Source organism: Poecile atricapillus, chromosome 15 (genome assembly GCF_030490865.1).
Source record: "Poecile atricapillus isolate bPoeAtr1 chromosome 15, bPoeAtr1.hap1, whole genome shotgun sequence".
NCBI classification, from domain to species: domain Eukaryota; kingdom Metazoa; phylum Chordata; class Aves; order Passeriformes; family Paridae; genus Poecile; species Poecile atricapillus.
Window position 1 is genome coordinate 6,124,314 of NC_081263.1, and position 130,651 is coordinate 6,254,964.

Sequence of the window (130,651 nt, forward strand, 5' to 3'; positions counted from 1 at the left end):
AGACTCTGCTCCCCTGCACAGGAGATTTCTCCAGCTCTCTGCTTGAAATGCAGAGCCTGAATTGCTGGAGAGAGGACAAAATTTAGGCAAAGGACTAAGGCAAACTCTGCAACCAGCGACAAGGACAGCTGTACAGCTCCCAGTGTCCTCTGTGCTCACTCCTGGCAAGATTTACAAACATTTTTTTTATCTTTTTACAACCTTCCGAAACAAACTCATCTGATTTCTTCCTGTCTTTTCCTCAGCCCTGCTAGGGAAAAAAGAAGGAAGCAAAAAAAAAAAAAAAAAAATCAAAGGGTGCTGAACCTTCTATTTGATGTAATAAAGTTGGGTGGTGAAAACAAAGCTATTTGCCTGTACCCAGAGGTGCCTCAATCTTTTCTGAACACTTAATGAGTCAAACTACTTCCTAATCTATTGAAACAGAAAATTCAGACACTGCAGTTCCTCTGGAGGGGAGAAGGTGAAGGGACTCTGCACATTCATTGTAGATTGGACTCTTGAAGCCATGCTGTGGAAAGCATCTTTCATCTGTAGATCGAGCTGATAACTAATTCAATCTAATTAATCCCTGCAAGGATGGGGAGTGAAGGAGACATTTAGGGATTGTTTTTCCCAGCCCTGAAATTCTGTCACCTCCAGGATGGAGTTAACAGAGCTTGCTGGGTATATTCCCTATATTCCCTTCAAAAAAGGGAACAGGATGCTTTGGGGGAAAGCTGTCAGATCTGCAAAGGCCACTGCTGAGGTTAAATAAGAGCTCGGTGCTGTGAGCACGGGCTTTGGTTTAACATCCTGAATTGGTGAGATGCTCTTCCCACTAAATGTCAGTGTAAAAAGCCCTGGGGGTTGTGACATTCAGAGTGTTGAGCTGATGGAGAGCAGAAGTTCTTCCAGGTTAGGATTCTTTCTCTGGTGTGGACCAATAGCAGAAATCAGGGAAAGAGGAGAAGAAATTGTGAGTGAACTCTCCACTAATGTATTCTTGCAGCTTCCATCACTGAAAACAGAAGTAATCATCTGGTTTTCCATGTTCAATGCCAAGACCTGTCCTGCATGAATTTACTTAATTCCTTTTTTTTAATTAATTTAGGTTTGGAGGCTTCTCATCCAGTTTATGCAGCTGAATGGGGGAAACCCTCCTCTCAAGGAGTTTGTCTGAAGGCTGCTGATTTATTTTATGGGCTTGGCCCTGGCCCTTGTTGTGAAAACAGCCACTCCAGTCACCTCCTCTATGACAGCTGTGGGTTTACAGGGGTGCTCTGTCCTCAGGAGAAGTTGTAGTCCATCTCCCTGCCTGTCATCCTCACAGGCAGCTTTCCAAGCACAGCTCCATCCTCAGCAGCCCTGGACATCCCTGCCTGCTGTGCCCTCACTCTGCTCCCTTGATTGTTTCCCAGGCTTGAGCTGGGGAGATAATATATTTTTAGTAGCTTCTCTTCCTTTTTTGTGTGTCTTAAGTAGAAACATTAGTGTCTAATTTAAAGGGCATATTTTAAAATGTTATTTATGGGAGAAATAAGGTTTTTTTCCTCCTGTGTTTTTCACGGAAGACGCTGGCAAGAGCTAAAATCCTTCACCTTGTTACTGTAAAACACTCTCAGGATTGGAGCTGAGTATTTTTATTTTTTTAAGGAAGATAGTTATTATCCAGTGATTGAAGATAGTCATTATCCAGTGATTGAAGATAGTTATTATCCAATGATTAAAAGAGCAGCAGTTTCTCCATAGCTGAAGCAGCACGGTGAGCAGTGGGATGGGCAGATTTGGAGGGCTCATGTCGGGAATGAAGGATGCTGGAGCAGGGCAGGGACAAGCCCAGCCTGCCCTGGGAGCTCCTCAAAGGCTCTTTAGCTGATGGTGGCACGGACAGCCCGGATGGGAGCGGGGCTCCAGGAGCCGTCCCCAGCGTGGCCCGGGGCTGAGCACGGCTGGGGCACAAGGGGAGCCTGTTCTGCCTTCCTGGCCCGGCTCAAACAGAGGACACGGGACAGAGCAGCTCCAGGAGAGCCTGGACAGAGCCAGCCTTGTTGGCACAGCCCATCCTGCTGCTCCCCAGCTGTTTGCCTTGGATGGGAGCACTGGCAGCGAGGTTTGTCCAGCCCCAAGTTTGTTGCCTCTGCTGCTCCTCCACCAGCAGAGAGCCAGAAGAAAACCAGCGTGCCTCCAGCTCCAGTGGTGCCTTTAGCCTGTGTCTCCTGTTCCCTCTGGCCCTGGCCCCTCCATGCTGTGTACCCTGAATCCCCAACCCAGGCTGCATTTAGCAGCATTTATGGGATGGGGGAAATGTCAGCCTGGAAGTCTGTGCTGAGACGACGGCAAATTCACTGCCTGCTGATGAATTACTGCTATACAGGAGCTAATTAAAGAGAGTATTTAGTTTATTAGACTTTAAATTGAAGGAGAACCTTCTTAGCTGATAGAATTTCCTTCCCTGCCCTCACACCTGAAGATTCTCCACTCTCTTTTGGTAAGATTTGTGTTTCTGAGGTTTGGTCCTCTGTGCCAGGCAATATTTTTCACTCCTGACTTCACTGATGGAAGTATGATTGCACAGGAATCTGGCACTAGTGATGGATGTAATTAGCCCCCTCCACATCCCAGTTCCTCTGCCATTTTCTTTGCTGGTCACCATCACTTTCAGGTCAGCTCTGGCCTTGCAGCAAGTTCCTCAAATAACGGGAATGATGAGTGGTAGCTGAGGCAGGTGCCAGTGCCTGGAGGCAGATTTTAGAGGTGGTATCAGTGTCAGCTTGGCACCAGCAGAGCTCCAGACTCACCAGTGCCAGATCCTGCTTTTCACAGCCTGTGCTTCTCCACCCGACCTCTGCGGTGGCTGCTGCACAGAGGGAGGGCTCAAGCTGCTCTGATCCCCTTTTTAGCAAGTGCTGGCCACGGTGTTGGATGCATCCCAACCTGTGGAAAGGCAGAGGGAGAAAGACGGGAACAAGGCACGCGGCTTGCGTTTGGGAATGGCACATCTTGAACCCCTGAGGAAAGTTACAGCGTGAGGAAGGAACTGCTTTGTCCATCCTGCGGCTCATCCTCCGGCCTGCCAGAGCCATCCCCCGGCAGAGGGGACAGTGTCCCCAGCCTGCTGGGAGCATCCCGGCGCTGTCCCGGCTCCCAGCCGCGGGCAGAGGGTGAGCTGCAGGCTCGGATTGCAGCAGGCTCCTCCTCCGGAGCCTGCGGGAGGGCAGGAGAGGCGTGGAGCTGGAGTCAGCAGCTCCGGGCTGCCTCACCTGGCCCGGGCCAGCGGCGGGAGCAGCATCTTCCCGAGCCGCATCCCATGGCAGCATCGCCAGCCCGGCATGGACAGCCTGAGCAGCAGCCTGAAGAAGAAAGCCACGGAGCACCACTACAGGGCTGAGGTGATGATTGCTGGAGAGCAGCTGAGGTAGGAGGTCCCGGGCCCTCCTGCAGCCCGGGGCTGGGCTGTTCCCGGGGCTCTGGGCTGTATCCCGTTAGCGGCAGGCTCAGAGCTTTATCCTTGAGCAAGCTCTTCCCCCGGGTGCTCTCCAGTACCTGCTGATCCTTCCTTCACCCACCAAACAGTGCTGAACCAGGTCCCTTTCTGTCATACCTTGTCCTGCTGCTCCTCTCTGGAGTTCCCACCTTTCACCCCCAGGTACCAGGGGACTGCTGGGTGACTGTAGGTGGCAACAGATTTTTTTTTCCCCTTTCCACCTTCCCCGAAGCACCGAGAGTGATGTGGTGGCACTGAGCAGCCCCCACAAGGTCCCTGATCCCCTGCTGGATGAGGGCTGCAGCATTTCTGGGGATGCTCAGATTTTTGGGATGACTTGGAAGGGCATTCCATGGGTGCTGTGTGCCTGAACTGGAGCTTCCCTTTCCTGAAAGTCTCACTTGGGAACTTCTGCTGGTTTGTAGTCCCAGTTCTTCAGCAGCTTCTGAGGGTTTTCTTCCTCTGAAGACAAAAATCCATTCTCCTATGCAATATATGGCTGAGAAATGTGTTCCTTGAGTATCTGGGGTCAGAACCCCCTCCTTGCTTCCACGCATCTGACTGTGGGGGTTTTTTATCTCTTGAGCAGTTTGACTGTTTGTATCTGCAGCCATTCTGGTTTGTTTTGAAATGTGGGTGGAAAATAGGAAATATATCCTCGATAATGTGGGGGGTGATGTGACTTCCCTGTACCTGTTGCAGGACAGGAGCAGGTCAGACCCTGGACCATTTGGGGACTGCAAGCACGAGAAGGGGATTCAGTAAATTTGTTAGTGAACAGAACTCCTCCAGTTCACTGCACACTGGGATAAAATTAATAAAAACTCCAAAGTTTATGTAGTTTTGGGAACATACATATTTTTTTTTTCTTTTTTTCTTTTTTTTTTTTTCTTTTTTCCCCCATAACTGCAGTGCCTTGAAATTTCCTGGTTTAGGGAGCTCCCAAAATCTGAGAGTTCACAGTGAGGGAGAGGAGGGTCCTTCTGCTGGGGCTGGGCACACAGCAGTTGGATCCTTCTGCTTTGGTCTGGGCAGGAGGCTGTTCCCAGTGTTCCCAGTGCAGAAGGATGGGAAGGAGCTGCTGGTGTAAAACCTGGGGAGGAGGATGAGGGGAAGGACACCAGCCTGGCTGCTCTTTCCACTGAACCTCTGGCTGGAAGGAGAATGCAGTGAGGCAGAACACAGAGAGTTTGAATTTCTCTTGTGTGTTTTGGGATCTCACAGCCTGCCAGGTAAGGAGTTAGTGGTGTGGATCTTCCTGGCACCTGGATAGCTGGTGGAGAGCAATGGGGAAACTGAGGCAGAGAGGCTGGGTGATGTGTCAGACAGCAGCAAATGGACAGGGCTAAACGTCCAGCCCTGCTTTTCCCCAGATGTGGAGTACAGAGGCATGGAAAGGAGCCTTGCAGCTGCCCTGACTCAGTAAACCTCCATCAGCAAATAACACTGCTGTATCCACATGAAACATCAAACATTTGTTTTTCCCTGCTCCCCGCTTCCTGCCCTGCCTCCCCACTATTACATTAAATCAAACAAACCTTTGCTCCATCTTTACAGTTCTTTGGCTTCCCAGCAAGTTTGCAAATGCCTCAGAGTTTGGTTTGGCCAGAGGGGTGAGTCTGTTCAGTGTCAGGATGTGTTTCCCAGCCAGGAATAGCTGCACAAGTGAGGGCTGGTGGAATGCTCCGTGTGGATGGCTGGGAATGAAGTGGAGCTGAAGGAATCAGAGGGAGATTGGCCAGTGTGGTTTGGGTTTGCCTGTCTGCCAGGGTCCCTCTGCTTCAACAGCTGCCTGGTCCAGGGAGGAGGAAAAAGAATTTTATATTTTGAGTCTCCCCTAGAATGACAAAAATAAAATTTTCACTGATGGTTTGGCCTTGAGTCTGACAGAGCTGCTGGCTCAGGCTCCTTCCTCATATCTGCTGTCATTCCTCTTGTGTCAGGCATATGAACTTGCATGAAAATCGTATCGGTTTTACTAGGCGTCGTGTATTCCTGGGTGGCATTCTGTATGAGAGGCCAAATTAGTCACTTCTAATTGCAACAAATGGCTTATCTACACAGAGAGGCTCTGGAACAGCTTCCTCGCTTTGCATTCACACCCTGCTGTAATCGGAGTTCCTCAAGTATGGACAAGCCCTGGTGCACTCTCATCTGGGTATTCCCATGGTCAGGAGAAGCAGCTGTGCTCTAATAGCTCTGTTAAGCTGCATTAATCACTCCTAAACATAAAATATACTCAGTAAATTTATGTCTTGCACAGAAAAAGTGAGAGGAGAAGGAAGCTTTTTTCCTACAAAGAATAAAATTGCAATTTCTGCCGCTGTACAAAGCTTGCAGAGCTGAGGAGTGTTTTATTTGGAGACTCAAACTGCAATGCTGTTAAATAAAGCATTCGTATCTTGCTGCTCTGGAAACTGAGCTCACTAAAGGTGTGTGGCTGAATGTGCCAACATTTTCATTCCTGCCCAAAAGTCATTTGTCTGCAGGAGGTTTGGTGGTTCTCTGTTGGACTTGGGTCTCTTGTGGTGAGCATGACTTCCTTGAGGAATCATGGGGCACTGCTTGATCTAGCAGGGAACATTATTCAAAGATGAAACTTCATGGTCAGAATGACCTTAAAAAGCTAATTATTAAATTTCTAGCGCTGGTGAAAGGGAGGACTGGGAAGTGGACTTGTGCTTACTGTGATTTTTTTTTTTAGATTTTAGTCTTCCTATACTTTTTTCCCAATGAAATTCCTATACTTTTATTTAAATACAGGGAAAATCAAAGGTATCTCAGTACCACTTTGGGCAGTCAAAGCCCTCCCTTGTCCCCAGATGTACTGGTGCTTTTTCAGACTGGGGGTGATGCAAACTGGGGTTTGCTGAGTGTGTTTGCAGCAGCTCTTTTGCCTGAACGTGCCTCTCCAGCAGCAGCTGCTTTGCAGAAATGCTCCTGTGTCTGTTGCTGCCTTTTAGTGAGCACTTTGTTGTTTTGGTGGTGGTGGGGGGGGGTTTATTTGTTTTCTGTATGCTTGTTCCTGTGAAGATAGGAACAGAAAAGATCTTTTGGCTGATGCATCTTTCCAAGGCCACTCATTTGTATTTAGCTGCTGTGGGAATGTGGACTGGAATTAATCTCCTTGAAAGATCCACCTTGTCATTTGAGATGCTCAAGGTCTGTTTACATGGGAGGTGAGGGAGAGTTTATTCCTCATCTGTTTGGACGTCCCTTTCAACAAGGCTACCCAGGATGAATAATGATGGCTTTGTAGTGACCTTGACAAAGAAACAATTTGCTTACCCAACACAACCTACCCAAAGCAAACGCACGTGGAGGCTGTGCCTGCCAAGCCAGGAGTGTTTCATAAGAGCCCATTCTCATGTTCCAGCAAGTGTTTTATCCTGACCTTATTCAGCCTTTTTTGTTTTTTTTTTTTTTTGTTTTTTTTTTTTAATCCTTTTGAAGAAGTAATATGTCCACAGAGACATAGGGCCACCTAGAAAACTCATAATATTGCACATTATTATATATTTCCTTAATTTTCTTTTTATCTGGAAGCATGGTTAGAGCCCACTCATGGTTTCACCAGCTTTGTTTTTGTAACAGCACATGAGAGCTGTGACATCCTGTGGCTGAAGGACAAAGTTTGTCTCTTCAGGGTTGACAGGAAACAGTAAACAAGAGGAAAGTGAAAAGTCCACAAGGACACTTGAGCTGAGCCTCTTCCGCTGCCCTGAGTCTGCAGGACAGAGGGAAAATTTGTCACAGGCTTAACAGAGCCCTTAAAGGTCCAAGATGCTGCTCCAGAGGTGCTGAAATTCCACTTAATTCCTGTCCTGGAAATTGCTCCCAATCGAATATTTTCAGAATAAGTTCTTAATTTTTAAATCATAGGCCTCAGCAGCATTGCTTCATCATTTTTTTCTTTTTTTATTATTTTTTTAAATTTTATTTTTAATTTTATTTATCTCCTTCAAAAATCTGTGCATTTTTTTCTGTATTCTGAAGCATGATTAAATAAAGGGAATAAAATAGGGGAAATAGTGTTCTCCTAACCAGTTCTCTTTCTATTCAGGCCTTGTGTGATAATGGTCTGTGTATTATTGTATATATAGGGGCTGTGTGTGAGTGTAAACATATGTACATATATATATTTTTATATAGACTCTTGATGGCAATAGAGCAATCTTGAAACATTTATTATCTTTACCAAACATTCCTCTAGAGTGCCTTCCCACTTGGTGACTGTGAAGGAGAGAAAACATAAAAATTGGCTGTGTCTTCCTCCACAGGTGGGGAGCCTCTGCTTGCAGTCACTGCTGACTGTGTCTGGTTGCATTTTGACAGTGGACCATGAAATAAAGGAAGAAAAAAGACAAAAACTCTAAAAATAGCAGGGCAGCTGTCTGTGGAGTGTTCTTTCTGGGTAAAATCCATCTGCAGAAGGAGTGCTGGTCACATGTGGGAATCAGCCTCCCAGGTGAAGAGTGAAATGCTGGATATGGACCTCGGGATTTGAGGGAGGTCTGTGCAAGGCAAGGCCAGGAGCTGATTCTGCATGAATCTTTAGTATTTTAATTAGCAGGAAGGTCTGAGAGCTTCTGTCAACTTCACAGCATTAATTACAACAATCAATTACTAATTATTCCTCTAATAAAGTGTTCTATGGTAAAACTTTTTGGAAGTTAGTATTTGTAAATCCTACAATATAGGATAATCCATTACTAGCTGATAGATTTTTAGGGTATTTAAACTTCTTGTGAGGTACCTAAAAGTATTGTCCAACAGGCATAACTTTTCCAAAAAGAACAAAAGAACTTGAGGCATGAAATAATGACAGGCTGCAGCATTTAATGCCTTAGTAAAACTCACTGGCTGGGGGCAAAGCTGGGAATTGCAATGAATAATTTTAAACGAAAACCATCCTGGAGTTAGAGAGATGTTTAATTAATATCTCCCCTCGGAGCCTGCTGCACACGCTGGGCACTTCCCAGCACTGGTGCTTTGGGAACGGTCATGGCTACAGGGCAAAAGTTTGGCCCCTGGACAGATCTCCTGCCAAACTGGGCTGGAGCACACAGGAACTCTGTGCCTCTCTCAGTTGTTAAGGTTCTTTTGAAAGTCAAAGCTCACCTGAGTAACCTTCCCCGAACATCGGAGCTGCAGCGCAGCCGTGGCAGCGGGCTCTGGGGGTAGGAGGGTCATTGTTTGGGTAAACTCTGTCCGGTCAGTCCCAGCTGGAACCAGAAAACATCAGGGCTCTTGTGCACCGCTGCTGTGGTTGGTGGGTACGTGGATTAGGTAGTGCTGGCATCCACCTGGCACTCTTTGCTTGGACAGAAGAAAGGAGGGCTCCTGTTACTGCTCCCACCTGGAGTTATGAGTAAGGCCCTGTCCTTTATTCCTGCTTTTGTGGCCGTGGGGAAGGAGAACCAGACACAGAATCGTGCCAAGATAACAAATACACTCACTGCTGGTTTTTTCAGGGTTTTGTTTCCTGTTCACCCTATTTGGTTGGCTGCTGTGTGTTTTAGAAGCTTGTTTAGAATGAAGGGACACGTGTGGGTCACACTAAAGCTGCTCAGGCAGCCCGAGTGGCGGCAGGAGGAGAGAAAGGGGCAGTGGAGGAGCTCCTTGGGATTGACTGATTGGGATTGACTGATTGGGATTGACTGATGCAGTGTGGCAATGTCAAGGGGTTTGGTTGAATTGATCAGTCCCTGCACATCCAGGGTGGTGTCTCCAGGCTGGGCAGATGTTGGCCATCAGACCCAAACCCCCCTGAGCTGCCAGCTGTGCTCAGTGGCTGCCTCTCCCGCCAGGCTCCGGCTGCACGATGGGAAGCTGATCAAGGACAGGCGCTACCACCTGCGGACGTACCCCAACTGCTTCGTGGCCAAGGAGCTCACGGACTGGCTCATCGACCACAAGGAAGCGCCCGACCGCGAGACCGCCATCCGCCTGATGCAGAAGCTGATGGATCACTACATCATCCACCACGGTGTGTGGGTGTCCTGCCACCCCCAGGACGGGGCTGTGTGTCTGCTCTGCCCCTGTGGCCCTCAACCCAGCAGGCAGGAGCGTGCCCAGGCCCCCGTGTGCCGCCCTGCCATGGCTGAGGGCTCCTGGAGAGGCTGCATGGGGCTGGATCTGTGGGAGGCTGTGCTGGTTTGGGGGATTGGTTTGTGCCAGTTCCCTGCCCAGCAGAGAAGGGCCTTGGGCTGTGCACTGGTAAAATGATGTCTAAAGTGTCTCCTCTTTGAAAGCAAGCTCAGTAACACCTGGCCCTTATTCCTGTACCCAGGCAGGTGGATGTTTTTATGGCAGCTGGTCTGGCTCATGTCTATGCCACAGAAATGGAAGCTGAATTACAGCATGTGCTTCACATCTGCAGGAAAATTCAATTTCTTACCATAAGACCCCAGTATTCCTTAGTTGTCCTATGATGGGACCAATAGGGCTGTGGAGTCCACATTACTCCAAGGAAAATTTAATCTGGCACTTGTGAACCTGGAGCTGAAGGAATTCTGCCTCCCTTGGGATTTAAGTGTGTGCTGCCATGTGTGGAACCTAATTAAAAAAAATAATAAAAGGAAGGAAAGAGGAAGCATGAAGAAAAAGCAGCTTGATGCTCAAGCCCAGCTCTTAGCAGTATTCAGGTTTTTTTTTCCTTTTTAAAACATCTTTGGAACTTTGAGGAGTTTTGAATTAGCTCAGGTCACATAGTGAGTTCTGTGCTGTAGAGCAAGGTCTAGCCCTTGGTCCTGATACAACAAGAGGAAACAAGCTGTGCTTCAGCTGGGCAAAAAGCAATTCCTGCCCATGTGGTTTTCAGGCCCAGCCAAAACCAAAAGGCCCAGACTGTCAAACAGCCCTGGGACACCTCTGCCATCGGTGGGAAGGGCGGTGGCTGAGCTTTCCTGCTCCCAGGGCTTTGGGACAGGAGCTGTGGCAGCCTGGGGCTGGTGCTGGTTTGTCACACGAGGATGTAGCTGAGGAGACAGGAGCAGATGATGACCACACCACACCAAACCCTCTCCTCCCCCCTGCTTCTCTGGGGTCCAGAAATAGCTGCCTTTGACCACTGCAATGCAAACATTCCCTGTTGCCATCTGCTACTTGCTGAGGGTAATGTCCTTTACATTAAACTGCCTTGAATAAAAATAAACTGCTGCTGGGCTTTATCACAAAAAGCTGAAGCAGGAAGTTCTCAGTTAACCATTAACACTTACACCTGATTATTTTTCCATCTCTCCAGCTGACAGTTTCAAATAAATCCATTAGTTAATTAAACCTCTGCAGCACTGGGTACCAGCACTGTTTTGATTGCTTATTAGGACATGTCCTTCCTGCTCCTGTGACAATTCCTGGCAGGACACAGAAGTTGATTTTCCAACTTTCCTTGTGTCCATTAATTTTGTTAGTCCTGTGGAAAGAGGGATGTCAGCTAATGCAGCACAGTGCTGGGTGCTTGGCAATTGTCTGGCTGAACTGTTTGCCCTCTTCTCCCCTGGCATCCAGATAATTATCTCATGAAGATCATCGTGCTGCCTCTTGATTGTCTGGTGTGCTTTGAGCTTTGGTTCTGTTACACACTGGAAACACATTGAAATTGGTCTTAAAATAGGAAAACTGCTTTGGTTTTCTATGGGTACAGTCCTGTAGGATTTTTTTTTTTTTGTTCTATTCCTGGTTGCAATGGCTTTGGAATGTTGCTCCTTGGAATTATGAGGCTGCAAACTTTCACTGTTAAAACAACATTCTCATCCTGCCCTCGTGCTCGGTGAGTCACAGGCTTTAGAGTCCTGATTGCATCTGAGACAGCTGCTCTGCAGGAATGATGAGCCTGAGATAATCTGACAAGTTTTAGCATTTTGCTGCTCACCTGAAGGGGAATGTGGTTTTGCCAGTCTACTCAGATGGACGAAAAAGTGTTAAAATTTTCACAAGAAGTATCTTGAATCTTTTGAATTTCATTCTAGTGGATGATGTTACTTTAGTGAGGAAACATTTGTGGTTTTTCTCTTTGACTAATTTCCTTTGTTTTCCAGGCAAACTCTTTATTCTGTTTTTCTGTTGTTTGGGTTTGTTTCTTTTCACTTGAATTTCTTCTTGTGTCAGGTAGGTGGAGCTGAAGGCAGGCTGACTTTTAATAGCTGAACTATAATTTTTGGGCTGGGATTTTTTGTCTTTAATTAAGGTTTTTGAGAGTTTATTTGCACTTGTAGTGTAGGAGTCTGTTTCAGGCAGGTTTATCTCACAACTGTATCCCAAATATTTACCTGCTAAAGGTTACTTGAACTATAAAACTGTGCATTTACAGTCTGTGTGGCCATCCCCAAGATGAATCTGAGGCTTTTCATACAGATTTAATTATTCCACTTGTATTGCACCTGGCTTTGAATGAAATTTTCTCTTGAGGTCAGTTTGCCATGCAAATGAGTTGCGCAGAGTTGGCACAAAATGATGTGGAAAAGTTTGTGCCATTTTTTTATTTTTTGGCTTACGAGTATTTTTGACAGACAAGTGATTTTATAGGAGTTTGAGTGGAGTGTGGTTTTTTTTTTTCCTCTGTCCTTTAACTCTGCTTACATGTGGCTGTATTTTATTTCTTAAAAGTTGATTGAGGCAATTCTTTTCATCATCTTTTACTCTAAATCTAAACATGAACCATTAAGTGAAAAAAAAACCCCACAAAAAAACCACCTGTTTATTCTAAAGAATATTTTAATATTTAATTGATATTTTAATGTCTGGAACAAAATGCCGACCCCAAGTCCAGCTTTGCCAAGGTCTGCACTTTGGGATTGACCTTTCCCACCAGCATGAGCTTCAGGTATTCATGAGCAGGTAACTTCTGAGGGCTTGGATGCTGTGATTGTTCCACGGCACGAGGGGCACATGGGAGGACGTGGCACGAAGCCCTCCCAGCTTTTAGGCTGGAGACAGCATCCTGCTGAGCCCTGAGTGTCCATCACAGACTGACATCCCTGCCCTGTGTTCTTCCAGTCTGTGACGAGCACTCGGACTACAAGGATGCCAAGCTGCTCTACCGCTTCCGCAAGGATGACGGGACCTTCCCCCTCAGCAAGGACGTGAAGGTGTTCATGCGAGGGCAGAGCCTCTATGAGAAGTACGTGAGTCCTCCCCTGGCACTGGGGCTGTGCCCTGCTGGTTGTGCTGGCTGCTGCTGCCCTGCAGCTGGGAGCCACAGCTCCTGCTGGCTCTGCTTTTCCCTCTCTGCATCCCTGCTGTCCCCCTGGGAAATGCTGCTTCCTGAGCCCTGCCACAGCTGCAGGACAGCCAGCGTCCTTGGGGATGGGACAGGAGCTTTGCTATGAACCTTGGATGCTTCCAAGGGCTCCAGCCCATGTGCAGGGTCTGGGATTTGGTACAGGGAAGGGCAGTTTGAGTGTTCCTGGGATGAGCACATCCAGTGGCCATTCCCAGCACTCTTCCAGCCTCCTCACATGAGCTGCTTCCACCAGCTGTATTAGGGCTTGTGTCCCACCAAAGTCAGCAAGGTATGGGACTTTGAGGACCCTCATGGGCCTGGGTCCCTGCCCCTTGCTCAGCCTATTAGCAAAATTCCTAATAGGAAAGGTTGTTCCCAGAGAGTAGAGAAAACTCCTTCCACCTCCAAGTGTTTAGTTTTCTTTGTGTTGATTGTTTCTGGTTCTAAATCCAAGCCATCTCTCCAGAGTTTAACCCCACCCCGCTCTCTGGACCTGTTTCCTTTAACAGCCCCTTCACATCTTCACATCCTCCCACTCTGGCAAGGAGGGTCACAAACTGGTCCTGAAGGAGAGTCCTCCACCCGGGCGGGTGGTGATTTTGGGTGTGTCCCTGCCCTTCAGCCAGATGTGCATCCCTTGTGCTTTGCTCTTGATCCTCAGCAGTGGCCGTGGGTTGGGGAGAGCATCCCGGCAGTGATGGCTGAGCCGGCTGCACCCTCTCGTGGAGACACTGGATTTAGCTCTCACACGCTGCCTGTGGAGCACCTGCAGACCGAAACCCACCCTGTCCTTGCATTTGGACTGTCTGCCATGTGCTACCCACGCTCAGTCGCTTGCTTGGCTTTCCCTGTGATCTTTAGCTGAGCTCACAGCCCAACTGGTTTTGCTGGAGCTTCTGCCTCGCTGTGATGAAGATTTACAAAGGTGCCCGACTGCGGCTCCGTGTTCCTCCCTCCCTTCCCGCTGCTCCCCGGCAGGAATGTTCTGGCTGCGATGCTTTGCCCGCTCCCCTCGGCCTCGCTCCAGCCGGCTGCAGCTGCCGGGGGGATCGGCAGGGATGTTCGGCATCACCGGAGCCGTGTCCCACCTCTGTGCCAGGCTGGTGAGCGTGGAAGACTCAATCCTGAAGATGAGGGAGGAGAACTCGGTGAAGTACCAGAGGACTTTCCTGGGCTCTGAGATGATCGACTGGCTCATTCAGGAGGGAGAAGTGGAGAACAGGCAGGAGGCAGTGGAGCTGGGACGGGCACTGCTGGAGCACGGCATCATTCAGCATGGTGAGTTGGGCTGGAAAGCGAGGGGTGAGCGAGGAACAAATCCCCATTCATGCTGGGCAACAAGTGCTGGTCAAGTGCCCACTTGGAGATGGCAATGGAGCCTTTTAGTTCTATGTTTGGAGCTGGTGACCTTTGAAACTGGAGCAATCTTTTACCATCCACAAAGGCTTTGAGATGAAATCTGAGCTCTTGCTCTTCAGTTCTTCAAAGCCACCGGCCACAGGGCTGGGCTGCACCCCTGGGTTTGGAGGGCTGGGGCGTGAGGATGTAATGTTTAGCTCCTCTTGGCTGGAGATCACATCCATCTGCTATAATTAAAGTTCCAATTCAGAAGGCAGGGAGTCCTCTGAGTGTCCTGGGACAGGGGCAGGTGGAGGGCTGTGACACTGACTGCACCCCTGGGAGATGGCAGCTCTTGGGGGGTGGCCCTGCTGTTCCTCCCTCCCTGCAGACAGCATTCCCAAACAGGCAGAAAAGCTGCAGTAGAGCACAGGGGCATTAGAAGCAATTCATGAGGGTCCCTCAGGCTATTTGTTATATATTTTTCCACCCCCTCAGCCTCTCCCTCCTCCCCTGTTCTCTCCTAGTCTCCAATCGGCATCACTTCTTTGACAGTGACATCCTCTACCACTTCTGGATCAACTTTCGGCGGCGGCGGCGCCTCACGGAGTTACTCAATGAGAACTCTTCCCGTGCCCTCTCCGAGAGCCCTGACAGCCCCTTCTGCCTTCGCAAGCTCAACCCAGAGCCGGGCAACACCAGCTTCCTCTCTGGTAACTGTGGATGTGAAAGCAAGCTTACATTACCAGAGGACCCCAGGGATGAGGGTGTCACTCCAGCAGAGTTTAAGAGGTGCCAAGGGCGTCCCATGAAGTGAACACCCATCCCACTGGTTTGTGGTGGATGTCACAATGCAGTGGCAGTCTCTAGTCTTCCCTGTCCCAGGAAAATAACTCAGCTTAGCATCAGATCAGCTCTTGATCTTTCTTTGAAGCTGGTTTTACTCTTTCTAAGCTCAAATACCTTCTTCAGTGCACACATACCTTTCAGGTGTAGGTCAGGCTTGGGGGGAAGCTTGTTGTTTTAAGCTACTCTGTTTTTTCATAGAAAAAAATGTTATGTGCCTTTTTCAGTCCAGACCAACAAGGAGATCAAAGTTGTCTCAGCAGTTCGAAGGAGCAGCATCACTTCCCTCTCTGGAAACTCCAACGCCTACTTCAGTGCTCCTCCTACGTTGGTATTCCCTCCCGTGGCTGAGTGCAACCCCAAATCAGGTCTGAGCTTCTGCATTGCCTGTTGTTATGTGGGAGACACCTATTCCTTCAGGGCATGGGCTCAAGCCCAGGTCCAAGCCCACCAAACCCATCAGCCTCACCTCTGCATCTTGATTTGAAAATGTTTGGAAAATCACTGAGATGAACACAGAGGTTTCTGTGTGCAGGAACTGTGGTTCTAACATCTGTTTTCCAGCCCAGGGTAATCCCCAGGCTGCTTTGTTATGCACTTTAGTGGACAAACCCCTTGATTCTGATAGAATCTGTCACCTTCTGCTCTAGTGTTAAAGAGACCCGTCACCAATGAAGAGCTGCTGTCCCCTGGGGCCCCCTATGTCAAGAAAACGCTGACTGTGAGTGACCATTGGGAATGGCATTGCTGATCCAGCAGTATCCAGCTCCCTTCTGCTCTTTGGTGGTTTTCTGTTGGCTGCTCTGACCTCTCTATGCTAAAACTTTGACTGTGTGTCACATCATTGTGGCTTTTTGGTGGTGACTCTCTAGGGGTCAATGTCTTCACACATTCTTGTGGGTGGAAATGTGCTTAGCCCATCTGAGAACTTAGTGTATATCCATGAGGTAGATCAGCAAAAAAAAAAAAAAAAAAAAATTTTGGCCAGAAAAAAATCTCCCATTCTGGAGTTTTTTTGCCATTGGTCAGGTTGGCACAGGGTGCCCAGAGAAGCTGTGGCTGCCCCTGGATCCCTGGAAGTGTCCAAGGCCAGGTTGGACAGGGCTTGGAGCAGCCTGGGACAGTGGAAGGTCCCTGCTCATGGCAGGGGGGTGGAATGAGATGATCTTTAAGGTGCTTTCCAATCCAATCCATTCTAATATTCTGTGATTTCTGTTCCACCCTGCTGCATGCAAACTGTGGAACCAGTAAGTCTTGTGACACTTGGGACTGTGACACTCACCCTCTGTCACACGGCTTTATGCACAGCTTTGTGCATCTTTCAGGTCCCTCTGCAGATCAGGGGTGTTGATATGATCCATCAGCATCTCATGGAGCTGCACCGAATGAGGGAGGGCCAGTACTGCCTTCCTTGTGATGGGCTTTTTGCATGGACAGATCTACAGGATGCTGCAGACAATCTGAGTTTGGGGGTTTTGCTTTTTAAATTACTTCTAAAGTTATAAGAATTTGACTGGTCAAGTCAGGGCTGGCGGGTGCTGGGTGGAAACGTTACCAGACAGCTGTAAGACCCTGTGGATCCTATTGCACTTGGTTATTTTTGTGTCCCATCCCTTCACTGCCCACCTCTGAAAGGGCCAATCTCACAGACAGCAGTGTAGGAAGCGTGAGGGCTGCCTTGCCATGCTGGTTTGGCACCAGGAAATCAGGTGGATGACATTCCCAAATTAAATGTGCTGTAGAAAGTGGTGGGAAGGAGCAAAAAAAAAAAAAAAAAAATCAAGCTGGTGATTAGCATGGCACATCTGAGGACGTGCTGCTCATTCTCCTCCTGAACGCCCTTGCCCTGCCCTTCAACCCTGCCAGCCTGGGCCTTTCATGGCTCATTTCCTCCTGCTGAGCTCTGCAGTTGCTGTTATTTATTTATATGGGTGATGTGCAAAGTCCCTTGGGAATTCCTTTTCTCCTTTGGTCACTTCAGAGGGCGGCAGTATCAGAGCAATCTGCTCTGGCAGGCTGACATCAGTGTGGGGCAAGGCCAGAGCAGCCCCTTCCAGCCAGGAAATGCTCTGCTGTGCCAAGGAAAAGTGTGCGTGCTCCGGGGGTGTTCTCAAGCTTGCTCGTGGTGCATGCCTTGCCCTTCAGCTTGATGCTGCCTGTGATTCTCCTTCCTGCACGGGCTGACTGGGAATTAATCACAAAACAGCTTTGCAATTAATCAGGGAGCAATTAATCAGTTCTGCTTCTCGCTTGGTGCACGGCCCTTTCTCTCCCGCCCATAACGGGTTTGGATCACGAGCTCTCTGTCTCTCTGGGAACTGTGGCATCCCCTCTCTCCAGCCCATTCCTTGGTTTTTAAGCCCCTTTTGTTGTGCTTGCAGATTGTGGGGGATGCAGTGGGCTGGGGGTTTGTGGTTCGAGGAGGAAGACCTTGCCACATCCAGGCAGTGGACCCAGGAGGACCTGCTGCTGCTGCGGGGATGAAGGTACTTATTACTCATGGAGGATAAACAGGAGATGGGATTGGTGTCCTGTTTGAGCTTTTTGAGCTGAACACCTCTCCCATGATATTCCCACCTCCTGCTCTGGGGATCAGACTGCTGGCATGGGCACATGGAGCTCTGGGAGAGGTGGAGGGAGGGATGCTCTCTGCAGGCAGAGTGCCCTGTGTGTGGTGGCAGAGTGGAGGATTTGCCTTTTCCAAGGCAGCACAGGAGCCGTGGCCAGCTAAAACTCAAACTCAAAAAACTCTGCCATCCCTGTGCCAGGCCTTGTAACTGTCAAAACTGTTTGAGCTGCTAAAAACAAAGCAGAGAATTCCCAGCTCAGTTCAAGTGACTTTCTATAACCCCAGGGAAGCAAGGAAGGAACAGAGTTTTGTCCTGAATCACCTGCTCTCAGTTCCTGAAATGCTCAGCTCCTGAGCATTTTGTTTCCATGCTATTAGCAATGGACTTCTGCATGGAGCTGTTTTCCATGTACACAAAAACTGTAATAATATTAAACTGATGCCTTGATTTGATTCATCAAGTAATTTCCAGTATTTCCAGCTCAAGAGAAATGAACTTAGAGCTTGAAACTCAGTTTAGGCCCAGGCATGCGAGTTTGGTGTGAAGTCTTAGTCATGAATGAAAGAAGTGCTGAGGTTCCCAGTTCCCTACAGGAACTCCAGCTGCAAGGGAGTAATTTCTAAAAGCTGATATAAGTCTAAAGTCACATGAATATTTGAAATAATGGGATTCTTCAGAGGCAGAGTGTGACTCCTTGTTTGCTTCAGGCAGGATTGGAAGGGGATGGATGAATTTGTTTCATTTACTCAAGAGCCCAGTTAATTTCTCCTTACCTAATCTCATTTGCTACCAAATTGCTGGATGTTAATATTGTGCTTCATTTCCATCTGTGAAATGAGCCACTGCTCATAAATGAGTCTTTTTTTCCTCTGTTAGCTCACAGCCTAAATCCCTTTGGTCCCATTTTTATGACACAGTGATTGCAGCACTTTGTGATTATTGGTGTAGCTAAGAGGTGGTGATGCTTGAGGGTTTCCAGGATTTTGACACAAGTTATTTGCATCACAGCCCCTGGTTCCAGTTAGTCCTGGGCAGGAGGTGCTGTGGGACTGAGGGTAACCTGTCCCTCCTCTCTTGCAGGTGTGCCAGTTTGTTTTCTCAGTGAATGGGGTCTACGTTCTGCATCTGGACTATCAGACCATCAGCAGCCTCATCATGACAGGACCACGGACTCTGGTGATGGAAGTGATGGAAGCCATTGAATGAGCCAAGGAGCCTCATCCCACTGCTGCTGGAAGAGGCAGGACTCTCCACTTGGCAGGGATGGACTGCGGGGAGGGACCAAGCTCGACCGCTCACTGTGATGTGTTAACCAGGCATTTTGATGTATTTTCAAATAAATACATTCTGATGGACAAATCTTGGATTTTTCTGCTCTTGAAATATTTGTCTCTACCTGCTCTTAGAGTGTCTAAGCTCTTGCAGCTCCTTTTTAGTGCCAGCGTGAGAACTCAGCACTTAATGAACCCCACCTTAGAGCAAGCCCTTCACCAGCCAAGCTGTGAGGCAGGTGGCAAAGCTGGTAAGCAGCAAGGAGTTTATACCAAGTGGGTCTGTCTGAGCTGCCCTGAGCTGTCTGTGCACTCTTCTGAGAACACAATGTGCTCTCCAGATGGCCCCATAAGCTGTGCCACCGGCTCTGTCAAGAAAATAAGGAAATGAATACAGGAATGTGTGTTCCTTGTAAAGTCTAAGGCTCCTGCTACCCTCCTGGCATAGCCAGGCTCACAGCCAGGGCTGTTTGCTGTTCCCAGCTGTTTCTTGAAAAGGTGACATTATCATGATTGTGCTTTTTGTGCTCCCAACCTTTAATAATGCTTAATTTCATTAATCAGCTTCACCTCAGCAAGGAGGCAGGCAGAGATCCCCAACATCATAGGCTGCTACCAGCCTAATGGGGGGTGGTGGTAAAGGAGGGACCAAAACCAGAGTGCCCAAAAGGGAATGCATCCTAGTCTGAATCTGGCTCTGGGAAGGCACAAAAATGAGTGAAAGCCACCAAAATCCAGCCCTCTGTCCCCTGCTGCTTTCAGGACAGCTATATTTGCAGCCAGTGAAAAATATGCCTTGCAAAGTACCCTGAAAGTGAACTAAATATAGAAAAACAGGTAATAACAAGATTTTAGGGAGGTTTCCTTATTTCCAGTTCACAGAGCATCCTGTTTGTGATTAGCCTGCCGTGCTGTGCATAGACAGGATGATTGCCAGCTCTCCTGCTTAGGGCAGGATCCTCAGGGCAGCTCCTCTGGCCATAAACCAAGCCTTAAAAAAAACCCCAAAAGGCCAAAAATAGTAATTTTGTTTTGTGTTAAAATGGGGTTGACTTTTTGGGGGAATCTGATGTCAGGTGTGTATCAGGTGTTGCCGTACTGCTGGCTGCCTTTTTTCCCCTTGGTAAAAAGGGAGATCTGCTCCCCCCAGTGCTGGCGCTGAGGTAATGGAGCACAGAATTCCTGGAACAGATCCCAGGCAAGATGTTTGCATTGATAATTGGGGTCCTTCCAGCCCCTAAGTGGAACCAGACCATCTCCTCAGCTGTTTGTCAATAAACTCAGTCGTTATTTGTAGCATTCAGTGCACGAGTTCAGCAAACTCCATCTGCCTTTCTGCTTTTCAAATTCTCTTTAGGGAGAGTTTGGGTGTCTGTGATGTCCCAAAGGTTTAACCCAGGGTGCTTGGCTTGCACTAAGGTCAAACCCAGAAAATTTAGGCATGGTGTGGTCACCTTGGGAAAGGCAGGTCAGGAAAGAACACCCTGAACACGAGCACTGAAAACAGCTTCAGATTTTTCTGTGTCAAAGCAGGAATTTTTAATTCTGTATCTGAATTCCTTGAAAGCTCAGGAGATAAGTGCTCATTTCTTTCTCTCCTACTTTTAAAGAAAGCTGTAGCAGCTCTGAGCAACATCAGAAACCCATTAGGAGTTACAGAAAAGGTAATTAGTGGTATCTGCACATAGGGCAGTGACAACCTCCTCTCCATGGGGTACAAAATGCTCTGTGCTTTGTTTTATTAAGATTTGTTGCCCACTTTTGCCCAGGGAAAGCTGTGGCTGCCTCATCCCTGGAAGTGTTCAAGGCTGTGTTGGATGGGGCTTGAAGCACCCTGGGATAATGGAATGAGTTCCTTCTACAGGGGTTGGAATAACATGCTCTTCCAACCTAAACCCTTCTGTAATTCTGTTATTTAAGTGCTTCCTTTTGGTGTTATCCTTTGGTCTGTATTTTGTGATGCTTTTAAGTACTTACAATATAATATAATAAAACTGCAAAGAGCTAACAAATGTTTGTTAATTGTGCAAAATATTTGAAAACTATGACTTTTTTCCCCCCCATTTAACTCAACCCTTCCCAAGGTATCCATGTTTCCTGCCGAATGGCAATGCAAGTTGCGACAGGAGACTGATGCTGACAGTCCCTGCAGACACAGCTGAAAATTTGGCCTCTGTAACGAGAAATGTCACTGACAGTCATTCCATTCCTCGTGGCAATGAGGACAAATCTGCCCAGAAGAAGTTTTGGCAGGGAGCTGGGCGTCTCTCGCAGGTGCTCCTGGTGCTGAGGATCCCTCCGGCAGGAGCTCGGGGCTGGATCCACAGCTGAGGAGCCCGCAGCACCGTCACGATGAGCTCCAGTTCACCACTCAGCCTCTGGCCCTGCAGAACCTACAGATGTGTTTAATTTCCTTCAGCAAAGGATGCACATCTCCCCTTCAGCGCTCGCAGCCCTTCCATGGGATGTGAGTGAGGCTGCACTGACTCCATCCCGGCCAGTCCGAGCCTGGCAGGGAGCCAGCACTTGTTGCTGCGCTCTAGGAAACCAGCCTGCAGCCTCCCAGACAGATTTTCTTTTATTTCATTAGCAAAGCCCCTAAAAGCTCTTCGCTCCTGCCCATAGGAGCAGCCTCTTGCTTTTCACGCTTTATTTAGCGGCGCGAAGGGGCCAAGCCGTGCATGTGGAGGGGGAGGTGGGGGAATCCCATCCCTCTCCCTCTGCTCTCCCTCCCCTTCCTTATCCCTCCTGACGTCTGGGAATTGAGATCTTTAATCTCGCCGAGGAGCGGATGAGGCGCCAGGGCAGCTCCTCGCACGGCTTCCCAATGTAGCCGGAGCCGTCCCGGCTGACTCCGAGAGGTCTGTGCCTCCTTCCCCTCCGGGCTGGGGTGGCAGGGATGCCGAGGAGGGGCTCTGCAGTTCTGGGGCATGTGTGGCTATCCCAGCAAGGGCATTTCTGCAGAGTTTTGCTCTCCGGGACGCTTGGAGCTGGTGTCGGGCAGCGGGGACAGGTCCCGTCCTCGTACGGTGAAGCGGCTTTGAGACATTCCCTGCCAGTTAAATACTGCCAGGACTGCCTTGGCGACTCTTCAGGGGCTGTGGCTGTGAGAAATGCACTTTGTTTGTTGGTTCGATTTCTTTTTTTCCTTCTGTTTTGTGGCTGATTATATAAAACTGCAGGGTATTGCTGCCAGAGAGTATTTGGAAGGGTTTGTTACCTGTGTGGGTTTTTCCCACCTGGAGCTGTGGGTGAGTTCAGCCTGATGGGCTGGGGGAGCTGCAGAAGTTCAGCCTAGAAGTGAAACTTTTTCCTGACTTTTTTTTTTTAAATGTTTCTGCTATGTTTGAGACCTTTTGTTCAACAGTGGAACTGAAATTGAGGAACTTTTCAGGAGAAAACAGAAAGGGGTGGATGAGGTGGATGAATTTGTGGTTTTTTAGTCTGTTTTAGGTCCTTTAACCAGCAAAGCACTTGGGGAATGTGGGACAGATTTATTCCCTGCAGCTGGCTGCCTTGCTGGTCCCTGTCTCTTCTGCAGGGCTGTCCCTGTGCTGCTCATGTGGAGTGGGACACGAGGTGACATTGCTTCTGCCAGCACTTCTGTGCAGAGGCAGTGATGACTTCTGGCATCATGAAATGTCCCCAGACTGTGACTGTGGAAGATGGAAATAGTTCACACTGCCTCCAAATCCTCACCTTTAGTCGTGCTGATTTAAATATGTAGCAGGCATATTTTTTTCTTTAACTAAAGAGACTACTTGTAAAATTTCTTGTACAAGAAAGGAGATCTCTGACTGCCTTAACCTCCAAATCTCCTCTGAGCACATGGCTGGAGCAAGTGGAAAGTGGTGTGTCCCCCACACACCCCAATTTTCCAGGCCCTGGAAATACTCACCACTTGCTCCATGTGCTGCTGTCTCCACATTCCTTCCCTGGGGGTGAGTAACAGGAGAGAGGCTCCAGCGTGCTGTGGGCTCCCTGCCTGCCTGCAGGCTCCTGTCACTGGGGTCCCCTCAGCCCCAGGGTCCACACTCAGCCTGGCTGGCTGGTGGCACCACTGATGGCAGAAGTGGATGGGGAGGGACCACAGAGTCCCGGGCTTGGGATGTGGCAGGTGAGCTGTGGAGAGGGAGCTCCTCCAGATGTGTGTCTTCCACCACTTCAGACAGGTGCACTTGCTATCCCTGATTTAGGATTTAGGTAGGAAAATGAATGTTGGAGAAGAGGCAGAATGGTGATGGGTTTGCCTCTGAGATGGCAGAAGAGATGAGGTCCCTGTTTCTGGCTTTAGTCACAGATCCACACCCTGGGGTCTAACTGTGCCCAGTCTGGGTTAAAACCAGAATTAATGTGAGGGTGGGGAGGTCCTGGCACAGGGTGCCCGGAGCAGCTGTGGCTGCCCCATCCCTGGCAGTGCCCAAGGCCAGGCTGGATGGGGCTTGGAGCAACCTGGGACAGTGGAAGGTGTCCCTGCCTGTGGCAGGAGGATGGAACACAACCTTGAAGGTCCCTTCCAACCCAAACCAGTCTGTGATTCCATAATATTGAACTCGTCCTTACTGACAGCACAGGGTGGAAGCTCCTGCCTGAATCAGAGCCTGGATCAGTGCAGGCTGGAGGAGTTTATTTTTCTGGATTTTGGATCCCATATAACCCTGGTTAACATGAAAAGATGGCACACTATCTTTTTGCCAGATTTTGGCATCCTGTTTGTCAGCAGAGCTGCACAGAAGTTTCAAGGACCTCAGGAGCAGTTTGGTGGCATTGCAAAATGAAATTTTAATTCAAGGAATTTGAGAAATGCTGACTTTTGCTGCTGTTTGGCACACACACCTCTGCAGCCAGGGCAGGCTCTGCTTTCCTGGAGGTGACAGTCAGAGTCCTGAAACCCACCTACAAAATGTTTGCTGTTTTTTTATAAACAATGACCTCATTTTATTAGCTGGAAAAATAAAGCAAGTGTTTCCCATGGCTAAAGGCTTTGGTTACACTGCAGTTGTTCCATTCATCTTCAATAATCACAGACAGAAAAGGGTGGTTAACAACTCCCTGTTACAACTTGCATGTTTTTCCATTCATTCTTCCAGCAATTGAGATCTGCTTTAAACAGATCATGCCTGGGTCACTCATGTGCATATTTATTTTTTCCTTGAAATAACTACAAAGCTGCTGTCTTTGAAGGGAAACAGGCATTTGCCAGGAGCCTCTACATACCTGTCCATCAAGGTGAATGGAAAAGGTGAATGGAAGTGAAATGTCACTGCAGGAGGTGCAGGGGCTGGTTCTGCCAGAAGCAGTGAGGCTGAAATGTGGAGCATGGAGATGACAAAAGGCCAACAATGTGTGCTTAAAACCTGGTTTGCTGAGACCCAGATGAGGGGGTGGCAGTGCTTCCATCAGGGTGGTTTTCTGCTGGCCTGAAGTTCCTGACCCAAACTGAACAGCACTGAAATCCAGGCTGGCAAAGCAAAGCCCACTGCAGATGCTCAAGGTCCATGGGCTGAGGCTGGCAGTCAGCTTTGGCCATGCTGCAGAGGTTATTTCTGAGTCAAACTGATCCTCTGCCATGGTTAAGTCTGTCCTGCCTGCTTTCAGTCTGTTCAGCTGAATGAATTAAAGCAAAATTATCCCAGCAAGTCCTGGATATAACTTCTTGGGAATGAAAGAAGTAATAAACCCCTTCTTCATAAACTGTTCACATACAAACTCCACTGGGTCTGTGGATCCCTCCTGCTGCAAAATTGCTTTATCACAGCAACTGATGTCTTTAAATCTGTGGTTTGAGGAGCCTGGCTGCCACAGAGTGCTCCTCTCCATGCTTTTCCCCTTATGACTGGTGCGTGCATCCCAGGGACACGAGAATCGTGCTGTCTGTATACCTGTAATGATCATGGTCACGATAATCAGAACTAATTTCTTCTGTAGAGTTAAACCAAAAGTCACTCTGGGATCTATCTGTCCAATCATTGGCCAGTGTTGATGACTTCCATGATCAGAGCAGAGCCCATCACTGAGTTCCACCTCTGAGATTGTCCTGCCCAGAGAGCAGTGCCCAGGCCCAGGCCCAAGCAGGAGGAGAGGAGTGTCCCCCACCAGGTTTATAAACACAGTTTAGTCCAAGGCACTGAACAGCTATATTGGGGAGACCAAAAAGATTAAATAGTGTGTAGGGATTGCAGGAAAATCTGTGTGTTCTTCTCCACCCACCTTTTCAGTGCCATCAGTGATGTCCAGAGCTTGTGGTGCCTTAAATGAGGACAGAAAAAAACTGCATTTTGATGTGGTGAAATAGAACTTTTACTTCTCCTTCCTGACATTTGCACTTTTGTAGGTCCTGGTCACAATGCTGATTCACATTTGGTTCTTTCTTGCCTGCCTGCCTGTGGTGAGCCATGTCTGGGGACGAGTGGGCCAAGGTAAGGAGCCTGCCTGCCCCTGTGGGGCTGTTCCCTATGGTTTGTCTGTCCCCTGGGACACCCAGCCCTTCCCATTGGCAGTGGCACCACTGTGAGGGGCATTCCCAAAGCCAGGCAGGATTCCAGGGGGCTGCTCTGCTCTGGTGTCTGCTGGGGAAGCTCCAAACAGCCTTTCCCAAGCATGAAGAGATGAGGGGTCAGGGGGCCCATCTGGGGAGAGCCCCTCCATCCCACCCCACCCCACCAGGCCTTTCCTCATCTCTGGCAGCAGTTCAGGCACTCCCTTGCATCAGGGATGCATTTCAGCCTGTGCAAGCAATGAGGGGCTTATGTGATCTGTGGGAGCCTGAGAAATAGGAAAAAAAAGGCTGTTGCTATTTTAGACACTGCACCTTCCTGCTTTGGGTGTTTGTGGTGAGACATGGTACAACATCTGTATCATCCTGTATCATCATACCTGATTCCTCCTGTATCATCCTGCTCCCCAGAGGTACCAGAAAATCCCTACAGCACCTCAGCACAGCCTTTCTGATGTGGAAGAACCACGTTTTTGTTATGTCTGAGCGCTCCATGGAAGAGCACAAAAGTTTCTAGAGAGGTGGTGGCCCTGCAGGGCTGGGACAGATGTGTCTCCCTGCTCTGTATCTTCCAGACTTCTACAGTTAAGCCTGGGCTTATCTCCCTGTGAGCTGGAGAGCAAGGTTACAGCATCAAATAGCACATCTAACGCAGGGCAAGGAAACAGTGGAGCTTTCATGGCACTGGGCATCATTTGCATCCAGCACATAATGGTGCTTTAGAGGATGATGTCCTTTCTGGTCTATCCGGGGACATTCTTGTCCTTTTTGCTTCTGGGCTCCTAGAGTGATGCCCAAGGAGCTGGACCACACTTGGCCAAAATAAGACAGCTCCATGTTTAATCTAATGATGAATTCCCCTCATTGTTCCATGATCTTTTACCATTTCTCTTAGGCACGATTTTGGGATTTGCTTTTTGCCCTTCACCCCTCTTTCCCCTGTTTTCTTTCTTCCTCTTCAGATTTGCCTGGGGTGAGATGTGAATCTGAGCTTTGTTTCCCCAAAATAGTTATCTGCTTGTTGGGCAGCCTGCAGGAAGTCTCTGCAAGGAAAGGTTAAGGCACAGATGCTGGGCTGAGACAAGCAGGAACCTCACTGCCAGCTCTCACTGCTTTCCTGGGTGGTGACATCGTGGCAGGGATGTCAGGAGGTGTCTGGGCATCATGCAGGACCAGATTAGGGAGCTGAGGAGCCCTGGGTGGTGACAGTTTGGCAGCAGTGAGCAAAAAACTCCAGGTCACCCTAAGATTTATTTTTTTGTGAGTAATTGTAAAGGGAAAGAGATTGGTAACAGCTGCAAATGAGGGGGAGCTCTTGGGTGCAGATGTTTACAGCTTGCTCACTCACTGCAAATCAGGGCATCCTGCTGGAACGGCAGCTCTGGGCACAGTGTCAGAAGGAGGGGAGAGAAATCTGCTGAGTTGCCATCCTGCATCCAGCTGAGTGAAAAAGTTTCATATGGTGACATTTGTGTGACAGGAATCGTTGATTCCAGGAGTGACACATGAGCTCAGACATCTAGCTGGGGTTAACAGATAGCTGTGAAATCTGGAGATGATAAAGGAATGTGCTGTTTCTTCTCTTTACCTCCTTGTCTGATACTATTCTTTTCCTCAGGATTTGTCATTTAGTTTGCAGCTCCCTGCAGCAAACTGATACAAGCAAACTCTCCCCATGAGTTATGGTCCTGCCAGGAGCTGTTATTTACACTTTATCAGGTTTTCTTTATTTCTTTTTTTTTTTTTTTTTCCTTCCATCTAAACCCATCTGGTCCTTGGAGCTGCCTCTGAAATGATCTTTCTTCAGGAGTGTGGGATCCATCAGCAGAGGAATTTCTGTATTTCTCAGCAGCCCAAGCCTATTGAAGAGCCTTGCTTGAGCCCATTTATCTGTTTGCTGCCCTCCCATTTCAAATATTTGCACTGAACACAGCTCCTGTAAGAAAACACTCAGCATGAAAGCTCTGGGGAGAGTCCCCCAAGACATGAAGGGTTCAGAGAAAGCCCCCACCTCTGGGCAAGCTGCTTTACCTTTCTGCAGGGGTCTAAAATGAGCACCTGAGAAACTCCTCTTTGCACGTCCTCAGAGGAGAAGCACATGGGTTTGGTGGGAGGAATTGCACCCATAAGAGCATGGACACGTCTCTTCCTCCCCAGGGTCAGGCCGGCTGAAACTCACTGTCCTTTCAGAAGACAGGCTCCAGATGAAGTGGAAAGAGACTGAAGGGAACATCAGTGGCTACAAAATTCGGGTAAAGCCCATGGCAGGTACGTGCTGACAGCCTGGACATGAGTCCCAGCACAGATTCCTGTGGGAGAGAGGGACCGAGCTCCACCTTTTGTCTGCAGCACCACAGGACCTAAACACGAGCATTGCTTAGACCTTCAGGGAATAGAGACAAGGCAGAAGGAGTTATCCACAGCCTGTTCTGCTTTCAAGTGTTGGTTTCACTGGGCTGTACGTGCAGCATTGCCAAGGAGCCTCTCTGTAGTGCCACCCCATGCACAGGCCCTTTATCACTCATTCACAGGAAAGAGATGAAATTCAGCTCTCTTCATCCTGGGGGAAAGGTTTAGCCAGAAACGCTGTTCTTTGGGACTCTGAGACAAAACTGGAAAAGCCTCATTGCCTGGCTCTTCTGTGGGAGCTCCCAGCTCTCCCAGCACCTGCGGGGACACGGAATGGGAAGCCCTTGACCCTATTTGTGTGGGTAGGCTCATCCCTCTAGCTCCCTACCCCTACTCCCTGATCTGAGATATTGAACCTGGTGCTGTTGGAAGGACACCATGTCCCTCAGCAGGGAGGGAGCATCCTCGGTGGTGGCTGGCATTCGGTTCCCAGTCGCTGCCGCTTTCCAGTGAGCCGGGAAAGGGATGTGCAGGGCAGGAGTGCGGGCGGCAGCTCCTGTGATCATCCACCCGTTTTTAGCTCAGCCCCCACCTGTTTCCCAGGCTGGAGCAGGAGGTTTCTCATTCCTTCCCTGGCCGGCTCCTCCCCAGAGCTCCAGCTCAGCAGGGATTGATGGGCATCCCGGGAATGCAGGGAATCCCTGGCGCTCCCAGCACATGCCTGAGGCTTTCCCTCGCAGGCTGGGGAGTTTCCAGCCCTAGGCAGGAGCACGGGGATGGATGGCTGGGTCACAAACAATCCGTCTTCACAATTTAAAGCTTGCAGACCTTTCCTGGTCGGAGGGGTTTAGGGAGCTGCTGTGCCTGTGTTTTGTGCAGCACAGAGCCCATGGGGCAGCAATCGCTGCCTTGCTCCCTCTGCTCACTGTCCTGCCAACACAGAAACCAGTTCTTGGCTGGTCAAGGCATCCCAATCCCAGGACAGGGTCCAACAGCTCGGGACATGGCTGTGGAGGGGTCTGGAGGTAGTGGCAGCCCCAGAAATGAGCTGTGCCCTGCAGGCAGCAGCTGCCCCTGGAGACAGATGGGGCAGAGACAGCACAGCTGGGACAAGTGAGATGAGTCCAAGTGCCAGCGGTGACCTCCAGAGACACCGAGTCACTTCCTCATTTTGTCACATATGACCCCAATCAGTTGTGGGTTTCCATAAGCGGTTGCCAGTCTTTACACTCTTTTTTTTTTACACCAGCTTTTCATTCAACAACTCCTTGGAAGCTGGTGAGAGTTGCACTAATACTGGGTGGGAAGTAATTTTCTAATTTGGGCTCTCCTCAAAATTTAAAACATAAATAGGAGCTGACTGTGGTCCCTAGGCAGACATTCCCTGCATTTCAGTGCTGCTTTTGCTACTGTCAGCTTAAATTTAAGCTCTGACAGGCTCTGAACTGTGGCTTCATCCCACCTCAGGGGACTCGGAACAAGAAGTCATGCTGAAAACCAAGACTCCCAAAGCCACGGTGGGAGGGCTGAGCCCCACCAAGGAATACACCCTGCAGGTCTACGTGCTCAATGGCTCCCAGGAAGCCCTGTTTGCCAAGAGGAAATTTGTGAGTAAGTGCAGAGGGCTGAATTTTACCACTCAGAGCTCCTGAGGCTCTTGGGGCCCATCCTGTGGCACACACCCTGCAGACTGCTTGGCAATCACAGAGCCTGGTACTATTTTGGATGGAAGGTTAGAAAGGGAGATGGGGAAGACCCAGGGGATGAGGGAGGGACTGTGGCTCACAGGCCTCTCTAGATGTGCCATTTCTCTGTTTTTGGTCTTCTTACAGTAGAGGAACTCAAAAATGCATCCCAGACTAGGAATAACCGAAGGACTGCAGGAGATACGTCAGGGAAGAATCTCACCTCCTCGGGGAGCTTGGCAGCTGAGCACAGTGGGGTGGAGGAGGCCACCCCACCACCCCTGAACACTGCTCTGTCACAGACAGGTGAGTGCTCTCACCATCCTGGAGTCACACAGGATGGATTTTGAGCCACGGCCTGTGCCACCCTACCACAGCTGGAGCATCCAGCTGTCCCTAAAACCATTCCCATTTTCTCCCTGCCATCTTCCTTACAGAGATATTCTTTCAGAGAGTCTTGCTAGCCTGGTCTCATTCTTTGCATACGATTCTTAGCTACAGAAACACAGTAAAGCACCTAAAAAGATTTGCCCCTCATTCCAGCCAAGCTGAAAATGCACGTGCAGGTATCCAAATTCAGCAGATGCAAACTTATCCTTCAACTGAATGTGGATCCTTTTAGAACAAGCTTCTCCCTGGGCTTTTCCCTAAGCTCTGTGTCCCAGGACTGGCTGCAGGTGCTTTACAAGAAGGATTTCCTCAACCTCCCTGGCTCAGGACCCTCTGTAACTACAGAGTCTCATGTTTCCATGACCTCAAAAGGGAATTACACTTGTTAATGGAAGGAAAATCCATCAGGGCCATTATCCAGAAAGTCTTGCACTAGCTCAGGGTGTTTGGAAGTCACAGATTGCTGAGCTCTGGAGAACAACTGGGTATGAGGTGCCATGGGATGTTTTCCCTGATTTATATTTTATAAACATTCATCGTTTTTCATCACTGAAGTTAAGGGGAAGGACAAATTTGCTGATGTGATCCATTTTTAACATTAGCTCCAGAGCAGGCATGCAGCCCTTTCAGAGAAGTATGAACAAAGATGGTGTCAGTCTGTCCACCCATAAACCTGTAGGAATTTTACCCCTACACCTGTGCCAAATGTGGCTTAAATCAGCTGAGGAGTGGGGCTGCATGGGGGTAACACAGTCAGGAACAATGGAATTTTTCTCTTTTGAGCACAGCAAAGGACAGAACTGAAAAGAAAAGGCAGAAGGGGATTCAGCCAAAGAGCTCAGGAGAAATGACAAGAAACCAGCCCAATGTGGAGACCAGCATGACAGAAACAACATCAACAACCCCAAAATCATCCCCGCGCACTCCTGCAAATGCGGAGCCAGAGTCTTCAGGAAAAGAAAAACCTCCAAAGGATTCAATGAGACGAGGTGAGAGGGTGTTCAAATATGTCTTGCTCCTTCTTCCCTGCTGATTTCCCTAACACTCACTGAATTCAAGCTTTCCAGCCCACCCTCTGCCCCCCCAGAGTACAGTGCTGCTGGCTGTGCTTCCAATCACTAGGTCATGCTTTGGGAGCTGACAGAGCTCACTGGAGAAATTTGGAGATCTGTAGAGCAACATGAATTCTCAGGAAAGCTGGAGTTGGGCCAAAAATTCCTTCCAGATGATTTAATTTATTGATTTTAATTGATTTGGCTCCATTCTCTCTTCATGTTGTCATCTCCCCCTGCTTCTGGCAGATTCATGTAAGCATTTGTGTTCTTCAGCAGAGCAGCCCCAGCCATGGACCTTTCCAAGGTGTTTCCTTCCCAGACACCAGGGGTGTCTTTTCCAGGGGTGTTTGTTACCTGGCCTGCTCCTCTTTCTGGGCTGTTTCACAGATAACTGATCCATGAGGACCCTTCACATTCAGCTGAGATGGTGATGGCGCCCAGCTCTGCTGAAATGGTGGGAATGGGATGGGCCAGAGCATCCCCTTTGTCCCAGCAGAAATCCCTGTCTGTGATAGGAGACATAACTCCTTGGAGCCTGATAAATCTTAATGGGATCATCTGTTTCCCCTCCACCAAGGACGGAAAATTCCCCATCTGAGAAATACTCAAGGAAGATGCATTCAATTAGCAACATGCCTTGTCTTATCCTCTGCTAAGCTGAAGGCCTGGGGTGGGGAGGAAGGCAGAGCTGGAGTATCCATGGTGCCAGCAGGTTTTTACGGAGTGATTTGATTTAATATAAAGCCATGAAATAATTGTAGCCCACAGGGGATCTCGTGATGGAATGGAATTAAGCAATCACCTGCAATTCGTGGAGACTTAGGCTAGATAAAAGGAAGCACTGGGCTGGGGCAGAGATGGAATGGAGCTGACAGCTTGCAGAGAGCAGTGCTTGGGTTAGCACACGCTTCCTGACAGCTTTAACCCCTTCTTTGCAGAGGTGCAGCTGCACACCACTCCATTTCGAGGTGCTGAGATGGGTTATCCTTGGCTCCGTGGTTTTCACAGGATGCTGGCATGTGCCAGACTGGCAGATGGTCTGTTCCACCATCCAGACAAGGCCTTGCACAGCACAATTGCTTTTTATCTTTAAACTGGAACAGGTTTTCCTCCTTACAATTGCTTCTCTCTGTATCAAACCTTTTCCCTCCAGGCTCCCAGTTTCAGTGTGACACTCCTGCAATGATCGATATCGTCCTGCTTGTGGATGGCTCCTGGAGCATCGGGCGCAACAATTTCAAGCTCATTAAGGAGTTCCTGAGCAATTTGATTTCCCCATTCAGTATTGCAGAAGACAAGATAAGAGTAGGTAGGACATGCTCCAGTTTCCTGACCTTTGGATGCTGCTCTCTTGTCCCTGTGGTTATCTGCTCCTCTTGGGAGCCGTTATCTCTTTAGGATGGGCTCCTAGAGCTGCTCTTGGAAGTTTTTCCCATCTGGCAGCAAGCTCTGGCCTCTAGTGGCTGTGAAAAATATCTGCACAGTGAACAGGAGCGCTGTCTTGGGCAGCCCTAGGTCCGGTGGTGATGCTGAGATACTTTTGTGATTTGCTGCCATCTCTGACAAGGTGCTCAGCCACCAGAGCACGGGGTGCAGTGGCAATGCCTCACTGGGGCTGCTCCCAGATCCAAGTGATGCTGACAGCCAGGCTGTACATGAAACGGTGTAAATTCTTCTCAGCCCTTGAAACTGATTGTTTGACCCGGATTAACCTTGACATCTCATCAAATACCTCTGATCATCATGCCAGGGTACCCCTGGGGTCTGAGGCATCACTCTGCTGCCAGCATGGCAGGACTGTAGAATCACAGGATGGTGGAACATCCTGATTTAGGAGAGACCCACAAGGATCATTGGGTCCAAGTCCTGGCCCTGCAGAGAACACCCTGAGGATCCCACCCTGTGCCTGAGAGCATTGTCCAAACATTCCTGGAGCTCTGTGAGGCCTGGGACTGTGACCACTGCCCTGGGGAACGTGTTCAGTGCCCCACCACCCTCTGGGGGAAGAACCTTTTCCTGACATCCAGCCTAAACCTCCCCTGACTCAGCTTCATGCTATTTTCTCAGAACCATGCAGAGAAGTGGAGTCACAAGCCCCATCTGCTCACCCCCAGCCCCTGTCATTATTTTGTGTCATGTTCCCTGCCAGTGCTGACCCCGGTTCCCAGAGTGGGCCTCCTGCAGCTCACCTGGGCTGGCTCAGTGCCCAGAGCTCCTGTCTTCCCCAGGGCTGTCCCAGTACAGCAGTGACCCCCGCACCGAGTGGGATCTGAGCGCTTACTCCACCAGGGAACAGGTGCTGGAGGCCGTGAGGAATCTGCGCTACAAGGGTGGCAACACCTTGACAGGTAACTCCACCTTGCAGGGCTCTAAGCAGCCACAGTGGGGGAAGCTGTTCCCATGGACAATGTGCTCTGTGGGTTCTGTGGCCACTGGGGAGCAGAGAAAACAGTAAAGGCACGGGGGTTTTTTGGAAGGCTGTGGAACAACCTCCATCTCTGCCTCTCCCAGGTCTAGCACTGACCCACGTCCTGGAGCAGAATCTGAAACCAGATGCTGGTGCCCGGCTGGAGGCTGAGAAGTTGGTGATCCTCCTGACTGATGGGAAATCCCAGGATGATGCCAACCTGGCTGCTCAGACTTTGAAAAACCTGGGCATAGAGATATTTGCCATTGGTAAGATCAGAGCCATGGATAAGCTGTAGGACAAAGCCAGCCTGTTTTGGGTCATCTTCAAATTGAAGGTTATGTTCCCTCAACTTTGACAGAAGCATCCTGAGGCTGTAGAACTGAGGTAGTGGGTGAGACCTCATTACATTGTGGCTCAGATGAAAATTAACTCATTTGTTCAGCCCAGGCAGTGTCTTCAAAGGATTTTTTATGTTTTTGGAGAAAATATTCATATGAGAGATTTCATACCTCCCATCTAAAGACCTTTGGGAGCCTCAGGGACCAGTGCCATGAAAACAATAATCTCAGCAGTGGAATTAGGCAAGAGAAGGTTGTATTGGGCATAGCAGGAGACCTCCTGTATAATTACTGCCTCTCACAACTTCCCATTTCTCTGAATAACAACATTATCTGCTTTTCACTGTCTGGCAGCAACACCAAGACACAGAATGGCCTTGAGCAGCTCTGGCCTTGAGGACCACAAGAGGTCTGCTGGAAACTGATACATAAGCAATACAGTTACATAAAAACTCTCCTAAAATTGCAATCTCCAAAAGTTTAAGTGCTAATTTATGCTGGGAACATGCAAATGAGGGTTCATTGCATAGGGTTATGCAGGTAAGTGGCTTTTATGGAGGGAGGAGAGCTGCTGAGCCTCCTTGACCAGTGCTGGGGAACCTTGAACTTAGCCCAAGCAAATTGAGTTGTACTGAGGAGCTTGGTCAGCAGAGAGTTAATGAGGAGGGGGAGCTGAAGGATGGGGATGGAGGATGCTGTGTGATGGAGAAGTTCTGTTATATAAATGGGCTGCTTTTTGCTCATCCCTGGCTCTGTTGAAATGCAATGTGATGTTGTGATGAACAACAGGCTCTCTGTGGGGAGCGCTGGCACCTCATAAATATAAAATGGTTGTTTGTTCATTCAGTCCCTCATCCGTTTATGCCAGCTGCCTCTCGGGTTGAGAAATATCTACCTTTCTGATAGCAAAGCCTGCAAGTGGTGAGGAGGCAGGAAAACAGAAGGAAGCTTCACCAGGCTGTCTCCAGGCTGCTAAAAGCCTTGTGAGCTGAAAGCTCTTGCCAGGCTGTGTTGCCGCTGATGATGAATAGATCACACAGACACAGGTCGAGGTGTGGTGAAGGAAAGAGAAAGTTTATTTTCCCTCCAGGATTTATAGGCTCCTGACCACAGCCAGGGATTGGATGGTCAGGATAACACTTTCTCACTGCACTGGCCATGAGAGATGCCCATCACAAGACGTGTAACAGAAAGAATGTACACATATCTATGTTTACAGTTACTGTCCTGGGAAAGGCTTTAGAAAACCATGTCAGCAAGCTCAGAAGCTGAGTTTTCAGGGCGACAAGGCTGGGCTGAGGTGGCTGCTGCAGGAAAGCCCAGGGCCACTAAAGACACCACTGAGGCAGTGGAGAGATGGGGAGGCTGTGCTTGGAGAGCAGGGGGGTGGTGAACCCGTCACTGGGAGTCCCTCTGCTCATCTCTGGGAGTTTCTCGTTCTGTGGCCGCAGGGGTGAAGAACGCGGACGAGGCGGAGCTGAGGCAGGTGGCCTCGGAGCCGCTGGAGCTCACCGTGTACAACGTGCTGGACTTCCCCCTGCTCAGCTCCCTGGTGGGCAAACTCACACGGGTCCTGTGCACCAGGATCAAGGAGAGGAGCCACAAGGAACACACAGGTGAAGTGGGACCTCCTCGGTGAGGGCTGAGCCTCCTGCTGCTCATCGTCCCCTCTCCTCTTGGAGGATAAAATCACCTAATGACAGCAATTACCACTACAGGGAAAAGGGGCTTCCTTTCCCTCTTTCTTTTTCATGTGGTGTGGTAAATGTGTTGTAACCGTCTCCTTTTCTGAGTTTTTTCCAACCAAAAAGAGGCAGAAAAAGCAGAACTAATATGAAATATACTAGGGAAAGTGTATGGGGTAAATGTGGAGTACAATGAGGAGATGATAAAACACATTTTTTGTTTTCTCCACTGAACTTTGAATGTTGAATTTCCAAGGCATTTTCAAATTCAAATCAAGCAGCCATTTCTTTCCTTTGCTGGGGAGCAGCTTGCATGATGAAGAGCATGAAGAACCACTCCAGATGTTAGCTTAGATCCTCAGGAGAAATATCATGTACATATTTCCATCTCTTTTTGCTCTAAGATTGATCTAAACAGAATAGGAACATCTAAATTCCAAACATAATTTTATTTTAATGCTCTGGACATTCATATAAACAAATTCATTCATTCTTATTTCTTTGTATTTGACATAATTAGACATTTTACAAAGGTGAAGGTTAGGCTGAAAAGAAATGAGCTTCTCCAAAAAGAAACCAAAGTAATATTTCCTTGTTAATTTTGGCCAATTTTTATGACTGAGGAACACAGACTTGTGTTGAAGAATTATTTGCAGCACCCAGCAAAATACACAGCTTGCTCTTTATGGAGTATTTATGTTCTCTGTACACCCAGTTTTAAAATATTTCAGAGCAGTCTGGAACAGTTTCTGTACTCTATAGGGAAGGAGACTGCAACTTGATTTGAAAAATGTCACTCATATTTATGAGCTGGAAAGTACGTTTGGCATGAGAAGTGTGAATATAAGAAAATAACTGTTTTTAATTCCTAGGCAGCACTGTGAAAGACACCCCTGTGAACACGGGTTCTCAGCTCAGCCCAACTGACCTGAAAATATCTGCTGTGACCTCCAAGAGCATGCACCTGGCCTGGAGCCCTCCTCTGAGGCCCCCGAAGAAATACAGGGTTGTGTATTACCCATCCAAGGGGGGGACCCCCAAGGAGGTGAGAGACCTTTCCCTGGACACCTGAGACTGACACAGCTTCCAGATGGTGGCTGGGACTTTAAGTAGGCTTGGGTGGACAAAAAGAGGGTGGCAGTGGGACATCAGTTAAGCCAGAGATGAGACTGAATGCACAATGAGTGTAAATGTGATGAGGTTATAGGGTGATGAGATAGAAGACATTGATTTTCCTCTTAGCCAGTGTTATCCCCTCCCTGAATCACGTGTTTTGACTCAAAGAGGACACTCAGGTACAGAGAGCTGTCCAAGGATACCCATCTGTGATGGATATGATTTAAAAAAGCAAATCCAAATTGTGGATGAATTTCCATTGATTTCAGTGAGAGCATGACTAGAGTCTTGTGCTCAGTGTTTGCACAAATTCAGGGCTTAGATGACAGGAATCCTTTCTGCCTCTCACCTCTCTGTTCTGGAGTGATTTTACCTAGCACAGAGCACACCTGGGCTTCATGTTTCTGGGCACAGATCTGCCACAGAGGAGCCACAGTGGCCAGGGATGGCCAGTTCAGCCATTCCATTGCTGAAGAGCACCTCCCTGCCTTGACAGCCCTGCCTTGTGCCTGCAGGTGGTTGTGGAGGGAGCAGTGTCCTCTGTGCAGCTGTCCAACCTGACCTCGCACACGGAGTACCTGGTGTCGGTGATCCCCGTGTACGGCACGGCCGCGGGGGACGGGCTGAGAGGCGTCACCTCCACACGTAGGTCGTGAGTAGAGACAATTGTGCTGATGGCTGGTGGTGGAAGGTGAGCAGAGATCACTCTCTGACCATCTCAGACTGGAGACTGCCTTGTGGATTTCCCAGCTCAAGTTCAGCCTGCCTACAGCTCTCTTTATCTGTGGAGGTGCTCAGAACTCAACCAGACAAGACCCTGAGCAACCTGTTCTTAGAGCATCTGGTTGGGACTGAGACCTCCAGGGATCCTTTCCACCTTTGTCATTCTGCAAAACAGAATGTAGCAGTGACACACCCTGCTAGAAATATATTGCAGCTCTTTGCTGGTTTTTGTTTTTAATCCATGGTCTCCAAGTGAATTAAACTCTCTGTAACATAGAGACTGTGTTAGACATGGGGTAGGTGCCCACCAGCTTGCAGCAGCTGTTGTAAAGCCAGGTTTGTCCCCTGGGTTTTGAGTTGTTTCAGACCTCATAACTAAAGGTACCTTTGTGCCTTATTTTTCTCTTTAGTGCCTTTGTCTTCCCCTCGCTCCCTGCGTGTCTCTGAGCTGAGCCACAACAGTCTGAGGCTGAGCTGGAAAGCAGCCCAGGGTGCCACACACTACCTGGTGCTCTGCTCTGCAGCCCCTGATGGAGCAGAGGACTATACAACAGAGGTAGAGTTTGTGACAACAGTGATAATATCAGTTTTTTGTCTGTCTGGGCTGAGTTTAGTGCTAGCTCTAAGCTTTGGCAATTGGTATCATGTGGTCAAAGAAAAAAAAAAAGTGTTAGAATTATTGCCAGAAACAGCTTTCATAAAATATTTATGGTTTGTCTTAAAACGATTTATAACTGAATGTTAATTTCATGTGGGAAATTAAGGCATGGGAGAAATCTGGCTGCCTCCTGGGGCCCTGGAAAAAAAGGTACTGAACTCACATCCTTGTAGCCCCAAGTGTAATCACTGTATCCTTGAGGCTGTACATAAACATCTTGACTGTGTGTATCTTTAAATGTTAATTGAAGATGTGTTAGGGTGGATTTTACCGACACCTGAAAACAGACCTACAACACTGCAGATGAATAAAACAATGGTTGATGAATGAAAAATCCTTAAAAACATCTAAGAACCCTTTGTTTTGCATTATCTGGATGCATGCCTTATCTGGAGTATCTGTAAGCTGAGGACATGAATTTTAAAAAAAACAGTGAGTGGGGAGGAACATTTATTGCCTCTTGACTAAGATTCCCCCTTTGAATGCACAGCAATAGGGGAAATTTCAAAGCAAAACAATTAATAGTCTGCTTTCAGGGCACAATCATGGGTTTTTTCTAAGATTCAGAACACTGGAAGCAACACCAACACTCAAATTTGTATTTCAGCATACTAAAACATTTCCACAGTCACCTGACCTGCTCCCTGCAAGAGTGCAATGCTCCAGACCTATGGGATGTCTGCAAAAGCAGCATTAAAATGTTCCCATCTTCTTATAAACTGTGCTCCCATGGGTGCAGGCTCCTGAATGTGCCCGTGGTGTTTCTGCAGGAGCAGAGCTGTGCCCGTGCCGTGCTGGCAGCAGATGGCAGCAGCCCTGCCTCTGCCACAGCTTCCCTTGCCTGGGAAAAGCGGGATCACAGCTCTTGGATACCCCCTGGTCCAAGCCAGAGCAGCAGCAGCGTTTTGGTGTGAGAGGGCTGGGTTAGGAGGAGGTGCTGTGCATCCCCAGAGGGTTTGGTGTCCCAGGACAAGAGAGGCAGAGCACTGCAGAGCACCTGCCCAGGTGGGGAAGGGGCTGGAGAAGAGGAGAATGAGGGGAGACAGCATCGAGGTGTGCAGATTCCTCATGAGGAGAAGTGGAGGGGCAGCTCCCATCTCTGCTGTGACCAGTGACAGGAGCCGAGGGAACAGCTGGAGCAGTGTCAGGGCAGCTTTAGGTGGGATGTCAGGAAAGGGTTCCTTACCCAGAGGGTGGCTGGGCACTGAACAGGCTCCCCAGGGAATGCTCCCAGCACCAGGGTGACAGAGGCCAAAGAGAATTTGTACAACACTGTCAGGCACATGGTGGGATTCTTGGCGTTTTCCTGCTCAGGAAGAGGATTTGGATTCTGATGATCCTTGTGAGTCCCTTCCAGCTTGGGATATTCTGTGGTAATGATTCTTAGACCATTCTGGAGTGGAGATGTCCCCTTAGTGTAACCAAAGGGTCCTTGGCCCATGTCTCTGTAAGGTCCTGCTCTCTTAAGTGCATTGGGAGGTACCCTCGAGCCGAAGGGCACCCTAAAACCCCTCTCTGTTGGCAGGTGAAGGTGACCCAGCCCGAGGTGCTGCTGGAGGGGCTGTCCCCCAGCACGGGGTACTCTGTGGCAGTGTATGCCATGTATGGGGAAGATGCCAGTGATCCAGCCAGCATCCAGGAAACCACCCGTAAGTGCTGCCTGCTGAGCTGCTATTAAACACTCAGGGCAGGAGAGATGTGTTAAATGAGGTGCTCCCCATATTGTGCATGTGGCTTGCACACATGCTGCCACTTTTCTGCTGGATCTGAAGTGAATATTGGTCCCCAAGGGGATCTCTTGCATGGTGAGCTGTGAAAAAGGAGTGGTGCTCTCCTGGTAATTAAGGACTTCTGAAAGAGGTGTTCCTTGAAGTTCTTGTTATCTGGGGGAGCAAAAGGCAATCATCTGGCTGTTTCCTCACCTAAATCTGCAGCAGCCCTTCATAGCCTGTGTGGTAGTGAATAAAGGGAATATTTTCCTGCATAGTGAATGAGCCTCTTAGCTCACAGTGGGATCATCTCAGAGCAGCAGGAGGCAGTGGGTGGCACCTCCTTGGTGCAGCCTGTGAAGGCTCGGGGTGCTGTCACTAACTGTTGTTGCAGTGGCCTTGAGTCCCCCCAGGTACCTGAGCTTCTCCGAGCTCAGCCACGCGTCCGTGCGGGTCAGCTGGGAGGCGGCAGCTGCGGCCGTGCGGGGTCACCACGTCACTTATGTCTCTAGCAGAGGGGGCAACGCTGGACAGGTGAGTCCTCAAGGGCTGGGGGGAGGAAGAGAAACTTGGGAAGTCGGATAACGCCCTGTTCTCTCCTTCAGCTGTGTGGTTCAGGGAGAGCTTGTGTGCTGGCAGAGTTTTAACTCGGAAATGGGCACTTCTGCTGCAGTTATGACCACATGCTGACCTCTCTGCAGCTGTACCCTCTAGAATCACAGGATGTTTTGGGTTGGAAGGGACATCCATAACCAGGCAGTCCAACTCCCCCGCAGTGAGCAGGGGCATCTTCAATTAGATCAGGTTATTCAGATCCCCATCCAATCTGGCCTTGCATGTTTCCAAGGATGGGGCATCCACCACCTTTCTGGGTAACCTGTGCCAGTGTTTTACCACCTTTGTTGAAAAAGTCTTCCTTATATCTCATCTGAATCTACTTCTTTTAGTTTAAAGCCAGGAGCCCTTGTCCTATAGCGACAGGCCTTGCTAAAAAAGTCTGTTCCCATCTTTCCTATAAATCCCTTTAAATACTGAAAGGCTGCAGTTCAGAGTCTCTTTTTCTTCAGGCTGAACGAGCCCAAGTGTCTCAGCCTGTCTCTTACAATACTCACACAACTCCCCCACTGCAGGTGGAAGTTCCTGGCACTGCAACATCCACTGTCCTGAGCCCTCTGTCCTCCCTCACGCAATACTTCATCAGTGTCAGATCTATGTACGATGAAGGGGACTCCTTTCCAATTACTGGCAATGTCACCACCTGTAAGTAAGGAACAGAAACACTTCTGGTCTCAGTAAGAGGTGACAAAATTGGTTTGTGTGTCTCTGAACTTGGAAGTTTTGAAGATTGGCCCCAGCAGCTCGTGGCCTTGCACAGAGCACAGATGGCTGCTGTTCTTTGTGTGTGGAATACGTCCAACTGTGTTATGCTCAAAATGAGCTGGAAGGGATAAAGAAAAGAAGCAAATGAAGAAAAGCATGATGTATCACTAACCTCTGCATCCTTGAGACCCACCCTAGCCTTTTTCCCTTTACAAAACTGATGTGATATGTGTGCTTTCTGTAAATGAGATAACCTGTCTTAATTAGGGCTTTAGAAATAATTTACCGCTGTCTGTCCTGATGCCTGTTGTCACACGGGTCTGAAGAAGCGACAGACAGGCTGGTCTCAGACATCTGCTTGGTTGATGTTTTGCTCCCCAGCCATCTGCTCCCCACCTTGGCTCTGACATGGTGCTGTCAGAGCCTGCACTTCAGCTCCTGTTCCTTGTGCACCCCTCAGTGAAGGTCCCCCCTCCACGTGCCCTGAAGGTCACCGAGCTCTCCGGGAACAGCCTCCGCCTGCAGTGGGAAGCTGTCGCTGCCTCGGACGTGGTTGTCTATCAGATCAAGTGGAGCACAGCCAGTGGAGAGAAGCCTCAGGAGGTACGAGCCCACACAGAGATCTGGGGGGACTGGGCTGGCTCGGAACTCACCTGCCAGAGTGGCAGAGAGCTGTGTAGAACTATTCAGGGAAATGCACCCCAGCTATGGAACAGTTCAGCAGGATCCCTCCTGGATCTGGCTTTCAGTGGAGCAGTCACCTTGAGGGCTGGAAGCAGGAGGGACAGCAGGGCGGAGTCCTACAGGCTCTGGGAAGATTGCAGAAGTGTTCTGGGAAACCTCAAGGATGAAATTTAATAGGGACAAGCAGAAAGTATTAAGCTTAGGCAGGAATAATTAACCACAGGTATACAGGATGTAGAACAAATAGCTAAGAAGCAATTCAGTAGAAAAAGATCTGGGGTTGTTGAGAATCATCAACCCCCAATGTCAAGGTGTTGTGGATAAGAAAAAGACAATACCCAAGTATTTATAGATGGAGATCCTGCTTTTTAGAAGGTGAAGAATTTTCTCCTGAGTGCTAGGAACCACTGATACTTTTGGGATATTGCTCTTTGGGAAGGGTGAGGTCCAAGTGAGGAGCACACAGAGGAGAATGACCAGAGACAGAGCTGGTGCAGGAGGGGCAGGGATGGACCAGGGATGGACCAGGGATGCCCTCTTCCATCTGAAGCCCCTATTTTAGTAGGAGGTCAAACATCAGTTTAAATGGAGGCTTAATACCCAAGTCTTTCCTGCAACGAGTGAGACCAAATATCTTCCATTTGGGCTGAACAGAGGGGTCCTGGGGCTTCTGTCCCCAGCTCCCCTGGAGGCTGGAAACTCAGCAAAGGGATTCTGTGTTCCCAGCAGGCACTGCCTTGTGTCAGAGCTGTGCTGTGATGCTGAAGGAGCTGCTGATTATAGCTGGGCTGCTATGCATAGTCATCTGCTCTGCGTTGTTCACAGCTGGAATTTTGCCTTTGCTTCCCCATGTGCACCCCCAAGCAGTAAACTTTGGCCCCAAAGCCCGGTGCTCACTCATTTGTGCCTGGGGACAATCCGAGAGCCAGGCACTTGGGTGGCATGAACCAGCCTGGGGATGCCTGGGAGTGGGACTGACTCATTTCCTGCCCTGCTGCAGCTCTCCCTGGCTGGAAATGTGGCCACAGCCGTCCTGCCCGGCCTGCAGAAGAACACCGACTACAAAATATCCATCTGGGCCTACTACAAAGATGGTGCTCGAAGCGACACCGTGTCTGTCCACCACAGGACCAGTAAGTGAGCAGTGCTGGCATCCACAGCCCAGGGATGGCAAACAGGGCGTGGGATGCCTCACAACTCAGCACACACCTGCAGCTCAGACTGGTCACCTCCAGCTCTGAAAACCCAAATGCCTGGAAAAAGCTAGAGATATTTAGGCTTCTGTCTGAAAATGTTCTCAATCTGTCCTGAGAACAAGAGGCTGGACAATCACATCAGGCTGGTGCACTTTAGAGGCAAATGATAATCCTTGCACGTGTTCCATGAAGAATACATTTCATCCCTCCCCTGCCTCAGTGTAGTGCATGGATGGCAATTAATTCTGAGGGTGTTCAGCTGAACGTGTCACTGTGCTGCCTAAGGAATGGTTCTTGTTAATAAAATATTGCCTGTAAGGAGGGCAAGGATTTCCTGAGCTATGTCATTGCTGAGCTGTGCCTCACTGAGGGCATTTACAAATATGGGAGGGAATCCTGCAGACACACTCTGCCTTGGAAGCATTATCTAAATCTGGATTTGTACAGGCAGCAGCACATGAGGTTAAAAAGTGGCACTTCCAGAGGTCCTGGTAATTAATATTGCCTGTAAAATGGCTTTGTTGGAAGTGAATGGAACACAATCTCTGGAGCACCAGCAGTCCTCCCTCCCCTCTCAGATCTTGTCCTCCTCTGCAGAATAAACTCATTTAGGCTGATGTTGAGCTGATGAAGCTTGAAGTAAATGTAATCTTGGAATAAGAAGCTCAGTTTTTATTAATAATAAATAATAAAAACATTTTTTATAGGAGGCTACCTCAGGCAAGTACCTTGGAGCTGCATACTGACAAAAGGAAAAAAACCCCAAGCATCCTACTGATATATGTTGACAAGAGGACAATTAGAGCTGTTTGGAGGGTGTAGGAAAATTAATTACTATGTTTTAAGCTATGAATTATGAAATGTCAGAGGAGGTCCCTCAGCCCCACAATGACATGTGACAGTGCCCTTCTAGGCCCATTTGCACAAGCCAGTCCTTGCTGCTGCTGGCACCACAGCAGGACAGGGAAAGCAATTTGATTTCTGCTTGTCAGCTGCTGTCCTTGTGCAGGAGCCTTGGGAATTGTCAGGCTCTGCTTTCTGGATAAAGAAAATAAAATTCTCCAGGCAGTCAGGCAGGTGTGCAGCTGGGCAGCCAACACAGTGTTCAGTGCCTGGGTGCTTTGCAGGAGCAGTCAGGACACTGCCACACTTCTCCCAGCCAAAATTTGCTCATGAAATCAATGCTTTGGATGCAAATTCTTTTCTAGTGTTTAAAGAAGTGCCCACAGTGGCACAGAAGGGGAGGCTGGTGATTTCCAGTGCAGCTCTGGGGCAGGTCAGGGGAAACTTGGGGTTGCCAGAAAATTGCTAAAGGCTTGTGCAATGAATATATGGGATGATGTGGCACTAGGCAGGACTCTGGGAATTCCTGGGATATGGTTTTATTTCAAATATTCAGTGTTTAAAGCAAAAACTGCCACCTTGTGCTGTGCCTGGTCAGGATATCCAGAGGTGTTCATCAGAGCTGGTAGATAACAACTCATTCAGACACAGCATGGAAATCTCTGGTGTTATCTGAAAACCCAGACCCCTTGGTCTGATTTTTGAGCCCTCTCCCCCTTACTTTTCGTTATAAAATGAAAATCTGAGGGCTGGAACAGTGATGAAAGCTCTGTGGTTCTCCTCAGGATGGCAGACTCTGGGTTGCAAGGTGGTGAACAGCACTGATCAGGCTGTGCTGAACAATACCAGAAGTGTGTGCTAGAGGAGGCTGTGGGAGGGAAGAAGTGCTTTCTTTTGCTTTCATCATTGCTTTTCTCTTTTTCTCTCTTGGCAACATCCCTTTATGTAAGGATAGGTCAAGTCATGAAGTTTTTCTCAAAAATGTCTTGGTAGAATTTCCAAGAAATGCTGAAGTTTAAGGGCAATGACTGAAGTGAAACTCAGCAGGAACTGGTAACACAAGATTCTCTCCCTTGTCCTTCAGCCTCCCTGGAATACTTTTTTCTTTGAAGGTCAAGGGAAAATTTGAGCAATGCTCTTTGCCTATGGTTTTGTGAAATGGAACCAAGTTCCTCCCCTGGGATGAGGTAAAAACACCAAGTTCATTTCATTGAGGGCCAGTAATGCCTCTTGTCTCACCTGAAACACCCATTTTGTGTGTGAGACCAAATGTGTTACGTTCATGGGACCCTGCAGACACCAAACCCTCACAAAATACAGAACATCACCAGAAATGTCATCCTCTTATAAAAACCAACAATGCTCATTGCTGTGATGTGTCCTTTGGAAGGACTGGGATGAGACCACTAATCTTTCTGGCAGTAAAAAGAGTTGTTTCAAAGCTATGGCTTGAGATTTGTCATTTTATGAACTCAAAATCTGTGAGTAACTTCAGCTGTAAAAGAAAATTCAGAGACAGTGATATGGTGCAGGTCCCTTCTTGTCTTGGAGAAATTGGATTTTTAAAATTCTTTGTTTTAACTAGAGGAAAGAAAAAAAGTTTGGGATTATTTTTCAGTAACCCAGTTAGCAAACTTTTCCCTGCAGGCTTTCCAAGAGGCAGGGCAGGAACAAAAGCATGCTGATGTATTTCCCACAGACAACAAAATTGTCAAAGTGTGCTGCTTACCCATGGTTCTGATGTTTCTTTTTTTCTCTCTGTTATATTTAGACTGAATTCTCATTTGAGTTGAGCTCTCCTTTCACTCTGTTTTATAAATTGTCAAGTGTAGCAAAGTTCTTATCCTTGACCAAAGGCTTTCACAGTGATCACTTGTTATACCAATAAACAACCTTAGTGGTACTTCAAAGCCACACAAACCTTCCAGGCAAGCACAGGGGAGTGCAGATGATGCTTTCCTGAGAGGAATCTGCTGGGACATGGAGGTGCTGCTGAATGGTGATTCCTGGGAAGTGCTGGAAGGGGTGGCTTTGGTCCTGCTGAGAATCAGACAAGAACCTTCTTTTGTACCAAGGGAGAGTTCTTTCATCCAGGCTGGGAAAAAAGGACTTGAGCAAAAGGAAAGAGTCCCTTGATAGTCCTGAAGGACAAGGAGAGGGCAGTTTGGATGGGAACTGCTGCTGAAACTGGGCTGAGCCACCCTGGCTGGCTTTGCACTGAAGCATTTTACAAAGTGCTTGTGTGCCCTGCTCCTCCAGCTAAGCTGTGGGGAAATCTCTTTATCCAGCTCCTCAGTGAACCCTTCCTAGCAGAGTATGCATGGCAAATAAGAGATTGAAATGTGGAAATGAAGCTTCAACCCATGTGAGGAAAAACATGGCTTGTAGTTAATATCTAATAGTCATTGCAGATGAGCATTCTGATGGAGTGGAGCCCAGAGCTTTATTATTATTTGAGTATTTGTGTGCCTGTGATGCTGGTTAGACCTGAGAGCATGCAGGGATTGCTCCTGTAGAGGAGCAGAGGTTGGAGAGGTAAACAAAGACACAGATGGTGGCAGAGATGCTTCTATCCTCCAGGGCAGCTTCAGGAGGTGGCCTGTCCCCTGTCTGTCAGATCCATGCCATCAAATTCTGCCAGGCCTGAGGGCTTTCCAGAATAAACCTGACTCTAAAGACTTCTCCTAACTTTCCCTTTAAAGTTCACTTAAGCAGTCTCACCTCAGGTGAAGAAAACAGCCAATGCAGGCAGCAAAGATCCATCACTGACAATAAAAGTGCTGCTGAAGTGACTTTATTCCCACTCTTGTTTTCTTCTCTGCTTTGCCTCGTGGTGGTGCACAGCAACAGCCTCCAGCCTGATTCAGCTGCTGCAATCTGGGTACAGCCTCAGTAAAAGGAAGCTCATTTTATAAACAAAAGGGAAGGGGGATCAATGAAGATGCAAATGATCTTCACTCAACCTGGGCTTTAAGGTCACCCCAGGCTTTGCTGGGTGGGCAGAACATCCTTACAGGAAAACTGCAGAATAAATACCTCATCACCTGGGTGTGCTTCTTTGCCTGTCTTCAGGGCTCACCCATCACTTTTAGTGTCTTCTAAATAAATTCTTCTTTTTCTGCGCCCAGAACTTCTGTGTTTTCACACCAGCATGGGTTTAAGGACAGACACATGTTTTATGCTTGGAAACAAGCCCCAGGAGCAGATGACCCCATGCTCTTGAGTTTCTTTTTGAGCTGATTTAGCCCCCTCTGCCTTTCCCTTCCTCCCTCTCAGCCTCTGCCCAGAGAAATCCCTCCAGCATAAGAGCCTCTGTTGTCAGATCCAGTTTTCTGCACAGCAGGACCCCAGGGAAAGAAATGCATTTATGTAATTAAAAATTGCTCGCCTTTGGTCTCTGGCAAACTCTTTTCTGGTTGTCTGGCTCAGCCCACCACCTGTTTGGAATCCATCCATCCATCCTAGGACAGGGCCAGAGAAGAGGGGGTAGCTCAGGTACCACATGTGACCCATGCTAGAGCTGTGGGTGTTGGTGTCAGAAGCTCTAACAGAGCTCTGGTGTGCTGGATGCTCTGGGATTATTTTGGGGTTTTTTTAGAGTAATTTTAAGACAGAAAAAAATGAAAAATATTAGGAATGATGACAGGTTAACTCTGATGTGTGATCCATGTTTAATTGCCGGTAAAGCTGTTTGTCCAGCTTGATGAAATTTAATTCTAGTTCAAGGACCCCTGGTGTTTGTTTGTGATTTGCACAATGGGTCTCTTTGCCTTGTGCTTCCAGGACTCTTTCACCTTTCCAATTTTTCCATTTCACTTTTCCATTTTTCCCATGTCCTAGGCTTGGCATTGCTGAATGCTTGAGTTGTGGTGTGTTGCATTTGGGAAATCCTCATCCCTCCAGAATCTATTTTCCCTCTTGCCTGGTGCACAGGGTGTGCCTGTGTCTGCTCTGAGTGTTGGTTCCCTGCACAGCAGAGTGCTGTGGCGTTCAGAAATGGGCCTGGAAGCAAACGCTGCTGCCTCCATTTACAGAGATTTCTCCCTGCTTTTTATGCTGCTCACCTTCCATCCCTGTCACAGATTCCCGGAGCCCACCCACCAACCTCCTCATCGACTCCGAGACCCCCAGCAGCCTCCAGGTGCACTGGACCCCTCCTGACGGCCGCGTTCAGCACTACAAAATCACCTACAGCCCTGTTTCTGATGCTGCTGCCCAGCAAACTGTGAGTGTCCAGCTCCTCTGTAGGACACAGGCCAAAGGCCCATGGGGACAGAATGACCAGAGGAACTCTGCTCACTCCACTCAGGTTTAGCATTAGGATATCAGGACTCAAACCCAAATCTCTTCTTGCTGATGTGTTGCTTTGTAAACAGAGCTCCAAGACTCTTCTGTAATTAAGATATTTTACTCCATCAAAGCCACTAATCAGCTTTCTCTGCTCCCTGAACTGGGGTGGGGAATTCTTGGAGGCAGAGGGGTGTGGGATAAACCTACTGCCCCTCTGGCTTAGGGAGGTGAACTATTATCCTTTTAAAACACAAATTCCCTACTTAAATAGCCTGGTTATCCTGTTATAAGGCACTTCTGCTGCATTTCCAAGGGGAGTATTGGGAACTTTGTATGGGAAAATGCTTTTCCTCTGACAACAGCTAGTCCAACAGCAGCACACAGCCAAGCTTCCTGGGCTGGGCTGAGCAGGAGTGCTGCTCACACTCCAGGAGCCAGCCCCACTTACTCTGGGCTGTGAGTGAGAGCTGGAATGAGAACCCCAAATGCTGGGATATTTTTCCCCCTGTTGTAGATCATGGCTCCTGGCAGAAGCAGCAGTGTGACCCTGCAGTCCCTGCTGCCTGATCGAGCCTACAAGGTGACCATTTCTGCCATCCACTACACGGGAGAGAGCGAGAGCACATCCACAACGGGACGGACAGGTACAGGGATCAGCTGGAATGTGCATGTTCTTCATCACCCTCCATCTGTCAGCCCCAAGGCAACCTCTGCTGGGAAAATAATGGCCTCACTTGCCTGAGGCCAGGGCTTTGCTCAGAAATAGAATATTAGCCTTGAAAAGTGAAAATCCTGCCCCAATTTCTGTACTCCTGTGAGTTACTGGAAATCCTGGGATGAGTGTGAAGGGCTGGTGGTCCTTTGGGTTTTGAGCCAGGCATCACAATCTTGAATAACAGAGCTCAAGCACAGCCTCAAGTTGGACCAGGAGAGGTTCAGGCCAGATATTAGGAAACATTTATTCACTGAAAAAGTGGTAAAGCATTGGAAAATGCTCCCCAGGGAAGTGCTAGGGTCCCCCCAACCAAAAGTGTTAAAAACCAAGCAGATGTGGCAATTCCCAACGTGGTTGAGTGGACGTGGTGGTATTTGGTCAAAGGTTGGGCTTGATGATCTTTTAGGTCTTTTCCAGCTTTATGGTTCTATGATTGCTTTCTCTTTCAGCTCCGGTGCTGTCTAAATTCCCTTCCATCCGAGGATTCATCCCACCTAAAACAGAGGGTAAATCATCTCCTCTAAAGCCCTGCTTTGTTGTTGTTGGTTTGGAATTCAGTAGCAAGCAGCACAGTGTGGGCTCTGCAGAGCAGCAGGAGGGGTCCATCAGCTCTTGACAGATGCCCTTGGGGACAATCCAAGGACAACCAGAAACCACAGAACTTCTTAACATCAGGTTCAGTAAAGAGACCGACAGCATTTTAGAGGATTTCTGCACAACTTGACCAAAATGTAGTGCAGGGAAGTGTGACATGTTTTAAATTAAAATTCCCTGTAAAGTCCCTTATTAAATTTAATGAGCATATGCTCTCATGGCTGATAGAAAGCAAACTATGAAATGGATTAGTGAGAAGCATTGAATTAATAGGGTTATAAAAAGTTTTTAATAAGTAAATATTAGAATGCAGATATTGTGGCAGTGCTGGCTTTTCCTAACTATTTGAAACTATTCCAAACAAAATTTCAGTTTTAAAATTTATTGAGTGAAGTCAAGATTGAAGAATAAGTCAGCTTAGATGAAAAACATTTAGTTTATAGCCATCAAAGAACATACCAGATTAAGTTTTCAAGTGGTTTATTGAGGTGCACAGATCACAGTGGAAAAGTCCTGTGAACTTTCAAGCAGAAAACAATCCTCTCAAAAGGCCGATGAGTCACCTTGTAAAATTTAATATAGCAGTGTGGCTATGGTAGCTGAAAAGACAATGGAAGAAATATTAAATTCTTTATGTTTTATAAAGTACCTTTTTTTTGAAGAAGGAAAGACAATATGTAACAATGCTGGTAAAACAGTTGGATGTACAATAAAAGACTCCTATACTGATATATAACCAAATTATTGAGAGAAGTGGTCTGAGGTTGCAGGACTGAATGCTTATTGAACAGTGAATAACTGCATTGGTCTGGGATTTGGTGAGAAAAACAAAAACCAAAGAAAATAACAAGACAGCAGGAATCTTAGGCTGGAAAGTCTAGGAAAAAATCTTCAAAGCAGAAGTGAAACTTCCAGTCAGGGATCCTTGCCCTGACTCTGAGAGGCTTCACCCAAGCTGAGCATGGCCTGATCAAAGAGTTGTGAGCAATCCCAGTGCTGCCAGCAGGGAAGGAGGGGAGAATTACCAGGGATGTAAGCAAGAGGGACTCTGGGGCCTGGGCAAGGGTCAGAAAGAGCTCACTTACTCCTAAACAAGAAAGTCAGATGCCTGGAAAATGGACATGATTACAGCCTGCTTTGGGAGCATTTCTATTTTGTTTTTCATTCACCATGCTTCAATTTGAGAGAGCTGGAGAGGGACTTTTCACAAGGGTGTGGAATGATAGAACAAGGGGGGTGGCTTCAAACTGACAAAGAGCAGGTTTGGATTAGATGTTAGAAAGAAATTCTTCCCTGTGAGGTAGGGAGGCCCTGGCACAGGTTTCCCAGAGAAGCTGTGGCTGCCCCATCCCTGGAAGTGTCCAAGGCCAGGTTGGATGGAGCTTGGAGCAAGCTGGGGTAGTGGGAGGTGTCCCTGCCCATGGCAGGGGAGTGGAACAGGATGAGCTTTAGGGTTTCTTCCAACCCAAGCCGTTCCTGAAGCTTTAGAAAAGTTGGTTTCTGGAAGGAGCAGGGAAAGAGCAGTGTATAGGTTGAAGATCCTGCATCCAAGGGCTGGATCAAGCTCAGCATTGCAAGGCTCAAGTTTCAGAAGCTGATTTTTTAATGGATTTCCATAGATCCTTTCAATAGTTTTACACCCAGTTCTACAGGAATTATGGTATATAAAAAATTAAGCATTGGTTGGAACAATGGGGGTCACAGCACCTTGTAAGTCTTTGTGATTTAAATCCTGGCTTTAGTGGTCCCATGGCCATCAGATTCTTAGGTTTGGGTGCCCTTTCTTCACCACAAGGAATGGCATTGAAACTCTTACAGGCTTTGGGATCTCAGGTCTTTCAGAGCGAGTAAGTCACCTCCTTTAGATGTTTTACACATTTTACAAAAGTTAAGCTGCCAATAAGGTAGGAAATGGCATTGACACAAGAATGGCAAGGCTGTGCTGAAGCCTCAGTACAATCATCTCTTAGATTCTATTATCCTGATGACCTAGAAAAGCCCTTGTGAAACAGCCCATCCTGCCAAGTATCCTTGGTTTTCAGGGACATTTCTCATTTTGTGTCAAGCATTCCCTTTGTCCCAGCTCCATCTGGCATAGCCTGGGATGTACACAGCAGCAGATGATTGAAAGTAGCATTCATGAGCTGTTTTCTAAAACACCCCTTTACCTGAGCCTTTAAAGAGAGTGCTCTTAGCCCTGGTGCCTCATGTTCCAGTTTCACATCCTTGCCTCTTCTCTTGCTTTTTGTCCTGTGGCATCTCAGAAGATTCATCAAGACAATTTCTAAAAGACAAACTGCAAAACTTTTCAAAACTCTCTTTGTTTTCTGAAAGAAATCAAAACCCAGATTCTCAAGTTGAGATACATTTTTTTTCTTTATTTGTATTTTTAATTGCAAGTGCAGAAATTGAAACGGCATATATTTTTATGTGTATATCTTTATTTTACCACACCACTAAGGTATTGTTAAAAGAAAAAAAAAAACTTTTGATGCCTGTTTTTAAAAAAAGACTTGACAAAAATGATGCTGTCTTGTATTTCATATCATCAGGTGCCAGGCGAGTTAGTCAAAAGAAAGTGATCATGGAGATGTTTGATGATGAAAGACACTATTTTTATTTTGGTGATAGGCAAATCAGGAAACAGCTTTTATGTTTGCATAAACATCAGTTCTCTCTTTCTCCATATATATAAACAAGGTTAAAGTCCAAGCTCTGAATGAAGCTGAAGGATATTCTAAGTTTTGCTATGTTTTCCCTTTGCTCTGCCTAAAGGAACTGTGTTCATTTTGCTTCCATAATCCCCTGCTGTCTTTTTTTCCTCTAACAGTTTTCCCCTTTTATTCTGTTCTCACAGCCTGCCCCACCATCACCTCCACGGAAGGTTCCATAAGAGGTACAGTAGCAGATCCAAGCCCTGGTGCTGCTGGGCTGTGACTGAAAACACTGCCTGGTCTTGATTTGGAGACATGCAAGAGCTGAGTGTAGGGAAAATGTCCCAAGGAAAAGGGGAGAAGTGCAAGAAATAAAATTGGAACATATCTTTTATCAGGTAGAAGAATATTTTGCAGTACCTGAATTGTTATGCTCTGCTGCTCCACCAGCTCGTGCTCTCAGCTGTTAGTGCTTAACACCAGGATTTTCACCAGCCTTAAGGAGGTGAAGCTTCAAACAGCCCTTGAATTTCAAGAGGATTTGAATTCCTAACTCACAAAGGCTCCTCAGACTGCCAAAGCTCTCAGTCTGTCCCTGGGATCACCTGTGCATCCTTCAGAGGAGGTCTCACTGCCCCAGGAGCTCTCTGCACTCAGGCTGTGTGGATTTTGCTGGGGCTGGAATTTCCCCTTTCTCCTGTCTGTGCCATGAGAGCCGTTCATGCTGTTGGGTTTGCTGCAAGTGTTTCTTACTGAGAAAGCAGCGAGTTCTGCTTGGGAAGGGGCATCACCTCCTCCCCTGAGTTACAGGTGAGACTGAGGAACTGGCTGCAGTTCTCAGGTCTGGTTACTCCAAGGTTCAGTCACTTCATCTCTGCCCAAGGCCAGGCTGGATGTGGCCCTGAGCAAACTGATCTTGCAGGTAACATCCCTGCCCATGGAACCAGGTGCTCTTTAAGGTCCCTTCCAACTCAAGCTGTTCTATGATTCCGTGACTCTGTGAGAATAATGGGATTGTACTTCAATATGTTTTTAATTGTGACTCAAGCCTTCTCTTCCTGTGGATTTTAAAGGAAGTCTCAGAGTCAGAAGCTCTGTACCAGAGATAAATGGGCCTCAAGTAGGTAATTTATTTTGGCAAACTCCCTTGTACTGCTGGGATATGAAAAAAATAATAAGATAAAAGTACCCTGGGCCAACCCCCAGGCAAAATAAAAACTCAAGCCAAGAAAGTGCAGAAGATTGTGAATGGTGAAGGGGTGAGGGAATCCAGACTGAAAGCACCACACTGAAATGAAGCCCTTCCGTTTGTTCAAGAAGGATCCATTTCCTTCATCCCAGTCTGTTGCAAATTCAGATAAACTCAAACAGAATCCAAACGGTGAGATCTTGTCTTACTGAACAGAAAACTGAAATGGAAATGACTTAGAGCTTAATGATGAGCTGGGGGTGAAAGATGAAGCTGAATGAGCCAGAGAAGATGTCAGAGGTGTCAGAGGAGAATCTTTGTTGCCCACATAAGGCAGGTCAGCCCTGGGTGTCTCCTGAAAACAGAGAGAAATGGAAATGTTCACATTTTAAAGTTTTTTTCCTATTTTTTTTCTGGCTCTTACACATAAGGCATTTCAGAGTAGAAATCATTTTCTCTCTCTGCTAGCAATTACTGGACTGATTCCATGCCTTTTGAAGATAATACTTTGCGTGTAGTTGAAAGGAAGAAATCGTTGGAGTAACATCTTTCTCATTCGGGTCTTTTTTTTCATTCTGAAGATCTGAAAACACAGTTGTGAAAGTCTCCATCTTTTGGCCACTCTCCTCCAAGAGGAAGATATTACAAAAAATGTGCACAATCTTATTTTCCTTGGCTGCCATTTGAGGGGTACACTCGAGCTGATGTGTCATTAAGGGCATTTTCTCCTGTCGCCTTCTCTGTGCCAATTCAACCTGCTCTTCAAACCCACTTCTTTTGCTCTCCTGCCTAACCACTGATTTCTCTGTTTTCCTTTGTTCCAGGATTTGATATGATGGAAGTTTTTGGCTTGGTAGAGAAGGAATATTCCTCCATTAAAGGTGTAGCCATGGAGCCCTTTGTATTCAGTGGCTCCCGCACCTTCACCCTGTTCAGGGACATTCAGCTCACCCAGAGGACCAGGTGAGAACAGAGCTCTGGCTGTTGCCATCCTCATCCTCACTCTCATGCCACGTGCATGGCAAAGGAAGGTTGTTTTGGGGAGGAATGGTGCAGCCCCTCTGGCAACTTCCAAATGAAATGATAAATATGATGAGCTAAATCAAACCATTGGTAGATTGAAAAAACCCCAGAGGGTTTTTACTTAATAAATAAACCCCTGACTTTCCTCAACATGAGTTGTCATGTGGAAATTAAGGGGACACAGTAGTATTTATTATACATTTGTACAGCCAAATATTTCCACAGTGCTGCTTTTGGTTTCTACAAAATCACATTTTTCCAGCTTTTTAGTTGCTGTGATGGACATGAGGGTCACATCACGTATGGACACTGCACCAGTCTTTAGGCATTCTGCCCACAGCCACCTCCACTTCAGGGATGGCAGTTTGAGGTCACATTTTCATCTTCAATACCTTCTCCCAAATATCTGGTTTGGGGAGAGAACTTTGCTGTAGAAAATATCACTTGTAGCTGCTCTCTGCAGCCTGGGCTGCATTGATGAGAGGGAATAACCCTGGCTCTGGGTTGTGGCTTGACCCCATTCTGTTGCATATGAAGCTGCTCCACAGGGTCCCAAGCAAGCCAGGCAGCTCCTGTGACCTCATTCTTTTTTTATGATTGTGAATCAGGAGTGATCTGACTCCTGACATTCATTGCTACTTTGTTTAAAGCCTAATTACTGAGCCACTGACTCCACTTAATCTTCATGAAAGAAGCAAAGCTTCTTAGAGTAAACAGTGTGGGGGAGATTCAGAGAACCCTTTGGTCTAAATACTCAGGAAATGATGGGCAAATCCTTTTGTTCAGCTCTTACAGATGCTTTTCCAAGGACACTACCCCTTCAGAAACTGAGAGAGAAAGAAAAAAACCTTATATTATTTATGAATCAGTCTTGAAAAGATGCCTGATAGATTGTGTTTATGCCATGCTAATGTGTCCTGTTTCAGATTACAGGCGTGTTTGAAGCAAAACCAATTTGACCTTCCCTTATTGCCTTGTGTCCTCTCACTGCTGCTGAGCCTAAATCCTGCAGCTGGCATTGGGGACCCAAAGGGAGATTTTCTGTGGGCTCAGTGCTTATCCCTGAAGGGCATTTACACTGATTTAGGATAATAGAATCATTTAAGTTGGAAGAATCACCTAGTCCAACCACTACCCTAATGCTGCCAGGTCTGCCACTAAACCATGTCTCTAAGCAAAGAGTTTTGTGCCAAAGTTTAAAGATTTACCTCGTGATATATGGCAACCATTCCTCTGTCTTGAAGAGGAGACCTGGGGGAGTGCTTTGGAACCTGGCAGGGATATTTTGTAAGCCTCCACTGAGCTCTCATCTCAAAAGCACTGAGGCTGCACTCGCTGTGGCTTGGCATTCCCCGGGGCAGCTCTGGCAGTGATGGATTGACACCAGCTGCTCCACCTGAGCATGCCCCAGGCATGAGGAGAAGGCCCACGAGTGCTCATCGCTCACCACAGACTTCAGCAGCTCCGGGCTCTTTCTGGACATATCACCACCAGCTCCTGGGAGCAAAGCTTGTCCCGGCCCCCCTGCCCAGCAAACACCAGGATGAGGCTGCAGGATGTTGCCTGGTGATTTAAATCACTGATGTTTCCTGGTGATTTAAATCACTGATGTTTCCTTGCTTTGTGCCATTCCAGTGATGTCCACCTGTTTGCCATCCCACCCGAGCACACCATCATCATCCTCCTGCGCCTCCTGCCCGACACCCCCAAGGAGCCCTTTGCCGTGTGGCAGGTCACGGATGAGGACTTCCAGCCTCTCCTGGGTGTTAACCTTGACCGTAAGATTTCTTGCTAAATACATTAAAGCCGGGTGTTTCCATACATCTTGCAAGCAGCAGAACTCACTGGGAATGTTTCAATGGTTTCCTTACTCAGCAGCAGTTTCCTGGGAAGCTTTGTTGTGGCTGCCAACCTCACATTTAAAACACTGCCCAGTGCAACTGAAAGACTTCATTTTCATTCCACTTGTAGCATAGTCTTTATTTTTACATATTTTTTTCCATTGTTTAGAAGTACTTCTTGATAACATAAGAAATCTTCCACCATGTTTAAGCCTAATTATTTACTATTGTATATATGTGTGAAATCAATTTCTAAGCTGTTATTTGTCTTATTTTCCCTGCAGCCAGTAAGAAATCCTTGACCTATTTCAATCATGACTACAAGGCTGATTTACAGGAAGTCTCCTTTGATGAGCAGGAAGTGAAGAAGATATTCTATGGGAGCTTTCATAAGGTCCTTATCAAGAGAGGGAGAAATGTGGCTCATGATCTCACTCTGGTCAGGGAGTATTATTCAAACTGAGGAGTGATCATCCAAATGCTTTGTATCCTGATTGTCAGGGAAGTGGTCAGCCTCTTTGATATGCTGAAATTCATAATTGTGAAGAATTGAGGTGGATCTCATGATCAAAATATGATTTCCTCATATTGATTTTTCCCTTTTCCCCCAGGCTCCAAAAACTGAGGTGTTTTTTAGGTCTTTATAATCAGGAAAATTGAAAAGTAATTAAGTTTTTTTTTAGACTGTAGAATTTTGGTAACCATTTAGTTCTGGATGAAAGGAAAAGAGAACCCAGCCTTGTGAGAAAGCCACTTTTTATCACTCATAACAGGGTGGGGGGTTTGGCTATCTATGTCCTCATAGCAAAGAGATTGCACTCAAATGAGCAATGAGCTCTTTCTGCGGGTATCCTTGGGCAGGTTCAATACTCAGCTCCAGAAAGGCTTCTCCCTAGGAGAGGTGAGGTGATCAACAGGGGAAAGCACATACTAAAACTTATTCCTGAGCCCCCCTTCACTCATTAAAAACACCCAGCCCGTGCCAGCAGCAGGCTGGGGATGGGACAGAAGGTGTTACTGTCACTAGAGACCCCCTCATCCCACCACAGAGCTCCAACATGGCTTTTTCCACCTGCTGCACAGGTGCACGTGGCCGTGAGCCACTTCAAGGTCAAGCTCTATGTGGACTGTAAGAAAATAGCAGAGAAACCCATCAACACCCTTGGCAGCATCTCCACCGCCGGCTTCATCATGCTGGGAAAAGTGACCCGGACCAGGGGGCCCCGGAGCGGCTCGGTGCCGGTGAGTGCTGGGACACGCTGCTGGAGCTGGCTGGGGCAGGAGTGTCTCATCACCCTCAGCTGGTGCCTCCCAGCGCTGGCACAGAGATTTTGTCCCTCCTGCCTCGGTGTGGGGACTGTGATGGCAGCAGGAGCATGTCCCAGAGGAGCCTTCTGCTGGTGGCATCCCCCGGGCCTGGGGAAGCACAGCTCCTGCGCTGAGATGCTGGGGCAGACAGGAGGGTTTGGGAATTGCTTCTGCAGGGAAGCTTGGGCACATCAGCCCACACTGAGCGAAGTCGGGAAATGCTGGTGGCTGAGGCAGCAGAGCTGGGTGTGCCTCAGTCTCCAGTGTGTTTGGATTTGTCTATCTGAATGCAAATGAGGGGAAAATAATCTCCAGTAGAGAGGCTCTTTATCAGCTGCTACTTGGAAAAAAACCCCAACACAACAGTGAGTGCTGGCCTGTGGGTATGTCCTCCCTGCTTCCCACAGCTCTGCAGGGAGCTGCTCCCTGCAAGGGAACAGGAAAAGGGGATGGGTGGACTTGGTGCCCTGGCCTGTGCACAGTCCTCAGGGCAAAAACACCCTTCTTCTGTCTTACTGTTCCATTCTTACTCCCCAAAGCAGGAGAGTTAATCATGTGCAGAATCAGTGGCAAGTTCATCACTCACAAGGCTCTAGTGGGGCTGTAGGAAATTATTCCCCACTGATGTGAAGATCTTGCAACTTTGCTCTGCTTTTAGATCTAGAAGTACAGGGGAAAACAGCTCATCAGATGATTTATAACTCCCCTTGCCCCAAAGCAAACTCTGTCCCATGTGCATCCCCAGTTGCAAACTGAGGGTCAGAGGTCTGGAACACACCGGGAAAAAAGTGGAATTGCCTGTAAGAAATGGGGTCTGCTATGTAACAAACCAGGGGACAGTGTGTTCAGTCAGTATTTACTTGTTTCCTAAATAAATTATCTGGCAATTTGATCACAAGCCTGGGGCCATCAAGCACGAATCTGTGCTTTCCTTGTCCCTCCCAAATTCCCTCTGCTAGCAGCTTAGCTAGACAGGTCTGGCCAAATAATAATCAGCTTTATGCCATCCCTACTCCTGTTGCCTTTCAAGCACAGCAGCTTTCACATGTTCTACAGCTCTGCTGTCCTTGAGAAGACAGAGTGCCTCATTATTGGTTATCATGGAATGTTATTTAATTTAAGAAATCTTTAAATGCCACTTGATCTGCAGGGCTCATCTGCATCCGTATGCTGCCTGTCACCCTCCCTGGGCTGTACAGCTCGCTCCTGGTTAAATGCATGGAATGAAAGAGAAAAAAAAAAAAAAAAAAGAGAGGAATGGTGTCAAGGAAAGAGAAATTAATCTTAGTCTCATTATTTTGTTTGGCTTTGTGCAGTGTGTGCTTTTTTGTTAATCAAAATGGGAAGATGTGGCTGTTGCGAGGGAGGCAGTGAGAGACTGGTTGGGCTTTCTGGGGGAGGAGGATCACATCTGCCTTTGGAAGCGTTGCCACCACATTTACCCTTCTCCCCATGCCCCAAGGGGAGAAAATCAAAGTTTGCTTTCACATTTTGGTGGTGCTGAAGCCCAATTAGTTGAGAACCTGCTGCTATTGCAGGGCTGTGAGTAAATTGGAGATGATGTGATGCTGCTTTGTTGACTTGCTTAGAAAGACAGAGACCTGTGGGCTTGTGGAACGCTCAGTCTGGGGGTAGTTCTCATGTTGTGGCTTTTTTGGGGCACAGTTATAATTGGGATCACACAGAAGACTCCTGTCAAATCATACCTGAAGATTATTTTTATCACTTGAACTTCATAAGATTTGGTGATGAGTGGTGGGAGCCAATGCTACTTTCTTATCAAACTCTCTTTTTCCTCCCCCAGTTCCAGCTGCAGTCTCTGCAGATCTTGTGCAGCAGTGTGGGGGCAGAGCAGGACAGATGCTGTGATCTCCCTGCACTGGTAAGACAATGGCACTGCTCTGCTCATTGACAGGAATCTGGGGAGGAGGGGACAAGTCCATGGCACTAGGGTGACACTTGAAATGATTTTGATAGACTCAAGAGGGAAAGGATTTTTTCCTCTTGGGAATAACATCAGTGTGTTTCTTGGTGAAGTAAACAAAACTATGTTTGCTTCAAAAAGAATGAAAACTTACAGTCCTGGTGCAGTGCATATTTTTCCTGGCACGACCTCATCCTGCCCTGTCCTACAGCTTTGCTGCCATCTCAGCCCCGAGGCACAACATCCCCCAGTCTTCCTTTCATTGCTCTTCTCAACACAGAGAGCTGCTATGTGGGGTGTAAAAATATGTAGAAAGGAGAAAATTATCTTCCAATATGTGTTTTGCACATTGCAGGCAGGGCTGGTTCATAGCTTTTTCTGTCTACATTTGTTATTCAACAGAAAAAATAAAGCACTTGATTGCTCACAAAAATCTCTCAGTGGAGTAGAAAAAAAACTCTGCTTTTCTTCAAGTAAAAGACTGAATTTTGAAACACTGAGTGTTGTACTTGTGATCCATCCTGCTCTTGCTGTGCAGCTGCTCATAACTGGTTTTGGCTTGATTTCATTTCAGAGGGATGAGGACACCTGCCCTACCTTGGCTCCTGCCTGTTCTTGCACTTCTGGGCGCCCAGGCTTGCCAGGACCCCCAGGGCCCCCTGTAAGTTCACCCTCCCACCCAGTGTATTGCATGTGCTGCTGCTGCTGCTTCATTTCTTGTGGTGTGTTGGGCCTGTGGGTAACACTCCTGGGGCTCTGTGAAGTTTCAGAATCACAGAATCATTCAGGTTGGAAAAGACCATAAAGACCATTGAGTCCACCTGTTAATCAGAGCTGCCAGGCCCAGCTCTAAACCATGTTCCCAAGAGCCACATCTACGCCTTTTAAATCCCTGCAGAAATGGTGACTCCACCCCTGAGCAGCCTGTGCCAGGGCTTAACTCTTTTGGTGGAGAAGTTTTATCCTCATGTCTAATCCAAACCTCCCCTGATTCAACTTGAGGCCATTTCCTCTCATCCTAACTCAAGGAGCTTTTCCAGGGCAGGGCTGAGTTTCCCTTTGCGTTTTGGATGGTGATGAAATGGGGAGATGGAGACTTGGCAGCGCAACAGCTGCAGCTGGGAACAGACTGAGCAGCTCCTGGTTCCACATTAATCCTCTTAGGAGAGGAGGACAGGTCACCCTCAGTGTCTGCAGAGATTTCATGGATTGGAGGCTCTGAAACTCTCTGTAAATTTAAGAAAAAAACAATTCACCAAAAAAATCTTTCTATCTGGATCCTATGTTAAATTGGAGCCTTGTAAGTGTGTGTGTGGGTGGACAGTGTAAAGAGAAAGGGGAGACTTTGCTATCCTGTCTGTCCCCAAAGCTCTCTTTCTGTGCAGTGAATGTCACTTGCAAGAAAACCCTGAAGAAATGAGAGGGAAGAGAAAACAACCATTGCATATGCAGTATGCTCAGGAAAAAGGGCATAAATTCTACCCTATCCATTATGGATGCAGGAAAGCTGTCATGGGTTTAAATCCCAGAAGAAAATATTCCTGTTAAACACTAGGAAGCAGTTACAAAAAAATTTGCTTTTTGAAAGTCTGGGGAAGAATATTTGATTTGCACAAGCCAGCTGAAACTTGACACGCAGCCTTTCCAGAGCACCTCAGTTCAACTACTCCAGGTGCTTTTCTCCTGGAAAATAACCATAATGGAAATATTTGCCTCTTTTTTCGACCGAAAAGGTCTCAGATCACCTCCTGTACCGACCTGTGGTTTAGCTGTGAGCTGAGTTCCGTGCAAGGAGAGTGCCTCATTGCAGAGTAATTACTTGCTCATTCCGGTGGAAGTTTAATTAACAGCACACTCCACTGTCACAGTTTGCTCCAATATCCTAAGTGCATAATTACCAGCTTGCCTTGCCCTGTGGTTTAAGCATGTGGTTTAAGACAACTCCTTAAAGAGCAGGACTCTTTAAAGCATTAGAGGAAATCAGGTTTTGACACATAACCTTCTCCTCACACCACTGAACCCTTGGTAATTTGCTGCAGTTACAACAGCACTCACCGCTATTTTTAAAATTCCAGTTAGCAAGACATGTCCCACCTTGTATTTTTCATTGTCCTTTATGAGTGGGTCTGACTAGATCCAGCTGGCTTCTGAAATGAGTTTCTGGGCACTTCTGAAAGCACCTTTCCCAAAGTTCCCTGCCTGTGCTTCTCAATTCAAATCCACAGGGTTTTCTTTGTTTTGGATGCAAGAATAGCTATGCTCAGATTAAGATGTCAAAAATTCACACAGAATGAGTTCATGCCAGAAGGCTGGTTTCTTCTCCCCACCCAGAGTTAGGCAGAGGCAGAGCTAAGCCAGGTCTCCCAGAGCCAGGTCTGTCCCTGATCTCAGCACATGTCACTGCTCTGGGGTGGAGAGTGTAAAACCCAACTGAGTTCCAAAGGAGTGTAGATGTGAGCACCCCTTTTCTTCCTTCTCAAGCGTGTTCCCATGTCCATATGAGACATTGTCTCAGCATGGATCCACTGAGAGGGAGTTGGAGGGAGGTTAAACAGGTTGAAACTTCATCTCTCTCTGCTGAGAATAAGTGCTGTGCTCCCAATGGTGGTCATGGAGGGGCTGGGTTGTTAATTTCTTCTTCCCTTTCCCACATTTCCTGGACAACTCAATTTTCTTCTTGTCTCTATTCATTTCAAGCTCTGTGGGGCAGGAAACATCTTTCAGTGTGGGGCAGTGAAGTACACAGAGTTCTGTCCCGCAGGCTGCTGGTTACAGTGCAATAAATAAAATGATGCTCTTTGTGTCCCACTGGCAGGGCAGCCCTGGGAGGAGAGGACCTCAGGGGGAGCAGGGGGAGCCGGGACCCAAGGTGAGTCCTTAGGCTGGTGATTATCTCACTGCAACAAGCTGAGCCCAGAGTCTTAACACATCCAGGAGGATGGGATCACTTACTATTAATTAAATGCTCTGTTAAGCTTTGGAAATTGAGATGATGAGCCTGATTGTGCTGAATTAATGCACTGTACATGGTCAGCAATGTCCTCGGAGAGCAGCTGTGCTGGGACAGGGTCAGGCTTTGTGCTGTGGTTGTTGTTGCTGCCAAATCTCCTGACCAGACACACTGGTACTGCCCTGGGGCAGAGCAGTGTGAGGAGGGAGGCAGAGAGGGAACCACAGCCCTGAGGTGAGCATGAGGAATGGCTGGGTCTGAATCCCCCAGCCCTGGGGACTGTAGCAAACCCTGGTGCAAGTGTTTGCATCTCCATGGATCAGCACAGGGCACAGCCAGAGCAGACCACGCTGTCTGTCCCATTTTTTGGGATGACATTTGGGAAAGCAGCATGGCTGCAGGGGTAAGATTTGGGGGAAGGAATGAGAATGGACACAGACCTCAGAAATGGGCTAAGGAATGCTTCCCTTTGCTCTCTGACCACCTTGAATAACAGGAATAACTTCTTGAGAAGGTGAATTGTGCTCTGCAAAGCAGCCTCTGCTGCTTTGCTGTCTGCTCTCATGAAAGATGGACACAAATCTTGGACCTAAAATACAAAGGCAGCTGAGGTTACTGGAGATGCCTTCAGTGCCCCAATTTAATCTTGAATCCTGTGGATGGTTCATGCTGACCCAGGCCATGCAGTGCAGCTCATGAGGAGAGCAGGCACCAACCACTTCCTTCCCTTATGATTGTTTCCTTGTCTTTGCTTTCAGGGTGAACCAGGCCCACCTGGACAAGTAGGACCAGCGGGTCCCAGTGGCCAACAAGGCTCTCCAGGTTCCCAAGGAATCACAGTTCAGGGCCCTGTGGTGTGTAACCTCTTCCATTGCCTTTTTTTTTTTGTCACTCGCTCTTCGCTCTTCACATTTAGAACCTGTCTCTGAAATGGGTGTCACTGCTGGGATCTGTGTATTTACATCACCCTCACGAACAGCTGAACAGCTGCAGAGGGAGAGATGACAATCAGTGGGTTTTATGCTGACGAGGCCCTGCACTTAATCATTCTGGCCAAAGCCTGCTTTTGTCCAGACTCTCCTTAATGGGCTTTTATTGAAAGCAGCCCAGTGGGGTCCCTTCCAACTCAGGATATTCTATGAATATTCAGTCATTTCTCTTTCCAGTCATCATCATGGCTTGGCAGGGAGTAGTGGCAAGGGCTGCCACATGTCTGGGATGGCAGAATCCCTGTGCACATGCTGTGGCTGTAAATTACCCTGGAACACTGCAGGGAGGAGGAACAACCTGGGACATGGATGTGGAGCAGCAGGATGCTCTTTGCCTTAAAGTGTTCTGCCACACCCCCAACTGTGTGCTTCTGTTTTATCCAAGGGGCCACCAGGAATTAAAGGAGAGAAAGGAGACACTGGAATCCCTGGCATGCAGGTAATGGTAAACACCACTCCTACTTGTCCCAAAGATTTGCCTTTTTTATTCTCAGTAACTACTTTAAGCAAGTCAGGAGAGTTGTTGCTCTTGTCTGCTTGGGAACTGTCTGTCATTTTGGAATGCCAAAGGGAAATGGAGTCACTTGGTGTAAGAGAGATAGACCTATCTGGAAGCTGGATATAATGGAATTAAAGCTGGGATAACAGCCTTTGCTCTATGCAATGAATAACTCTCTCTCTTCTTTGACCTTTCTCTTCTGTCCTCTGTTACAAGATGAATTAGGGTAATGATAATCAGATGCTGACTTTACCCAGAATTTCTGATTTACAGGGCATTCCTGGTGTGCAGGGAGCTCCGGGTAGGGATGGACTTCAAGGTGCAAAGGTAAAACACCTCACCCCTGAGGTTTTATGCATGAGTGCCTAAAAATCTGCTAGGAGTGTCCCAGCAGAGAACCAAAACATCCCAATGCAACTCCCAGTGCAGAAGTGAATGATCTTTTCACAAAGGGATTGGGGAAGAAAAATGGGATAATTTCATGTTTGGCCAAATTTGAGCAGATGCCACCCTTCCTGCTGGTTGACAGATCATTTTTTCCCCACCTTTAGCAAGCTCCTGTTAAAAGTAGGACGTGGAAAAACATCTCACTGCTTATGAGGTGTCCTAGAATCCTCTCATCAGTAAATGACTGGATTTGGCTTTGCAGGGGGTGAGGGGACTCGAAGGCACAGCCGGGCCTCCAGGACCTCCTGGACCAAGGGTGAGTACCTCCTGTGAGTGATGCACTCTGAAATCTGTTCCTCAGCAGAGTTTTGTGGTTTCACCTGGAAGTGTCAGGGCAAACCCCCTTCCTGGGGAACCACGGTGAACACCTGGCACATCCTGCAGGTGCCCCCTTTCCCTGCCACTCTCAGTGTAAGAAGAAAACCCTTGGCTTTCTCTGGAAAGTCCTGAGGAAGCTTCATCTCAGTAGGGAGATTCTTATTTTGCTGTTTTCGCTTTCCTGACACTACTGTTTTCCAACTGTTGGTTGAGTTGGAGGTGATTTGGCTTGTTAGACTGAAATCAACAGGAGCTGAGGACGCAGGCAGTGTGAAAGGTTTTCTCCCCATGTCACTGCCAGTATCTGCTGCCAGGGCTGGATGGAGATGGGTGTAGCTGCACTCTGTCGTGCCTAGGGTAGCAGAACTTTAAGATCTGTTGATTTACAGCTCCTAATTGGAAGGCACCACAGGAACACTTCATTTTACTTGGGAAACTGAACCAAATTTGGGTTTAGTTGATGGCTGGTGGACCTGATAAGTTACTGATTCTTACAGCTGAATCTCACAGCTGAGTCTCACTGCTGAATTATAAGGAATTTGGCAGTGGTTGTGCTAAGTTATTTATGGGAGCCAAGGTTGAATTAGGCTCATAACTTTGACTTATTCATCCTGGGAATATGTGGAGCTGGCAGGATTGAGCCTCAGCTTTTTAAATATGAGGAAAGTACTGTCACCTTCCGAGCAGGCTCTGAAAGCTGTTCTGGTGATGCCTTGAAAACTTTTCTCATTTTGACTGCTCAGAAAAGTTGCTAATATCTACTGAGTTCAAATATAATAGCCAGAAATTTCTAAAACAAAGTATTTCTGCTAGTTGCTTTTGGCTGATTTTTTTCTTCCCTTTATGGCTCCAAAAGGCACAGATAGTTCACAAAGAGGAGATGACCACAGCAGGCACTTCCCACCCTCTAAGCTGCTGTTGATGTTGTAAAGTATTAGAGGTCAGCAAAGGTTTTAAAGGAAAAAGAAAACAACCATGTGGTACTGGGAGGCTGAAGAAGAGGGCTGTGCTCTAGGCTCTGTCTAAATCTGAATATATAATGAAAGATCAAAAGCCTGTAGGATGTAAACTACACTGCAGTTTGTTGGCAAAACTCAGCTTTGCTGGCTTGGCCATAATTGAGATGGTGATGGGAAATGATGTGAGCATGACTCACACACAATGTGCTTTGAACAGTGGGCTCGTGGCTGGACAGGAAACTTAAAGCTACTGTTCCCTTGCTTGAGTCCCCTAAACTCCCACCACGGGTGCCCCTGGAGCCCTTGAACAGAAATAAACGTTAGGAATTAACTGGATTTTTAATCTCTAATGTCTGCAGGGTTTCCAAGGAGCTGCAGGTGCCCGAGGCAGCAGCGGTGAGAAGGGACCTCCAGGTGATGTTGGGCCAACAGTAAGTTCCTGCTTTTGGGTCTCGAAGGCCAAGACATAAAATAATTGAATGGAAATGAGCTGTTCCCCCAGCATCTCTGCCTCAGAGTCTGAAGAATGGTTTAAATTCACACTCATCCTTCTTTAGGAGCTGTCTGGGCATTCAAAACCCAGGCTACTGATCTGTTGATAAAGCACTCAACAAATCCCACCTCCCTTCGCCCTCTGCAGATTCACCTGCTACACAAAACCTAAACAAATTTCTGGTGTAACATTCTGAAATAAAGCAAGAAAGTCACTCCTGATCTGGAGCAGCCAGCAGGGCTTGTAGAGGAAAACACAGATCTAAATGTCACAGGTATTTCTTCTCCTCAGATGTTAAAAACCATCGTGTCCTGTGGAAATCTGTTCTAAGAGCACATCTGAGAAATTTCTGCATCCCTGTTGGTGGTGCTTATCCCACTGCTCCAATTATTGATTCATTTATTCTTTTTCTTTAAAAACAAAGTTTTTCGGTACAAGTTCATACTTTTAAGTACGAATTTAAAGCTCTTACAATCACTGCCATGAGGTCAAGGAAACAAGAAGAGTGTGAGAAACAAACTTTGTGCTCCATCTCCCACTAATATAACCCACATCCCAAAAATGTCTTTGTTTGCTTGTTTTCTGTTCTTCCTTTCCTTAGACTTCTTTATTTTTAATTTTTTTTCCCCCCTTTAGGGGCTGCCAGGTCCCAAAGGAGAAAGAGGAGAGAAAGTGAGTTTTTCTGGTGCTGGGTGACACTATCAGTGCATCATACCCACAAAAGAGTGGATGTGGTAACCTGAATTGCAGCTTTTGCTTACAATTCCAAACCAAACCTCTCCAGTGTTGGTTGTACCTATTGCTTGTTGCCTTTCCTTTCACCTGCACAGGCTGGGCTGGTGGGCTATAAATAATCCCACAGAAGTCAGGAGCTCCTTAGTATCACTTGTAGTAATAAAACAGAAATGTCAAATGCAAATCCATTCTTTGCTGAGAAGGGAAAAAGCAAACCAGCTTGGCTCCACTTTCTTCTGGTTTAATGTGTTACAAAAGGGGAGTAATTTGTAATAATCACTGTCTGTGCCACAGGACAGAACCCTGGCACTCAGGACATCCACACTACCTTGGGAAGTTATTTTGTTGGGAAAAGAAGTTTTTCAAGTGTTTTTCATCCTGACTTCTGGTTAAATCAAAATGCCATGACTTTCTAGGAGTCATTGCCAAGACTGACTTATGCAAATTCCCCTTCAGATGGGGATGAGGTGCTTTTGTCTCAAGTTAATGCCTCAGAATTATAATTTTTAGGAGCATTCTCCTACCAGTCCCACCAGCTTTTCCTTTTCTAGCCTTTTTTTAACATTGGAACTTTCCATTTCCCCCCTCCTTTGGGTGTTGAACAGGGCAGCTTTTTAAGCCTGGATTACCTGCACTGTGATCCAGCAAGAGATGTATGTTTTATAAACAGTTCTGGAAGTAGGTGCATTAGGTATGAATTTTCACAGTCGGTGTTTATTTTCAAACAGGTTTTTGCATTTTTATCGCTTTTCCCTACTTTACTAAAACTTTGACAAGGGCCTATTATATATGATTTATTCAAAATAATACAGTAAGAATCAATATTCATAGAAGATGGAGTCAAAGATAGGACAATGTAATATCTGATCATACTAAATGTTTTACATATCACAGAACACTGAGTTATAGACTTAGCATCTTTTCTGATAAAATTTGAGGGTGAAATTTGCTCTCCCTTTTTTGGTAATTATTTAGATTCGGTCTGGGCCTTTTGATGTGCAGGAGAAAAGCAATTATTGATGTTTCCAATTTCAATTTTCTGGTTTCAGAGCTTCGTGATAAATAAATAGAGCTGCATTTCACAGTAATTAATATCTCTGGAACTCAAGCTGAGAAAATGAATGGGCTGAAAGCTATCATGCATTATGAGATCGATCCTTTCTAAAAGATATTAATACTTCCTTTCTTTCTTAATTAAAAAAAAAAAAAAAATGCTTCATTTTAGGGGGAACCACAGTCTTTGGCCACAATTTACCAGCTCGTTAGCCAGGCTTGTGAGCGGATGATTCAGAGTGAGTATAACCAACCCAGCTCCTGAGTCTGTTCATGTTGTGATGGGACAAGGGGATGGCTTTAAGCTGAAGGATTGGATTTATCTTGGATATAAAATTCTTCCCTGTGAGGGTGGGCAGGCCCTGGCACAGGTTGCCCAGAGAAGCTGTGGCTGCCCCTGGATCCCTGGAAGTGTCCAAAGCCAGGCTGGACAGGGCTTGGAGCAGCCTGGAATAGTGGAAAGTGTTCCTGCCTATGGCAGAGGTTGCAATGAGATGAGCTTTAAGGTCTCTTCCAACCCAAACCAGTCTGTGATTCTATGATCCCATGACTCTCCAGAAGTGGAAAACCAGAGGAGAGGCAGCCTGTAGTGATCCCAGCAGCTCCATGGCCCCATGCCCTGCTGAGCACCACAAACAGCAAATGTCCCATCTCAGGCTCTAAGTGCTACTTTGGCTTTATTGGGTGGCATTAGCACAGAAAATACATGCAAAATATTTATTTGAAAAAACCTTTGGTGTTTTGCAAAGCCTCCTTTATTTCTTAAATGGAAAAGCTTGAAACTAATTTGAGAGAAATTATTCTTTCAGCGAAATGTGCTGATTCCTCCCGAGACGAGGCAGTTTTGTAAAGCTCCTGTGCTGTGATGCACAAAGAGAAGCAGTGCCTTGTCCAAGGTCAGGCAGCAAAGTCATCACTCAGCTGCCCATCTTCATCTTCTGCCTTTCTCAGTTTGGACTGACAGCTTTTTAGCACTAGCTGATCATTCTAAGTGCCTTTTTAGACAAAATCCTTTGATTTTGATCTCTCTTCTGAATTTCCCAGCCAGGGAAATGTTTATTTTCTGTCTTGCCTTCTCAGCTCATGTGTTGAAATTTGATTCATTCATACATGAACATACAAGGAAGCCAGTTCCCATTTGGGAGGAAAGGCTAAAACCAGGAGAACCAGGACCACCAGGTCCTCCAGGCCCACCGGGGAACAGTGGAGAAAGAGGAGAAAATGGCAGCCCTGGACAGCCAGGCAAAGATGGGTACCCAGGAGAGAGAGGTATGGACAGAAGTGTTCATAAGCATTTTTCACTGCATCTTTAATACTTTAACTAAACATCTAAGTGCCTCAAGCAGTACTGTATAGATAATCCATGATATTATCTCATTTCATTGCTGTTTTCCTTTTGGACTTTTCCATTCTACGAAGAGACACCCAAATTATAAATCTCAACAAATAGGGAGAAGCCAGATGGAGACCACTCTATTTTCAAACTCTGCATGGAAGGAAAGGCCAGTTTAGCACCATTTGTAGGTTTAGGGGGGATGGAGAGTTTAATTTTAGAGGGCAGGAGGCTTTTCCTACAGAAAAGCAGCCATTTGGGTGAACACATGGTGGTGGAACAGATCAGCTTTAGGCAGAAATGAGGAGTGTTGGAAAACACTGATGGAAGGCATGAGGCAACTGGAGCAATCTTTAAAGGGGAATTAAGTTTCTGGAGCAGTAGTTTCAGCAATGAAAGTCTCAGACATGACTAAAGAAATAGATTAATGTAATCTGAGAAGTGGCCTCAGTTATTGCACCTGAATGAGTGAAAGGTGTTTTGCTTGGATTCACAGACAGTGTTTGTCAGTGGCTCAAGTAATTGTCTGTCAAAATAAAAAGAAAAACATTGGTTTCAGCAGTGTCCTAACACCTCTGAGTAACTGGAAGTGTTCTGTTTAACTCCTTCCTCCTGCAGTAGTCAGTCTTGGCTGGTATGTGCAGAGCTTATCAAAATGTCACTTCAGAGAGTAAGGAGAAAGGAGTAACAACCTGCAGATTTTTCCAGCCTGTCAAGCAGGAGAGGGCAGAAGATGGATCTCAATGAAAAACCACCTGGAGGACATGGCTGATCAAAATATTTTCATCTTAAAACAATGAAAAATCATATTTTGTCAAAATGTAACTGTTTTCTCTGAGAGGTACTGGTTTAATGAGTAATTTAACAGGAAAACATCAATCCTGCCTAACCAGCACCTGGTCAAAGAGATAGTTCAGCTTTGTGATTTGTTTGATCCACATGAAGAGCACAGAGGTGGACCTGACCCTCAGGCTGGTGCAGTAACACAACTGCTATGAATTTCTCTGTGAAAAATGTTCATTCCCACCCCTATTGGGCTACAAATCAGTGCTGCTTGGATCAAAGAAATCAGTGCCCTGCTGGTCACAGCAAGAGTAGGTGCCCAGACTGAATGAAAGCAAATGGATGTTTCTCTGTGTTGCCAATGGCTGTGACTCCACTTTGACACATGGAGAGACTGCAGGAGCCTCAGTTCAGGGTGAAATTCGACATAAAGTGAAGCAACACTTATCTCTTATCTGTGAACAGGTGCCCCAGGGCCCAAAGGAGAAAAAGGGATGTCTGGACCCAGTGAGGAAGGGAGCCAAGGACCCAGAGGCAGAACAGGTAGAGTGACCACAACCTCTATTTATCGATCCAGCAAAGCCATGTGATGGCCATCAGCTCTCAGATTCAAAGTATCATCCAGCTGAAGGACCTCTGTGGTGGGGTTGGAATCACCTTCCCACCACAGCCCTGTTGGCAGCATCCTCTCTGCTAAAATGCAAGAGACTACTCCAGGCAGCTTCTTCTCTCTGGTAGCCATTCCCAGGGGATGATGTATTTTGAGGACCTGAGACACATCCAGGGAGTTTTACTTTTGCTGCCTTTTTGCATGCAAGACCAGATGCTCGGGGGATAGAAGCTCTGAAAATTCAGCTCTTGGAACATAAGGGTTTGTGAGTAATCTGAGGATTTGGCGTACTCCTCCACCCTGATCCCTGCTACTTGGGATCTGTGGGAAGTTTGCCACTGGCATAAGAAACCAGGAACTGTCAAAAGAGTGTGGTCAAACACATTCTTCATTTAATCTTCTATAGCTGAGATGTAAAGACACAAAACCCAATGACTCTGGATGGGTCCTGGGGTTAAGGTGATTCTCAGCATTAACATGTAGTGGATTTGGGGTTCTCATAACCAGGCTCTACTTTTAGCCAAGCTGGGCACCCTGAAGGTCAGGACTACTGGGATTCAGGTACTGGGATTACAACAGGTTTTCCAACAGGCAGGTCCTGTCTATCCACAAAAATGAGGAAGCCATGTTCAGAAAAATTGCCTGCCATGTAGGATGGAGGAAAATACAGAAGAGGGATTACACTGCTACAGTGAATGTCCTACAGCTGACTGTGCTTCTCCTTCTGCAGGCCCACCAGGAGAAGTTGTGCAGGGAAAACCAGGTCCCAAGGGTTACCCTGGGAATGCTGGCCCTCCAGGTTTTCCTGGTGTCAGAGGGCAGCCTGGGCAGCCTGGACATCCGGGGGGCTGTGATACCTCTGGGTGTTATGAGGCCGATAGAAGAGGTAAGTCTCGACTACATCAGTACAAAAGTTATGATTTCATGGCTGGTCTTTGGTTACTTCTCTTGAGCCAGGCAGAGACCTCTGTTCACCCTTCAGGCGCCATCAGTCCTGCAAAGCCTCTTCTGCAAAGCAGTCAGGGTGATCCCCACAGGGATAAAAGCCAGTTCCATGGGCTGTTCCTCAGCTGTCCTCCATGGATTAGCACATAATAGCAGCAGTAGTCAAGCAGGTGGGCAGTGATCATGGGGGATCAGTTCTTCTTATCCCCAGCAATGTTTCCATGGGGATGGAGAGAGGAACAGTTCCTCAGTTCCTACATTTACATTTCGTGGAGGCTCAGTGCGACAAAGACCAGGGTGATGAAGAAATTCACTGGCACGGAACAAAAAATTTACAAGGGAAAGGGTTTAATTCTGTGCCATTCCTTCTCAGACCCTGACATTGATTTATTCACTTGCTCAGTGGCCTCATCCTTTCCACACACAGATTTTGTCCCCTGATGGCTGGGGCGGAGGCAGCTGAAGACATCACTTTTCCCTGGAAATCTATGGAAGAAAACTCCACAGCTCCAAAAGAAGCAGCAACCCAAATAGCAGATGTGTTATGTTTTTTTAATGCCCCATCATTTCTGTACGGACAAGTCAATCAAACTCCTCAGCCACAGCCTGTGTCTGGCTGAGCCGTCTGTCTGCACAACTGCAGTGCTCAAACTCACATCGAACATCCCACAGCAAGACAAAGGCACAGCTGGGCACTCAGGCTGACAGACTTGTAAGAAAAAGAAATACTGTATTGAAATGCTCAGAAATAACAGATAATTTCTGCCCATTTGTCTGCTTGTGGTTTCTTTTTGTCAGATGTTGTTCTGTGTCCCCAGCACAGAGAAAAGCAGCACCTCGTAACCAAAGAAGCAAATCCACTGGAGCAAAGCTGCATTTTCTGTTGGCTGCCAAGGTAACAAAGTCTAGCACCATCTTGGCTGTTTCTGCTTTTGGCAGAATGCTGATGGTTTCCTTGCAGGGGTGTTTTGTACACAAACATTGCAGCCAGAGATTACCTTACTGTGATGTGACAAACTGCTGTTCAACTCCTCTGGGGCTTGGTAACTCAGGCAAAGCCTTACGTGAGTCACAACCATGTGCTGAGAGGAGCTGGAGATTAACCTACTGCCTCTTCCATGTCTCCCTCCTGCAGGCTGAGTAGCTACTTTATATTTAATCAGGTGGAATATTGAACAGCTCTGAGTCTGGCTTTTACCCATATGACAAAGAGGTAATTGTCATGTTACACCCCTCTCCATGCCATCAGCTGAGATGTCTCTGCAACAAACCATGTAGATATTGATAAAAATGTTCCTCCTTCTTTGCAAACACTGCTTCAGGCTGTGCTGGATCATTGCCTCTAACTTGCCCCTGCTTCAGAAACAAACTGAACTCAGAACTCTTATTTAAACCCTAACCCTAAAGCAGAGTGGCAAAAAAAGTATCAGTACAGATGTGTCAAAGCTGTTGAGAGGTAAAAGATGGAGCATCATGCACATTCCTCTGCGTTTATTCTGGATGTGTAATTTCTTCAGTTACATACAGGCTGACAGCCTGGGTGTGCATACAGCCAGCCTTTGAAAACTAAGCAGCAAATACATCACATTTAGAAAGTAGATTGTCATATCAACACCAAGGGAAAGAGGTTTACCTTAAGAGAACTGTCATTTTTAGACAAGGAGTCCAAATATTGTTTCTTCTTGTCATTAAGGAAAAATCCTATAGAGTTAAGAAATTCTGCTAAAGGAACATTGGAACATGTCAGACTTGTGTGGGAGCCAACTTACAACAAAAGTCAGATAAAATATGGTTAGTGCATCCTGTAAGTATTTAAAGTAGTCCTTGGCTTTATGTGTGTTCATTCTCTAGAAACTCCCAAGAATTAATATTTTCAGCATGACGTACATTCCCTTTGGAAAATGTAGGAAAATGCATAGAAATGCCACTCTGATAGAAGTAACATTTCTGTTCACTGTGGAGCTCTCCAGAGTTGCCTTGACATATAAAATGAAAACCTTTTAGCTCAGATGAAGTGTTGTTGCAGACAATGCTCCAGTCAGAAGAAAAAGGAGAGGTCAGAGGAGCTGAAGGTTGCAGCACAGAAGGAACACAATGTTTGGAAGGGACACATTCACAGGAGCACCTTGCGCAGGCGTTGGGAGTTGCAGTCTTTCTATTTATACAGGTCAAAGGGCTTTGGAACTGTTCTTTACAGATTCCTCGGGAAAAAAACAAAACAACAAAGCCAAACCTGCATTAAGTTGGTTTAGAATAGCTCTGAATTTAGCACTGAGTATAAAGTCCAAAGCTGTGATAACTGGCAGGTGAAAGCAATGGGCAGCAAAGGCGAGGAGGCAAAAGGGGTACCTGCACAGCAGACCAGAAAATTCTTACCATGAAATGCTTACAAAATGGGGAAGGTGAGCAGTGCAATGAGGACATCTGCATTTTCAGGTTGTTCTGCTCCCTTTCTGACTTAAACCAGTGCAGCCAAATTCCCAGTTCTGAACTTGCTGTTCTGCCTGTTCAGATTAGTAACCGCAGGTGATTTGAGACAGAGCTCCTTTATGCTTCTTTATCAACTGTTTTTGAAAATTCTCATATCCCCTCACTGGGATTTGATATATTTTGATGGAATTTCAAGCAACATGTGCTTTTGTCTGGTTATTTCAGATACAACAGGAATGGTCAGACTTGAACAAAATTGGGTCCCAGCAGGGCTATTGATTAGGAGACAGACAACCTGCACAAACAACTCGTCCATTTATCTTCCTAAACTTTGTCCCATGAGTGGTTTTATCTACTTGAAATCAAGGATATTTAGTTCATGTAGTGTCACAGAGCCTGTGCCAGTGCTTTGTAACCCAATTCCTCGAGCCCAGGAGCTTTTCTGATGCAAGATTTTAGGCACTGAGATTTTGAACCCCTTGGTATAGGTATAGGTAGATTCTGGCAGAGGCTGAGGACTTTTCAGTAACAGATATTTTTGCAACAAACATCTTTTTCAGGTATTATCTCTGTCTCAGGAGCAAGATACAACCACAGGAATAACCAGCAATGCTGTTAACAAGCAGCAGAGCTTGTTATGCCCTTTCTCCATGACTCAACAGCTTGGCTGGACCAGAATTAAAGGGCTGGAAACAAAAAGATATCCTGGGAGTTGATAAAGTGTTATTAATGGATATCACTGCAGTGGGAGAGGGCCAGGTGGGACCATCGAGCCAGGTGGGGCTGTTATGGGGGTATTTTTCTTAGGACTGCCCATGAATCTTACATCTCACATCTTCATCTCTCTGCCTGTCTGCCTCTACACCAGTGAATTTCCTTCAGTCAAATTTCTTGATAAATGTCTAAAGAAACTTCTCCAAAAGGGAGGTGTTGTAAGCTATGTGGATTAGCTCACTGGGGAATCAGCCCTGGCAGTGCTGGGGAAATGGGGATTGCACAGATCATCCTACCAGCCAGCTGCAGACAAAATACCCTGCATCCTCTTTGGTTGGGAAGATGATTTGCCCAAAGTGAGCACCAGGGAAGCAGGAGAAAGGAGATTTAGGGAAAAACAGAACAATGGAGGTAACAGAGGTTGTTACAGTCAGTTTTGTTCCATTCATGCCCAAAGGAGCAGAACTGGAGGGAAAGCATCAAACACCATGGTAAGAATTCAATCTTTCCTGCACAAGTAAAACAGAAAAGATCAACATCCATATCTGCTGTCTTCGATGTTTTTGGTGTCTCTGAGCTTAGTTTTGCACTCCTGGAACCTGAAAACCATATACTTAGCTCTGGATCCCTCCCAAGACACTTTTAGAGCTCTCATTGCGTCCCACTCTTGCTTCCTCACTCTTTTTCTGATGTCAGCTTGTTCACTCAAGTCCTGGGAATCATTTCTGAGCTGGGAGCATTACAAATGCCAACAGTCTAGCTGCATGCATTTTCCTGGAGTCTTTCATATGCTAAAAACCTCTCTTTGTGTTCCATGGGTTTGAAATAGCACAATTATTCACTATTCTACGGTTATAGTCTGGTTCATGTCCCAGTTTTATTCCAGTTTCTGATCACTGAATCCTATGGAGAGATAGCATTCTCCTCAACAACCTCTAAGATGGAATAACCTGCTTAAGAAAGAGAAGTAGATGCTGTTTCCTGATTTCTCCCCTTAGACTTTAAAAGGAGGCACATCAGAAGCAAAACCAAGAATTTATTTGAACTTTAACCTGAGAAACTACTTATGCAACATGTGAAGAGATGTAGTTATCAGTGTATGGAAGCTGCTATGACATTAACAAAGCAGAGGATGCCAGGGACCTGCCCTACCCCATCTCCTGCCCAAACACCAGTAACACCTTTGTATGGGGTTTCAGCTGTCACTTCTCATCTTGTCCCACCAAACCCTGTGATCCTGCAGCAGCACTGACTCTTCGGGACACAATCCCATCCTTCACACTCCTGGTCACACCTGATACTTCTGATGTGCTAATGGAGCTCTTTCCTCCTCCTCCTCCTGCATGGCAGGGTGGTTCTGCCAGGGATTTCATGTCCTGCTCCATTGCAGTCCCGGTGCCACGCTCCCCCTGAGACACGGCCCTTCACACAGTGTGCACTGGCCACAACTTGGACCAGAAAAGGTAAAAATTGGAGATGAGCCTTTGCTGTGAACAGTTTGTGCCTGTCCCAATATGTCACCTTGAGCATTTGGCTCTTATTCTGTCCTTATCAGTGCTCCTGGTGCCTCCAAGCCATTCCCTTCTGCCCTCCGGGGCCCAGCAGCAGCTTTTGCTGCCCAGCCAGCCTGGCTCGGCTTTTGCTGTGGCTCCCGAGTTTGCTGGGAGCTGTGAGCAGAGACTCGAGCTGCTGCTGACTCCATCCCAGTTGGAAACTGCTGGTTTTACTGCTGAGAATGTGCATGCACAGCCAAGCCTCCCACCTGCTCTGCTGCTAGTGATTCCCATGTGTTCAGGAGGAGGAGGAGGAGGAGGAGGGGAGGGAGGCAGAGGGAGCTGTGAGCAGCTGCTGTGGGCATTGCTGTGATACGACACCCAACAGTGCCCAGGGTCGGAAATCTTCCACCTTCATGATCCTTCACCCCAAATGTGGAGAGGAGCTGGAGAGGCCTCAGCCCGGGCCCCAGGGTGGCTGTGACAGGCCCTGGCAGCCCTGCCGTGCCCCAGCCCTGCACACACACTGCAGCTGTGCCGAACATTTATGCACTAGACCTTGAAGATGTTCGACTGTTTGTTTTCCTTTCATTGCCGTAAGCAAACTCACTGACTGTGAAAAGGGATAAATTAGCATCTCCAAAGGCTGAGGCTCTCTTCATTCTGAAAACAAGCAACGAGGAGCAGCAGCTCGGCTCCCTCATCCTCCCTCCCTCCCAGCCCGTGCTGTGCCAGCACAGCTCTTTGGGGAACAGGCCCAAACCATGGCTACTCTGCTTTCTTTGTGAGCCAAACACATTTTAAGCACTTGGCTGAGTCTGTGAACACAGAGGTCAGTTGTAGTTTCTTAGACGAGGCCTCACAGGCTGATCACTGCATTGATTTTTAACCTGTGCTGTTCGGGCTGAGCGCACTGACTTGTATTTTAAAGAAGTCTCTAAACGCCATTGTTTGTGTTCCAGCATTGCTGCCACAAGCCCGAGCTGCTCGCTGAGCCGTGTGGCAGGAACGAGCCTCATGTGCAGGCTAGCACAGGGCTGACACACATCCCAGCTGGGCTCTCACCTGCCTCTGGCTTCTACCAGAACCTTCCCCAGGCAGCTGCCTGCCTCTCCCGGTGTGCATTCCCCTAAATTCAGGGCAGGGTAAAGTTCCCAGAGCCCAGGCAGTCTCCTGATGCTGATCCCAGCCGTGGGGCGTGCAGGAGGTGCTGGGCAAAGCCCAGGTCCCGGAGCTGTGAGCCTGCTCTGAGCTGTGCTCTCACGGCAGGCCCTGAGGCAGCTGCATTTCTAGACCACATCTGCCTCTGCCTGCACACACCGGTAAAATGTTCATAAACCCTTCTGCCTCTGAGAGCTCTGAAGGAAGCAGGGAGACACTGGGCTGTGGGCCCAGCTGGCATCCAGCACTGAGGGTGGGAATGGTGAGCCAGACCAAACTGATCTGGACAGATTGAAACACAGGAAGTTTCACTTCAACATAAGGAAAAACTGCTTTACATTGAGGGTGCCAGAGCACTGACGCTGCCCCAGGAGGTCATGGACTCTCTCTTTCTAGGACCTAAATAACCTGCTGCAGGTGACCCTGGCACATTCCTTTATTACCCTGACATCATCCTGGATTTCTCTTCTGGCTTCCCCATGTCTAGGTACCTTCCCCACCTACACTAAGGGTTTTACAGCTCTTTCAGTGCCCCAATTTAATCTTGAATCCTGTGAATGGTTCTTTACCAGTGTTGGTCCCAAGCAGTCATCTAAGCTGTTCCAGACTCTCTGCCTTTACCAGCTGAGCACAGACCACATTCTGCACAGGTATCCCAAATTTGGAACTTTATTTATAAAATGACTCATACAGGGGCACACAGTCCTGAAAGACTTCAGCCTGACAGGGCAAAATCACTGGGCAGGGCACAGTGAGACTGCTGAGGGTGACTGGAGCTATTGCCAGAGGCTGGTTTGTGGATGCAGAGCTCCTTACTGTGCTGCTTTAGGGACAAGCTCGTGTTCTTACACTGCTGAGTACATGCCAATGAATGTCCCCATGCTATGTACAGACTTTGATAAGAACTTTTCCCCTAAATTCGATGGAGGAGATGAAAATGGCTTGGCAAAACAATGCGACCTCGGAGAGGATCCCCCGAGAGCTCAGGAGCAGCTCAAGTGTGGACACGCAGTGAATTATTCAAAGGGCTGCCTCCATTTCTCTCCTTCCAGGTGAACTAAAATCCATAGAGTGGGATAGTAGGAACAATAATTTCTTCCCTTTGGTGCTATATTTAGATCATTCCTGCCAGCCACGGTGGGAGAAAGAGCCCAACAGTTCCCAGCAAGCACACAATAATGAACATCCAGAGGAAGATCCTGTCAATGACCATTGCAACGTACTTCCAGTCTTCCTTCACCTGGAACACAGAGGGGACAGGCCAATTATTAACATTTACTGGAGATTAAAATTCATGAAAACTCTTAGAGCTTTACTCCAAAGTAGGATATTTTCATATAATTCCAGAGATAGGAAGGGGGAGGTCTCACTCACACTTAGCGGTCCTATAAAATGACAAAGTTTTATTCCATCAATCACCTGAGAGATTCCCAGACTGCAGGCATGTGACACGTGAAGTCACAAATGCCTATGGATATCACACCCCTGTGGATAATGATCATCAGCACACTCACTCTCCCATTCTCCATCAGCAAGAGCTGTAACTGGATGTGTAAATGAGGCTGTGATTCAAGCTGGGGCGGTGTGGGGTAAGGAATGACTCCTTTCCCCATGCTCATAAAAACACTTGCTTACAGATTAACAAAGCCAAACTCTTTCTGTGAAGGGATTTACAGCTTTGGGTGAATCAGCAGTGAAAATGAACCAGCAAATAAGAGTATCTTCACCCTCCTTTTTCCCCATTTTTTCCTTGTTGTGGGAGGATTTTCCAGCAGTTCCTCTCTGAGGAGGTCTAGTACCATGAGGCAGAAATAGTAAATGACTGCTTCATTAAGAAAACATATATATATATGAAAACCTCTTTTATTACATTGCTGCTATTAATTTCTTTCCCAGGAAGAGGCCTGATCAGATGGTAAAGTTCTATTTGATATGACTGTACCCATAATGATTTCCTACAATTTCCCACTTGGTGATTAATAGACCTGAGGGCTGAAATTTGGCACGCTGCCTTGTTCTTTGGGGAAAACATCTCAGCAGGATCCTGCTCAAACCCCTCCAGTGGCTGTGAGTGGTGAAAGCAGAAAGGGACAGCAAAGCTGCCAAAAATGCATTTTGGCAAAGGAAGCAATCCAGATATCAGTGAAATGCCATTTGCAGCAGAGGATGTTTCCACAGGTACAGTGCTGTTGCTGAGCTCCTTGGCTCAGTGAGCAACTTTATGAGCTGGGAAACGAGGCATGCACTGGAGACCATATTATATTTTCTCTGAACAAAGCATTTTCAATTTCAGGAACACCTGAACATTGTCAAAAGCATAAGAATGGGTTCAATGTTTTCATTCAATGGATAGATTTATTCCTTTTAAAACCAGAATTGAGTTAAGCCAGCCTTTACTACCAAATAGGCTGATAAAACAACCAGGTTCATCCTGCATCTTGTCACCTTCTTTGGACAAATCATGTTATCTTATGATTGCACAGCCCTCTGCACAACCATCTGTAATTAGGGTAAGTAAAAAAAAATATTGACCCCTGAAACCAAGGGGTCAATCTCATCCCAAACTTCTATAATTTCCTTGGTTTGTGAACTGTAATTTATTCAAATTGATAAGATCATGTAGTGACAGGACAAGGGAAAATGGCTTTAAACTGAAATAAGAGTATTTTAGATTAGAAGTTAGGAAGAAATCCTTTATTGTGAGGGTGATGAGGCCCTAGCACAGTTGCCCAGAGAAGCTGGGGCTTCCCCTGTGAAGTTCAAGGAAAGGTTGGATGAGGATCTGCTCATGGCAGGTGGAATGAGATGAGCTTTAAGGTCCATTCCAACCCACACCATTCTGTGATTCTACAATTCTGTGATAAGAGCTCAGTGGATAACTCTGTTTTACTGTACCTATTTTCTGACCTATTCATCACTTGCTGAGAGTTGGAGTCTTAGATGCTTAAAATTCCTCATGGGAAAGGCATCCAAGCAAGCCCTGGATGATTGTTTTTATAGGATTAATGTCCTATCATGTAACCAATGTGTAAAGCAAATCTGAAATTCCCACCTGATGTTCAGCTGGAAAGCTGGATTGAGTAAATAATGCCTCCTTCTGGTAAAATAACTTTCTTTGAATATTTATGCTAGTAAAAATAAGTGCTTGATCACACAAAGAAAAGAAACTTGATGAGTTTCTCTCTGAGCAAAGAAGAAGAAAGTGAGAGAAGAACAGCTTGGACAGGAATTTGCTTTCTAATGTAATGGTGTATGCAGAAATACTGAGCCCATCTTGAAAATGATGGCTGGGAGTGCATCAGATGTTTGTAAAATCAATATCCAGCTTCAGACTGAGAGCACAGAGGGTGAAATTGGAAATTATGGGGAGATAATGAAAAAAAGGAAAGAAAAAGAGGACGAGGGAGAGAAAATGATCTGGATTTTTTGTTTTGTGTTCTGCCACCGCTGTAGCATTTCCTTGTGGTCCAGCAGCCCATGTGGAGTCTGATCCGCAGACGTCTCTCTGACATCCATGCAGCTGTCAACATCTGCCACAACTCCTGACCTCTGTTTTGATTAGTTTTTAAGAAGCTCACTCAAAATTATTTTTGGGAAACAATCAGGGGAAGAATCAGCTGACTCCCCTACTCTCAAATTCCCAAAAAGTGGGAATCTGCAGCTCTTCCCTGGTCCAGCTCCTTGTGGGTCTGAGCCTCAGGATTTGAGTGGAGGATTGAGGTGCCTTGGTGACATCTGATCCCCAGGACCCAGAGTCTGCAATGCAGATTAGAGCAGTCCCAGGTGGTTTTATTGTATTTTGTTAAAAATAACCCTGTGAGATTATCCTGTTTCCTCCCCCTCAGCTTTATTCTTTCCCATTTTATTTTAAAATGTCTTCACATCAGAGTATTCCGGAGATGCACACAGCCATGGGCAGAATGACTTCCCAGACAATGCTGGTGGTGTCTGGTTATTTTGGCTGATGTGTGGCACGGAACTTGTTTTGCCTTTCAGTCTGTAATTAATTTCTAATGGCATTTCCATCATATGCCGGGACAATTCCGTCGTGTGTTTTCCCCAGCGCCCCATTGTGCCTGTATTTTTTTGCAGATATCTTTCTGTAACAAACAACTGCCTCTTGCATTTCCCATTTTCTCTTTGCTGGAGCACTTAATTAAATGAGCTATTTACTTTTAATTTAGAAGCACTGCCCCTGTGGCAATGGAGTTTTAGAGGGGAAAAAAAAAAAAAGAAAAAAAAAAAGACAGGAACTTAAAAGAAGCTCTGTTCTCCTTCTGAGAAGGTGAATGTCTCTGGAAATATTGCCCACAAGACAGCAAGATGTGTCTCAGCAGCTGCATTAAAGGTGCCTGCTGATAGATTTATTGAAGACTTCCATGAAGAAATACCACAATTTGATTTTAAGATGAAAGCAAATTTCTGACTACTGATTTTTTCCCCAATAAATTCTCATTTTATTAGATCAGTTCTGCTCCTCACAGTATATTTCAGTTCCAAAAGATCATTTTCCTTCTTCTTTTTCATTTCCACTGGGAGGAAAAAAACTGTACTTTCCTACTTTATATTACTTGGGTCCAGAGAGAGAAAATAGTGCAGCCCCACAATGGAGTCAGCATTATCCCCTCAATCTGAAAACTCAGGCTCTTCCTTCTGTGCCAAGCTGCTGTGGAACAGTGGAGAAAGGTCACCCCGAGTCCCCAGGGGAGCCCACAATCCTGCCCACAGCTCATTGCTGGATGTTTTCCTGGTGCTTTTCCTCACAGCCTGGGCTGGCGGGAGGTTGGGTCAGAGACCAAAGGCTCAGTGTTGCTCCTTCTGCTTTTGATGTTTAGTGCTGTAAATAGCTTTCTCCTCAGGATGATCACTTAATTTCAAGAGGGTAGAGCAGCAGAAGGTATCAGAAGAAAAATTGTGGCTTTTGAAGTCTGCTTCATTAAAAAAAATTAAGAGGAAGGAACCCAAAATATTAATTGAGACCATTCTTGTTAACACCAACCAGCTCAGCAGGGAGAACCATTTGAAATGGGAAGTATTACTGGTGTAATATTTTTTCATTTGCACCATGGGGAAAAAATTGAGCTAAACTCAACTGACATCCAAGGGTTTACTTGTGATTATTGCCAGAGGGAGAGAGCAGAGTTTAATTCCTGCACTCCTAATGTGCCTCTGAAGTGCTTTACCCTGGCAAGGAGTTTTGGACTGGAAACTAATGAAGATGAGGATTCACAGCCCATCTCTGCCACAGATTTGTTCTGTGACCTTGAATAGGAAGTTTGTGTTTTGGCTGTAACTCCTCAACACAAGGAATTAACAGTTCCTTCTTCGAAGGGAAGCTGGGAAGTAAAATCAGTTGAAGAACAGGGGCCCTAACTATGATGCTAAAGAGTATAGAAATGGACAGTAGCATTTCAGCTTTCCTTGCTGCTCTGCAGAGCTGTGAAAAATGCAAATAAAAGACACTCTCCATGCTCAGGAAGTCTTGTATAAGCACACTATGACTTGCACTGATTCTAAATCTTAAGAATTTTAAACTGTAGACAAAGCTAAAAAGCACCTTTTGCATATGGATCTGCTCAGGAAAAGGTAGATAAGACTTTTCTATAATAAGATGACTGACTTCAGGTTATCTTGTGCCTTCCTTCATTATGGCCATAATTACTAGCACACAGTATCCATAGTCCTGCAGGAAAGAGCTACAAGAGCTGTGAAAGGATGTGGAATTTATGTGCATCGCTATCTCCATGAAAAGAAATCTTTGCAGCCTCTACTCCCTTTATCTGTAGCCATATTTACCCCCACAGAATAAGCAGGAAATTTGTTTCCCTACCTCCCTGCACAGAGCCAACTGCTCCAGTGCAAGTCCACTAATGAGGAATCACATCACAATACATGAGCAGAGCTACACAGACCCTGCAGTATCCCCACGCTACCACAGCTTCCCACACCCACAGCCTGCTTGGGCAATTTGCTTTCCTGGGCTCCAGAGTCAGAGTCAGCGATTAATAAAAAGCAGAGAGCGTGAACTACCTACTTGTCAGGCTTAAATAAGGAAGAAGTCTCTGTTCCTGTGAGATGGCAGTGTTTTGGGTCTCTCACAAGCCTAACTGCTACTTTGCTGCTTAACAACAACTTTACTCCGATTTTCTGCTGGAGAATTCATCGTTCTAGAGCAGCCCCGAGCATGATCTGGTTGTGCTGCCCCCTTGGCCCTCATTCCAAGACCCCAAGGACATCTCCAGCTGTTCCTACAGTGGCCAAAACCCACAAGAGAGGTATGGCTCATCCTGCCTCAACATGTACACACTCCGCACAGCTCAAGGCCTGCTGCGGCTCCCTTAGCAGCTCATTTTTGACTTTCTGAAGGAGAGCAGGTTCTGTTGGAATACTCACTGAGAAATCCGCATCCTCCGCCCGCAGGTGGTCTGCGATGTAGTGAACCCCTTCCACTGCCAGCTTCAGGGCTGGGGACATCAGCACGAGGTGCTGCTCTTTGGCACAGTGGCTCTTGCTCCCCTGGGCTGCTGTTCCGACCGCCTCACCCTTTTTGCACTTGCACTTGCACTGGGGGGGCTTGTGCCGGGGCTGCTCCCCGTTGAGGTGGCACCGCTGGGATGCTGGAGAGCCACTGGAGTGGCCGTTGGTCTGGGAAGAGTCCTCTTGCAGGTAGCAGTACTGGATGCTCCGGGACCTGCAGCGGATTGTCCCCTCCTCTGCCTTGTTGGGGCTGTACATCTGCTGGACACTCAGCGACCTGCCTTTCAAGGCAGAGGTGGCCTGGGTGTCTCTCAGGAGGTGGCAGGACGGCTGTGGAGAGGAGCAGGTCACCTGTACGGGCTCTGGGTGCAGCACAGAGTACTGCCCTGAGGGGGATTTGCAGATGGGCTGGGGTTTGGCTGGCTCCTCGAGGTGGGCACAGAAGGAGGAGGTGGGTGTTGGCTCATTGCTCTGGGGACTGGGGGAGGATGAGGTAGTGAAGTTGGGCTCCACATCCATCTCAGACCAAAGCCTCGGTGCGTTGGTTATTTTGTGCATTGACTCAATGAGCTTCTTGCAATTGTCCTTCACTGTGGAGGGACGTTTCATGAAAAGGATCCGTGGGACTACGTCCAGGAACACCCTCCTCACCCAGTCTGGCATCGTGTGGGTGCGGGGGGAGCGGTGGTGCACGTTGAGCACGAAGACAGTGATGATGATAGACAAGGTAACGAATATCATGGTGAAGAGGAGGTACTCCCCAATCAGAGGGATGACCAAGGAGGTGGATGGGATGATCTCTGTGATGAGCAGCAGGAACACAGTGAGAGACAGCAGCACGGAGATGCACAGGGTTATCTTCTCTCCACACTCGGAGGGCAGGTAGAAGACCAGCACGGTCAGGCAGGAGATCAGCAGGCAGGGGATGATCAGGTTGATGGTGTAGAACAGCGGCAGCCTCCGGATAATGAAGGAATAAGTTATGTCAGGGTAGATCTCTGTGCAGCACTCGTATTTCTTGCTGTTGTAATTGCCCACAGCATTGATGATGACCCACTCCCCGCTCTCCCAGTAGTCCAGCTGGTCCACATGGCTGTGCATGCTCACCAAGTCTATCTTGGCTTTGTCGTAGGTCCAGGAGCCAAACTTCATCGTGCAGTTTTGCTGGTCAAAGGGGAAGAAGGTGACATCGATGCTGCAGGAGCTTTTATAGATAGCAGGGGGCATCCATTTAATTCTTCCATCATAGAAGAGGTGAGCCTTGGTCAGGTGAGTGACTGCAAAGTCACCATCAGCACTGGGGACAGATGGAAGATAAGAAAAAAGGCTCAGACTTCTCTAGGACATGTCAACTCTGGTAAGGAAATAGGATATTTAGTGCCTGGCTTCCAGATGACCTGAGAGATGCAAAAGGCACATCATGTCCAAACACCAGATCCATCTACTCTGTCCAGTGAATTTTGAGCTCTTGGCTCAAAAGCCCTGGAATTCACATGCACATGTCAGCCTTCCCCTGGTGTAAGTCAGGTCCTTGATGTGATTGTACACAGGTTTTCCCCAAAAGTGTCCCAGATGTGCTCTGGAATGGGTTGAGTTTGTTTTAGAGGTGGGAGGAAGTACTATCAGATAGTGTAGCTGGGGGATCTTCAGAATTATTTGTGACAGCTGTTAAAAATGAAGGAGTGTTGGGTAATCACCCAGTCTCTTATGTGAAAACCATCAAGAACATCCTATTAATAGGAATAATGAACATTAATCTTTTGATTTCCCTGTCAGGAAGAGAATTGGCTTTTGTGGTGTCTTCTCACAGTAATCCTCAGCTGGGGGTTATCAGATAAATAGATAACAGCTCAGGAGTTTGTATTGGAATTGCATTAATAAATTGTATTTTCCAGACTTTTGGAGGAAGAACCCCAGTTACAATTAGCAGCACTGCCAGAAAAAAGGCAGGCTGTGCAGGGGAAGAGAGCTGCTGCTAAAAACTTGAGATGAATTATTCAGGCTGCTATAGCTCGAAAGCTCTCTGCTCCTGCCCAGCCCAGCCTGCAGCCACGTCCCTGGCAGTTGCCAAAAATCCCTGGGTCCTGCTCTGCTGCTTCAGCACCCAGATGTGTCCTGACAGCAGCCACACAGTGGCAGGGGTTAGTTTCATAGAATCATGGAATGGTTTGGGTTGGAAAGAACCTTGAAGATCATCTGATTTCAACTCCCTGCTATGGAAGTCTCTTTTTTCCCCCCCTTCCACTAGACCAGGTTGCACCAACCCCCATCCAATCCAGCCATTAACAATTCCAGGGATTGCTGCAGCTTCTCTGGGCAGCCTGTGCCAGGGTTTCACAACTCACATCACCTATTTCCGCTCGCCCTGTGAAATATCCTAAAAATGAGACTGGTGTAGTATTGGGAAATAGTGGCAGGATCTGGCACTTGCTGAGCTGCCTTGGCTAACACAGCTTCTGAGCAGAGCTGGAAACGTCCCCAGTCCTCAGGATCACAGCCCAGATGTCCTTGAGACAATTTTCTAGGTTGCTTGAAGTAATGGAAAAATAAACTCAGAATTCTTGTGTGGTGGAGAACCAGGTTTTACTAAACTCTTCTTTGTTCTTTGTGTTCTTTGGGGAAGATTTTGGAAAAACCAAAAGATCACAAAAGGACATAATGCCTCTTGACCTCTAAATTAGATTTTTGTCTAAAGATTAAAAACACTTAAAAAGAAAAAGCAGAAACTACATACAAGACTCTCACAAAGGGATTAAGACAAAATCAGCACAGTGATCTACTCTGAAGCAAACAAACCTGAGCCATTGTACAATCCATCCAGCTCCTGTCTTACCTCTTCTTTCTTAAATCTAATTTACACTCCAGAACATGTGATTTGGATGAGAACCACCTTTTTCTTTTTCTCCTGTGTTTTTCCAGGAGCACAGTAAAGTCAGATTGAGACATGAAACAAGCACAGCAAGTGACAGTCCAGTGCTTGCTGTTCTTGGTGGTTTTCTTTTTAAATCTCAATAGGAATATGGAATCAGATTCTGCATTTAATGATATCTCTGAGGCATGATTAAATCTCTCATTAATGGAGCAATATTTTTAATTGGATCTTATTAGAGAAAAGGGATTATGAGCATCCACTATGAGTGTTTCCCTTCTTAGGTAGAGCAGCGTGTAAGTGGCTGGATAAACACTGGTGTGCATTTTTCCTTTGAAATCTCTTGGGAAAACAAAACAAATACAAAACTCTTGCTAAAATGGCATCCAGGGATGATAATAATTCATGTAACTGTGTTTCAATCCCAGAAATGCCTTCCCTGGCAGTTTTGCAGTTTCTGTGTCATCACCACACTTCTCTTCTGCAGAAGTTCTGTAGATGGTACCATTGTGATGCTGAAGATCTTGTGTGTCACTTGTTTCTGTAAATTATCTGCTTTTTAATGAGCAACATCTTTTTTTAATTTTTTAATTGCTCGCCTAACAAACCCAGCTTCATCTTGGGTCCCCTTTGGCTCACATGTTTGTACAAATAACAGTGGCACTGCCTTCCAATGGATTTTGCCTGCAGTGCCATGGCAGGAGTGAAACCAGCTGCAGAACATCTCCTTGGATTTAGTCACTTATTGACTCTAAGAAGCCATAAAACACCCTGGGATGCTCCTGCCTCCCCAGCCTACCAGGACTATCAAAGAATTCCTGACTTTATTGAGAGAGCTTCACTTCTCATTGCAGTTCAATGCAGAGGAATTTGTAAGCAGAGTGAATCAGCCATGCTGAGTACATAGAATATATCCCAAGCAGCCACATCATGCAAAGGCAGTGTTCCCACTTGTCTCATTCTTCATGCATCCATATATTTTTGCCTTCTTCCCCAGGATTTCCACCCACACTGGACCTTCAAGCATATGTTTACTGGATTGGAAGCTGTGCCTGCTGGCACCCTGCCCATGCAGGGGAGCCTGGAGAGATTCTCTCTCCCCTCCTGTGTAAGAATTTGATTCTACTCCTCTCCACATGAGAGAGGGAGCAAACGAGGTCATCTGGCTGTTGAGTGCCTTCCAAAATCTTTCCCTCCAAAGGGATGAAGGTGAGACAATCAACTGCAAACACAGTCTGCAGTTGGGAGGTTGGGGAAACCCTGTGTTCCTTTGGACAGCTTTGCTGTGGGAAAACCCATTCCTGTTCCTACAGCCCTGACTGCACCATGTCAACATTGCTTTAGACAGGAAGGTGGGAGACCTGATGTAGTGGGACAGAGAAAATCTGCAGACATTCCTTTAGAGCAGTAGCACTTTCTCATCTCTCTCAGTGAAGACCACTCTGTTGTGACAGTTGTCATGAAAATCCATTTGGAAGAAGGCGTGAGTGCAAGGTAAACATCACAAGAACTGGAGAATTCAGATAGTCAGGCCCTCCTGGTTACTCTGACCTGACAGCTTTAAAAATATGTCAGTAATAAAGAACTAGAGCTCTTATATTTTTTAATGTCAAACACAGCAGTGCACACCAAGAAAGAGAGAAGACAATTATTTATTTTTTTCCCAAGGAAAAAGCTGCAGCCTTTGATTTCTCATTTTGAGAATAAAGGTTGCTCTTCTAAATCTCCTAAGTTTATAAGGGTTTAAGGATGGCATTGCTTTACTGACATCTAGTAGCCATGTTCCACTAAAAAGCTCTGCTGATGGAGAATTTTGATTTTCTTTTGCTACTTCCTATTTTCCTGCAGTTGGGAGATACACCATCCTACAAAATTGTTTTCAGAATGCACATAAACGAGGCACACATTTATTTTAATTTCTGATGATGTAATTTAAATTCAGATAGACCTTTAAAAGCCTGAAAATTATCTATGCACATATATGGATATACTAGAATATCCTCACTTTATTGAAAAATGCTTTAAGAGCAGTAACAAAGAAAAATTGTAGTATTAGGAGCCTGCACCCTTTTGGTACACATTAGAGAGATGCTTCTGGAAATGTTCAGATTAAAATTCTCTCCAAAGGGAAACCAGAAAATATTTTGTTTAACTATGGTTTTGTGCTACGAAATGTTAACTCAAATGCACTGCTTGGAAGGCACCTCTGGAACTGTCTCCTGCCCAAAGCTCCCTGCTCAAAGCAGGTCAGCTACAAGAGGATCAGAACCTTACCAAGTTGGGTTTTAAATATTTCCAGGATCTTGGCAACTTGGGTACAAAACTTCTTGGGTGCCCAGGGGGGGATGTCACCAAAACCCTCCCCCCTCCACAAACAAAAAATGCAGCCCCCAAGAGCTCATTATTCCCTCATTAGAGAAAAAATACAATTCCTTTTTTTATACTTCACAATATACAAAGAAAAACTAAAATGTGCTTCAAAGTCAGTCATGAGTGGAAAAACAAATAAATGCAGAGGATTAGATAATTCATTTAGAAATGATTTGGTGGTGCCTGAAGAGCCTTTAATACCTCAGATAAGGAACAGTCTGGTTTCTTGGCAAAGAGGAGGCTTTGTCACTTCACTATGAACTCATATTCCTCTGTTATATGTATGTTGTGTCACATCCAGTAGAAACTATCTGCAGAATCTTGGAACTTAACTCATCAAGCCTGAAAATTCAACAGCATATTAATTTCCCTGTAGGATATTAATTTGGTTTCAGATTCCTTATGAATGTTGAAAACTACATTTAGTCTCTAGGCCAAACCAGCGAAATTTACTGATTTAATTTGGGTCTCTAGAGTGGGTAAATGGAATTTTTTTTACAATAATGAGCCAAGATATTATAGTAACCTCACAACAAAGGGTTAGGTTTCCTTAAAGATGCAAATCTGAAATCAGTGGAAATTTCTCCATCTCTGTACCTAGCCCAAGATGAAAAGAGAAGGGGTATTTGTATAATCTTTCTTAAAAGAGTCAATCCCAAACAGAAATACCATATTTCTGCCAGAGCATGTGATAAGTAATAATTAGCTCACACTAGACAGCCTGAAGACAGCCAAAGGTCAGTGTGGCCTCTCACTCCCTCCCACCAAGGGTTCTCTGCACATTCTCTTGCTCTCAGGGACCCAGAATCATGTGCAGCTTTGTTAAACTCCCTCTAAACTATATATATCTGTGTAAAATATGAGATGGACTCCTTGTTAGCATCACTAATCATTATAATTTCCAGCTGAGATGCCCACCAGGGTAAGCCCTGGCTGGGAATGCAGTTGGTGAAATGCTGTGCAGAAGAGCCTCACCTTGGTGTCCCACTGCTCTGGAGGTTTTGCCTTGCATTTACCCTGCAATCCCTAAAAAATGTGAAACCTGATGAAGACACTGACTGAAGCTCCAGAGGGGCTTGGTAGGAAGTTAGGTGGAAGAGAGAAATACATCTTGGGGTAGAAAACACTTTGCATAATAACAAAGGGAAATATAGCAGTGAAGACATATGGAATTAATGGAAACCCACTAATGTCTGGTGTCTAGCTTACACCCATGTTTAATTCATGGATAAAGTAACCAATTAAAAATGCATGATAGACTCATGACAACCAACAGATGAATGCATGGTTATTAATGCTAAGTATGGATCAAAGGAGGGAAGTAGCTTGGATTTGGAGAGCTGGGGAATGAGATCTCCCTGTGTCAGCAGGTCCCAGGACAGTCAGGTTTGCTACTGCAAGTCAGAGCAATAAGGTGGGCAGGACTGAAAGACTCTCACTGCCCAGAAGAGGTTGAGAAAGACATTCTGGAGTAGCTGCTGTGGCCAGGAGATCAGACCCCTGGAGCCCCTGTAGAGACTCAAGTGAAGCAACAGTGAACAACAAGAGAGCTGAGGGGCAGAGCATGAGAGGGGCAGGAGCCAAAGGCTGCCCAGCTCAAGGTCTGGGTGTCCTGGACATCTGGGGGATGTCTTCAGCATGAAACCCCAAAATGCCCAGAGGCTTGAAGGATACCTTGACTGGGGGTGGGGTGAGATCATGTTTAAGATTTTTTTAAAGATATTTTCATCCCAAACCGTTCTGTCATTCTGTGATTCCCTGTTTCCAGGCCCCTCCTTCCTGCATGGACCATCCTCATCAACCATGTTGAGCCAAGGCAGAGTAAGCAGAGGTGACACATCAGGTTCTTCTGTGCCAGTAGCTCAGAACCAAAGGATGGTTTGACACACAAAGGTCGTGCAGGGATTTGTGCCACATCATTTTCTTTGGCACCATGGTCCACCACGCCACCAGAAGCACCAAAAATAATAATCCTTGCCATTGTCATTAATTTAACAACAAGAATGACAAGGTCATTATTTTTTTTTCCTAGTGGAAGCTGTGAACACCTTTCTTGGCTGCCAAGTGAGGCACTTGCAAGGCTATACTCATGCTCAGAGTGTGTCCCTGGAGGGCAGGAAGGTCCAAGTGCCTCTGAATGAGTCATTTCCATGGGGCTAATCTCCGAAAGGTGCTCAGTGAGGATGCAGTGATTTCCAAGAGGTTTGCAATCACTTCACACCACTGAGGATCAGGAATGAGCTAATGGGAAAGATAACATCCCCTGTAGTCTCCAAAGCTCACAATCCCCTGGGCAGATTCCAGCTTCAGCCATTTATTTTGGTTTTTAAACAGAAGCAAAATCATATCAAGCTAGAACCAGATGACTGTTTATTAAAACCGAGCCTGGCTGCTGCTGTGAGGGTTTTCTGAGTGTCAGCCACATGCAAAAATGCTTTTCTTTGATGCCTGCAGCAAGTGTTTTCTCTGGAGCCTGTGCTGGGGTGGTGGACTGGGATATCTTACATCCTGGGGGACTGGAGAGCTGTGCTGGGGGCTCCAGGGAGAAAACAGCACTTGGCACTTGGGCAGCATTTCTAAGAATATCAACAGGCTCCAAAAGAAAGAAAGAGAACCACAACCTGCTCCCTAGGAAGTGTCCATCTCTCCTCACTAGGGACAGATTCCAAGCATCTTCGATGAGGAACAAATACCTATTTAGAAATCATTCCAGAATGGTATTTAGCTGACCTGAAACCCCTGGAGCTGCACAAGCCTGACATGTTTCAGCATATTTTCCTTATTTAAGCCCATCCTCAGTAATTGGCTTTTCCAGTTGATGGTGATGAATTAGGGGAGAGCTCCTGGGTGAAATGAAATTGAAGAGGACTGAAAGCTCAAATCCAGCTTAATTGTGCATCTGACATGTGAAGAGAAAACAATACCTGGCATCCCCCAACAAAACTGGCTGCCCAGAGGAAGGATCATTAGGGGAGCAAAGCCCTTGTGATGAATGTCACTCATGTCATTTATGGCATGTTATAGAATCTACATGAACTCCAACCCCAGAGAACAAAATAAAGTGGAATAATTGCAGGAAACATTTTAACCTCACGAACAGAGAAAATTTGCAAGGATGGGTTCTCCTTCTGGTCACAGTGCTCACACTCACTTGTTATAAAGGACAATGTCTGGCCTCCAGATGAGCTCTGAGGGGATTCGGATGGATGTGACATTTTCATATTCCTGGGGGTCCCAGCGCAGCTTGTAGTCATGCCACTCCTGCCAAAAATGAGGTGGTTACAAAGTGGGGAGAGTTCAGCATAAAAACTGAAAAGAGGCATAGAAAAACACATATTTGGGGGCACCCACCTGCTTCACCCACACATTCGTGGTCATCATTTGATTTTTCTCATCCTGAAATGCAAGATCAGATATTGGTTACAGGAGCAGATTAAGACGCCCAAAGAACCCTCTTAATTTCCCTTAATTGTATTTCATTTATGTAATTGCAAATCACCTCTGCAATAAATACAAGTTCAGTCTTGGAAATAAAAAGCAGATGTTTCTGTCATTTGACATGGGACAGGGCACAGCTGTCTGATACCACTGAACAGCTGAGCCTGCACCTAAGCAATCCTGTGAGCAGATGGAATGGAATTTATTGGGATTTTACTCAGTGCTGATGGATTCAGCCTGGGATGATGATACCAGGTAGAGGAAAAAGCTCCCCAGCCTGCCTTTGACCTGAGCACTGAAGGAAGGGAGTGATGGATATATAAACCCTTACTCACACACGTGTGGTGGATTCCAGTGCTCAGCTTCACCTGCAAGGGTGTTCTCCTGTGAAACATTATCCATGGGCACACTTCTGGAAACAAGAAGCTCAGCAGCATTTCTCCTTCTACCAAATACATACAACTTGTGGCACTGTGGATTGGATTTTCTGAATAAAGCCCAGCTGCTCTGCTGACATTCTTGGGCAGCCTGTTTTTTCTCAACTCTATGCACAAAAAAGGTAAGACTGTATGTACATATTTAAATAATGTCAGGCATTTATAATGCCAGCAGCACTGCAGTAGGGTTAATTACTGTTTGCTGCTTGCCTTTTGTGCCCTCTGTAAGTAACTCACATGAATTACGTGCGGCAGAGCCTAGTGCTGGTCTGACTGAAGTGTCTCACCACAGCTCAGCGTTTATTTGTGTGGGTTTTTTTTTATCTCTTGCCTTGGTTGGCATCAAACCCAGCTGAGCTGGCAGGGTTCAGCTGACAGCAAACTGCTCATCATTAACCTTGCTCTTGTGGCAGTTCAGGATTGATTGTGAACATTAAAACCCAGAAGTTTGGGGGTAGCTCTGCCTCCTCCTCCCTGAGCCTCCTCATTGCTGTTGTGGCACCAGACATAAAACCTGAGCAGAGGTTCTCTCCTCTGGGGCTAGGGATGAGAAACACATGGAGGAAGGAGGAATACAAAAAGACTCCAGTGAGAAACAAAGAGAGAGAAAAGACCCAGATGCTTCTTTGGGTGTCAATGGAAGATGAAGAATGCCATGACCTGGACCAAGCCTTAAGTACCTGCTTCTCTTACCACTTTGCAATTCAAGCATCTGAGGCTCTCCACCACAGCCCCTGCACTGAGCATCCTGGTGTAGCAGGTGCTGCCTTTTACTGGAATTCTCCCTGGAACTACCCTTTGTGGAAGCTCCTGCCCATCACCACATCATCCTCCTGACCCGAGGGAAGCACAGCTGCAGTCCCACGGGATTATCTGAGAGGGGTTTGCAATGTGCCCAAGCTCCTCCTCAGCTGGCACAGCTGGGTGCTCCTCATGGAGCCAGCCCAGAGGACAGCAGTGACTCCCCAGCCATGGGGCTGTTGCACTACCTGGTCCCTTCTCTCAAGGTGATCACAGCACATGAGGTCCTGCAGACAAACAGCCATAGGAATCCAAGTGTGTCTCTTGGTGGCTGCTCCTGGACACATATTTGGTCTCTTCCCCCGTATTTCTGGTCCCAGAAAACCCTCGGCAATCCAGGGTGAGGTGAGGGCATGCAGGAATGTAGAGCTCCCCATTGATTTCTGTTCCCCTGCCCCCAGCTTTTGTCAGCAGGAGCTGGGGTTTGAATACAGCTCTGATTTCCCTTTCAGACTCCTTGTCACTGGGAGCTGAGCGTTGTGTCTAACAATTGCAGCGGGGTTTGCACCAAAACTGTCACTGTTGGGAAGGGGGAGAGGAGCTGAAGAGCCACGGTGGTGGCAGGAGTGTCACCAGTCACAGACTGGAGCAGGAGGGGTGAGAGCTCTCCTCCAGCCATGCCCACAGGTCCCAGCACAGCTCTGCCTGTGAGTTGCACTTCTAACCACTGACATGGTTTTAAGAAGATTAATTTTTCTTAAGTAAACTGGGAAAGCACTGTGGAGCAGCTGTATTGATCCCCCCCTTCCACGATTCAGCAGCTGCATAATGGAAAGTCTCTCTCATGCCTCCACAGTCACTAATGTCTCATCTTTAGTCTTATCAATTATTCAGATGAGAACCATGCAACTTCAACATTAGCAACTGCAAACAGCCCTGGATCCCTCAGGCTGACTCAAGAGTGAGGAGGGGAATGGGAGACCATTGCTGTGCTGCAAAGCTGGAAGTGGATGGCTTCTGCACGAGATGAGACTCTCCAGCAACTGGTGTCTTTGACTCCCCACCTCCTGAACCATCTCAGCTGTTTTCTTTTCATCTCCAAAATCTGATTTTGTAATATAAAACTGTGTGGAGAGTAATCTGTTATGATTGTCCTACACTAACAATGTCTTTAGGTTGCATTATTCTTTCCATTGTCATAGAAATCACAGAATGGTTTGTATTGGAAGAGGTTTTAAAGCTCATCCAGTTCCAACCCTCTCCAACACCTTCCACTAGACCAGGTTGATCAAAGCCTCATCCAGCCTGGCCATGAACATTTCCAGGGCTGGGGCATTATCACCCCTTTCATTCTGCCACATGACTACAGTAAAAAGTGACAGGGAGTCCCATCTTCTGAAAAATAAGGGGGTTGGACAAGATGGCCTTTAAAGGTCCCTTCCAACCCAAACTATCCTGTGAAAGCCAGCCCAATACCTGCTCAAGGAGTGTGCAGCTGTACAGACACTCTCCTGGGAAGTGCCACGTGCAGATAGGGACAGCAAGGAGAAAAATGCAGGAGCAAGAGGTGCACAAGCTCTAAAGCCTGTGAGTGTGTCTGGCATCTGCAGCCCTGCAGGGACCTCCTTTGTGTAACACTTGACCCCAGCACACTGTGCCAGAATAATCCCATAAATGCTGTTTCAGTGCACATCAGTCTGCATGCAGACCTCTCTGTTTTGTACCAGGCATATACAGTTTGCACATGTGTGACTTCTGTCTGAGCAAACACTCCAAGAATTTTCTTGTTAATATCTGCCAGATTAGCTAAAAATGCTCAAAACTTTCATTTGCAGAAACCTCTTCAGGCAATCTCTCTTCCCAAGGTGTGCAAAGCACTGTCCCTATTAGCTTGTGTAAATTAGTATTAATGAACATGGCTCAAATTCCAAATTAGGTATTTGATTTATTCTTTTGCCAGAATTCTCTGGCATTTATGCCAGGGGCTCCATTGCCCTGCTGTGATCAGTTCCGTGGATTTTAATAGGGAATTTGGGATTTTGCCTGTAGCAAATGAAGAGTAAAGGATCCACTTTGATGACCAGCTACTCACATCAGTTGCCCGTGTTCCACCAGCTCTGTCTGCATGATCACTCCTCTCTGCTGAGGGCAGAGCCTTCCCACCCCAACCCTGGATCAGCCAGTCGAGCCCACATGCACCAGGAGCCTCTCCCTGGGCCCCAGCCTGGCTGATCTCAGCCTTTGTTGCACAGAGAGGTTGCACTTACAACATCGATGAGCTGGGCGATGGACAGGCCAAAGCGCACCAGGACCACGTCCGAGATGTTGGCCACGGGACGGGACCATTTGTTATAACCAGAGAAGAGTTTCTTCAGGAGCCGCTCCTCTGCGTGGGCTCGGGTCTCCACGTGGCCAAAGGCTGTGGGGAAGGAATGAAACACCTGCAGGTCCAAGGGCTGGCATAGCTGGAGCCTTCTCCAGAGGGAAACTCCAGGAAGCCACAGTGATGGGCATTTGGGGAGGGTGATGTTACTCAGGTGATTTGTCACCCCTCTATCCCTGCCATGGACAAGGATTCCTCACTCTATTCACCCACAATTACAGAGCAGGATTGGTCTGAAGAAAATGGGGGCACCAGTAATACCATTTAGAAAATACTACGTGAGCCATTCTTCCCTGAATCTGGTCTAATTTTTATGGCCACTTTGTGGCAAGTTTTTAGCACTGGAGTCTGCAGGCAGGGAAGGGGGATGCTAGAAGGACGAGCCAAAAAGGAAAAAGCAGCTTCCTGCTGGGAGATAGGAATTTTGGATCAGATTTACACATAAAAAATTGACATTACACATATCAGAAGAAAAAAGGCAGCCTGAAATTCAGCTCTTTAACCTGCTTGGTGGATATTTCACAAAAACAATGGGAAGAGGATGGTGGAGAGCACAAGTTGGATAACAAGATCCCAGTTTTGCTCAGGCATAACTTTTCAAGTTATGCCATGCAAGGAGCAGCCCTGACTGCTCATGCAGGCTCCAGGAGCTGCCAGAGGTGCCTGTGGTTATTAAAAATTAAAGCCACGTTTCATCCAGGGGCTGTCGGAGGAGCTGCACTCCTGAGCCGGCGGTACCAGAGAGAGGGGAGAGGGAGCCGGGGGCTCTCCCCACGTCCCTCGTGGAATATGGCTTCTACTCAGGCTTTAGCTGCCCTGGATTATACAAAGGGAAGCATTAGCTGAGCGCTGGCTGTGCTCTCCCCAGCCGGAGCTGTAGCCCCGAGACACATTAACACACTTTACCCAGGGAAAAAAAGCCCAGGCAAGAAGCAGGATGCTGAGCCCCGGTCTGGATTCTCCCTCCTGTCCCCTTCCCACCGTGGCTTTAACCCTTTCTCCATCTAATCAGACTAGGAGCAGAAAATAAAGGCAAAGCGGCTGGTGCTCAGGGGACCAGAAATGATGGGGCAGAAGGGTGGAGGAGTCACGGAAATTCCCTGTTGACAGGGGCTGGTCTTTGCAGCGTGTCTTTGAGAGGGAAAAGGGAGGAAAGAGCTGAAGAGCGGAGCAGGGGGAGAAGAGCTTTCTCAAACTTACCGGGGAAAATGCTGGCACACAGCAGGAGGAAGAGGTTTCCCTTAGGCACGAGAAATCCCATGGTGGAGCAGAGCTTTAGTGTGCAGAGTCTCCCGTCAGGGCAACTTTTCCGCTCTGAGTCTCTGGATCCTCCAGGTTCATTACCCTAAACTCCTTTGGCTCTCTCTCCCTCTGGGAAGGGATAGCAGCTGATGCTTTGCTTTGTTTTGTTTTGTTTTTTTCCCTTCTCTTCTCTCTTTGACTGATCTCCCGCTCTTCCTCCTCGAAGGATGCTCTTTCCCGGGACGCTGCTGCTCGTTCACTCCCAGGTGATGCGCAAGGGCTGCGGAGAGCTCGTGTAAGGGCTGGGGTGCCCAGCTTCCCTGGGCTCTCCTGCTGCTCCTCTCCCCGCTCCTTGGCTGCTGCTTTATCTGCTGCTGCTGTTCCAGCCTTCCCCCAGCCCTTGGGGCAGCCTTTGCTCGGGTTTTGCTGCTGATGGGCCAGCGATGATGCCTCTGGAGCAGAGAGTGAGCACAGCGTGTTTGTATATTTAATGTAGTCAGACCTGCCCACCACCCGCTTAGGAGGAGGAGGAGGACGAGGAGGAGGAGGAGAGAATCCCTGCGCTCCAGCAAACAGGCTGCAGGGGGGAAAACTTTTGCAGGAGAAATAAAGGGGGAGATCCGGAGCCCAGCTGCAGCCAGAGGTGGATATGGGGCCAGCTGGGATCTTTATAGCACCGGAAGCCCAAACAGTTCTTAATTAACGAAAGCTGTCTCTTTAATCTCGTCCAACTGCTTTTCAAAATCACTCCAGTGTAATTAGACTGAGATATTTCTGGCTTGGGCACGTATCTTTGCTGTCAATAATTACTGGGGTGATGAACCTGCCCAGGAGAACAGGGCTCTGCTGTGCTTGGTGCTGTACAAACACATAGTACAAATACAAATATTAGAGTCTGCAATTTTGCAAAACAGGGGTGAGACCGAGACGAGGTCACTTGAATTTATCTATATGCTTAAATGCACCTTAAATACATCACAAAAAACTCTGCTAAAGTCTTGCAAATTTGGTGGAGGAAAGGATAACTCCTTGTGCTAGGAAGGAATTATCACTCCAGCCCTTCATCTCACATCCCTGATTCCTTGCATGGGAGACATGGAGTGGAGCTCTTCCCATTTTATTTCAAAACTAGCTTTGATATTAACACAATTACTTCCACACGGATAGCAAATGGATTTAATTTTCAGGCAGGGGTAATGTTGCCAGCTGCAAAATTAATCAGAGTCCGTTCTAATAATATTAGCTACATATTTTATGAATAATAATTTCCCTACTCCCAAAGCATCTCAAATATCTTCCAATATAATAGATTGCTCACTGCAAATGGGGAGGATTAAAGTCATAAGAGAAATTAGGTCTGTAGTGAGATTATAAATAACATCAGTGTAGTACCAAACTCAACTTGTCTTGTTTTTCTTATCTCATCTCTTCCTCAACAACTGTCAGCCTTTCCAGAGACAAACCACACGGTATTTTCCCACTTCATGGATTCCTGTTCAGTTGCCTGCTTTGCTTTCGGAGTCCTGATCCTCACCGCAGCACCTGAGCACCTGTACATGCTATAAAAATCTGTAGTGCTCATTCCAGGGAACCATCCAGCATTAATTTAATAAGCAGCAGATGTGAGATCAAATTAACTCGGAGCTGAAGGGTGGGATACATCCTGAGAGCCAGGTCCTGTGCAGCTCTGAGCACCTCCAGCAATGGGGGAGCAGAGGGGCCATCACTCCTCACCAGGGTTAAAACAGCATCACTGTCACCTGCTGCAGCCACACATTCCCAAAAACAACCACCAAAAAACCCCTAACATTTATTTAATCACCTTTTCTCAGTGGAACCTGAGGTCTGCAGGTTCTTGTACTCCTTGTTATGTCCAGCCCAGTTCTGACCCAGCAGCATTAAATGGGGGAATCCTGGGTTTCTTCCCACCTCCATCCAGCCACGAGCACCAAACACAACAAACAAATAGTGAGGAATAGGATTTCTAAAGGCCATTTTTCAGAGAGGCTGGTGCTCTGCACAGGTCACACACTGAGCAGCCAAACCCAAGGGATGCAAGATCAACTATTCCCTTTTGAAAATCTTGGCCATAAATAATACAGGTATCCTTGACTACAGGCCCTCCTGTGCAGAGCTGATTCAAATCCCATGGACAAACCCCATCCATCTTCACCTTGCCTGGCTTTCTGTACTGGCAAGCAAACACTGCCTTTAGATTAACCCTATAAATTATTTTGATTAAAAAAGGATTTCCTTCCTTTGGAAATTAATTGTAAATCACTATTTCCTATGAGTGAAACATTTATCCCTCACCTCGCTGGCCATGTGGGAAATGAGCATATTTTACAGTGGTTTCTGTGCCTTGAAGTGACCTTGTTAAATCTCACTGCCAGTTTCTTTCTGCATCATTGGGCCATAACAAAATTTCCATCAGCTCCTGTGTGTATTTGGAAGGCGATGACTTCCACTGGTACATGTGCAAAGGTCTCTGACTGGAACAAAAGATGACATTTAAAGGTTTTAATGATTTTTTTTTATTGTGGTAGAGAGCTGCAACCCCAGCCTAATTTCCAGGGACCCCACTCTGAGTCTCCTCATTATTATTATCTTCCTTTGTCTGAAAAAGACGTGGGTAATTTGGGTGATCCAGATGTTCACAAAAGCTGATTCAAACATCCCAGCTACTGAAGATTTTAGACTGAACAAAACAGAAACAAGGCAGCGTCTCTCCATGGTCTCCACTGAAATCTCAGACTTGTCCTTGGAAAAAGGTCAAGCCAATAACAGGCTCAGTTGTGGGCCATTTAGTGGAATTCCATGATTCTGCAAGGATCTGGTAAGTGTTGACTGTGCCTTCTTGCATTCTGCACTCCTGGAAATCTCTTGTCTGCTTTAACCCTTTCTGAAGTAATTGTTATTCTATAGAAGACACTGGCAGAAACAGATGGAAGGTCCCTGAGAGGTGGGTGCCTGCACATAAATTGTGCCTAAGCCACCTCTCCTGCCATCACTTATTCAATATTGAAAAAATCAGCTGCTCAGGGAGGCAGAAGCAGCTGCACTGCCAGGGAATCCTAGGATTGCACATTTCCTTTGAATTTGCTTTCTCTCCATGATCTTGTCTTGGATGTCATAGCCAGCCCTCCAGAGCCAGCCCTTGACCTCTGCTTGTTTTGTAAAATGTCATCTGGATGTTTAAGTCTACCAGAGTGAGACATTATAATGATGATATCTCCTTACCTGTTGCCCATTTGGGCTTGGCACAGGGGACAGCCGGGTTAATGGAATGCTTGAGAAACACCATCTTTGCATTCAAAGGGGATCAGGATTTTTTTCCTTGTCTGTCCGTTCCTGTGATAAAGATTTCCCTCTCCTGTTCCTAATGGCTTTGTCATCAACAGAGGCTTCAGGTGGAGCAAAAGCAGAAGGAAGAAAACCATCAGTGAAAGGGGAGAGATCTCCTTTCAGTGAGATGTGCACTGGAATGAGCAGAGCAGAGGGACGTGCAGGGCTGTTTCTGAGCAGAGCAGGCTCTAGCTGCCTCTGGGGAAACCTGTGAGGTACTGCTGGCTTCTCAAGAGTGACTCTGATTTATTCATATTCATTTCAATTTGTTTCTGAAGTGAAAGAAGGTTTTGAAAGGCATTTTTAACTAAATCAAAGATTTTTTACTCTGCAAGAGACTTCTGGCCATGCAGGGGAGCTGAGACACCTGCATGGGACTAAGAACAACGGTAGAATAACAGTGTAGGAATGTGAAAGAATTCAAATTGTAATGAGCACAGGGAGGAGAGGGAGAGATGTTGCCTGTAAATGTAGGAATTATTATTTCCAAAGCAGTAACTACAATTACGGAGCCCAGGCTTTTCCAAGTCTTCTCACCTTCTTGGAAGTTGGCTATGGAATGGATTTCAACCACAGAATTCTACCATATCCTTTATTTCCTGCAGCACCCTCAGGGCACTGACCAGGCCCTGCAGTGCCATGGCTTTGCTAAACCTCACTCTCAGTGAGAGCCCAGGTGTGCCGACACATCTGAGATGCTCCAAAGCTGCATCTCCCACGTGATTCCCCTCCAGACCCTCTCTAGGTGCACACAGTGAGTAAACACCTGGCAGCCCAGCCCTGGGTACACCACAGACACACATTGTCCAGTCAGGCTGATGCCTTAGGATTTTAGCTTTTATATTTTTCTGAGCCTGTACTTCTTTAGTGTAGAACTCTAAAGCTCCACAGTCTGTTAGTTACTGCCTTCCCATTTTATTCAGGATACAAAACAACTCCTCTCTGGGCCTGAAACTCAAGGGCACCCTACTGTCTCAGGCCCTGAAAAGTGTAAACAAAAAGCAAATTGGGGGGGGGGGGGGGAAGCAAACTGGGAGTAGTATATTACTTCATTATCTGAAGCTGTAATTGGAGGATTGTAATATGTAAATGAACCAAACTTAATTGTCTGAAAAATTCATGACCATTGTCTGTGTTGGGTGTAGCCCCTCTTGGAGGCTTTTGACTGCCCAAGGTGTACCTATTGAAGGCCTTTAATAAATATGTGCTTTTACTCTCTCAATCTTGTCTAGCCTCTGTTCCAGGTGGCCACTCCAAGGCATCAGGGCCCCCCCAGTGCTGAGCCAGGGCAGCCCCACGGCTCCAGCCATGAGGAGATGCTCGGTGGGGCTTGGAGCAGAGATGGGCACACCCCACAACAAGGCAGTGTGGCTAATGCAGCATCTTCCCCTCCTCTCTGTGTGCTCATTAGGATTTCAATCCCAGCACAAGAGCCCTGATGCATTAACCTTTTGTGTTGCCTTGGAGTTCTCACGCATTGCTGGGCTGGGAGCTAAGGGAGCTCAGAACCTTGCAGGATTAACTCTATAACGAAGCTCTGGGGAGAACTCAGTTGTATTTACCTCTGAACAGCCTGTGCTGATGGAGAGCAGGGGGAATTCTCTCATTCCTTCTGTCTCCAGACTCGTTCCCACCTCTGTCCTCCACAGCAACACATTTATTCTCTTCTTCTCTGACCCATGATTCATCATGCCAACAAAACGCAATAATCCACACGTTTCTTCCTCTCTGGATTTCTCTTCTTCCTGTTGCTCACTCAGGCATATCCTGGGAATTTCTGAATAAGACTCTTTATTAATGAAGCAACAGGAGGATTTACAGTTCTGGCTGTGCTTAAACAAAGCAACAAACAAAGTGAGCCAAACACTGAAAGAGGAAATGAAGCAAAGAAGAAAGTCATGGCCTCATTAAGATTTCCAGCTCTACAGCTACTAAAGGGCTTGTGTTACAGATCAGATGAACCTCTACATCTTATTTGTAAATGCCAGACTCCATTGTAAAGAGCCCATAAAGAGCAGGGAGGCAGCTTTCACTTAAGATCCATGAAGATGGATTTTTAAATTAGAGAACTGAAGCATGTTTCTCCAGACAAGTTTGTTCTCCAAGGATAGCTTTGGTTTCACTGCTCAGCTTTGTGGATCTAAATTAGGCTCTTGTCCTTCCTCACCAGAGGGCAAACACTGCCCAATTTACTCACTGAGGAAATCTGAAGTTGAGTGACTGACAAATCCTTTCCTCTCCCCGGTCAGCCCCAGCAACAGATCACAACTTCCCAGCCAGTGCAAACCTGTCCGAGGGTGCTGCAGGCTACAGGCAAAGCCAGGCCTCATGAGAACAGGGTGGAATTAGCTGGATGAGGTGACTGAGTAAGTTACAACCTCCCCTGAGCTCCTGGCCTGATGATGGGAAGTGTCATAACCCTGCTGAGCAGCTGGGGCTCTGCAGGTCAGGTGCAGAACCTGCCCGTCCCTCTGGAGAGCAGGAGCTGGGAGCTTCTCCAGCCAGCCCTGCTTGTATCAGTGGAGCTCAGGAGGTTCCTGATTTGAAGCTCTTGATGCCACTGCACAGACATGACCTAGAACAACTCCCACACCAGCCCTCAGCTCCCTGAACAGAGGATATTTTAGCCAGGCATGGAGAGAAAAGTGATCTGAGCCTGAAATACCTCAAGTGCCCTCACCAAGACTGATGTGAAGACAGAGATGAGCTTTGCCAGAGGTAGACCCTACTCCAGGCTCTGTCTTGATGACTTCAGCCTTCATTTTCTTGCCCACATCAGTGTGAATGTGATCTGTGTCCTCTGTGGAAAAATCAGCATTAAAAAAAAATGCAGCCAGTGGTAAAAACTTGGTCATAAATATTGTGCTTGGCACAAAGCTTTGGCCATAAATATTTCCTTGGTTAACCAATAGGAAATGATAGCTCTTAAATCTCAATTATAGTTGAGTAGTAACTGGCTCACACTCATTGGCACCAGGGTCCTGCCTTGCCTGTGTGGCAAATAATAAGGGCAGCTTTCCCACAGCTTTGGAAGCAGCCCTGAAACTCTGATTTCTGATTTCCAGAGTTCAACAGCGTTTGTTTTCTTTCTTAATTTAGAAAGAGCTGGGATGGAAACACTCTCATGTTTAGACTTCCTTAAGCACTGTCCAAAATCTTCCTGCAGTAGATGTTGTAGTGGCAGTTCTTTCCCAGCTTTTTATTTTTCCATCAATTTCTTTATTTACTGGATTCATTCATATATAGCTCACAGACAATCTTAGGATGTGAATCTTCAGAAGTGCTGCACAAACAGGAAAGGAAAAGTGGTGTTTTTTGTTGAATTTTTTGGAATTGGAAGTTGCTGAGATGCTGTCTAGTAGTTTAGCTACGATCTCAGTTGAGATACCTTTCATACCTACTAAAAAGTTTATGTTCAAAGTTAAAAGAGAAATAATAAAGAGGATTCAGATCATCATCTGTTATGGCTGCAGACAAGCTGTGGCCACACTCACCATCCTGGTACATGCTCTCCCCAGTGTGCACCTGGGAAGGTGGAGAGGGGACAATCCAAGAGCTCCAGAAAAAGGTACCCTAAGTCTGGATTCAGGCCAAAGATCTTTTTTTTCCCCTTCACATCTCTTTTTGTGCAACAGATGAGAAAGAGTTTGGATAACCAGGAAGGTTGAGCCTGATTTGTCTGCATCCTCCTCCCGCATTTCTGGTACCTTCAGGCTCACATCTCTCTGCTCATTAAGACACTGGCTTCTATTCTTTTCCTGCTGCCTGGCCCACACAAAAAGAAACATCCGCCATCTGTTCCTCCCACAGTTTTCTGGATCACAAGAGTGTTGTTGATTAAGGAGGAAGTTTTTCCAAAAGGCACCCATTTCCCACTGATTTCCCCCAAAATATAGCGTCTTCATCTAAAATTACAGCTTCTTGTCCTGCATGTTGACAACACACTGGCCTTTATTTCAGATTCGTGTACAAACCTGTATTTGCACAGCAGTTATTTACAGCACTACTCACTGCTCAGTCAGAGTAGAGGAACACAAACACTTGATTTCAAGTGCCTGGATATCTTTGGAAATCTGGACCATGCCCACCAAAGTATTGTCAGAAAACCACAGCAGTCTCATGCTATTCAGGAACTCAGTTATTTTTTGCACTTTTCTACAAAAACAATTTATCATGATGTCTTTAGGCCTCATCCTGCCACTCTAAACATCCAAAAGTTCAGGGATATTTATACCTGGACTGCTTCTAATTTTTCCAAGCGAGATGATTGGGCTGGCATGGCTACAGCAACTCCCATCATGATGACTGTAGAGCTTGGAATTAGCATGAAGATACTTTGACATATTTTATTCCTGATTCTATTCTTCTTCTTTTGGCACAGACTGGTGTCCCATATGTCCCATTGTTGGACCCTGCACCAGCTGAAGGAAAAGCATCTTTGATTGACACTTGAAAATACCAAGTTGGGCCTTTGGGCTGGCTCAGGCTGAAAATGCTCTTGGCAAATGGAAACAGTCATGTCATTTTTATTTCACTGTTCAACAGGAAGAAGATATTTTATACACTGAGCAATACACATAAAAGTTTATTCTCTGAGGGGATGAAATATTCCTCTTTTGATCTCCTGTAGCATGTTTCCAACTGGAAACTGGTTACAGATCACACATTCAGCTCTGAATGGAATTTGGAGGAATAAAAACCCATTCCCAGCTCTGGCCTCTGGGTTTAGGAATCAAATGGCTCCTTCCCTTGGGGAACACAACTCTTGGTCTGAGCAATCTCCTGCTCCACGGGTTCAAAACTCTTGTGTGGGATTACCCACACCCAAAGAACAAGATCAACCACCTCCTTTCATCTGTGAGGATGGAAATGCAACCAAATTGCACAGAATGAGCTGGGGATAGAAGTTTGGAAACATGGACACTGGGATATTTCTTTTTGTAACCCATCTCCAAAAACACAACATAACTTACTTTCCTGGGAGTCCTCAGGACTATCCACACCATCAGGAGTAAAAGTTATCTATTCTTTCAAATTTTGCCATTATAGACTAGGAGAGAAATTAAAAAGGACTCCCCAGACTATTTCACACAAAAACACGTGTGGATAAATGAGCAGGAAATAACAAAACCCCCTGTTAGTGTAGCAAAGCCGGTGGTAACATTATTTTTCTTGTACACCTGCTGAAAGCATTTTACTGCAGTCAGACAGGAGCTGACTAATTTGTGGGTTGCAGCAAGAAATTAAATTTGTTTAAAGGAAGAAAAGATGGGCATGGAAAAAAAATTATTCCCTCTGCCTATGCAGAAAGTGCTTATAATATAATATTTGCAATTCTCAAATATTCTCAGTCATGATCCTGTTAATGGCAGGGGAATCAAGCCAGGTTCTTGGAACAGGACAACATTGAAATCACTGATTATGTCCATTTTGTGGGATGAAAATTTTGGTGGATAAAGAGCTGTTCCTATATGGCAGCAGTTGAGTTTGATCCTGTGGCTTAGGATATATATCATACAACATGCAACATATCTCCTATAACCCATAAATTCCTTGAACAATGGAGATTGTAAATGGAATTCAGACAGCTCTACACAGCACAGAGTGAAAAATCAATCAACTATAATAGCAAATACAAAGGCTGTGCTGCAGGGCTGAAGAGCCATTTTGCTCCATGTATTCAAACACCTGCAGCAGAAGAGGCTCCTGTGAGGCATCTCTCTTCTGATGGAGAGACATTTCTCATCTCAATCCTTAATGAACGCTCAAATCATTGAGCTGAGCCTTGCTTTGTGTGAGGAAGAAAGTGCTGACCACTTAACATGAAAAAGCGCCCACAAACATGAGTCATAGTCCAAAGAGCAGGAGTTTTTCTTTAAAACCGTAGGACTGAACATGGGTATGAGGTTCTTTGCAATCCTTCCTACCCCCATCCTACAGAGATCATACACTTCACTTCCTCTCTAAGATTTTTTACAGGTATAAGAAGGAAAAAAGACCAGAGTTTGTCAGATATTTATTTCCCTTCAGTGTCTGAGGCTGTTGGTGAGACATCACCAGCTCTGTGGTGTAACCCCAAGACCTGGCAGCCCTGAACCTCAGCCCTTCCCCTGGCATCAGCATTCAGCCTTTGCCAGTGACTCTGCTGCAGAATTCCAGGGGTGAAACAAGCAGAGAAAACCAAACCTCTGGTCCCATCTCATCATGGCCTCCTCTCCTCTGGAATATGCTGTTTTCTGGAAGTGTGAAAAACTTACTAGATTTGACGACCCACACAACAGTAATATTTTTTTATTGCAGAGATTTGGTTATTTTTTCCCTCCTGCGAGTGAAGGCGCTTTGGAATTCATGAAAGTGTTTTATTGAGAGATACTCGCTTCAACGCACTGCCATTGTTTGGTCCTCTGTTCTCAGAAGGAAAACACAAATGTATAAATTATGCAGCCAGAAGTCAATGAGGCTTTTGAGGGGGAATTCGCTGACAGTGGTTTGGAAGGCAGCGAGTGGCTCCTCTCTGTTGTGGCCGGTGACTCCTAAGCTCCCATCACACCACGGTTTATTAAAAATCCAGTCAGGTCCCAGGCAGAAGTGATGTTATTCTAATACCCCATTCATTTCAGCAAGGTGTAAATTGCTGTGTCGAAAGGAATGACGTTGCCTGAAGCGAGTTACCAGCTTTGTGGAGCAGGGCAGGCGATCAGATGTGAAAGAGACGGCACAAGGGCAGGCAGGGGGCTGACAGTCGGAATATTCCCATCAGGATCCCAAATGTAGCAGCCAAAGCTTCAGTCAGAGACAATCATTGCTAGGATACAGGGAAATGTGTCCAGAGTCATAGCAACAACTGATTACAAGCAATTCCCCAAATGTTTGAGGGGATGGTTCACTCTAGTCAGCACTTCAATTTCTTGGTGATTATCCAAGATGTGAACATCTTTACCCAAATAATGCAGCTGTCAGCCATGAAAATCGATTAAATGGGAAAGTGGATTCCTGCAAAATGGTCCCTGCAAAGATGTCTGTGTAGGTGGAATTCAAGGGGGCCAGCAGTGCTGGTCCCAAAGTGGGAGCTCAGAGCTCTGCACATCCTTTTCCTTTATCCACATCACACGATCCAGCCCTGCCAAGGCTGGCCTCACCCCTCAGATGCCACATTTAGGGAAAAAGAGCACCAAAAATTTAAATTTAAATTTATACTGCATCTCCCATGAAGATGCTGAGTGTTTAAGGCAGCCAAGGCTAGAGATGGCCCTCGACTGGCTACGGGCATCCCTCGCAGGGTGGATGAGGGTAGGGCCCTTGGGAAAGCTGGGCTGACAGCACCTCCTGGGGAGCTGGGCTGCTGCTGCTGCTGCTGCCACCAAATCACCACCCACACATCAAATAGTGGCCACCATCACTCCTGGCACACTTAGTTCCTGGGAAAATACGATGTTGTCCCAAGCAGGGCAAAGATTTCCACAAGAATCCGTATTTCAGGCTGTGCTCTGCTCCCTGAAGGTGCCAACCTCGCTCCCCCCAGTGCTGGGAAGAGGCTGGATTTCCCTGCATTTCCCAGGTTTGGCACCTCGGGCAGGACAGTCCTCGAAGTTTCCCTTTTTAAATTCCCACCTCCTTCCCCTGGATCCTCCTCCTGGCTGTGTGTGCCAATGCCAGGTGTGAGCAGAGCCCAGAGCTGCCCTTCAGGGGAGGAAAGAACTGACAAGCAGAAAAGTCTGAGCTAGTTAAATGTGCACAAGGGACGCTTTGTAAGCCTAATTAGAGGTAATTAGAAGTCCTCCAAAGCCATCTACCAAAGCCCTGATGAATATTTATTGCCCTATTATGGACTGCTCCCAGGTATTCTCCAAGAGCCCTGGTAGTTTTGGGGGGAAGGCAGTGATAAAAGTACTTTTAAAGCAGTTCTTTTCCAGGATTGCAGTGCTCTGTGCAACTTACATGACTTTTACAGACTTTTTTAAATATTACAGGGGAGCACAGTGACTTTCCTCAGGATATATATGAAAGGTGACCTGACCTTAATAGATATCTGTTATTTCTACACTGTTTGGAGTTACACTGATGAATTGAGATATTGTTTGCACCCTGGGCTGTGTGAGCTGTTGTCAAGGGAGCCACTGGTCACACCAGGCTCTCAGGAGGAGGGGAAAGTTTCTGGGTCCGGAGAGTAAAAGTCCAGCAGTGACAGCAGCTGCAGATTTAATGATGTTCGGTTGTTTGGGATGTGAGCTCTCAAACCATCCAAAGAGAGAAGGTAAAGCTGAGTTGCTGGGTTTAGCCTGGGCTACCAGGGCGGGATTTTGTAGGATTTTACTGATTCCTGCCTAAAAAATTTTACACATGAAGAAAAGCCACTAAACCCAACCTTCACAAAGCTGGCTTGTGAATGCCTTTCCTTTAAAACTACGAATTGTGGAGCCATGAAACAACCTAATGTTTCATGGCTAAATAAATCTTAATATTAATTTAAATGTGAATTTGTAATCTTAATTATTTTAAATGTGAATTTGTAATTCTTGTATTTTCAGCTGATGTAAAAAAGGAAATTGGTAATTCACAAACAAATCAAACACGAAAACAAATCCTCTTTAAAACCTCATGATTTTAAACTTTTTCTTGAGATTTTAATTGAACTGATGCATTGGTAGCACCTGCCCCATCTGCACTGAAAACCAGCAACCACATCCCCACGTGAGAAAGAACAGAGGGGAGGGAGAGAAGGAGAGAAGAAGTTTAACAGCCCGAGAAATCCAGTCAAGAAGGAAAGTTGCTGCAAGGCATGTGCTGTGCAGAGGGCTGAGGTGGGATTTCAGTGGCTTTTGTACTTTATTTTAAGTACAGAGGACGTGCTTTGGAAGCAAAGACCATTCATCAAAGTGGGAGTTTGTGCTCCCGATCCAAACACCAGCAGGGGTGATGCACAAGGCTCTGGCCATGCACCAGCAATTCAAGCACTGGGAGTGACTGACACATCTCATGGTGCAACTCAGTTTAAAATTATGGTTTGTGCCTCTGAAAACACTCAGGGACCTTCGATATTCAGGCTCCATGTAAAAAAAGATAGAATTAACCATTGATCCAACACCACCCCAGCATTCCAGGGAGATGAACTGAGGAGCTTCTGCACACTCGTGGTTACACAACCCACAAATCAACCCCCCTCTCCACACACATCTCTGCAAGAAACACAAGATAAATATAGAGAAGGCAGTATATCAGCTAATTAAGCTCTCACAAAGGTGAACTGCTGCAAGTTTAATTAGCTCGCCGATGTTCCTCCTGCAAGGGTGTTTAAATCAAAGTCAGCCTCATCTGGATCTAATTTGTAGTGCACAGGGATGCGGAGGGGTGAGCAGACTTTCACCTTTCGCTGGAAGCAGCACATCATCTCAGGCATAGGGAAAATGAGGTAAATGACATCACCAGGCTCCTCTGGGCAATGTGTTACATTTTTCTGTTGAAATCATTCATCTGTTATTTAGCTTTGCATCGTGCCTTTTTCTACTGAGGACGCTTGGCTCGAAAATCCAATTGCACAATTCACCACAGTAATCCTGGTTTAATGGGAAAACGCTCATGGAAGGGCTGTGAGGGGCACGGGGCCTTGGGTGACCCTTTCCTAGTAAATCCCACCATAGGTACCCAGCTGGAGGTTACCAGAGCTCCTGGTTTGCTTCCCCAGGGACTGAGCTTCTCCTTATGGCATTTAAACAGGAGATAAATCAGTGTTTTTCAAGAAAGGTGGAAATGTGAGGCAGGGGAGAGGGGCTGTAAATAATCACTCCTGAGTGTCCATTTCAGCTTGTAGCCACAACCAGAGCTGCTGATCCAAGTCAGGGCTCTTCCCAAAGCTGGAGTAGCACCATTTCCGCTGCAGCTGTAGTTTGGTGTGGGTACCTCCCTGTGCAATTCATAAATCATTGCAAGTGCTACTTTTAATTAAGTCTTGAAACCATCAGCTTTTCTAAGCTAAAGTGAAAATCCTACCCATTAGCTGAAGACTCTCCAGAGCTGGAGAGAAGTGATCAAAAGCAGATGGAGAAGAAATAAACACATGGCAACTATTACAATTTTCAGATTGGGTTCTTTACCAGCTGTGTCCAAAACTTTCTTCTCCCAGAAGTGTAAATCTTCCTTTGAGAGTGTAGCATGAACTGGAACCAAAATTTCTGGCAGCTTCCAAACTCTGCTCTACACCCCTAAAAGGGAAAAGTCCACCACAGGCCACCACCAGCCTGGCTTTTTCTCCGTGGTCACTGCAGTGGGGTGCCCTTGCTGGAAAAGCATCTGAGATTCCTCCACTGCACACAATTCCAAGGCAGTAAAAGCGTGGAGAGTTTCAGAGAGGTTTCCAACCCTTCCTCTGGATTTGGGCTCTCTCTGCCTCTCCCCTGTGGTGCTTCCCTCTGGCACCTTTTCCTGGTGCCTTTTCCTTTGTCACTGCTTGTCCCACAAGGCTCCGAGCCAGCTGATGGGAAGCTCATCAGGAGCATCCAAGGAGAAGGGAAGGTCAAACACCATCACCACACTTTCTGAGCCAAAACCTGCTAAACAGGAGGTCCTCTGGTTCAAAATTAACAATGTTTTCCATGAGTAGAAAACGAGCATTTTCCTGCTTTTTCTAATATGAAGAGACAGGACACACAGTGGATTTTGATGGATGTAAATGGATCAAATTAAATATACAGCAGCCAAACCAACTCTTCCCTCCCTTCTTTCTTAGATTTAAAATCAAAAAGGAATATTAATTCTGTCTCTGTCTGAACACATCAGCTGTTCTGGTCTGCCCATGTGCCATTTCTTATCCCAGAGTGTGTGAGAGCTGATTGGAAATGGTTTGCCATTTAAAATATTTTTTCCAAAAGCAAACCTTGTGAGTCTGAGGCTGTCCTAGACATGAGGAATTATAATAATGTTTGTCTCCTCTAATTTAGAGGATCCACAGACCTTTGATTCCACATCTTCCTAGCAGTATCAACAAACAATTAGTACTTTTGCTGAAACTTGTTTATGCTTTCCTTACTTTCAAATGAACAGAAGGTAGGGCTTACTAAAATAAAATTATAAAAAAAGGGAGAAAACCAGAATATGTCAGTAAGAAAGAATTACAAAGTGCCTGGAAAAGAACAATTAATAGCCTCTGAGAAGTTGAGTAAGGGCTACAAAATTCATTTGTATACTAACAGGATTTTCTTTTGTAAAGGAAAACATGAAATATAAATCAGCGATTGACATTTCTCCTTGGGGAAAAAGAGACGAAAAGTGACGGATGACAGATGGCAGAGAAGTGACAGTACACTGCAGAGATGCTGAAATCATTTGTTGACAAGGAGAGTTTAAAAGCTTGAACGAAATGAGATATTTCTGCTCACACATTTATTCAGATAGTGCTTAACTGGTTTTGTGATGAAGGCAGAAAATGCTATTTAAAGTTTCTGAAGATCTGAAAAAAAAAATAGCTTAGGGATGATCATTTTTTTTAAAGTCCAAGTTGTGAAAATATGATAAAGCATTGGCAAAACATTTTCTTCAGGATAAGACTTGAAAGCCAGCACAAGAAATAGGTTAAATAAACATAACTTTACTGTCACAAGAAATTTTAATTTTGCATTTTCCCTAAACATCTTTTTATTTTTAGGCAAGCAGTAGGAACTCTTTAAAGCCTCACTTAAAACACCCATATATTAATATATACACATATATATTCATATATACACATACAAATTTATATATACATAGAAAAGATATTTTATATACAAATATATATATAAATATAAGGAAATATAAATCCCCCATGTATAATTTTTTATTTTTACATATTGCTTTTTTATTGTCAGTCGCTGATCAATGAGGAAAAATGAGAGAACACTTCAAAAGGTATTAAATGGGATCAGGGACAAACAAAGTGGAACTAAACTTCAAAGTCATGTCCGATGCTTCCAGAGGTTTCTCAGGAGCTCAAGAAGCCAATACAATCCCTTGTTTTGTTTGTGTGGATCAGCTTTGCAAAGCCCAATCTGTCAATAACAGATTTGGACCATCCCAGACCAGAGGAAATCAATGCCATGAGGTCTCCCAGAGCTGTGTTTAATTTGGTTCTTGCACATCAGATGAATGATTCCTCTTTGGTGCTGGTTACACATTCCTGGCAAATGATGGCTGGAAACTGGTTCATCTGCTCCCTTCTTCATGACATTTAAAATTGCAAATGACCAGGAAAAGGCTCCAAAAAGAGCATTATTCAGCCTTCAGAAGAGACCATCAGCTCTCTCCACATAGTAGAGAAAATAAATCTTTTATCTAGGTACTCTTAAATACGATGTGCTGGGAGCCAGAAGTGCTCAGACAGGACAGGGATGGTGGGATGTGCACAAGGACTCAGCCATGGGTGGTTCCTCACTTCCCAGCCCTATGACCAACCCACAGATTTTGCAGCATGATACAAATTCAAACCCTAACACTTAAAAAGTAATGGAAACGATTAGCAGAGCTACTTGACAGCCCTTGCCTGGATAAACCCACATCCACGCTTAGTCTGGAGTGGATTTAAAGTCTTGAGGAATGTGGGACCTTCCTCACAAGAGGATCACTTCTGCACAGGATCTGCTGCAGAACAAAGGGTGACTCTCCACCTCTGAAAAGAGCAAACAGGAGACAAAGGCTTTAACAAGAAGGAATTCACTGAGTCTATGCGAATCGCGAGGTCTTGCGTTAATAGGGTTAACAAAGCTTTGTTAGCACAGAGAGATGCACATGGAGGGGAGTTTTTAGGGTTATTAACTCTCATACCTTGTTGGCTGGGATTACCATGCAGCAGAGAAATGTGATTTCTGTATGATGCATTTGTTTGCAAGGCCTGGGGCGTTTCAGAGAGAGGACCACCCTCGGATTGGAGCTGTTCGCTCAGGATGAGCAGGAGAGGATTCCTAATTCCTCCTCCTGCTCAGTGGAGCAGTTGGATGTCTTCAGCAGAGGAATTCGCTGAGGGTCGAGCAGCAGGGAGATAACCTTGCCCTGCAGGGATGGGCCATTTTCTGTATTCATCAGCCATTCCCTGGCATGCAACAACAGCATAGCAATGAGCTGCTCCCACCCTTTCCTCTCCTCTCAGCATCCTAGGAGTCAGGCAGAAGATCAAGCTAAGCTTCCTGATAAACCTAGCCCTATTCTCTTCCTCTTCACTTCTCAGTTGAAAGACAAAACAGGAAAAAGAGACAAAGGAAAAGACTGGAGAGTGGAAATTCTGTGGGGAGCAACAGCTTTAAGGTCATGAAGCCAAGACAGGAAAAAGCTGCAAAGACAAAGCTTAACAACTGTGGATCTTCCATATTCCAGGTTCTTCACTGATGGTACCTAGTCAGAGGCTTCTCTCTTTTCTTTTCTGCAAGCTTTTTTTCCCTGTTAAAAACTGTCTTTCCAAATGTTTTTGTTTGTTACAAATGAGACAAGAGGAAGCTGATTCACAGAGATGCAGGTGCCTCTGTTCTGGTGGGTCAGTACAGTCTGAAGCCTCAGAGGAGGGACAGGAGAAAGAACTTAGGTTTCCAGGAATTCATGAAAACAAGATAGGTGAGCCAAGGTGATAAATAATTACCCCTTTTGGTGTGTACTTCAAAGAAATGGGTGAATTTCATCCTTTCTGTAGCAGGAAAGAGCAGACTGAACCCCTGTTTGTGGCTCAGCAGGGAGTGAATACTGGGGGGCTGTTAACACATATGGAAAATTCCCATCCCTTTTTCTGCACCTCATGGAAGTGCTAAACACCAGCTTCAGCAGCACCAGCAAAGGAATAAAGTTGGGAGCAGCCTGCTGCACTCCCTGCCTGTATTTACTGCAGAGAGAATGACTCCTCCTTGTCAGGACTAATTCCATAATGGGACTGACAACCATTTAGGGGCTGAGTGGTGTCATTAGATGTGGCTAGCCTGCTCTCCAGCTACTTTTTCTGGCAATTTGTCAAAATTTGTCTTTCAAGATGTGCTGGAGGGGACGAGGGGAGGAGGGAGTGCAAAGGGTTATCTATTTCCAAACTTTTCTTACAGGGGAAAACAAAATCCTGCCAGCTGAAGGGGTCGCTTGGGTGAGGCATGGAGAAGAGAAGGGAGTGGATGGGGAAGCAACCCCAGATCTGCTCCTGATCACAATGTTGTTCCCACACGCTCCCCTGAGCATTTGCAGGTGTCAGTGAACAGGCAGCAGCTCCTGGTGGGAAGGGAACCCTTTTCCTGCACAGCAACACTTAGAATTTTTCACACACCCAGAGAAAGGCTGGATCCTTATTTTCATATCACTCTTGTGTCCATTTTTAGATGTAACAGTGCACATTCATCCAGGGTTTCCCTCCTGAAATTGCAGAGGAAGGAAGTGTTAAGCCCATTACAAATACACTTTTTGACTGACAGCTTAAAAAATCTTCAGATTGTGAAGCAAGTTGTCCCCATGTCACATATTAATTACTTACCATTATTCACTGTGGAAAACAAAAGATGTGGTAGCTCTCAGACACTCATGTCAGCTTGACTTTGATCAAGGGCAAACAAAATAGGGAAGGAGAGCAACGTGCTGTTTGAGCTGGAAATGCAGTTGAGGTTTCATTTTTTGGGATCTCACCCTGAGGCCACAAACCAGCCTGGGCTTTGCTGGAGCAGCACTCTCCCCATGGCACCTGGGCTGGCAAAAGCTTTGCACTTCCCATTAGTAAGTAGGATAACAAACATCACTCTTCCTTTGGACAGAAAGAAACCAATATAATGAGAGATGTGGGTAAAACTCGACCAAAACCTGAAAGAGCCTGAACAGGACCCCCTTGGCTTTGTTCCACCTGCTCACCATAGTCTGGCATTGCCTTCTCTGGCTCTCCATGGCCAGAAGAGCCCCCTTGGTCCCAGCAGCTGGGGAGATGGCTGTGTCCCTCTGCAGGTGTCAGCAGCAGTGCCCAGCTGATCTGTTCTGACAGCAAATGAAGATGTTCTCCCCTCTTCCCCCATGGATAGCCATTCCTTAAAACAAGTTGGGTTTTTTTTTCAGCTCTCACACTGAAAAACAGCAGAGATGCATTGAAATGATCGAACTGGCTCAGGGAGGATGGTTAATCACCTCTAGGTGTGTGACACGTTGGAGCCTCACTGCAGTGATACGGTTTTATGAATCATGTTCCCACAGGGCACGAAGGAGCTGCACAGTTTTATGTAACAATATGCATTTGGGTGATAAATCTCCCACATACTTTACCTGGATGGTGCCACAGTTCCCCACAAACACTGTACCTGCTGATTTTTATATATTTGGGGGGAATTTTTGGATCCATTTGCACATACAATTATCAGGGTTGACAGAAGTTATTCTTAGGAGAGAGCAGGCAGGCTGGGATTTAAAATAAATACAGATGTTAGAGAGAATTCATGTTAATAAAATATTTCAACTCTCATCTTGGTGTAAACCAAAAGGCAGTGGTGGGTTATTATTTTTCCAGTTGTCAGGTGCAAGTTAGATTTACACAGTGCTGAAGGAAGAAGGTGGAGGAGAGTGGAAGAGAGAGCTGCTGGGCTCTCAGCAGCCCCAGGCTCTCACTTGGAAATAATAATTTATGGAGCTGACATTCTGGGGACAGAAACCTGAGGGCAAGCCAGCCCTGAGAGGGGAAGGACACATCTGAGAGATGTGAAGTGTGAGGTCCACATTGCCGTGAGTGCTGGCATATGTGATGGATGGGCAAGAAGTTCAAGCAAGTGCAATAATGGATTATGAAAGCTGTCCTCACTCGGGGAAGAAGAATTGCCCAGGTGCTGAAAGAAGCTGCAGCAATGGAGCCACTGGGAATGAAACCTTTATTTCTGTCACTGGAGCCGTGCCAGAAGGCTGTGTTTAGGATCTGCATGTCAGAGAGATTCTGCACTGTCCAATTTCTTTTCTGTCTCCTGGATGGTGATTGATTTACTGACCTTGAGCCCAACACCTCGCCCTGTGAGCAGCACACAGCCTGTCCCTGCTCTTCGTCCAGGCTCTTACCTTTCAAGTTATTTCTCCGTGCATAATCCAGGAATCTCATTTGATTTCAGTACAAAATAAGAGTTTTATGCTACTGCATAATGTAACATGGGCTGAGCCTATTGCAGGGACTTGAGAACATGCATGGAGAGGCATGGAGAAGGGAGAAACACCTCTACTATTTAATCATGCCTCAGAAGCTGAAAGACAGGGCTCTGCTGTCCCAGAGCATGTGGAAACTTGGTGGGGAAAGGTAAAATGAGCCTCCTGACACTTCTGAGGAGGCTCAACCACCCCAAGGATGTCCTTCCATCCCGGCTGGGTACCTGGAGAGGGAGGGAGTCCTGCTGTATCCCTGCTTTGGAAAGGAGAGGGATGTGAGCCCTGGAGCAGCAGCTCAGGATCCCAGCACATCAGCAAGCCCTGGAGCTGCCTGCAGAGCCTCCCCCAGCTCGGACATGGCCAGCTGGGCTTGTTGGGCTCTGCCTGCTCACACTCCGTGTCCTGGCCCTCCTCCCGGCACAGCCCTTTGCCCGCTTGCCTTAATCACTTCGCAATCTCTTTTTCCCTCGCCTGGCTGCCCTCCCCCTTCCCTCCCCTTTCTTTTATTTCCACCTTTCCCGACATTTCCCCTCCTCCGTCCGCCTCCTCTTCCCTCTCCCCACCTCGCATTGTCCTTCCTTTCATTCCCGATCACTCTAAATCCTTTCTGACGTCCGAGCTTTTGTTCCTCTCCCTCCTGGCCCTGCTGGGACCTGGGCTGCCTCTCTGTTTACAGGGGTGCCTCTACAAACCCTGTGTGTGATAAAGGCTGCAGAAGTGCCCCTCTCAGACCCTCTGAGGTTTTCCTTTTGCAGAGCATCCCGTCCTTTGTGCCAAACAAATGACTCAGCGCTGCCTCTCGCTCGCTCCTCCAGAAAGGGGGATGCGGATGAGCTGCCCAGGCTTTGGGCTGAATCTGTGCCTCCAAGATGCCTCCAAGTGAAAACAGCAGTCAAGCAGCGAGATGAGAAGGAGGAGAAATTATTCAACAATGTGAAATTAACTTAGCTTTGTTTCCCGCTGCCTGGATGGACCAGAGGCCAGACAAAAAGCAGCTCCTCGCTTGCTCTTGCCTACCACGTGCATGCAAAGATTTCCCAAGGGTTTACCCACTCCCTTTGTGTAACTTGAAACATAATCATATTACAAACAGAAATCGCAGCATTTGGAGCTTTCAGCTAAGTGTTCTTGGACGGTCACTTGTCAGTTCGACTCCAGCATCCTTTATCAGTCACTTTATGCCATGGCATTTCAGCTTGAAGACAACCAGCTGCATCTTTCAACATTGCCCACTTGATCTGGCTGCCAGTTTCTCTCTGACTCACAGCATTTTATTTTAAGCAAAAGAAATCATGAAATATTTATCTTTTTTCTTTGGGAAACTTTAAACTGGAGGAAAAATGTAACATTTTTGTTTTTTCTCTTCCTCCTCCATGTCTCTGAACTGCTCCATTCACTTTCTCTGGGATGAGAGAACTCAGGAGTGAGCACCAGCCTCACTTTACAGATATTGGGATTTCTTTATGGGACTCTCAGTAACACAAAACCCCTTTCACCTTCTGCCCGTCCCCACAAATTCACCCTGCGTGTCCAAACCTGCCTTCCTGGTTCTGCTGGGGGTTTCCAGCATCACTTCTGGAGACAGGTAACTGCACACTTTCTCTGTGGACTCCTTCTTTCATCCTGAAGGAAGCAGCAGAACCCACTGTTACTGTAAATTTGAAAACCACAAAACAATCTACTGGTTATCTTTGTGTACTTTCTGTGCTCTTGGCACCCTTCAGGGATGGCTTGCCCTCATCTGTCACCAGTGGGAAAAGGGGAAAGGCCCCACTAGAGCTTCTTGGTTTCCTCTATAGGGATATAGTGGGACCAAGCTGACTTTAACCCCCACGAGATAATAATAAGCCCGTGGGAGGAGGCGATTAGTGGAACAGATTCCACAGGCGCCCTGCTGCCTCTAATCTGTCTGTTGGCATTCTGCTGCTGCTGTTAGGTCCAAACAGCCAGGCAGGGACATAGCCACGCATTTCCGTGGGGTTTATGTCAATCTTCTGACTTTTCATTTTACTGGGGTGTTTTTTTTTATTTTTTATTTATGGAAGGTATGGCATTGGGCCTGGCCTGGGCTGTGGATAATCTCTGCTTAGAGCTTTTTGATCCATTTTCGAAAAAGATTATTTTAATCTCTTCCTCCCTTCCCCCAGAGCATCTCTCCACACCGAGGGATAATTATTTATCCTCTTGGCTCACCTCTCTCCCACTGGCCATTGTTTAATGCTGGCCAGATGCCTGGAGCAGGGGAGACAGGGTGAGTTTTTGTGCAGGGGATGTGATGTAGCACGGTGTCAGTGATTTGAGACAGCAGCACAAAAGGACTAAATCCATACTTAAGTAAACTACCACAAACAATAGTTTTGTTGCTTGTCTGTGCCCTGAGCCAGGCAGAGGCCAGGCCTGGTTTGAGCAGTCCCTGGGATGCTCTGCTTTGCTGTGGCAAGTTGTTCTGCTGAGAAAAGAGAGAGCAAACAGGAAAACCCTTCAGGCAGGGCCAGGCAGGTCCCCAGCACCATCTCTGTTCTGCCAGCAAAAAAAGGCAGCAGCTAAGAGCTTCTGCCTGTTCAGCTGCTCAGTGTAAACAGGACTGAGTTTGCTCTGGAAGAAATGATCAGATTCATGTTCAGGACCCCTAAATTCTCCCAAAATGAGTCTGTTATTTCCTTCAAAGGCTGCTCTAAAGCCACACTTTGGGAATGGCTGGGTTTGGTCTTCAACATGAAAATTAGGGAGAATGTCACCAATCTCAGGCCACATAGAGCTGGACAGCGTGTACAGGCTGATAAAGGGAACTGGAAATTCACTCAAAAATATGATTCAGGACACATATTTTCCCCTTTCTCTTCCTCCTGCTTTTGTCTTTAGCAAACCCCTCTCCCTACTCACCCAGTCCTGGAGGGTAATTTGTCTCTTCGTGGCTTGTGGAGCCTACTTGAAAAGGTTCAATTAGTGAAGAAAGGTTCTGGCTCTGTATTTGCAATACTTCCATTCCCTGGTTTTGCTGAACCTCTGTCTTCATGGAGATTACACACTCATCTTAATTAGGAAGTGGAAGAGGAAAAGAGAGGCTTTTTAGCCTGCATTATTCAACTTTGATCTGACTCATTCCCTTTCATTCTGGAAGAAAAACATTTCAAAGACTTCCAGGAGCCTCAGTCTAATGGCATTGACCAGAGGCACTGTCAGTCTTGCTGGAGAAGAGAAGAATGCACTGATATCGCAGTTTCTCACAGAGTGTAATAATGCCCTTCTTAGAAACCAGCTTTCATTAGACAAATTTCTAAATTTAAGGTCATATTCTTTTCCCTGGGTGATTCTCAGTTAAGAGTCTATAGTGCAGATGCATCTTACATTTTGGTTAGCTTTACCCGGGGAGAGAAAGCGATTCTTTGTCTCCTACTTAGGTTTCACAGGCAGTTATTAAACACACTTAAATATACTCAATATTTTAAAGAAGCTTCATGGGTTTTACCCTCAAAAAGGAGTAGGAACTCTAAATTCAACTTTCCTCCCTCCTGGTGTAGCATTGAGACATTGAGAGAAATTATTTACAAACTGGGCTGAGATTGTGACATCCTGCTCACTAATATTTGCTTAACAAATATCACAAACACAACCACCTTCTGAGGGTTTTTTGGAGAGGGTTGGGGTTTTTTTGCCATCTTTTCAGGAAGGGGATTTTTTCATTAAACACTTAAATTTAGTCATGGGGTTGGCAATGTGTTGCTGGTTACCCCCAGAGATGCCACATTCTGTAAGGGAAGTGCACATAATAGAAGGAGTAATTGCACCAAAACTAAATTGTAGCACAGATCTTCCCAGCCTCTGCCACGATTGTGGTTTGAAGAGCAAATGGCACGATGGAAATGTCCTGGGAGCTGTCTCTGGTTCTGGAGCTCACACTTGTACCTCACTGCTTTAGTTGTCACCCTGCTGTCCTCCTCCCCAGGCTGTGCAGAGCCTTCAGCAATAATGCATTATTAACATCCTCTTCCTGGGCACCAGAAATCAAACATTAATAGACTCATACAAAGTGCTCCAGTTCAGATTACTCCTTTCTTCCTCCTTTCTTTTGCTAACAGGAGATGTCAATACAAAGCACGCTCTGAGCCGGGGGTTGGCTCAGGGTGGAATTTCACCACAAAGTTACTGTTGGAAAAAGGGTTTGGTGAAGCTTTGGTTCACTTAGCCACAATTAAATACCTGCTGCAAGATGGAAAAATCCAGCTTTTGCTAGTGTGTGAAACATGGAGCTTCATTTGAGGTTTAATAAGTAAAACAAACAAGAACCACTCCCCACAGAACACACCCACCCTTCTCGTGGCCTTCTTGTTGAGCAGCCAAGACAGTTTCTCACTGCGATTTCCCACTACCTTTATTTAAAATAATAATAATAAAAAAGAATTCTTAAAAAAGTGTATGTGATTTTCAAAATCAGGCAATCCTTTCCCCCAAAAGCTCCCATTCAGTGCTAACAATTCCTCTTGATTTCAATAGAGGAAGACCCAGGGAGACTCTAAGCCTGTGTGTGAGTCTTCACGCTGTCTCCAGCAAGGAAAAACAGTGAGACAAATTTCTCAGTCTCTCAGCTGCCTTCCACTTTTCACAGGACACAGACTTCTCCTCTTTTCAGGTGATATAAGGCTAGTTTTTTTGGGAGTAAATAACCCAAGCCACAGTGGCAAGATTTGTCAGATTGTTCCTTGAAAGTACCATGGGAAACTGGGCAGTGGAATGGAACTCACTTTGCAACCTTGCTGCCCTTTAAAAAATACAAATAATAGAGCATTAAAAATATAATCATATCTAAAAAACAGATTAGAATGAGTAGACCTGCTTCCCAGGTTGTCCAAAATGTGGAAAATCATATAACTCCAACCTTAAATTTTTTATCCTCTCAAAACTGACCCGACAAGGTCCTTCAGGGGCAGGGCATTACCAATTCCTGAGCGAGAGATGTTTTGTCAGATACAGAGGCTGGGAAAGAGGCCAGGATCTGCCATCTAAGGGTTAGCCAAGCATCCTATTTATAGACTGTTCTGGTGACAAATGAAAGGTGAACCTGCCTGGCCAGGGCTGAGGGCAGAGCCTGCCCAGGAGGGGCTGAGCAAAAGTCTGAGCCCAAACTGAGCTGTGCCAGCTCCCACCCTCTGAGCAGTGCTGTGTTATCAGTTCTGCCTCAGCACAGCCAGGTATGAATAAAATATCACATGAATACATTCATCACACCTGGAGAGCTTGTCTGACACACTGAGAATCCAGCCAGCTCTGTTTAATAAAGAGCTTCCTTTGGTGCTTCAAAGGACCTGCTCACACCAATCAATTGTGTCTTTCAAAAGCAGCTTAAATTGGACTTACATCCATTTTTAAATTTATTTATTTTAACAAGACCCAACAAGGGGACAGAGAGGGAGACTCCTCAGATGGTGTCAAATTTTAGATTAGTTCCTGTAATATGGGAAAATCAAACGAATTTCAAGCTATAGCAAGAGTGATTTTATATTTAGAAAAAGGCAGCTAGGAGTGATTTGAAATGCAGCCTGGCTGAAGATGGACAAATGGGCAATAAATAGATTTCCAAGTTGTAATGAGGAGGAAGTAATTGGTAAGGGGATGTGTTTATCCTTGCAGTGTTGCCCCAGAAAGGGTTTGTCTGTTCCCACACACAACGTGGGATGAGCAGTAGAGCCTGGGATAAATCCACAGGACCTGAGGACACATTTGGTGACTTCTGGAACATGAACTATCCCAAAGTAACAGTGGGGTAGAGAAGAAAAGACAAACCAATGAGGAAAAAAAGAGGAATATTTATTTCTATTTCACTTCCCAAGATGAATATAGCACAAAGCCATTACTTTAGAGCTCACTCTGAATTTAATTTCAATGGCACATTTGGGGGAAGAGCTCCTGCTCATCACAAAGGTGTCAGACACCGTGTGGCAGTGGTTCCCCTTGCTCCAAGCATTGAGCAAGTTTCTACATTTTATTTTAACGTAATGGGTTTTCCCCTGTTGGATGAATCACATCCAAACCAGGTTTATATTTGGCTCTGTAATTCAGCTCCTTCCTCCGTGGCCTTTCAGGATGGAAAGCTCTCCCTCTTCTCTGCCTCCTTAAATGTGTCATCACCTTCTCATTTTATTTTGGTGTCTTACCTGGTTTCCAACTTTCTCGAGGTATTATTTTGATCAGCTCAACTGTTCCAGCCCCTTTCTGTGTCATGCCTGGCATAGGAAGGGCCAGATTTTCAGGGTGGATACAAATCTGCATAACTCCAGTGAAAATCATGGAATTCAGCTGCTTTTTTGCAACCTCTGGATGTGACTGACAGATCTTGCAAGAGCCAGACGAGGTTTTGATACACCCTGGATTGTGCATGTCAGAGTGACTCAGAGCCTGTGGAGGTGGGAATAGTGCCTGGGCAAAAACAACATTTTACCCTTTTTTGTTGTTTTTTGTTGTTTTCTCTGCTAAAGGTAAAAGGATAAGCTTAATTAATTTTCAATGTATTTTCCCTTCACATTCTAACTCTCCTTCCCATAATAGTTTTTCCTCCAAGGTGTCAATAGGAGCATCCTTCTCTACAAAATACCAATCAAGAGGATTCCAGTTAATTGCTTCCTGCAAACCCTTATAAGCTAAACAAGCCAATCCACTGCTCTTTAATTCCCTTTTGCTTTCTGTTATTAGGGGTTGGTCAGTGCTTAGGGATGCTGCTGATAAGCTAATAGCCGATTAGGACTCTAATCACGTGCCATCTGGAATGAAAAGATGACTCCAGGGAGAAGCAGAACACAGATTTAGTGTTACTGAAGGAGAGAGATGCTGCAGTGCTTGCAGTGTGCCTGTGGAGTGGCCAAGGGGGACATGGCAGGGGTGGCCAGGCCCTCTGTGCCGGGGACAGGGATGGGGACAGTCCCTTTGCTGCTTTTGGTACAGGCAAATCTCCTGTCCCCTCCCCTGGCTGGGTGCTCAGGAAAGGCAGAGCTGGCTTTGCTGCATGGAACTGTTGCCACTTCTCTTTGAAGTGCTCAGGGAGTATAATCTTGTTTTTCCAGACTCTCATCTACCTCATATCAGCTAAGCGTTGGCAAACACTTCAGTCCTGCTTGGGAAGGTGTGAGAAGAAGATTAATATGTCTGTCTTTGACCCCAAAGATGGGTTCTGCCTCACTTTTCCCAGACAGGGTCTGGGTCTTTGTGCTACAAAACACTTCTCACCTCAGTGAGTGCCTGGAACCTGTGAATATCTGAAAGCCAGACTCCAGCAGCTCAGGAGAAGTTTCCTTTGGGTCAGTTTGAGTGGTCAGGACCTGAGTGCCACGACTTGAATGCGAGGAGCACACCCCATCCTCCCTCCCTGTGCCTGAGATGGTAACAGGCATTTGGGATATACAGCCCAAATCCACAAAAGAACATCTGCACAGCCAGGCTCTGCTGCCCACAACCTGGGGGTCAACAGAAAACCTCCATTATGGTGTGTAACCTCAGGTTGGAAAGAGAGCAGGCAAAGAAAACAAAAGGCATTGTTTAGATGGAGTCCTCTGAGCTCCTTTCTGAGGGCACAGGGCAAATCACAGCTCAGTTATCCGGGGGTAAAGCTGTATCCTCCCTCCAGCTGTGCCCAGCTAAAACACCGTGAGCAGGCAGCTCCTGCCTCTAAGAGCAAGGGAGCTGCTCTGGGTCAGGACACAGTGCAGCCAGGCTTTCACCTCATGAAATGATGGTGAGCTTCACCTTTTCGTGGTCTGTGGCACTGTAAAAATGGCTGTAATTAAAGAAAATCTTGCTTTGGTTTTGTTTTTTCCCAGCGTGTGTTTAAAGAAAGCGTTCGGGGTGGGGCACTGTGGGATGGAGAGGCACCAACTCCAGCTGGAGCCCGTGGTGGAGGAGCTGTCAGCGACCAGAGGCTCGATGAGGGAGGTCAGCATCACTCCTCCAAAGACAGAGAGGGAAGGCACAAAGCCCTGGAGCAGTGCAGAGCTGCCTGCCCGCACCAGATAAGGGTTCTGCTGGACTGGGCTGCGTGAGCAGACAAGGCTGAGGGGATAAGCACAGAGGTTTTGTGTTCAGGTAACTCAGTGCACGGTCAGGAGCAGAGCAGGGTCACCTCAGCCAGGGACTGTCCCCAATTCCTCAATGCAGGCAGGTTTTTCTCTTCCATGAGTGTGAATTTTAATGGGTGGAAGAGGGTGTCGGTGCTTTTTAATTTTTTCTTGATGGGATTATTTTTCCCAGTCAAACATTTGGTATTTGAACAGTTTATTCAACCAACTCTGCCACTGCAGCCCCTCCTGCCCAGAAGGTCTCAGCATCTCACAGCCTGAAGGGTGGAGGGAGGAAACTGCCATTTTCATTTTACAGGGAACTGAGGAATGGAGAAACAAAGTGATTGATCAAGATTAATCTGTGGTAAAGCAGAGCCCCCCATCCCAAATCCTACTTTGTGTGTTAGCCTTGCTCTGTATGCCTTTAATAAGAACAGATTTAGTCCTGGAAATCAGGCTCCATTCATGCTCAATGCAGTGTGAAATCCTCCACTCTTTACTACATCTCCGGAGACTTGGGTTGCTTGTATGTGAGATCTGGCTTTCAGCTCTGGCTCCTGATTTTAATTTCTATCATCTACAGGTGCTTGGCTCGAGAGCCTGCCCTGCTGCTGGTCCTGAATGCTAATTCCTGCCACGCTGTATGGAAGAGCTGTTGTAAATGTGATAAGGAAGCACTGGGAGCTAGTGCCAGAGTCTCAGCTGATTGCAAACTGATACTGCTGCCTTGTTTAAGTGGAAAATTAGATGGAAAAAAATCATTAAAATATGGTAGACATTTTCTTCAGGCTCTTTTGAGGGCTGCTGTTTGTCGGTGCATTCCAATAAGATCTCTATTCCCTATGCCCTTGTAATACAGAGCAACTCAGTGGCCTGTCAGAAAGTACATGACTAACTGCTGTATTTTCTCTGTTCTGTTGTAATTAAAGCTCCAGGAATGTTTATGGGATTTGGGCCCTTGCTTTTAATGAGAGTTGGACTCGTTCCCCCATTTTAATCAAGTATGGGACTGGTTATTATTAACGTAGCACTTTGGATGCACATGACTGATTCCAGAGTTAATGAAGATGGATTCTTCTCCCAGAATAGATTGCAGGCCCAGGTCCTGCAACCTCTGATTGTGAGGTGTTCATGAGCTGCTGCAAGATGACAGAACTCTGAAGATCAGCAAGAACTGCCCCTCCTGAGGATGCTCTTGTGGTGGGAAATGATTAGAAGACAAATGGGATTTTCTTGTTTTGGATAAAATTTGAATTTGGTCTAGAAAATAAGAAACAGCAAGAAATCAGTCTTGGAATGGCCCATCCCTGGAAGTGTCCAGGGTCAGGTTGGATGGGGCTTGAAGAAACCTGGGATACTGGAAGGTCCCTGCTCATGGCAAGGGAGTGGAATGGCTTCAAACCCAAGCCATTCTGTGATCCTGTGATTCTGAACTCCAAAACCCAGTTCGTTCCAGGCATCAGGTTACTGAGTTCTTGACACTTTGCTGTTCTCACTCCCCATCCATCACACCCACCAGCCTGTCTGTGGCTGCACCCTGAGACACAAGCTCAGGCCTCCCTTGCCACAATATTCCTTCTTCTTGTGTCCCTTCTGCCCTTCACGTGCCCTAAGGCAGATCTGCACCTCCATGTGTCTCCAATTGCAAAATAAAGACACTGCTGTTTCTTGCTTAGTTTGACACTTTTCAGGCAAATCACATCCATTTTGTCTCTGTGCATCTTTGTGCACAGTGGTGCATGATGGCAGCTGGGGGTTCTTGGAGACAGAATAATAGAAATACTGAGTGAGAAAAATAGGGAAAAATAGGACAGTGTGAAGGGCAGGGATAAAATCCACAAGGTCAGGAATTTCTGGCCATGTCTGGCCTGACCAAGTGCTGGCATTAGTCCTGCTTCAAGCTGGAGGTTGGATTAGAGGCTTCCAGAAGCACTCTCCAGCCAACACTGCTGTGATCTGGAGATTATGCATAGAGTCTGCACTTCAGCACATGCTGAATTTCACCAGTTCTAAAACAGACAAGTTGGGTGAATAAACTTACATCCCCTGAGGTTCATCCCTCATTTGCATTGGCAGAAACATCCTTGGTGTTTAATCTCCAGTAAGGCAACGTGGTTGTGCAGTGAGAAAAAGGGAAGGACAGAGGGGAGCTCCCCAGTTTGTTTCCATAACCCACACCAGCATGGACTGGCCCAGGGTGCCAGGTAATATGGCCAGGTTACACTGATTTAATGAGGAATCTTAAGCAAATACATTTCACCATCCGAGGGGATGAAAACACGGACAAGGTTTTCTTCTCTCTTCTGCTGAGCTGAAACTTGTCATGCCATGACTTGATTTTATTTGATTATGTGCTTACATGATTTGGCAGAGAAACTGCACAAGTGTAGCACTTGTCTATGGGTCTGTTGAGATGAGATGACGGAGTGCTGTCTCTGTTTTGGTAAGAGCAGCCCATCACTGGGTCATCAGCAGAGAGTGAAAATCGTGTCAAACCCTCTGCTGTTCAGCTTCAGGCTTCCCCTGCAGGTTTCCTGTGGAGGCTGTGAAATGTCCATCCCTGCAGACATTCAAAAATGGGTTGCAAAATGGCCTAAGCAGACTGGTCTAACTTCAAATCTGGGTCTAACTTCAAATCTGGGTCTAACACCGATGTTCTCTCTATTTGGGAAGGGGGATGGAGCAGGAGGCTCACAGGGGTTCTTCCAGTTTACAGCCCTTCATGGTGTCACAGGGGGAAAATGAGCTGAGTTTTCCTCAGGAAAATCACCCAGATCAGCACTTACACAGGCAGGGCCCATATGAATTACAGTGTCAGGAAAAGTCACCAAAGCATGAAATTCCTCCTTCACCCTGAGTGTATTGGAATTGATTCATTCTCCTGAGAAATGTGCTCATGTTTGGCACTCAATCCATTCATTTCTCTTTCAGTCTGCACTGAACACCCACATTGAAAACTTGGGGTTGATCCCAGCAGTTTTTTTTATGTGAAGTTCTGTGCAGGTTTGTAGATCCAATGGCTGGAATGAGTGATTTCAGTGAGCAGCCCTTAAAAAGAGAGTGATGAAATATCCTTTTAACTTTCCATCTTTCTAATCTGTCATCATATTAGAGCAGGCATGGTAGGCTCTGTGCAATCAAATCCTTCCACATTCAAGCAGTATTCTGATTTCAAGCAATTGGTGTACAAAATTCCAGAGATATTCTGTTCCTTTTGAAAATTTCACAGCTCAGGACATTCCCACACTGAAGTCTGTGTGACTCCTTATTTTTCTAGCTAGAGTTTAACTAATCTTACCCTGAACTGCCAAAAGCTAGAAGAGTTTTCAGCATAAATATATTTTTACCTGGCAGTAGCAGCTACCCTCTCTTACCTGTCAATAATTTGAATTATACCAGAAAAATTCATACCAGAAAAACTTGGTATGAATAAGACCCAGTGTATCACCTTTCATATTCAGGTGTTCTGCTCCCAGGCAAAGGAGATTTTAACTGTTTGATCATCCACACTATGTCTTATTCTTCCTGTAGGATATAATGCTCCATAGAAGCTGATCCATGCTGAATGACTAGCTCTTCTAAAATGCCTTTGAGAAAACAAAATGGTTTGATTACAGCTTCTAAGTCGTGAAATCATGAAGAAAAAAAGGAGGGAATTGGAATACAGAATGTGCCAGAACTGGTCCTTTTCCCACTGGTTTCTGAGGACTGGGATTTTCCTGTTGGGATGACTCTTGGCAGTGCCAAGGGCAGCAGCATCCTGTGAGTGAGGAGTTTCAAGGACTGCAGGTCTTGGGGACACAAGTAAAGGTCTCAGGGACAGCCTGGTGCCTCAAATACTCCTGTAAAACTACAGAGTCTCCCCTGCTGCCGAGGGGGTGGCACCAGAGTTAAGGAAATGCAAACCCATTTCAAATGCAAATACCAAGGCAACAGTTTGCATTAAAAAATAGCAGCTCTGAATGTCAGGGAAAGAGTTTTAGAGGCTTCGTCTGCCTCATCTCAGGCAAGTTGTCCAAATGTGGGCAGGCTGCTATTTCCAGAAATCTGGGCTGGAAAGGGAAAAGTTGTTTGGACGGGTTCTCTAATCATTTCCGTGGGAGCAGTGACCTGGGAGAGCTCTGACCTCCCGTGAGAGACCTTTGTGGGAAGCCCGGGAGGATGGGCTGTGCAAAGTGGGATTGCAACAGCAGAACTGGGGAGAAGATGGTCCAAGCTTCTGCAGACAGTGAGAGGATGATTTGAGAATATGATACAAACTTGCTGAAGAGCGGTAGCAGAGCAGGAGATGTCTGGCAGTGCCGAAGGCTGGAGTTTGAAAAGCAGGAGGAGAAGCACCAGGGGTGGGCCAGGATTGACATTGTTTTGGAAGAGGAATATTTAAGGGTCTTGTGTCACTGTGACCTGATACTTCTCCCTCATGTGCTGTAAAATTTGTTTTGCTCACAATTTTTTTTTTTGCAATAGGATTTCAGGTTAAAAAAAATAAAAAAATTCACAGAGCTTTCCAAGGAAACAGAAACTGATGTTACCTCAACAGCTTCAGCCACCCCTTGCCAAGTTCTGCTCTGGCACAAACAGGTCCCTTCCATCTGCTGTGTATTTCTAGCTCTCTAAATTGGTGTTCTGTCCATGTGATCCATTCTCTGTAACAGAAAACTTCATGGGCCATTTCTAGCAGCTCACTCTGTCTCTCTGTCCCTGGCTCTGCAGACCATCACAGGTTCTCTGCCAGCACAGCCCCTCGGGGCAGGCAGCTGTACAACTCCAGGGCTGGGACCCCCAAAAATGTCCCTGAGTCACTTCAAAATATACAACTCCAGGTGGAACAGCATCTCCAGCAACTGAAGAAACTGTGATTTGCAAGATGTTTGGTTCCTCCAGGGCATTGTGCTCAGATCTAGAGGATGGGAATTAATCCTTTCGAAAATACTACCAGTTTCGCTTTATTTTAATTTTGTGCCCTGGCCACCATTACAGTTAAGAATAGCTGTAACTGCTGTTATTACAGACTGTTTTACCCACACACACTTCTTTACAGACAGGCAAACTTTCACAGAACTCTTCTTTAAAAATAAGTTTTCTATTGAAGGAAGATTGGAGGCACTGGATAACATTTTCTTTAAATTGTCCAATTAAAACCAAAGTGGCCAAGAGCTAGTAATCAAAGCAGATGTTAGCTCAAAATCTAAACCAATTATTTTTAAAATCTGTTCTTGATGGACTTATGCTAATGAACTATTTTATTATCATGAGAAATTGTAGCTTGTGCTGTGGTTTTAACAGTCTAATTACAGAGATAACGCTTGTTTTGTGTGCCCGTGATAAGCACAGACTTTTAATTCACTCAGCAAATAGTGGCATGACAGGAATTGGCCAGGACTCTGCATCTGCAGCTCTACAGAAGGCAAAAACCAGGAGCTCTCAACATCTGAAGAAGTGTTCAGAGCTCCTCTGTGTCCTCTCTCCATGGGGGATTAATGAGTGTCTCCAGCAGAGAGCTTCTTTCAGTGCTTGTCCCTGTGTAGACCTCAAGGAAACTGCCTTGACTGCATAGAGCTTGTGGCTGGAAGTTTTAGGACTAACAAATATTTAATGTATTTATTCATTTTCTATACCTGCCTTTACTGCTCCAGAGAGGGAGAGAACACTGGAGATGGTATCACTGAGATGCTGAAGAGCAGACTGTGGTGCTGTTATGTTGGCTTTTGATTTCCAAACAGGGAACTCATTAAATGCTTTTAAAAGTCCTTGAGAAGAGATCAGATCTTCATAACAACCCCAGGCAAGGGGAAATCTCTGCCCAGGAGGGAGAGGTCAGGGTCAGTTTGGAGCTTTCTTCACAATCCCTCTGGCTCTCTGCCCACATGTCCATGAAAAACAAAACTTGGATTTTCCTTTTATTTTGCCAATGTTACTGCAGATACTTTAGCCAAAGGCAAGAGAACAGAACCTCTCTTTTCCTCTGTAGAAGTTGCTCTTTTTTATTTTTTTTTCTCTTGGCATAAATCATACCTTGCACAAAAATGATAACTACAGTGCAAGGACCCACAAGAGCAAGGATTTCCAGAAATCAGGCACCAATCCCATCTGCTCCCACATCTATGAGATGCCTGGAAATTTCTCTGACCTCACACTAACACAACATCCATAAACAGAAAAGTTTTAAGACTTTTTCCAAAACCATGTGAGCAAAGCTCTGTGTGTTGCCTTCAGTAGGGTCTGGCTTTATCAGAATCAGGAATCCAAAACTCTGTTTATGCTCAGTCACAGCCACTAAAGTTCCAGTCCCTCACTTGTCCTGTGATTCCCTCCATGCCCCAGAGCCTAAGAATAAAGCTGGTTTATTAGTGGGATGTCAGCAGTGCTTGGGGGCACCCTTGTTGCTGTCCCA

At 46.5% G+C, this 130,651-nt stretch overlaps 3 protein-coding genes across 4 annotated transcripts; 2 read left to right on the forward strand and 1 right to left on the reverse strand.

Annotated features, from left to right (window-relative positions):
• Positions 1–3,139: 3,139 nt before the first annotated feature.
• On the forward strand, positions 3,140–18,817 carry LOC131585084 (DEP domain-containing mTOR-interacting protein-like). Of its 2 annotated transcripts, none has more exons than XM_058850783.1 (9): positions 3,140–3,397; positions 9,277–9,455; positions 12,464–12,587; positions 13,789–13,967; positions 14,555–14,740; positions 15,101–15,241; positions 15,524–15,594; positions 17,255–17,359; positions 18,524–18,817. In XM_058850783.1, exons 1-9 carry the CDS (start codon positions 3,312–3,314, stop codon positions 18,647–18,649), a joined length of 1,197 nt encoding a protein of 398 aa, XP_058706766.1. In that variant the 5' UTR covers positions 3,140–3,311; the 3' UTR covers positions 18,650–18,817. The 2 variants fall into 2 exon arrangements, with proteins under 2 accessions (XP_058706766.1, XP_058706764.1); XM_058850781.1 differs by having other exon boundaries at positions 3,232–3,371.
• Positions 18,818–21,499: 2,682 nt separating this feature from the next.
• Positions 21,500–71,786, forward strand: COL20A1 (collagen type XX alpha 1 chain). Its single transcript, XM_058850523.1, has 40 exons — positions 21,500–21,575; positions 25,049–25,133; positions 27,368–27,478; positions 29,027–29,170; positions 29,392–29,550; positions 30,423–30,623; positions 31,843–31,998; positions 32,918–33,037; positions 33,201–33,365; positions 34,889–35,053; positions 35,995–36,167; positions 36,754–36,883; positions 37,372–37,517; positions 39,145–39,268; positions 39,723–39,862; positions 40,459–40,588; positions 41,109–41,251; positions 42,333–42,465; positions 47,454–47,596; positions 48,176–48,305; positions 48,826–48,882; positions 51,828–51,866; positions 53,638–53,776; positions 55,472–55,614; positions 55,962–56,071; positions 56,761–56,919; positions 58,790–58,867; positions 59,484–59,570; positions 61,725–61,778; positions 62,618–62,713; positions 63,234–63,287; positions 63,621–63,674; positions 63,997–64,050; positions 65,431–65,502; positions 66,201–66,236; positions 67,525–67,591; positions 68,433–68,621; positions 69,934–70,011; positions 70,809–70,964; positions 71,451–71,786. Exons 2-40 carry the CDS (start codon positions 25,061–25,063, stop codon positions 71,462–71,464), a joined length of 4,422 nt encoding a protein of 1,473 aa, XP_058706506.1. The 5' UTR covers positions 21,500–21,575; positions 25,049–25,060; the 3' UTR covers positions 71,465–71,786.
• Positions 71,787–77,472: 5,686 nt separating this feature from the next.
• On the reverse strand, positions 77,473–96,800 carry CHRNA4 (cholinergic receptor nicotinic alpha 4 subunit). The gene is made up of 6 exons (XM_058850553.1): positions 96,737–96,800; positions 95,421–95,572; positions 91,889–91,933; positions 91,689–91,798; positions 83,215–84,595; positions 77,473–78,061 (listed from the first exon to the last, which is right to left on the reverse strand). The coding sequence occupies exons 1-6, from the start codon at positions 96,795–96,797 to the stop codon at positions 77,936–77,938; spliced, it is 1,875 nt and encodes a 624-aa protein (XP_058706536.1). The 5' UTR covers positions 96,798–96,800; the 3' UTR covers positions 77,473–77,935.
• Positions 96,801–130,651: the final 33,851 nt, after the last annotated feature.

Coding starts and splice junctions, on each gene's coding strand:
- LOC131585084 (XM_058850783.1), top strand. CDS start 3,312: ATGGACAGCCTGAGCAGCAGCCTGAAGAAGAAAGCCACGGAGCACCAC. Junction 9,456..12,463: donor TCACTACATCATCCACCACG/GTGTGTGGGTGT, acceptor GTGTTCTTCCAG/TCTGTGACGAGCACTCGGAC. Junction 13,968..14,554: donor GCACGGCATCATTCAGCATG/GTGAGTTGGGCT, acceptor GTTCTCTCCTAG/TCTCCAATCGGCATCACTTC.
- COL20A1 (XM_058850523.1), top strand. CDS start 25,061: ATGCTGATTCACATTTGGTTCTTTCTTGCCTGCCTGCCTGTGGTGAGC. Junction 37,518..39,144: donor CAGAGGACTATACAACAGAG/GTAGAGTTTGTG, acceptor CTCTGTTGGCAG/GTGAAGGTGACCCAGCCCGA. Junction 39,269..39,722: donor CAGCATCCAGGAAACCACCC/GTAAGTGCTGCC, acceptor CTGTTGTTGCAG/TGGCCTTGAGTCCCCCCAGG.
- CHRNA4 (XM_058850553.1), bottom strand. CDS start 96,797: ATGGGATTTCTCGTGCCTAAGGGAAACCTCTTCCTCCTGCTGTGTGCC. Junction 91,934..95,420: donor TCGCCCAGCTCATCGATGTT/GTAAGTGCAACC, acceptor CTTGCATTTCAG/GATGAGAAAAATCAAATGAT. Junction 78,062..83,214: donor CGGAGGATGCGGATTTCTCA/GTGAGTATTCCA, acceptor TCTGTGTTCCAG/GTGAAGGAAGACTGGAAGTA.